Source organism: Spinacia oleracea, chromosome 6 (assembly GCF_020520425.1).
Source record: "Spinacia oleracea cultivar Varoflay chromosome 6, BTI_SOV_V1, whole genome shotgun sequence".
Lineage (NCBI taxonomy): Eukaryota > Viridiplantae > Streptophyta > Magnoliopsida > Caryophyllales > Amaranthaceae > Spinacia > Spinacia oleracea.
In genome coordinates, this window is record NC_079492.1 from 20,200,939 (window position 1) to 20,345,117 (window position 144,179).

General features: G+C 39.1%; 2 protein-coding genes across 6 annotated transcripts in view; one reads left to right on the forward strand and one right to left on the reverse strand.

The window, feature by feature from the left end:
- The first annotated feature begins 135,476 nt into the window (after positions 1-135,476).
- Positions 135,477-137,536, forward strand: LOC110803255 (uncharacterized). The gene is made up of 4 exons (XM_022008749.2): positions 135,477-135,589; positions 135,679-136,263; positions 136,393-136,456; positions 136,805-137,536. The coding sequence occupies exons 2-4, from the start codon at positions 135,701-135,703 to the stop codon at positions 137,264-137,266; spliced, it is 1,089 nt and encodes a 362-aa protein (XP_021864441.2). The 5' UTR covers positions 135,477-135,589; positions 135,679-135,700; the 3' UTR covers positions 137,267-137,536.
- The window catches only part of LOC110803254 (pentatricopeptide repeat-containing protein At1g28690, mitochondrial), a 7,710-nt gene continuing 190 nt past the window's right edge, over positions 136,660-144,179 (reverse strand). Inside the window, exons 1-4 of one of the 5 annotated variants that reach the window (XM_056830845.1) lie at positions 144,032-144,179; positions 138,797-140,727; positions 138,620-138,693; positions 136,660-138,535 (exon numbers count right to left, since the gene is read on the reverse strand). The exon at positions 144,032-144,179 is cut by the window's right edge and continues 189 nt beyond it. In XM_056830845.1, coding sequence (XP_056686823.1) covers positions 139,079-140,698 — 1,620 coding nt within the window. In that variant the 5' untranslated portion in view covers positions 140,699-140,727; positions 144,032-144,179 and the 3' untranslated portion in view covers positions 136,660-138,535; positions 138,620-138,693; positions 138,797-139,078. Of the gene's footprint in view, positions 138,536-138,619; positions 140,728-142,151; positions 143,864-143,998 lie in introns of those variants that run through there. The other 4 variants (XM_022008748.2, XM_056830843.1, XM_022008747.2 and 1 more) reach the window with 4 other exon arrangements.

Below are 144,179 nucleotides of genomic sequence, written 5' to 3' on the forward strand. Positions count from 1 at the left end.
TGCTTGAAATTTTGACACAATGCTGCTGGGGATATTATTGATCTATGGTACACATTTCAGAATTTTCCGATTAGTATAAACCCTAATTTTACCTTTCCCCAATTCGTAAAATTTGGAACCCTAATTGATTTTTAAATAATTTTTGTTTAATAATTCGGTTAATTGGGAAAAGGAATATAATTTCATGGGTCAGTGTCTAATATTAAAAATTATTGGATGAAAATTTTGAATGATTTCATTAATTTTAATCGCACTTAAACCTAATTATTAAAATCTGAAATTTAAATGTTAAAGAACGATTTAAAGTTTTGGATTTTAATATTTAAAAGTTCAAATTTTTCAAGTTGATTCGTTCGTTCTTAAAAATTTGAATAATGTTAGCCTTTGATTTAATATTTTACGAAATTGGATTGTCGTTAAAGTTTATTAAATCGTTAAAAATCGTTGTTTTTTGAAAATAAAAATCGTAACTTTTTGAAAAATATTATTAATGCAAGTTCGTGAAATTAAATTTATTTTTAATTAAGTTGGTCCGTAGGCACGAACACGTTGTGTGGTGGACGTATGGCTCGACGAGCCATACGGGATGCTGCACGAGAGCCGAGCTGCAGCGACACGGGCAGCAGCAAGCGTGCTGCGTGCCTCGTGCGCGCTGGGCGAGGAAAGGGCAAACATTGGCTTGCGGGTGCTGCGACGAAGCAAGGCGCAAGGCCATGCGATGTCCAGTGCAGCGATGCACGACGACGAGCGCGCAGGGCAGCGACGAGCTGTGGGCACGCGCGCGCGCCAGGCTGCGGGGTGTGTGAGCTTGCTCGTGCGCCTCGTAGGCCACACGCAAGGGCAATGGGCTCGCCTAGCCCAACTATGCACTTGAACCTTTTTTGTTGAAAAATTGTTTAATTCATTGGGCTTCGCATGTTTGCATTAATTTGGGCTAACGGGATATTTAATTTAATATTTTATTTGCTTGGGCCGGGCCGCGAGTTTGAATTTAATATTTCATAATTAATTATCCGGAATAATTATTGGTTTGAGTGGGAGCCACTAAATGAAATTGAAATAATTAATTAATTTTAATTATTTTCGTAGGTCGCATTATTTTAATTAAATTCAATTTAATTAGAATAAAGTCTAAGGATTAATAATTTGGAAATTGATTAATCTTTTAGGACGCGTTTAGGTGAACGTGAATTTTAATTAATTCACGTAAATACTTGCATATTTATATGGGCCATTCGTTTTAGCATACGAATGGGTGAATGCATAGAATGTATATTTTATGCAATGCAGGTACTCCAAGTGACTAGTATGGCCAATTTAGGATAGTTAAATACGGTGTGCGAACCGTTCTATCTTTGAATATAAAGTTTTAAATATGGTCTGCGTACCATGGAAATTTTGATGTAATTTTATTATTTTCAAGTATTTCTAAGTTTAGAACTTTAAGTTAGCATTTGAACGAAGATTCAAGACGATGCCAAGCTAACAAGGAGGTGATGAAGATTGGATGCTTCAAGACAAGATGTTTTGGGCCATACTAGATCACCATTTATTTACGCACTTTGATATATATATATATATATATATATATATATATATATATATATATATATATATATTATGCGTGAATGTATGAATGTATGTATGCTTTGCATGAATAGGTTGTTTTGTATGACTCGATTAGATTAAGTTCACTAAATAATCGAACCAACATAGAAACAACAAGGTCCAAAGTAATATTGAGTTTAAAAATTGCCTTCCAAATCAAGCACTTACAAAAATTTAAGGATCTAAGGTAGTAGGTTTACGCCAAAGCGAGTTGCTATTTTAGTTGACTTAGGTAGTAAGGCATCCCAAAGGAGCACGTTGATTGTGGTTTCAACCCAAACAACAATGGCATTATGTTGTGGCAATGGGATAAATTATGGTATTAATTTATTAACCAAGAGTAATTTGGAGATTACTAGCAATAGGTTTTTCTTACCTAGAATTTTAAACTACTTAAGACATGCCAATGCTGCTTAAGGATTTAGGACTTTTGGGGTCTTGGAATCGTTTCATTCTTTTTGGACCATGTTTTGCTTTTTGCGTGAATGAAATGTTTAATAGCTTTGATGATTGCGTGAATGCTTTTATTTCAAGTTATTAAAGTATGATATTTTCTTTGCTAGTTCATTCTGTAGAATATTACATCTTCAACCTTATTGCGTTCGGACAATAGAACTGCGATATTTCCTTGATCGATTGGTAACTATTTTTGAGAGCGATTCTCAAAAGAAAGGAGAATGAGAGCGTATCTTGAATGCTATTTTCTTATAGTGATCTTCATGGTTGTTTTCAAACTAGAATTTTAATGGTAGACCAATTGGACCTCATATATTCAGAATACTAGGTATTTTGAAATAATGAAGTATTGAGTTAAAGACTCATGTATAACCAATGGATGTATAACCAATTTGAATAATGAAGTATTAAAAACCAATTTTCTTTTGATTCGATAATAAATTAGACTCATTGGATGTTGTCATTCAAAGTGAACAAAAGAAAGGGACTTTGTAAGCGCAACAAAGTAAGAAGATCAAGCAAAGAGGAAGATCTTTAGGACTATAAGAAAACGTGCTAGAATGGATAGGAAAAGGGAACAAAAGAAATGAATTCAAGATTCAATTTCTACCTAAAAGTTTGTGTTAAAGAGAAACGACTTAGAAAATAAACTCCTATGGTATTAGATTACCGCTTGAGGTTCTAACTCTTTTTAAGAACTCAAATTCCGGGAGCTAAGTCTGGTTATTGGCCTACAAGTAGGAAATGAAGCAAAGTTGTGCTACATTAATTGTAGGGTCATCTTGTTTGTTTTAAAGTCCTTCTAAAGGCTGGAACTTAATGGTATTATGTTCCATTAATCATCATAATCAATTTCTGTTTGGACAACGGAAAGACTCACATTCAAATTAAACGAAAACATTCGTTGAGTGTTTATTTGAATGAAATGGTTATTTAAGGGTTGAGTCATATGATTGATTAATAAACAAACAAATCTCTTCACACTCAAACTTCAGAAGGTTCAAATCAAACATTTTGATTTGTGTTCCACATATCTTTGGCCATGTCATACGACCATATCAACAAGTCAACATTCTAAGATTCCATGGCATGGATTTCTGAAAGTTGGTTAATTTAAGACACGTGGGTCTTGCTTGTTGAACATGACATAGAAATGGACTATTGTTGGAAGTTTCTAGACAATAAAGTTCATGGGCCAAAGATGGATTTTATGACTTACCTTTTTCACAAGAATTTGAGAAAATATGGCTATATTTACTCAATGTGAAATATGTGAAATTCTTCAATGCAATTCACAAAAGGGTATAAAATCAACTTGGCAAGAATTTTGGAACACCTAGGCTGGGTCAAGGTGATGTTTGCATGAGCCAAGAAAGATTATCTAGATTTTTTATATAGAATTATATCAATCGAAGCTCCATAAGAATATGGTATGTCCAAATGGAGAAATCGGAATCTATTTCGATTAATGATAATCACGACTATTTTCCTATATAGTTTCTAAATGATACTCTCAAGTGACTATCACACTAAACAAAGTTGTCAAAAGCTAAGGAAAAGATGTCATAAGGATTGAACTTCGGTTCAGTACATCTTTTCAGTACATATATATCTAGGGTTGTCAAACCCAGTGGGAGTTAGTGTTTACATCAAACAAACTCAAGTATAGATATATGTTTCTTTATGAGCGACTCATAGAAACAAAAGGTATTGATTCTACCACAAATCTGAGAACATATGGTTGTTGCTCTAGATAATGTCTTTTAGGAAACCATCATATTTCCAAAAAGGCAAGTGGGAGAAAAATGACCTCGAATGGACTTCGAGTCAAGCAACAAGCAAATGTAGGATACTTAGGAGTCTTTGAAAAAGCTCCATACTTAGAAGCCTTTGGAAGATCTTCAGGAAGACTTTAGAAGTGTTTCAAGAGAATCCTAATACTCAAAGGACTTGAGTAATGTCTTTATAGACACTAACGTTTGATGTTCAATACCTAGGTAAATCGTATAAAGAATAGAATTCAACCAAGATAGATACATAGATATCTTGAGGAATGAAAACTATGAAGACTTTGGAAAGTGCTTCAAGAACATACAACTTACAGGTTAGCTACGACGAATTAAAAAATTCCCAAGTATGGTTTGAGGCCATCAGAAACATAAGTATGGTTCGAGGCCATACAAAATGGTTTGAGGCCATTTCATCCAAAGTACCTTCATCTTGAAGAATGAAATCTATGATTTGGTTGATTTGCATAAAGGGTTCACTCCATTAGTTGCAAACATGTTTTCTAAACATACAACGTTGATTTGCATAAAGGGTTTACTCCCATTAGTTGCAAACATGTTTTCAAAACATACAGAGATGATATTGTATACACATACAAAAGAGAAGCTAGATTGGTGGTTAAAGATTGTAAACAACTTCACGGCGTTGATAATGTTGAAATCTTTTTCACCAAGTCGGAATGCTTGTACTATTTTGGATAAATCTAGCAATCATTGCATATGGCAATATGGCAATTGGAAAACGAAACACCTTACTCAATTGGACTTGTAGAAAGGAATTGTGTACATCACACAATGTAATAGTTTTGGATGCTAGATAAAAGAGCAAGCTTAAGAAATCTATTCGTAGATTAAAGCATGCAAGTGGGAGTTGGACCATATTTGTCTAAATGTCTATTGAGCAATCATAGCTTCATGAAAATATGGATCATCTTATAGATGAGGAGTTTAGTGGGAGCTAAGTCAAGTTTATTGGTTCCATATATGAGATACATATCTCTCTATTGAAAATGACATTCAAATTCTAAATGGTTAGATTTGAAGTATTTGTCAATATTAGAACCATGGCGAAACTTAGAACATACTGGGTTAAAGATCTATTGGATAGGATCTAAAGCGTTGTTTGGATTCTGTAAAATTAATTACTAAAGCAAACACAATGGAGAGACTCAAAAGAGACTCTCAACCCATATGAGCAAGTCTAAGTTATGAATGCTTTAACTAAGTATAAAGCTAGGCTGTTATCACTAGAGTTAAGCATGAAGGACCTTGAAGAGGTGCCTTCACCTTATGTCACATGGCAATGCCAAGATTTTAGCAAAGATTCAGTATCTCTTGAAACAGAATAGAGCTAAAAGTTACATGGATAGATTTTAAAATGCGAATGGTTTTTGCATTACAATCAATCATCTATGATGTGATATATAGATCGCCAAGAAAACTCGTGAATATTGGGTCGTGACGAGTTTATACCAATCTCTATTGATCTGGATCAAAGATCATTGGAACAGTATCAAGAACATCCAATACATTTGGAGATGTAGGATGAACACTTGATAAGAGGAAGTGAAGATAACTAAAGTTTTGATGCTACATGCATTTGCCTAAGCAAAAGTTGAATCTTGTTGTTAGGCAAACCACAAACAAACACGGGTAATTAGGCGTCGTGATTAAAAGGTGGTTACATAGGTTCTAAACCATATGTGATGCATGGGAAACTGAATCAATGATTAGTTTCCAAGTTCTCAGTTCAAAGATGTATCTCCCACATCAATGTGAACTGGTTGGAGTATTCCAAAAGGGAAGCATCATTTGAAATTCTACATAATTGAAACGAATTCATTGTTGCCTAAGAAACAATAAAAGGGAATTTTTTTTAGTGGGAGTTCTTCAATGAACTCAGGTTGATCACAAGTCTGCTACCTGGATGATTTTCTATTTTAGATATGATTATCATTCTAAACAGCAACGAAAGACTAGATCATTCTAGAAACATAATCAAAGCTCTTTTCATCTTACATCGAAAGGCTATCGATAGAAAAGATGCTAAGGATAGAAAAGTATGATAAACTAAACCTCTGCATTGAATGATACACAACATTCATATGCAGATATGGAATGAAGTTTTAGTTCCATGAATGTTTTAAGTATTGGGTGAAAGGCTTATATCCGTAAAACATTAAATGCTTGATTTTGGGTTAGAGGTCCACAAATTGGTAAGCATTTGGTTTAAACATTTATCATTTATGAAATTATATTTCATAGTTCAATTAATCTTGGTTTAGTATTAAATGATAAGTCCATGTGATTCAAATCATTCAAATGGGATGGCAAGATGGATTCTTCGATAAAGAAACACCCATAAGTGAACTTGAATATTGAAGTCACAAAGGATCCCTAGTCCAAGTCATTGAAAGGTGGACGACGAATGACTAATGAAGATTAGATTGCAAGTAGATTACTTAGATCTGTTTCTTGAACTAGAGTGATTGGATGTCAGAATCTTTTGCATAGATACTTATTGGATCTTGTATCAGATTGACCATGCGAACACTTTAAGAGATTAAAGTCATGTCATAGGTAGTTCTCATTAATGGTGATTAGAAACCGTTCCTCCGAACATGAGCGATTATGTCTGCTCGTTTGAGAATTAGTTCTCTTTGATGCTCACTAAACGTCGCACCGTAAAAGGAGGCTATAAAAGCAGTTATTGGGCGTACTATGAATCAAAGTGAGTGTTCATAGATTGCAAGAATGGATTGTCCTCCTATCTTTGATAGGATATGGTGTTGTTGTGTAACAAGGCCTTTCGGAGAGTTAGATACTGTAAAATGCATCGCCGTGCTCAGAATGGTTAAGGCTTAACCTTCTGCAAAAGTTTAACAGTTGAGCTCTGTAATCCGAGAAACACTTCTGGGCCTAATAAGGATGGCTTCGATCTTACCTTATGTTCAGTAAGTAACACTAAGTGACAAAGGAATGTGAATGCACACTTGTCTGAATGACAAGTGGGAGACTGAAGGAAATATGTCCTTCACCCCAGGTGCATTAAGTCTAATACCAAGGTTCAGATTAATTGAGAACAATTAATTCAGTGAGATCAAGTGATCGGAACAGCTAGCTGGAGCAATGCTTCCGATCAGTGAGTTCTAATGAATATTAAACTCACAGCTTACTCTTGACTAAACCTACAAGGTCACACCAATGACACGTAATAGATCACCGGATTAAATGAATCGGAAATTCATTTAATAGCTTTTCGGGAAATTAGTTCGGAAAACGAAAATATACGATAAAACATTGGATCGTGAATCGTATATCGTATTGCGTATATTCGTAAGCTAGGCGAAACGAATAATCGTATCGTACGACATTGGATCGTCAAGTACGACACGATAAATAAATTGTCGTAAGATAATTTAAGACGCAACACGAAAGGTAGCCCACGAGCCGAGTGCACAAGGCACTCGAGGCCCATGGGCGCAAATGCTAGCGGCAAAGCAGCGCTGCAGCACAGCACAGGCCCGTGGCTGTGTGTGGCTGTGTGCGCGCATAAGGCCAAGCAAAGGCAACAACAACAATGCAGCGACACAGCGTGGCCCAAGGCCCAACCATTGTGTGCGTGCATGTGGGCTGACCGTGCAGGCTGGCCGGCCAAGTCTTTGGTCGGTTAGCTTGCACACTTGCCAAGGTTATTTTAATAACCTTATACTTTTTTCCACTTAACTAATGATTCATTCTAACCCTAAGGGGACCAAGAGAAAACCCTAATTCTCTCTGTGCCTCCAAAGCGAGTTCTTCCCAAAAAGCAAAGTATCTTGATCGATTGTCTAAGCTACGATAATCAAGACGGATCTGGTCGTGTCGGTGAACCAAGTAGAGGAACGGCAAGTGGAGTTCTAAGTTCGTGTTCGTTGACAATTTGTGGAAAACACGCTTCAAACGTAAGTATGCTTAGTTTGTGCTTTATACATGCTTCCTGGCTTTGGGGATTGTTTCCGCACATATTATTATGTTTAACTGTATTCCCCTACAGCGTTCTATACAAGAGGTCCCATAGCGGCCCTAATCTTCGATGTGTTGACAAGCACGAAGCTCAAAGAGTCATGGACAACATACATGCCGGAGTCTGTGGCACCCATATGAATGGGCAGATGTTGGCCCTCAAGATCATCAGGGTTCGATATTACTGGACTACCCTCGAACGGGATTTCTACTTCTTTGTCAAGAAATGTCCTACCTGTCAAAAGTGTGCGAATCTAAAGCACAGTCCCCCATCATTGCTATACTCTCAATCATCACCGTGGCCATTCTCAGCCTGGGGTATCGACGTCATTGGCAAAATCACTCCAACGGGCACCGGGGGTCATGAGTTCATACTGGTTGCTATCGACTACTTCACCAAATGGGTCGAGGCCAGGTCATTCAAAATGTAGGGTTCCAAGCAAGTGGCCCAGTTCTTACAAGAAAACATCATATGCAGATACGGAGTTCCTCATGAGTTCATTAGTGACCAGGGAACCCATTTTCAAGGAGAGTGTGAAGATCTATTCACCGAGTACAAAATTCAACATCATCGCTCTTCGCCTTATCGCCCACAAACCAATGGGGCAGTCGAAGCAGCCAACAAGAATGTCAAAGCCATCATCTTGAAAATGACAACCAATTACAAAGACTGGCCCCAAAAGCTGCACTTCGCATTGTGGGGGTATCGAACTTCAATCCGCACTTCAACTGGTGCAACTCCATTTTCTTTGGTCTTTGGAATGGAAGCAGTACAACCTATCGAGCTAGAGATACCTTCTCTAAGGATAGTCCTCGAAAGCAAAATCCCAGAAGCTGCATGGGTACAAGCAAGGTATGATGAGCTAATCATTCTTGATGAGCATCGGCTTCAAGCCGCTCACCACGTACAAGTCTATCAGGGCCGAGTGGCCAGACATTTCAACAAGAGGGGTCAGAACCCGAAACATCAAAGAAGGAGAGCTTGTCCTGTAAGCCCTTAGAAAAAGCATCATGGACCCAAGGGGAAATTTCAAACCAACTGGACAGGCCCATACATTGTAAAGAAAATCCTCTCAGGGGGAGCAGTCGAACTAACAGACGTCGATGGAACAGAATTCTGATCTCTGACAAACCTCGATCAACTCAAGAAGTTCTATGTCTAAGTTCCATGTTCAAATTCAAGAATCCAATTCAAAGTCCTGTAAGGTCGTTAGAACTACATCCGACCTGATTCCTTAACGGGACACTTAGGCAACCTCATTTCGAGGCCCAGCCACTTTAATACAAAAAAAACATATTCAAAATTTCCTCAATTAAGGGCATCCTAGATAATCAAATCAAATCAAATTCAAAATTTAATTGTTGTTGTCTTTATTCCAAATGTGCCAATTTAAAGCAAAGCATGTTCAAGCGGAATTTTACACAATAACTCTTTATTTGGCTCTAAGGCCTTCAAAGCTAATTCAAATACAAGGTCAGGATCAAGTGAAGCAAAGTTCAAAGCCTTTTCACTTCCTAAACACATTTTCTAGACACATCTTCCAAACACATTCCAAAACACAATTCCTTCTAGTACAATTTCAAACACACTTAGCTTACAAAGATCCAGGGTCGGGCGACTATGCTCTTGAGTCTCGGCACCTTGAGTACTATCCCCTGGCTCCTCCTGCGATCAATCATCAATCTTCCCCTTGCCCAAGCGGCGGGATAAGAAACTTGCTAGCCTTCCAAGACGGGAGGATGACGAACCTCCTTTGGACTCCGAACGGTCAAGCACCGGATGGGCCTCACTACCGTCACCTTCCTCATAGTCAGTTGACGCAGGGCGTCTAGCTCTAGAACCTCGAACTCTAGCTGGTCCGGAGAGAGAAATGTCCCTCTGGTTTAGGCCTCTCATCCATACAATGTACCCCGCAGGCAGAATATCAGGCTCTTGGCGGGTATTGAACACTCCATAATGGTTTGGCGACCCAATGCCGCCTCCAGACTTCAAGTCGATTTGCATTCAGCGCAACAGGTTTTGGGTTCTCTTCAATATAGTCCGGGATCTCTTGTTTCAAGTTGTACTATCTCATCACTCGAGCAAGCGAGTAGAAGACCAGCATTGTGAGGCTTGGCACCCTCAAAGCAGTAGAAGCAGGGGCATGCCTCATGACAACAATTCCCCACCAAGGAACTACCCACCTTATACAAGATCCAATTCCAGAAAGTGCGCTTTGCCACTCATCCAAAGAAAGCCGGCCATACACCATGGGCCGCACAGTGAACCCTTTTCTATTATAGCTTTCCATGTTCTCCGGTGGTGCCACCAGCATGAGCCTCTTCATAAGGCAGACCTTGGGGAGTATACAAGAAAAGCAATTCAAAGTTCAACATTCCAAATTCAACATTCAAAATGCAAGTTCAAATTCAATATACAAGAAAGCTCCAGATCTTTACCTGGAGTAGTACCGGACTTCCCGACGGCAAAGAAGAATGGTCCGATTTCAACATGTCAAGGCCCATCAATGTTTCGCCAATCACGAGCGGCATTGGGTCTTGACCATTAGCAAATTTCTCTACAATCTCTATTAGGGAGGCATCACCATTGCCAAACCCCTGTTTCGAAAAGAGGAAGCGAGCGAATATACAAAAGCTCAAGGCCCTCAAGCGGAATACCTTGGGAACATCAAGCCCAGCAAAGTAGGTGACAAGGAGGGACAAATCCACCCCTCTGCCATATACAACAACACTCAAAAGTGGGGGCTTCAAGCCCAAATATCTGTCAAAACCCAAGAAAAAGTGTTCTTCAACACGAGGCATGCATGGCTCCAGCATAACGGACCACCCCAATATGGCACTAAATTCCTCAGGGAGGGGACATACCTCATTATTTCCAAAGCGGAAGACATGATGCTTTGGATCTCAAGCCTCCAAAGCAGCAAGAAGGAAGTTCATATCAAGCTTTACGAACTGGGAAGAGGCGAGCACCCCAAGATGCAGGCCATCGAGCTCCCTCTTCTCCAATTTGCCTAGCGAACCGAGCCGAGAGTTCAAGGCATTTTCAAAGGACATAGCCATATTCTCTCTTCTTTTTCGTGAGGAAGCAGTATGCAAAGGATAGTGGGGAAGGATTGTTGCATAAGAATGGTCCGACAAGCTCCCTATTTATACAAGAGTCGGCTTGCATGTCAGCACGCCGGCGCCAGGCGCCGATCCCTGCGCCAAACACAGGGGCCTGCAGCAAAGGACGAGGCCACCGTCCTCTTTTACGACTTAGAGTACACACCCTTTAGTGCTTCGGACAGCAGAATACAGCCTCCATTATTCAAGATTCCAAACCCGCAAGCCGCGCAATTTTAACCAGTCCGGGTCAACACTTCGGACAGATTTCGGGTAAATTTATTCAAAATTCCAGCATTCTAGTTCTAGATCGTTGTCCTAAGTCGACTTTGCATATGCATGAGCAAAAGTTGAATATACTTTGACTTGCGCTTTTCCTAACCAAAAAACCTCAGTCAAAATGGGCAAAAAATTTCAAATTTTTTGCAAATTCCTCATGCATGCATATAGCTACAAATTTCAAAGGCACACACAACGCATACAAATTCCATTTTCAAACATACAAAAAACCAATCTTCAAAAATTCCAAACCAATTCAAAACCATACAACCATACAAAATTCAAGTTCCTAGCCCGTACAAATACAATCCATACAAAAATCAAACCAAGGCAAGATGGAACTCGCTACCATGCATGGTCAATCCGAGTCATCATCAGCCGTAATGTCAACCACAGGCTCCTTATTCCTGTTTCGGCTCCTAAAGCGCTCCAGATCCCGATCCAGCTCTGCCCCAGGGGTATCAGGCTCCTGCTCCGAGATACGAAGAGTGCCAGGAGAAGGATAAACTCCCTGCTGAGGGGAAGGGTACTGATAAGGAAGCGGCATCGCCATGAACTGGTGCGGTGCCCCAAACATCTGAGCCTGACGCATCCTCTCCATCTCCGACCATTAAACCCCAGAATCCGCACACCAAGGCTGAGCATCGCTCCCTCCGAAGTAGTAACCAGGAGGAGGAACAAACGGCCTCGAACTGCTCGCTCCCCCAAAAGAACGCCTGGTGGGATTAGCATACACAAAAGGGGCAGCTCCCCTATCAGCATCAGAATGCCTCTGAAAAGTACCAGCACGGGACCCCTGTCCCATATCCAAGCCCAGTCCTTCCTGCCTCAACGAAGTCTCTACCTGGGGCTCCCTGTCAAAGGAACCTCTGCGACCTCGACGACACTCCTATACAAAGTGCAAATTTCAAGAATCAACATCCAAGTCCGAGTTTCCAGAATACAAATTTCAAAGTCAAGAAGGGCACCTCTCTGTCCCGGCCAGAAAGCTTGTGGGTCAGCTTGGCACGATGCCTCTTCATAGAATGAATCAAAAGCATTTAGCGACGCACTCTCACCCGAGGCGCCTGGATACAAAAGTCAAGATCAATTTCCAGATACAAGATTACAATCAAGTTTCAAGCAAACACAACAGTATTTACAGCTGCATAATGCTCGGGTATAACATCATACGATCTCCGGTGCGGAGGAGAAGCTACAGGATGGTCACCTCCACCTGTTCCCCGTCCGAGTTCTCAAAGCGGATGACCCTATCAGCATAGGAAATGTCCTCAAGATCAACCTCCTCTTCCTACCTATAATTACACAATCAAACCAGAATACAAACATACAAGAATACAAGAATCAAGATTCAAAAGCTCACCGGTATTGCGAAGTATACAGGTAGAGCGTGCCTCCCCAGAAGGTCCTCATAATGACCCCTCCTATCTACAAAGCTCTCCCAATGGCGACGAACAGCATCACCCCTAGCATTCAAATAGAGCTGGGCGAGTTCATCGTCTGGTGCGAACATGGACTCCGGTGGGTCCTTAGGGACAAGCCTGTCCCCCGTACTGTAATGAAGGGACACGCGCTCCCCCAAGTACCACATGTGGCGATACACACCCGGGAGCAGGATCTGCCGCGAAGACAAGAAATGGGCTCGAGCGGCCGAAACAGGTATAGGCGCGTCAGCAAAAGGACGCCAAACCACCTACAGAGCAGACAATTCAGACAACTATACAAATACAAATACAAGAGAACAAAATAGTACAAGAGTTTACCTCACTGACGTGTAAGACCCGCAAAGATCTGCGGGAGGCCGACAGAGGCACCCTCCTGTGCACCGCTCCTATCCAGGAGGCAGCATACGGGTAAGACGCATCTCCAGTACGATCCGGCGCCAAAGTCGGGAAGTGCTCGTACATCCAAATCTTTCAAAAAGCAACAAAGCATAGTCAAATTCAAGATACAAGCATACAAGTACAAGATACAAAGTACAAGGAGTCCCATATACCTCCAGCACACTCCACAAAGCAGCAATGCTCGGTTCGCTCCCCGACGCAGTCCAAGAGGCCCACTTCATCTCATACAAGAGGTGGCCGTATGCCATACCACCCCAGTTGAGGCTCGAAACAGCCCTCAAATCCTTCAAATCTGTCAGGAAGCCGATGTGCACGCGGTTGTTCCTGCTCGGAGCCATCTGTAAGGTTATGATACATATGACATTTACATAGATCATGCGGAAACAACCATTAACCCAGGAAACATATTATTTACACATAATCATATAGCATAATTAGATGCATACTCTTTGTTGCGTGCCTTCCCTAGCTGCGCCCGAACCGAACAAGAACAAGTCTTTTAGGACTCCAAATGTCGTCCCTCCGTAGATAGTCCACAGCACGTCCGGATCCGCCTTAAGATTGACCAACTAGAACCGCCCTTAAGGTACTAGAAAATTCGGCACTTTTATGAGCAAGATGTGTTTTAATTTTCTCTCAAAAAACTCACTTTTGAATACTTTTAAACTTATGTATAAATTATGACCCCTAGGCCTTTATTTATAGAGTTATGGAAAAGGAATCGTAATCCTAGTAGGATGCGAATTAATTGGAATTAGAATCCTACATGAATTCTATTTAATTAATTTATCCAATTAGGAATAGACATTTAATCATACACTGACTCTTGCAGATTCAGGAATCATGCATGAGCACAAACTCACACACACACGGCAGCCACAAGGGCTGCCCATGCGCGTGCGAGCAGCATCCCGCGCAGCACGGCCCACGCAGCCGTGGCCCTTGGCGCGCGCTGGGCCTGCCTTGCGGTAGGCCTGGGCGCTGCCTTGGCTGGGCTTGTGGCGCGCACGCTTGCTGGGCGATGGCCCCGGCTTCGTGCTGGGCCTTCGTCCGACAAGCCTCGTCCGATGCTAATTCGTACGATACGCTTCCGATTAAATTTCCAGTTCCGGAATTTATTTCCGATACGAACAATATTTAATATTTCCGATTCCGGAATTAATTTCCGTTTCGAACAAATATTTAATATTTCCGTTTCCGGAATTATTTTCCGATTCCGGTAATATTTCCGATTCTGACAATATTTCCGTTTCCGGCAATATTTCCGATTCTGGTAATATTTCCATTTCCAATAATATTTTCCGATACGTACCATGTTTCCGTTTCCGGCAACATCTACGACTTGGATAATATTCATATTTCCGATACGATCCATATTTCCGTTTCCGGCAATATCATCGTTTCCGGAGTATTCATTTCTTGCCTGTGACGATCTTAGCTCCCACTGAAACCAAGATCCGTCGGTTCCGAATATTCATAGATGGAGTATTTAATGCCATTAAATACTTGATCCGTTTACGTACTATTTGTGTGACCCTACGGGTTCAGTCAAGAGTAAGCTGTGGATTAATATCATTAATTCCACTTGAACTGAAGCGGCCTCTAGCTAGGCATTCAGCTCACTTGATCTCACTGAATTATTAACTTGTTAATTAATACTGAACCGCATTTATTAGACTTAACATAGAATGCATACTTGGACCAAGGGCATTATTTCCTTCAGTCTCCCACTTGTCCTTAGGGACAAGTGTGCATTTCCTAATTCCTTTGTCGCTCGATGCTTGCTCTTGAACATAAGGTAAGAGTTGTCATCCTTACTATGTCCAGAGGTGTTCCTCGGTTTCAGAGTTCAACTGATCAAATAAACAGATAATCATAGCCTATGATTCATCCGAGCACGGCCATGCATTACACAGTTTCTAGCTCTCCGAGTGGCCTTGTACAACTTTTAAGCATCTCATCCCGATTTATGGGAGGACAATCCCAATCTTGCGATCTTGAGATTAGACTTCGTTTGATAGGTGATTACCTGAGCGTTGCCTTTATAGCCTCCTTTTACGGTGCGACGGTTGGTCAACGTCAAAGCAACCAGTTCTCAAACAAGTAATCTCAAATCACTCAGGTATTGAGGATTTAGTGTCTAATAATTTAATGAAATTTACTTATGACAGACTTTCATCTCTTACAGTAAAGTTTCATAGGTCTTGTCCGATACTAGTCTTCCCAAAGTAAGTATCTGTGCAAATGATTATGACATTGCCATGTCCACATAGTTCAAGAAACAGAACTACTAGTCATCTTGCACTCTAATCGTCTAACGTTTTCTATGCGTCCAATTTTATAGAAAACTCCGATTAGGGACCATTTTCAACCTTTGACATTCAAGTTCACTTGATAGACATTTCTTAGTCACAGGACTGGTCCTGACAGTCTATCTTGAATATATCGTCAAGTTGAAGGGACTCATCATTTAATAAACCACAAATTAAATGGAAAAATGAATTTCTTTCATTTATTGTGAATGATTAACCAATAATGTTTTACAAAGATTTAAACTCTAAAACTTTAAAACATTAAACAGAGACATCAAAGCCATTCTCCAATATGCTTGATTCCCATAGCTGCAGTGTGCGAGTTGTGCTTCGCTTGCGGCAGAGGTTTAGTTAATGGATCTGATATGTTGTCATCAGTTCCAATTTTGCTTATCTCGACTTCTTTTCTTTCAACGAACTCTCGTAGAAGGTGAAATCTACGAAGTACATGCTTGACTCTCTGGTGGTGTCTAGGCTCTTTTGCCTGTGCAATAGCTCCGTTATTATCACAATACAGGGCTATTGGTCCTTTAATGGAGGGGACTACACCAAGTTCTCCTATGAACTTCCTTAGCCATATAGCTTCCTTTGCTGCTTCATGTGCAGCAATGTACTCCGCTTCAGTTGTAGAATCCGCAATGGTGCTTTGCTTAGCACTTTTCCAGCTTACTGCTCCTCCGTTGAGGCAGAAGACAAACCCAGACTGTGATCTGAAATCATCTTTGTCGGTTTGGAAACTTGCGTCCGTATAGCCTTTAACAATTAATTCATCATCTCCACCATAGACCAGGAAGTCATCTTTGTGCCTTTTCAGGTACTTCAGAATGTTCTTGGCAGCAGTCCAATGCGCCTCTCCTGGGTCTGACTGGTATCTGCTCGTAGCACTGAGTGCGTACGCAACATCCGGGCGTGTACATATTATAGCATACATTATTGAACCAATCAATGATGCATATGGAATCCCATTCATTCGTCTACGCTCATCAAGTGTTTTTGGGCACTGAGTCTTGCTTAGAGTCATTCCATGAGACATGGGTAGGTAGCCTCGCTTGGAGTCCGCCATCTTGAACCTATCAAGCACCTTATTGATATAAGTGCTTTGACTAAGTCCAATCATCCTTTTAGATCTATCTCTGTAAATCTTGATGCCCAATATGTACTGTGCTTCTCCTAGATCCTTCATCGAAAAACATTTCCCAAGCCAAATCTTGACAGAGTTCAACATAGGAATGTCATTTCCGATAAGCAATATGTCGTCGACATATAATACTAGGAAAGCAATTTTGCTCCCACTGACCTTCTTGTATACACAAGATTCGTCTGCGTTCTTGATGAAACCAAAGTCACTGACTGCTTCATCAAAACGTATATTCCAGCTCCTGGATGCCTGCTTCAATCCGTAGATTGACTTCTTTAGCTTGCATACCTTTTTAGCATTCTTTGGATCCTCAAAACCTTCAGGCTGTGTCATAAACACAGTTTCTGTTAAAACGCCGTTTAAGAAAGCAGTTTTGACATCCATCTGCCATATTTCGTAATCGTAATATGCAGCGATTGCTAACATTATTCGAATAGACTTTAGCATTGCAACTGGTGAAAAGGTTTCATCGTAATCCACACCGTGGACTTGCCTGTAACCTTTTGCAACCAATCTAGCTTTGAAAACTTCAAGTTTCCCATCCTTGTCCTTTTTCAGTTTGAAAACCCATTTGCTTCCAATGGCTTGGTAGCCATCTGGCAAATCGACCAAATCCCATACTTGGTTTTCAGACATGGAGTCTAATTCAGATTGCATGGCTTCTTGCCATTGCTTGGAGCTAGGGCTCGTCATAGCTTGCTTGTAAGTCGCAGGTTCATCACTTTCAAGTAATAGAACGTCATAGCTCTCGTTCGTCAAAATACCTAAGTACCTTTCCGGTTGAGATCTATATCTTTGCGATCTACGCGGGGTAACATTTCTAGATTGACCATGATTCTCACCAGATTCTTCTAAAGATCTCTGAGTTTCATCCTGAATGTCATCTTGAGCATTCTCTAGAGTTTGTTGTTCGACTCGAATTTCTTCGAGGTCTACTTTTCTCCCACTTGTCATTTTGGAAATGTGATCCTTCTCCAAAAAGACACCACCTCGAGCAACAAACACTTTGTTCTCAGATGTATTGTAGAAGTAATACCCCTTTGTTTCCTTTGGATAGCCCACAAGGATACATTTGTCAGATTTTGGATGAAGTTTGTCTGAAATTAATCGTTTGACGTATACTTTACATCCCCAAATCTTAAGAAAAGACACATTTGGAGGTTTTCCAAACCATAATTCGTATGGAGTCTTTTCGACAGCTTTAGACGGAGCTCTATTTATGGTGAGTGCAGCTGTATTTAGTGCATGTCCCAAAATTCTAATGGAAGTTCGGCCTGACCCATCATTGACCTGACCATGTCTAGCAAGGTTCTGTTCCTCCGTTCTGACACACCGTTCCATTGTGGTGTTCCAGGAGGAGTCAATTCTGATAGAATTCCACATTCTTTCAGATGGTCATCAAATTCATAGCTCAGATATTCACCGCCTCTATCAGACCGCAGTGCCTTAATCTTCTTGCCTAATTGATTCTCTACTTCACTCTGAAATTCCTTGAATTTGTCAAAGGATTCAGACTTATGCTTCATTAGGTAGACATAACCATACCTACTGAAGTCATCAGTGAAAGTGATAAAGTAGCTGAAACCACCTCTAGCATTTGTACTCATTGGTCCACATACATCTGTATGGATTAAACCCAATAGTTCATTTGCTCTTTCTCCGACTTTAGAGAAAGGTTGCTTTGTCATTTTGCCAAGTAAACATGATTCGCATTTACCATAATCCTCTAAGTCAAATGGTTCTAGAATTCCTTCCCTTTGAAGTCTTTCTAGGCGTTTCAAGTTTATATGGCCTAATCGACAATGCCACAGATAGGTGAGATCTGAATCATCCTTTTTGGCCCTTTTGGTATTTATGTTATATACTTGTTTGTCGTGATCTAATAAATAAAGTCCATTGACTAATCTAGCAGATCCATAAAACATCTCTTTAAAATAAAACGAACAACTATTGTCTTTTATTATAAAGGAAAATCCCTTAGCATCTAAGCAAGAAACTGAAATGATGTTTTTAGTAAGACTTGGAACATGGAAACATTCTTCCAGTTCCAAAACTAGCCCGGAGGGCAACGACAAATAGTAAGTTCCTACGGCTAATGCAGCAATCCGTGCTCCATTTCCCACTCGTAGGTCGACTTCTCCCTTGCTTAACTTTCTACTTCTTCTTAGTCCCTGTGGATTGGAACATAAGTGTGAGCCACAACCTGTATCTAATACCCAAGAAGTTGAATTAGCAAGTATACAGTCTATAACGAAAATACCTGAAGATGGAACGACTGTTCCGTTCTTCTGATCTTCCTTTAGCTTTGGACATTCTCTTTTGTAATGGCCTATTCCATCACAATAAAGACAGCTTGATGTGGACTTGTCCTGCTTTGATTTAGCATTGCCCTTGGACTTTCCACCTTTCTTGAATGGTCTCTTTCTAGCCTTGAGTAAATCTTTGGCTTCACAGTCCAGTACTATTTCAGCCTTTCTGACAAGGTGAATAAATTCTGCAACTGTTTCTTCTCTTGGTTCACTTAGGTATTGTTGCTTGAAGCGACCAAACCCACTGTGTAGTGAATTGAGCAAGACAGAGACTGCCATCCTTTCGCTTATTGGTGTTCCTAGTAGACTTAGGCGATCAAAATATGAACACATAAGATCCACATGGAACCTCAGTGGGACGCCTACCCTCTGTTTAGTGCGAAGGAGCTGAACATGTGTTTCTTGGACCTCCATCCTATAACACCTGTTGGGAGAACTAACCTTTAGACCAGACATTGATTCAATCAACTCATGGACGTTCAGGTCCCCGTCCTCCGTACTTCCACGACAGATATCCCTCAGATTCTTGATGAGCGTAAAAGGTTCATAGGCTACAAACCTTTTAGCCCAATCATCAGGGATATTGTTCAGTATGAGACTCATAACCTTTTTGAGATCCGCATCCCAGGCGTAAAATCTCTCAGGGGTCATGTCTCTGGCATAGTAGCTTGGCATGGGATGTGACAGTACATACTCAAGTCCATTGAGTTTGACTATTTCAACTAGCTTAGCTTCCCATTCAAGAAAATTTGTCAGGTTCAGCTTGACCATAAGCTCAGAACCCATGATGATGTTTTGATTGTTGTTTGCCATATTAAAACTACAATTGAAAAGAATAAACAAATAAATAACCATTCACAGTTTCTCTTAATAAACTTAAATTCTAGCATACATGCATAATTCAATGTTTATTAAGCATTTTATTCAAGTTATGTGTTCCGGCAGGTGTGAATAAAATGATTCCAAGATCCTAAAATCATTGAAGAACTAAGCACAGTTTGTCGACTTAATCCTAGAACATCTTAGGTAAGCAAAAGCCTTTTGCTAATAGTCTAGAAACTATTCTTGGTTGATAGGTACGTCTAAGAACTTATTAGGTAAACCTATCGAATTTGCCACGACATAAAAGGACTTCTTACTTATATCGTTGAGTTTCACCAAAACTAACATGTACTCACAATTATTTGTGTACCTTGCCCCTTTAGGACCAATAAGTAACACCTCGCTGAGCGAAAACTATTACTAGATTGATGTAAAGGATATCCAAGCAAGTGTATATTTTGGCATGGCACCTTTTAACTCAATTTTTAAGTTTGGAACTTAAGGCTCTTACTATGTTGGTTAGATTTTAAGTGAACTAAAATCCTTAATCATGCAACATAATCAAGCTTTTGATCTCATGCATTTTAAGACATATTTAAAGCAATAAATAACTTAAAACATGCATAAGATATTTGTGATCTAGTATGGCCCGACTTCATCTTGAAGCTTTGACTTCAAAGTCCGTCTTGAAAATCTCCGTGGGAGGCACCATTTTCTTCAAATAGGATAAGCTATAACTAATTACAACTATTTGATGGTACGCAGACCATTTTGAATTGAAAAATAACTTTGGTGCTTTAGACCAATTACATTCAAATTAATGGTACGCAGACCATATTTTCTATCCTATTTGGGCCATACTAGTCACTTCATAACCTGCAAAACAGTACATATACAATATATACCATTCACCCATTCATTATCATGAATGGCCCACATAGCTGGTTAGTAAAACACATTATGCATCACGTAAACATTTGCAGCAATTAATCAAGGGCACCAATAATCTACCAATTATTCAGTCCTTATTAATTCTAATCGAGTTGTTTTAACCTTAAGGATTTGTAGACCTAATCAAGAGTTTATGACTAAAAAGCGCTCCCACTCAAACCAATAAATTCATATGCTTTACTAATTTTAAACATAAAATTGTATTTCTAGTCTAACCGGAAACATAGAAATTTAATTAAAATTTAAAGCTCATATAAATTTATAATTGAATCCAAAAATTTAATTTAATTTCAGTCGCATTTAAATTAATTCATGATTTTAATTTTAGTAAAATAATTAGAATAAATTCCATTTATTATAATTATAATATTCAAAATTAAAATCCAAGAAATTAATTCAAATTATTAATTTTAAAATTAATTAAAATTACGTGAACTGAAATTTTCAAATTAAACATTCAAAACGATCTAATCGTAACGCAAACACCCTACGCGTTGCATGCCCATGGGCCGCACGCACACAGCCATTGCTGGCCATGTGCGCGCAGCCCATGCGCTCGTCGCATAGCTGCTGCTGTCTCATCGCAAGCCTCCGCACAGCGCCCCATCGCACGCGAGCTATCGCTCGCAGTGCGCGCGCGAGATCGCTCGCTGGGCGCGCTGGCTCGCTCGCTGTGCGCGCGAGCCATCGCTCGCTGGGGCGCGACATCGCTCGCTGGGCGAGCGACATCGCGCGCTGCGCGCGCGAGCCATCGCTCGCTGGGGCGCGACATCGCTCGCTGGGCGAGTGACATCGCGCGCTGCGCGCGCGAGCAGTGCTGGGCGCAGCGCTCGTGGCACGCGAGCTTGCGCTCGCTGCGCGCGAGGCTGCGCGCACTTGTGCGAGGCAGCGCGCGTTGTGGCGCAGCTCGCTTGCTGCCCACACGCGACTGCCTTGGCTCGCCCTTCGCCCATGCCCATTCGTTCATTGCTCGTGGCACACGACACATGGCAGGGCTGCTGCCTTGTGCTCGTGCACTACGCCCTTGCTCATTGCATTCGTGCCGCACGGGCGACGAGCTCCCTTGCTCGTCGTCGCATGCCCGCATTATACAACACCCCTTAAGGGTAACACGAAGCGTCCATTGCTTCGTGCGTGCAAGTTATTTGAACGAATCGCGTAAAAATTTAAAATTTATATTTAAAATTAATGACAAATTAATAAATATTATTAATTTCGTAATTTTAGGGCGAAAAATCGAAAATTGATTATCCAATTGATTTCCGATTGTTATGGATTCAAGTCTAGGTCATAAAAATTTAAAATTTATCGTAAATTTACAATTTTTATGGTGGTTTTTAATCATAGGTTTCTAATTAAATTATAATTAATTATGAAAATCAAATTAATTCTAAATTATTCTAATTTTCAACAAATTAATCATAATTACAAATTAGATTGCATAATTAACAAGACTAGGCATTCAAACTTGTTAAACATATGCAGTAGGTCAATCAAAAATTCAAGATTTATCAACAGGAATCGCAAATATTTAATTTAACATCTTAAATTTACGAAATTTTGCATTCGAAAAACTAAAACCTTCGAAAAGTCATAGTTAGGCTTCGAATTTGAGAATTCTGGGTTCGGCAGAAAAATATTATTTTTGTCAAAATTTTAGAATGCCTTTTACATGCGGAATTGACACAAAAATCACTCAATTCGGATGAGTAATGAAGAAACTGCCGAAAACCTGCGTACATATAATTAAATAAACGCAATTTGCAATTAATTAACAATTACGAAAATTAATCACCCCTTTTAATTCTTGCAAATTTGTAATATTTAACCATGTTCATGCAATTTAGATTATGAAAATAATAAGGGGCTCGTGATACCACTGTAAGGTTATGATACATATGACATTTACATAGATCATGCGGAAACAACCATTAACCCAGGAAACATATTATTTACACATAATCATATAGCATAATTAGATGCATACTCTTTGTTGCGTGCCTTCCCTAGCTGCGCCCGAACCGAACAAGAACAAGTCTTTTAGGACTCCAAATGTCGTCCCTCCGTAGATAGTCCACAGCACGTCCGGATCCGCCTTAAGATTGACCAACTAGAACCGCCCTTAAGGTACTAGAAAATTCGGCACTTTTATGAGCAAGATGTGTTTTAATTTTCTCTCAAAAAACTCACTTTTGAATACTTTTAAACTTATGTATAAATTATGACCCCTAGGCCTTTATTTATAGAGTTATGGAAAAGGAATCGTAATCCTAGTAGGATGCGAATTAATTGGAATTAGAATCCTACATGAATTCTATTTAATTAATTTATCCAATTAGGAATAGACATTTAATCATACACTGACTCTTGCAGATTCAGGAATCATGCATGAGCACAAACTCACACACACACGGCAGCCACAAGGGCTGCCCATGCGCGTGCGAGCAGCAGCCCGCGCAGCACGGCCCACGCAGCCGTGGCCCTTGGCGCGCGCTGGGCCTGCCTTGCGGTAGGCCTGGGCGCTGCCTTGGCTGGGCTTGTGGCGCGCACGCTTGCTGGGCGATGGCCCCGGCTTCGTGCTGGGCCTTCGTCCGGCAAGCCTCGTCCGATGCTAATTCGTACGATACGCTTCCGATTAAATTTCCAGTTCCGGAATTTATTTCCGATACGAACAATATTTAATATTTCCGATTCCGGAATTAATTTCCGTTTCGAACAAATATTTAATATTTCCGTTTCCGGAATTATTTTCCGATTCCGGTAATATTTCCGATTCTGACAATATTTCCGTTTCCGGCAATATTTCCGATTCTGGTAATATTTCCATTTCCAATAATATTTTCCGATACGTACCATGTTTCCGTTTCCGGCAACATCTACGACTTGGATAATATTCATATTTCCGATACGATCCATATTTCCGTTTCCGGCAATATCATCGTTTCCGGAGTATTCATTTCTTGCCTGTGACGATCTTAGCTCCCACTGAAACCAAGATCCGTCGGTTCCGAATATTCATAGATGGAGTATTTAATGCCATTAAATACTTGATCCGTTTACGTACTATTTGTGTGACCCTACGGGTTCAGTCAAGAGTAAGCTGTGGATTAATATCATTAATTCCACTTGAACTGAAGCGGCCTCTAGCTAGGCATTCAGCTCACTTGATCTCACTGAATTATTAACTTGTTAATTAATACTGAACCGCATTTATTAGACTTAACATAGAATGCATACTTGGACCAAGGGCATTATTTCCTTCACCATCACTCTACTCACCAGAGCCAAGAGAAAGAGCTGAACCCTCTGCTCCGCAGATATGCCAACACTACGGATAGCATCCATGATCACCGTCATAGAAGCATGAGTGTCATCATCCGCCAAATTAGCAACAGGGTCGAGCAACTCCCAGCACGGATTGCTCGAAAAACCTTCTGAAGGTCCGCAAAGGACCAAAAGGTGCGAAACGGCTCTCCATCGGCCTGCCGATGAACGAATCAGCCCAAAACCTATACAAGTACAAGATACAAATTCAAAGCACATTACAAGATTCACCAAGCTAGCGCGAGGCCGCTGAGACAAACGAAAGCCCGGTCGGAACACTAGATCGGAAGGACTCCAACCAGTGCCAACGAAAGCGGATAGACTCCGAGGAATCATGCCCCCCACCGGCGCCCTTGTGGCAGCCTCTTCATCATCCGAAGCATCCTCCATAGCAGCTCGAACCACCGAGCATTCAGCGAGCTTTCTTCGAGTGTGACGAGGCATACTAAGTCATGCAAAATACAAAACATCAAGATTCTAAACTGGGGGCTATCCTACACTCGCCCGTACAAAGTCAAAATTCAAAAAATCCCAGTGGCGGTATAAACACAACCAGAGACCTCTACACCAACGCCTAGGCTATCCATGTCGAAGCAGGTATGCAAACCTCTTCACCAAAACTTAGGCTACCCATGCCGAAGTAGGTATACAAGTTCTACATCAACGCCTAGGCTATCCATGCCGAAGCAGATACAAGTTCAAGAAAAAAGTTTTCAAAAATTCAAAAATTCAAGACTACAAGTTCCAACAGTTCAAGTACGAGTGGCTATCAAACAATTTTCTACAAGATTCAAGAAGCCTACTATCATGCGAGCATCATGTCAACAAGCATTTCAAAGTACAAAAAATCAAAACTACATGCAATCCTAGAAATTATTTCATAAGGAAAACATGAAATAGTTACATGGACAAGGCAAGAACAAGACAAAGGGAAGACAATTCGACCTTTGAGAGAGAAAAGAAAGCAAGAGAATAAGGGATTGCTCCTCAAATGGCACGGCAAGGGGCGCTTACATAGCGCAGCCCCGCGTCGAACGCCGAGCTCAGCGCCCAGCGCTGCATGCTGCATGCAAAGGAATCTTCAGGCGCGGTCTCCCGTGCTGATCGCACGTCCTTTGCTGCTATGATTTTCTGCACCAAGCATCAAACATCAAATCGCGCGACTTTCCGAAAATACAGGTATATACCTTTATCTCCAAGTACAAACAGATGAAAATTTCAAGAATACAAAGTCCAAAAAATACAAAAATTTAGGCGTTCGATTCCCAACGGATCCAAGCTCCACGAAAGTCAGCCGAAATTTCAAAATCTCAAGGGCCAGCAAAAAGCTTTTGTTCCTAGTGAAGCACATCCCCAACGGATTAACTCCGGGTGTTCAAAAAATTCAAAATTCAAAATTCAAGAATTCGAAATTCAAAATTTTCGATGCCAATCTCCGTCCTAACCCAAAGACGGATGAACAGTACAAGTACAAACCGGAGTCGTCACAGCCGAACGAAGGTAGACTCTATCCTTTTTTCTAACGCCTGTTTTGTGCAGGTACCGGCGTACAAAGAGTGGTCTTGATTGCAGAACATCTTGACCATTCTCCGTCCCGAGTCGAAAACTTTGACTTGCGCTTTCCTAACCGAAAGCTCAGTCAAAGTGGGGGCTTCTGTAGACACCTAATTTGTGTCTCCCCATTGGGATGATGACGATACCATTATCCGTGTTAGGTAGTTGGAGAAACTCCATGCGGAAATTCTAATTGCTAAAAGCATGTCTAAAATCCAAGAGCCAAAATCCAATCCCCGAGGCCGTTCCCTTTCCGGAACTCGGTACAAAATACAAATTCCAAAGATCAATTTCAAAATCCAAGTACAATCTCACCCAGTGGACTATCCCATTGGTTTTACAACGCCTTTTCCACTCAAAATCATATAAGGCAAGTCAAATTCGGGCGCCGACCCCCAAAACCGAGCAAGCCGGGCCTCGTCCCATAAAACCGAAATTAAAAAACCCGAAACAACTTGTTTTTAGACGCAAAATCAAGTCTTAATCCCCAAGCAAACACTACGTGCCAAACTTCGTACAAATAGTACGAAGGTACACCAATACAAGACAAAGCAAGGACGGAGCCCGCGTCCTTGTTTTGGCAGCATCCACGCCACGTCACCAGCGCCCAACGCTGCCAGCTGCGTGCTGCGCTGGCTATGGCTGGCGTTTAGCAGAAAATCTCCCTATAAATACCCCTAATTCTAAACAGTTTCAAGGAGGCAAAATTGACATATAACGTCGTAATACAAAAATTGCACCTCAAAAATTCAATACAAAAATCAATACTAAATCCTCCAAAAACACCATACAATCTTCAAGCTTTAAGCAATTGGGAGTTCTAATCGGAAAGCTTGCCTAAACCTAACTAGGTAATTCCGAATCCCAATCCTAATCATATTCAATGTTGTTTTGATTTTCTATTTCAAAATGATTATTAAGTTGGCATTTTTACTACTAAAAATGTCACTTGCAACAATCATACATCTTTTCAAAATCCAAACTTTTCAAAATACAAAAATGCAAACTTTCAAGATTAAAGGATGTTCAAAGTTGTTTGTAATCACTTCTTTGAACTAGAATCATCTTCAAATATGGAGTAATCAAAGACGATGCCTTTCTAACTTTTAAAGGTTTAGTCTTTTGAGATTCAAGACTCAATTTTTCAATATACAAGTTCAAGTTTTCAAATTTCAAGATCCAACAATGTTTAGGGTTCCTCATGACTACTTCCCTAAACTAGGATCCTTTCAAAGTAATAGCATATTAAAGATCTAACCTTTTCAACATTAAAAGGCCCGATCTTTGAGATTCAAGTCTCTTAACTTCAATATTTCAAGTTCAAGTTCAATATTTCAAGTTTAAGTTCAAGTATTTCAAGTTCAATATTTCAAGATTCAAGCTTTCAAGTTCAAGTTCTATATGCAAAATCTAGGATACTTTGGGATGAGCAACTTCTCCCAAGTTGAGATTTTTGGCTTTGAATTCGTGTCGAGCGCACTTATTTTTAAGTAGTCGTTTGGCGTTCGGATCTCGTGTGCCCAACTTCAAATTTCAATATTGCAATTTCAATTATGCACCTTTCAATTCCGCAATTTCAATTTTCAATTCCGCACCTTTCCATTCCGCACTTTCAATAACGCATTTCAATTCCGCACTTTCAATTACGCAACTTTACTTGCCTAGTCCTTCTAGGCAATGTGGACCTACTCCCTAGTCCATATCTAGGGGGTCTTATATTTACTAATTCCGCACTTATTTACTATTGTGATGTTGCTTTATTTTCTTTATTGCTTCCATCACCACACATGCCAAATACAACAAAATACAAGGTTACATCACGCTTAACAAAGATAATTTCTTGGACAACCCGATCTTAGGTTCCTTTAAATTAACTTTAAAGCAAAGTGACCACCATACAAAGTAGAAATTCTATTTGCCCTAAATTAAAACCCACATAGTCTAAACTAGGGTATTTTCGAAAATTTTGTGCCACGTACTTGAATAATTTCTAGAGCTCGCGGAATAAGCATCTCGTTCCCGTGCCCAGATCTCACCCATCCGTTTCGAAGATTCAAAGCCTTATCCAAATCAAGTCACTCTTGGTCTTTCCAAACGGGACCCTTAAAAATGTTTGGTGGCGACTCCTTCAAGATCCAAAAATACAAAGCTTTCTAAAAACCGCTCCTTCTAGGGAAAGAACGAATTCGAACCAACTAAAAAAACCCCTACACTACCCCAATCACAGCTTTCCGGAACCGTTTGTTAGTAATGGCACCCAGAAACCCGGCTTGGAGATTTTTGAAGGAAATAATGCCCTTGGTCCAGGTATGCATTCTATGTTAAGTCTAATAAATGCGGTTCAGTATTAATTAACAAGTTAATAATTCAGTGAGATCAAGTGAGCTGAATGCCTAGCTAGAGGCCGCTTCAGTTCAAGTGGAATTAATGATATTAATCCACAGCTTACTCTTGACTGAACCCGTAGGGTCACACAAATAGTACGTAAACGGATCAAGTATTTAATGGCATTAAATACTCCATCTATGGATATTCGGAATCGACGGATCTTGGTTTCAGTGGGAGCTGAGATCGTCACAGGCAAGCAAATGAATACTCCGGAAATGATGATATTGCCGGAAACGGAAATATGGATCGTATCGGAAATATAAATATTATCCAAGTCGTAGATGTTGCCGGAAACGGAAACATGGTACGTATCGGAAAATATTATCGGAAATAGAAATATTGCCGGAATCGGAAATATTGCCGGAAACGGAAATATTGTCTGAATCGGAAATATTATCGGAATCGGAAAATAATTCCGGAAACGGAAATATTAAATATTTGTTCGAAACGGAAATTAATTCCGGAATCGGAAATGTTAAATATTTTTCGTATCGGAAATGAATTCCGGAATCGGAAAATTAATCGGAAGTGCGTCGTACGAATTAGCATCGGACGAGCTTGCTAGACGAAGGCCCAGCACGAAGCCAGGCCCACGTCTAGCAAGGGAAACGCGCGCCACAACACGCCAGCCCAAGGCTGCGCCAGGCCCACCGCAAGGCAGGCCCAGCGCGCGCCCAAGGCCGCGGCAGTCGTGGGCTGCGATGCTCGGGATGTGCGCGCGCGCGCATGGCGCCCCTCGTGGGCTGCTGTGCGTGCGTGGGTGTTTGTGTTCACATACGAAACCTAAAACGTACAGGATTCGTTTAATGATTAAATTCCTAATTCTATTTGATAAAATAATTAAATAAGAGTTTTATTGTAATTCTAATTTAATTAATTCGTATCCTAATTCGATTCCAATTCTCTTTCCATACCCCTATAAATATGTGGCCTGGGTTCGCAATTTATATAAGTTTTCAAGTATTCAAAGTGAGTTTTTGAGAGAAAAATTCAGACACATTCCTTGCTCAAAAGTGCCGAAATCTTTAGTACCTTAAGGGCGATTCTAGTTGGTCAATCTTAAGGCGGATCCGGATGTACTGTGGACTATCTACGGAGGGACGACACTTGGAGTCCTAAAGACTTGTTCTTGTTCGGTTCGGGCGCAGCTAGGGAAGGCACGCAACAAAGAGTATGCATCTAAACTATGCTATATGATTATGTGTAAATAATATGTATTCCTGGCTAAATGGTTTTTCCGCATGATTTATGAATTGTCATATGTATCATAACCTAACAGTGGTATCACGAGCCTCTTATTATTTTCATAATCTAAATTGCATGAACATCGTTAAATATTACAAATTTGCAAGAATTAAAAGGGGTGATTAATTTTCGTAATTGTTAATTAATTGCAAATTGCGTTTATTTAATTATACGTACGCAGTTTTTCGGCAGTTTCTTCGTTACTCATCCGAATCGAGTGATTTTTGTGTCAATTCAGCATGTAAAAGGCATTCTAAAATTTAATTTGTAATTCTCAAACCCAGAATTCATATTTTTCTGTCGAACCCAGAATTCTCAAATTCGAAGCCTAACTATGACTTTTCGAAGGTTTTAGTTTTTCGAATGCCAAATTTCGTAAATTTAAGATGTTAAATTAAATATTTGCGATTCTTGTTGATAAATCTTGAATTTTTTATTGACCTACTGTATATGTTTAACAAGTTTGAATGCCTAGCCTTGTTAATTATGCAATCTAATTTGTAATTATAATTAATTTGTTGAAAATTAGAATAATTTAGAATTAATTTGATTTTCATAATTAATTATAATTTAGTTAGATACCTATGATTAAAAACCACCATAAAAATTGTAAATTTATGATAAATTTTAAATTTTTATGACCTAGACTTGAATCCATGTTAATCGGAAATCAATTGAATAATAAATTTTCGATTTTTCGCCCTGAAATTATGAAATCAATATTATTTATTAATTTGTCATTAATTTTAAATATAAATTTTTTAAATTTTATGCGATTCGTTCATATAACTTGCACGCACAAAGCAATGGACGCTACGTGTTACCCTTAAGGGGTGTTGTATAGTGCGGGCATGCGACGACGAGCAAGGGAGCTCGTCGCCCGTGCGGCACGAATGCAATGAGCAAGGGCATGGTGCACGAGCACAAGGCAGCAGCCCTGCCTTGTGTCGTGGGCTACGAGTCCTGGACGAATGGGCATGGGCGAAGGCAAGGCACGGCAGTCGCGTGTGGGCAGCAAGCGAGCTGCGCCACAATGCGCACTGCCTCGCGCAAGCGCGCGCAGCCTCGCGCGCAGCGAGCGCAAGCTCGCTTGCCACGAGTGCTGCGCACAGCGAGCGCTGGCGAGCGCGCGCAGCGAGCGCTGGCGAGCGCGCACAGCGAGCGCTGGCGAGCGCGCACAGCGAGCGCTGGCGAGCGCTGACGAGCGCGCACAGCGAGCGATGGCTCGCGTGCATCGAGCGCTGGAGCGCGCGCAGCGAGCGCTGGCGAGCGCGCACAGCGAGCGATGGCTCACGTGCATCGAGCGCTGGCGAGCACGCACAGCGAGCGATGGCTCGCGTGCAACGAGCGCTGGCGCGCGCGCAGCGAGCACGAGCTCGCGTGGAGTCTTGCGAAGGAAAGCAGCAGCAGCTATGCGATGGCTGTGTGCGTGTGGCCCATGGGCGTGCGATGCGTAAGGTTGTTGCGTTACGATTAGATCGTTTTGAAATTTTAATTTGAAATTTTCAGTTTACGTAATTTTAATTAATTTTAAAATTAATAATTTAAATTATTTTCTTGGATTTTAATTTTGAATATTGTAATTATAATAAATTTTATTTATTCTAATTATTTTACTAAAATTAAAATCATGAATTAATTTAAATACGACTGAAATTAAATTAAACTTTTGGATTCAATTATAAATTTATATGAGCTTTAAATTTTAATTAAATTTGTATGTTTCCGGTTAGACTAGAAATACATTTTTATGTTTAAAATTAGTAAAGCATATGAATTTATTGGTTTGAGTGGGAGCCCTTTTTAGTCATAAACTCTTGATTAGGTCTACAAATCCTTAAGGTTAAAACAACTTGATTAGAATTAATAAGGACTGAATAATTGGTAGATTATTGGTGCCCTTGATTAAATGCTGCAAATGTTTACGTGATGCATAATGTGTTTTACTAACCAGCTATGTGGGCCATTCATGATAATGAATGGGTGAATGGTATATATTGTATATGTACTGTTTTGCAGGTTATGAAGTGACTAGTATGGCCCAAATAGGATAGAAAATATGGTCTGCGTACCATTAATTTGAATGTAATTGGTCTAAAGTACCAAAGTCGTTTTTCAATTCAAATATGGTCTGCGTACCATCAAATAGTTGTAATTAGTTTTAATTATAGCTTATCCTATTTGAAGAAAATGGTGCCTCCCACGGAGATTTTCAAGACGGACTTTGAAGTTAAAGCTTCAAGATAAAGTCGGGCCATACTAGATCACATTTATCTTATGCATGTTTTAAGTTATTTATTGCTTTAAATATGTCTTAAAATGCATGAGATTACGGCTTGATTATGTTGCATGATTAAGGATTTTAGTTCACTTTAAATCTAACCAACATAGTAAGAGCCTTAAGTTCCAAACTTAAAAATTGAGTTAAAAGGTGTCATGCCAAAATATACACTTGCTTGGATATCCTTTACATCAATCTAGTAATAGTTTTCGCTCAGCGAGGTGTTACTTATTGGTCCTAAAGGGGCAAGGTACACAAATAATTGTGAGTACATGTTAGTTTTGGTGAAACTCAACGATATAAGTAAGGAGTCCTTTTATGTCGTGGCAAAATCGATAGGTTTACCTAATAAGTTCTTAGACGTACCTATCAACCAAGAATAGTTTCTAGACTATTAGCAAAAGGCTTTTGCTTACCTAAGATATTTTAGGATTAAGTCGACAAACTGTGCTTAGTTCTTCAATGATTTTAGGGTCTTGGAATCATTTTATTCACACCTGCCGGAACACATAATTCGAATAAAATGCTAATGACTTGTTTAAATTGCATGATTGCTTTCATTTTCAAGTTATTATTCATGATAAATGTTTAGACTTTGCATGCTTCAATGTATGTTTTAATTATTGTTTATAATTAAATATCTTGCACTGCAATAAATCCTTTTAGAAAGGTAACAGTAAATTTCCTCGATTGGTAGTGAATCCAAGAACGATTCACGGAAATGAGAGAGAATGAGCGATTTAAAATGTACGTTTCTTTTAGCGACTTTTATGGTTGTTTTCGAACATCAAAGTCGAATGGCAAACCAATTGGTGCTTGTGAATTCAAAATACAATGTAGTTTTGAGATCATAAAGCATTGAGCTTAAAACGCTCAGCTTTACCAATGGTTAACAACCTAATATCTTTGTCCATTTAATTCTCGAATGAGTCTAGTTCCTAGACATTCGAATAGATCGATACTTAGAGAACTTTAGAAGCTTCTGGTAAGATCATCTAGTTGAAACAAAATATTCAACATAAATTAAAATGGTAAAGAACCTTGTTGGTGACATTGGACATGTCTAACAAAGTATAAAAGTCAACACTAAAGAATTCAATTCTTAAGACTATAAGAAAGGGTACAAGAAATAGGAAAACAAAGGAACATATGAAAGGAATTTACGATTCCGTTTCTACCTATAAGTTTATGTTTAACGAGAAGTGACCTAGCAATCAAACTTCCTTGGTATCATATATACCGCTTGAGGTTCTTACTTTGGTAATAACTCAAACAATGGAAGCTAGGATACACTAATGACCTACAAGTGGGAAATGAAGCATGGCAATGCTACATTAGTTGTAGGGTCATCTAGTTTGTTTTAAGTCCTTTCAAAGGCTGGAAGTTAATGGCTATTTTGTTCCATAATCAACATACCTAAATTTCTGTTTTCAAACACAGAAAGACTCACATTCAAGAAAAACAAAAACAATGTTTGTTTGTTTATTTGAATGAAATGGTCAATTACAGGTTGAGTCAATATGCTTGATTAAAACAAACAACTCTTTAAAGAACTTTACTAGGTTCAAATCAACCCCTTGATTTGAGTTCCACTAATCTTTGGCATTGTTGCTTAGACCATATCAATAAGTTCAACTTCAAAAGCTCTATTTTGATGGACTTTTGAAAGTTCATTGATTTCTAGATCAATTTAAGACGACTAGTCTTACTTGTTGAAAGTAACAAAAGATATGAACTATTGTTAGAACGCCTAGACAATAGAGTTCAAAGCTAAAGAAAGATTTTATGACTTTATTATTTCACATGGATTTGAGTGAATATAGGTTTATTTACTCAAATGTGATATAAGTTTGGCTAGTTCAAAGATTCAGAAGTATAAAATCCACTTAGCAAGAAATCATAAAGATCTAGGTTAGATCATGTTGATGATTACTTGAGACCAAATATGATCATCAATGATTGTGTGTTGTAATTTCACAATCTAGCTCCATAAGATATGGCATATCTACGTTGGAATGATCGAAGTCAATTACTACTTGATTCGATCAATGATGAATCATAAAGACTTTTCCTATAATTTCTAAAACAAAATGCTCAACTACCACCAAACTAAACCAAATTCGTCAAAGCTATTGAAAAGTAATTTCAGAATATCTTTTCATAATATATCTAAAGAGTTCCTAAACTCAGTGGGAGCTTAGTGTTTGTTATTCAACAAACTAAGGCCCAAGTATAGATATATGTTTCATTGTGATTTATTCAAATGAGACACAAGGGTATTGTTTCTACCACGAATTTTTGAGAACATAATGTTTGTTTGCTCGAAATAATGTCCTTTTGGAGATTCGTTTCCAAAATGACAAGTGGGAGAAAATAGACCTCGAAAGTCTTCGAGGCGAACAACAAACATAAATGGACATTCCGGAGGCTTTTCGAAGTGCTTCAGAAAATCCGAACTTATTCTTTAAGGACTTTAGAAGTGGCTTTTAAAGAATAGACATCTCTTAGAAGACTTTACAAGTGCTTCAAGGAGAACAGAATATTCAAAGGACTTTCAAGTGGCTATTGATATTCTATTGTTTGATGTTCTATACCCAAGTAGGCATAGAGTTCAAGTCACTTAAACTATGAGATTCTTCTATTAGATAGTGAAGAAACATGGAGTCCAGGTCACTGAAACTATGCAATTCTTCTATTAGATAGTAAAGAAACCTACAACTTGCAGTCAAACTATTAGAAGTGACTTGTAAGAAAGCTATGACGAAACCCAGATTCCCTAAAATGGTTAGAGGCCATATATAGACTATATGTTTAATTGGTTAAAGGCCATAAAACATACTCAATGTTTTGATGACAAAATTGAAATTTTGTTGATTTGCAAGAATAGTTTCACACCTATTGGTTGCAAGTTTGTTTTAAGGATAAAAACCATCAAAAATGAAATTGTGTTCACACACAAAGCTAGATTAGTTGCTAAAGGTTACAAGCAAATTCACGGCGTGGATTGTGTTGAAACCTCATGCATAATCGTAATGCCCAAGTCTATAAATCAAGCAATGATTGCATATTGGTACATATGGCAATTGGATGACAAAACGTATTCCTCAATCAAATGTTGGAATAACTATGTACATGGTATGTCATAGGATTTGTGGATCCAAATAAATGCTTGAAAAGGAAAGCTAGCTTATAAAATCTAAGTACAGGTTTAAGCAAGCAATTGGGAATTGGAACTGTATTTTAAGTGAAGCTAATAAGCATTTTAGTTTCATAAAATATACATGATTCTTATAGATATATAAGAAGTTTAGTGGGAGTACGTAAAAATTATTTGGTCCTATGTGTATCACACATATCTCTCTATTGTGAAATAACATTCAAATGCTAATGACTTAGGTTTGAAATTACTCATCAATGATGGACCATGGCGAAACTTAGTACATACTGGGTATTAAGATCTATTTACAAAGATCTTATGATATTGTTTTAGATTAAGTAATGGCATTTACTAAATCAAACACGAAAGTCTCCATTGGAGATATTCGACCCATGTGAATAAATCTAAGTAAAGGATGTTTGAACTATGTATAAGCATTTACTAAGTTAAACATCAAAGAGTCTAAATGAGATTCTTAACCTATATTATATGTCAGAGAATTTAGCTGAATTTAGTATCTACTGAAATTGAATGAGCTAAAGTTACATGAACGGAATTCAATTGGGAATTATTCTGCAAAAGAATTTATCATGTATGATATAATACGAGGATCGCCAAAAACGTATCGTATGACTTTAGGCATGACGAACATATACCAATCTCTATTGATCTAAGTGAAGACCAATTAGATTGAGATCAAGAATACTTATGGTACTTGAAAAGGTACATAGGAATAGTTCTTGATTCAAGGAAATAAAGATATGCTAAATATTGATGCTACACGCATAAACACTGGCAAAGGATCAAGCAAGACCCTTTGGAGTTAACCATTAATAAGGACGAGCTATAGAGCATCGTGTTTTGAAATGGCAACATGGATTGGAGACCATGAGTTGTTGCGTGGGAAATTAAATATTAATTTCTATGTTCTAAGATACAACTGGAGAGTCTTCCACATATCTATGAACTGCTTGGATAGGTAAATCCAAACAAAGCATCACTAGCAACCTATACAGTTGAAGTAAAAGTAATTATTGCCTAAGAAGCAATAAAACAGGGTTGTTTAAAGTTCTTCACTGAACTTGGGTAGATCACCTATCTGCTGGCTTGATGGTTCTTCATTGAAAAATGCGTAGAACCACTCTTGAAGCAAGAAAAACGTCTGCTAACTTGATGGTTCTTCATTGAGAAATGCGTAGAACCACCATTGTAGCGAGAAAGACTAGATCACAAAATAAACAAACTCAAAAAGATCTTATCATCATATCTCAAAGAACATTCGATGAAAAGGATGTTAAGATTGGCAAAGCATGATAACTAAACCTATGCAACAAGTGAGAAGCAACACTCACGTTGTAGCACTGGAAATCAAGCATAGCTTTGAATTCCATGAAATGTTTTAAAGATGGGTTAGAGGCCCATGGTTGTAAAACATTGGGGTTGAACATTTATCATATATGAAATGTATTTTCATATTCCATTTAATCTTGGTTTAGTATTAAATGATGAGTCCCTTCAAATTTGACGAAATATTCAAGATAGACTGTCAGGACCAGTCCTGTGACTAAGAAATGTCTATCAAGTGAACTTGAATGTCAAAGGTTGAAAATGGTCCCTAGTCGGGGTTTTCTATAAAATTGGACGAATAGAAAACGTTAGACGACTAGAATGCAAGATGACTAGTAGTTCTGTTTCTTGAACTATGTGGACATGGCAATGTCATAATCATTTGCATAGATACTTACTTTGGGAAGACTAGTATCGGACAAGACCTATGAAACTTTACTGTAAGAGATGAAAATCTGTCATAAGTAAATTTCATTAAAATTATTAGACACTAAATCCTCAATACCTGAGTGATTTGAGATTACTTGTTTGAGAACTGGTTGCTTTGACGTTGACCAACCGTCGCACCGTAAAAGGAGGCTATAAAGGCAACGCTCAGGTAATCACCTATCAAACGAAGTCTAATCTCAAGATCGCACGATTGGGATTGTCCTCCCATAAATCGGGATGAGATGCTTAAAAGTTGTACAAGGCCACTCGGAGAGCTAGAAACTGTGAAATGCATGGCCGTGCTCGGATGAATCATAGGCTATGATTATCTGTTTATTTGATCAGTTGAACTCTGAAACCGAGGAACACCTCTGGACATAATAAGGATGACAACTCTTACCTTATGTTCAAGAGCAAGCATCGAGCGACAAAGGAATTAGGAAATGCACACTTGTCCATAAGGACAAGTGGGAGACTGAAGGAAATAATGCCCTTGGTCCAAGTATGCATTCTATGTTAAGTCTAATAAATGCGGTTCAGTATTAATTAACAAGTTAATAATTCAGTGAGATCAAGTGAGCTGAATGCCTAGCTAGAGGCCGCTTCAGTTCAAGTGGAATTAATGATATTAATCCACAGCTTACTCTTGACTGAACCCGTAGGGTCACACAAATAGTACGTAAACGGATCAAGTATTTAATGGCATTAAATACTCCATCTATGGATATTCGGAATCGACGGATCTTGGTTTCAGTGGGAGCTGAGATCGTCACAGGCAAGCAAATGAATACTCCGGAAATGATGATATTGCCGGAAACGGAAATATGGATCGTATCGGAAATATAAATATTATCCAAGTCGTAGATGTTGCCGGAAACGGAAACATGGTACGTATCGGAAAATATTATCGGAAATAGAAATATTGCCGGAATCGGAAATATTGCCGGAAACGGAAATATTGTCTGAATCGGAAATATTATCGGAATCGGAAAATAATTCCGGAAACGGAAATATTAAATATTTGTTCGAAACGGAAATTAATTCCGGAATCGGAAATGTTAAATATTGTTCGTATCGGAAATGAATTCCGGAATCGGAAAATTAATCGGAAGCGCGTCGTACGAATTAGCATCGGACGAGCTTGCTAGACGAAGGCCCAGCACGAAGCCAGGCCCACGTCCAGCAAGGGAAACGCGCGCCACAACACGCCAGCCCAAGGCTGCGCCAGGCCCACCGCAAGGCAGGCCCAGCGCGCGCCCAAGGCCGCGGCAGTCGTGGGCTGCGATGCTCGGGCTGTGGGCGCGCGCGCATGGCGCCCCTCGTGAGCTGCTGTGCGTGCGTGGGTGTTTGTGTTCACATACGAAACCTAAAACGTACAGGATTCGTTTAATGATTAAATTCCTAATTCTATTTGATAAATTAATTAAATAAGAGTTTTATTGTGATTCTAATTTAATTAATTCGTATCCTAATTCGATTCCAATTCTCTTTCCATACCCCTATAAATATGTGGCCTGGGTTCACAATTTATATAAGTTTTTAAGTATTCAAAGTGAGTTTTTGAGAGAAAAATTCAGACACATTCCTTGCTCAAAAGTGCCGAAATCTTTAGTACCTTAAGGGCGATTCTAGTTGGTCAATCTTAAGGCGGATCCGGATGTACTGTGGACTATCTACGGAGGGACGACACTTGGAGTCCTAAAGACTTGTTCTTGTTCGGTTCGGGCGCAGCTAGGGAAGGCACGCAACAAAGAGTATGCATCTAAACTATGCTATATGATTATGTGTAAATAATATGTATTCCTGGCTAAATGGTTTTTCCGCATGATTTATGAATTGTCATATGTATCATAACCTAACAATTTTCCATAACTACGACCTCTCGACCGAGGCACTATACTCGCCCTAGACGGGCCTGAAGATAAGCTATCCGTAGAAGAGCAGGCTTTGCAATCATTGTTTGATGAATTGAAGCCATTCAAGGAGGAACCCGACCTGATCACCGTGGCTCTGCAAGACGATAACTTCGATCCAATCTAGTTAATCGCTCCATCACCCTTCTCTACTGCAGAAATAAAGAGGGTTGGCACCGGACTATCAAGTGGACTAACTCCAAGGGAATCAGCTTTGAAATGAAGATCAGAGAGAAACCAGGATCCTTCCCCAAAAAACCTATCACCGCACTAGAACCGGTCCGAACCGAGTCTTAAGCCCAAAGTAGCTGCCACCCCTAAGCCAGTTTAAGTTGTTTCAAATAAATTAGACATACTCTTTACTTTTCCCAGTGTGTTTTCAGAATTCTAATTTCTTTTAAATAAAGTTAGCAACACCGTTTAAATGCTCTACAGTACTGATCAAGTAAAACGAAATTATTTTCTTTGCGAATAAAATAAAGGCCCACTCTAAGCCCAAAACGCGGAAACTCACTCAGCCATTCCGTAAGTGACTTAAGATGATTAATTATAAACCAAACATCCTTTTGGTACAAATGGGCGACCGACGAAAAAAATAATAAATAAACAATTATCTTGAAGAACTCGGGGTCACATACTCACTAGGCACTTACACATAAATGTCCACATCTTGCCCATGTGAGCACCACTCACAAAACCGTCTTAAGTCACGATTACAGAATAAAATGCTAAATCATTAAGTATTTCACATACTAGACCCAGAAACTTCGCAAAGAATACTTAATTATGGTTCAAAGTCCTTTAGTGCACGACCAAAAATTGCAAATTAAATACACAGAGAACGACACGAATATGCGCGCAAAAATCTCAAAGCGCTGGAAAATTCCAGCGCTACAAAACGCAGCGCTAGAAAATTCTAACGCTTATCACGAACTTTTGCAGTTATCACGAACGTTTTGGCGCTCAGACTAAAGTGTCTGAAATATTTTTTGCACTTTCACGGAAAATATTCCGAACACTTGGGGGGTACATTACAGCGTAATTCCGTACAAGTTTTCTCGTGCAAACTCATCCAAGGAATAACAACGCAAAATAAAAGCTCATTCAGATTTATTTCGCTTGATCCTTAACCAGAACTACGCGGGATCTGATTCTAACTAAGTTTACTAAGGTTACTTAGGGAAGATACGTAGGAAATCCTAAAAATGGATTCGGTCCAAATAATTTTCAAATATATACAAAGTTGCTAAAATAGAACACACTTTATTGAAAATTGAAATAACAAACACTCACATTTCGAGTTCCAAAAAAACACACCAACAAGGGAAGTAACCTAAAAGTAAAGAAATTATGCAAACAAAAGTGGAACAAGAAACCCCAGACTATCCTAGAGCATTCACTCTAGCTCATCAGAATCATCGAACAACGCCTTATGGAAAGCAGCATGCACTTGGGACGCCGTAGTAGAGTCTTTCACCACTCCCACATCAACATCCATGGAAACATCTGGCCTATGAGATGTGGTTTCCATAGATGCTAGAGCCTCGCTCACCTTATCAACACTTGCATCAATTATGTCCTCAATTGGAACGGCTATAGAAACAGGCACAGTAACACTAGGGGCTTCAAGTGCTACATTTGCAGGAGTACGGGTTTTCCTGGTCCACGCCGACTTTTTACCTTTCTCACAACGACGACTCTTACTTGGAGCCAATTCCACATTTTTTTATGGGCACAGTAGGATCACGCCCAGTTAGCTTGTGTCTAGACTAATGATCAACATAGGGATGCTCGACCCTACGTTTCCTATCCGTCTGCCTCCTCTGGGTTCTAGCACCGGCATCTCGAGACTTCAACACAACTTCCCGATCATACTTGGGCCTATTCTGTGATTGCAATATCTCAGCAAGTTCATCACTACGAGCCTTGGACCTCTCTGCAAAATCGTCTGAGCTCATCCAAATCTTATAATTTTCAGATAAAGCAATATTCCCCTCCGTGGTAACATCCCAACGGGGCAAGCAGTCATAACCTTCTGCCCACCCTAGGAGGCGCTGCCCCCAGAAAGAAGTAGTGCTAGGTAGAGTAGTATCCGCCAAAAGGGATAGTCTGTCGCAAACCATGCTGCCTCATAACGCGGTATGGGAACAAATAGGTGGGATGCACTAGCCCTACAAGCAATGTAAAAAAAATGCGTCCCGTCCAACCTGTTATAGACTGCAGACCCCACCACGAAATCACCCACTTGACGGAACAAAGACCATGGGTAAGATACGAAGTCCACTTGGTTTCATTCTCTCCTTGGTGTAGAAACTTCCTAATGCCAAGAGCCCGAGGATAATAGGTCCTATTATCAGACGGAGCTTCCAGAATTCTTAGTCGCTCCATCGGCTGTAGGGGAATACAGTTAAATACATATTAACAAAGCAGAATAATACCCAAAGCCAGGAACCATGTATAAAGTACAGTTTAAGCAAACTTACATTCGTAGCGTGTTTTCCCTAGTTCAACGAATCACGAACACGAACAAGAACTCCAAATGTCGTTCCTCTACTTGGTTCACCGACACGTTCAGATCCGTCTTGAGATTCGTAGCTTAGACGTCACTTAAGATATTTTAGCTTTTAGAGAAGAATAGTTTGAAAGGAGGCAAAGAGAGAATAGGGTTTGTCCTTGATTAGATTAAAATGGATGTTGATGAATTAGTTGTGTGATGTAAGGAAAAATATTACGAGAGGTGAAGTGTTTATAATCCTAAGGTTATAACATGAGCGGCCAAGGCATAAGGCCTCAACCGGCCAGCCTCACGCACAAGCCCACGAAGCAGTGCACATAAGGCAATGCAGCCGTGGGCGTTGGGCCTCGCTGCTTGCTTGATGCCAGTGCTGGTGTCGGCACACGTCCATCCGCAGCCTTGCGTGCTTTGCTCTCGCGCTGGCAAGCTGCTGGCTCGTTAGGCCTTGCGCGCTTACGCGCTTGGCTCGATGGGCCGACATCCTTGCCTTGCTCGTATCCCCGACCAATGTCTTACGGCTATTGTTTATCGTATAGTACTTGAAGAATCACCGTCGTACGATATGATTATTCATTTCTCCTAGCTTACGAATATTTGCGATACAATTCCGATCCAACGTCATATCGTATATTCATGTTTTTCCGAACTAATTCCCGAAAAGCTGTTAAATGAATTTCCGATTCATTTAATCCGATGCTCTGTTACATGTCATTAGTGTGACCTTATAGGTCCAGTCAAGAGTAAGCTGTGAGCCTAATAAGATTAGAACTCACTGATCGAAAGCATTGCTCCAGCTAGCTGTTCCGATCACTTGATCTAACTGAATTAATTGTTTGTAATTAATCTGAACCTTGGTATTAGACTAATGCACCTTTGGTGAAGGACATATTTCCTTCAGTCTCCCACTTGTCATTCAGACAAGTGTGCATTCACATTTCTTTGTCGCTTAGTGTTACTTGCTGAACATAAGCTAAGATCCAAGCCATCTTTATTAGGTCAATAAGTATTTGTCGGATTACTGAGTTCAACTGTTAAATTTTTACAGAAGGTTAAGCCTTAACAATAGGCCTTGTTACACAATAACACCATATCCTATCAAAGATAGGAGGACAATCCATTTTTGCAATCTATCAACACTCACTTTGATTCATAGTACGCCCAATAACTTCTTTTATAGCCTCCTTTTACGGTGCGACATTTAGCGAGAATTAGAGCGAACTAATATTCAAACGAGCAATCATAATTACTCATGTTCTGAGGAATGGTTCTAATCACAATTAATGAGAACTGCTTATGACAAGACTTTAATCTCTTAAAGCACTACTACAAAAAGTGGCTAAGAAATCATACCAAATAGGCCCAAGAGACCAAAAAATGTATGGTTTATATCTCAATGGTCTCTTTGCATAAGAAACCATGATTTTGGTGTGGTTACTTATCTTTCATAAAAAAACCATAGTTGTAATATATGTGATTTCTTTGGTACAGTTTTTATTCACAATTTAAGAAGGCAAAGTGACCATTTATTTCAAAAAAATGGTTTCTTTGATGAAAGGAAAGTCACCATTGTTGTATGAAATCTGGTTTCTTTGAACCATATTTTTTTCAAAAAAAATTTATTCATGAAATACAACAGAATCATGAAACAGGGACGATAGAAATAAAAACCTTAAATTAAAATACAATTCACAAATTTTAAAAAGAATTATACTAATCCACCTATCAGTGCAATTACTTAGTTTTTTTACAAACGCAATCACTATTCCTAAAAGTGGATCAACTGGTTCAAAATCATTTAACTTGTACAATTTCAGCACTGGCCACTGGATCTTATTCATCACCATTGGATTCTTCATATGATCTTGTGTAGCCTTCGGAGTTCACCGAATTTCATAAATCAATCAAATATCATCGTCCTCATCCTATCTTCAATCAATAAATAATTAATAAATAAATTTCGTAGTGATTATAATTCTAAATTTTGATAGGATTCTATTTGCTTTTCTTGAAAATCTTCAAATCGAAGTCACCGGTTGTCTTCAAAATTCACTCTCTCTCCTCAATTATCAATAAATTCAAAACCCAATTTCAGAAATCAATCAAATATTATCATCGAACATGAATTTTTATCGGGGCACAAAAGTGACGTTACTCTTCGATTTCTGGAGAACAGCTTCATGGGTCAGTTACTCCCTCACCCTCCTCTTCTGATTCAGATTCAGCAAGGAGATCGAGCAAAAGCAGACCCTACAAGAGCGGAGAAACCTTCTTCAACAATAATTTTGGCAAGGTAACCATGATAGAAGGTTTCAACATCCATGTCGGCTTTATCGGATTCAACGACAACGACGGGGTCACCCTTGAGAGCTTTTCGCCTTCGCATTTGATCTAGGAGACGATTTTACCCTCCGTCATGGTGGAGGAGAGTGCCGACATGAATATTTTTGCAGATTTTAGCGCGGTTTCTGGTGGTGGATCGGGCGATGGTGAGGAGGTGTGGAGGAGGTTTTCGTGTGAGGCGGAGATGGAAGAATTCGTTGGTTTAAGCTATGAAACTTGTTGTTCATAACTGGGAACGGAAGAATCGGATCTAAACCAAAAATATATTGAGAGAGGGTGTTGTTGCCATGTTATTGTTGTTCTTAATTTTGTGCGTAAAGAAGAAGAAAAGGATTTTAGGGTTTAAATAATGAAAATTATAAAGGTTAGGCAGTTTATTAAGTAGGCCAATAAGCCCATGAACTTGCAGTTATGCCAATTAAGGAAAAGGATATTAATTAAAAAATATATTAATTTTAAGAATTCATTATTTCGAAAAAAATCTATAAAAATGTTCTCTAAAATAATTTAATTATGATAAAGAGGGAGATCATATATGTCTTAGATGTGGTTTCTTTGATTTCATCCCTTATTCATTTAACTTAATTTTGATATAAGAAACCATATTTCTTGAATATGTGGTTTCTTATTAATATTCCAAGAAACCATATTTCATAATTGTATGGTTTCTTTACCTAAGAGACCTATTAAGTAACTTATTTGGTTTCTTATTTATGGTATCTTAGCCCATTTTTGTAGTAGTGAAGTGTTCTCATGGTCAATCCGATACAAGATCCAATAAGTATCTATGCAAAATATTTTGACATCCAGTCAATCTAGTTCAAGAAACCGAACTACAAATCTACTTGCAATCTAATCTTCATTAGTCATTGGTCGTCCACCTTTCAATGACCAGGATTACGGATCCTCTGTGACTTCAATATTCAAGTTCACTTATGGGTGTTTCTTTGTTGAAGAATTCATCTTGACATCCCATTTGAATGTTTTGAATCACTTGGACTTTTCATTTAATACTAAATCAAAATTAAATGAATATGAAATAAAGAATTTCATAAATATGAAATTGTTAAACCAATTGTTTTAAACACAGATCTAACAGATGTTCTAAAACAAAACTTAGAAAATCAAAGCCATTCTCCAACATGCCTGATTCCCATGGTTGCTACGTGTGCGTTGTGCTTCACTTGTGGCAACGGTTTAGTCAATGGATCCGCGGCGTTGTCGTCAGTTCCAACCTTGCAAATATCTATTTCTTTCCTCTCAACGATTTCTCGAAGTATGTGAAATCGATGTAGTACGTGCTTGGACTTCTGGTGGCTCTTAGACTCCTTTGCCTGGGCAATGGCTTCGTTATTGTCGTAATACAAAGCCATTGGTCCTTTAATCACTACTACAAAACAACCTATTTGGAGACGCTTGAGCCTCGACGCCAAGAGGGGGGCGTTGGGAGGCAAAAACAATTCCGTGTTTAGGCGACGACTTATGGCGTCGTGCATATTGCCGACAGCTTTTTGTCGACGCCATTGGCTGTCGAGATATTTGGCTATGCGTTTAGGCGTCGGCAAAACATGTGCCTTGCACGTGTTTCCAATTTCAAACCCGCGCTTCAAATTTGGTGAAAATTAGATTGAGCGCTATTAATTAAAAAAAAAAGAAAATTCACGAAAAATAAGCGCTAAAACTCCCTAAAACTCAAAACCGTATACACGCACGTACGTATTCTATCTCTCCCTAATTAATTAACCCTAATTAATTAGGTGACCAGCAAAAAAACCGCGTCGTCGTCATTCTCCTCAGCCCTCTGCAAATTCGAAGCCGCTTTACTCTGCCATTGATTTTTCAGCAAGGTTTGTCAATTTTATACTTTCTTCTTCTTCTTCGACTTCTTAGTTTTTCCGAAACTCGCGTTCGATTTATATGCTATTCGTTTTCTTCAATTTGAAACCGTTCTATGCTTGAGTAGTTTCTTCTTGGTTTTTCTTCTTGATCTGAATTTTTAATTCTCCTCCTTCTTCTTATCATAATCCAACAAGTCACAGTGGAAAATCGCATCGGGTGCTGATAATTCGAAGGGATTTACGTACGGCTCAATTGTGTGCTGAAATTTCTAAGGTATTTATTGCACGTGTTCTGTTTTCTCAATCGCATCCATTCCCAATTCTTATTGATATTTTCAGTTTGTTGTATCTGACATTAGAATCCTGTGACTTATGTAAAACGGAATTGCAAAGATTTCTCGTGGAATTTCTTGATTTTATTTGTTGGTGTTGTGGATTATTTATTGCTTGATTTTATTTGGCCCCTCTATTTGTTGGTGTTGTGGATTATTATGTATCACTATCACATCAAAGCAGAATATATGTGTTCTTTTGAATGGTTGCATAAACTGATAATATAGAACAAGTTGGTAGCTGTGTAGTTAGTTATTGATTCCGAAAGGATTTGAAGGTATATTTAGTTGTTTTCCATGAAGTAGTCTGCTATTTAGTTGTTTGATGATTTTTGTTTGTATTGATTAGATATTTCGGTTTGAAAGGAAAACAACGATTTGTTTGGGAGATTAAGTAATTCTAAGAAAACAATTGAGCTTAATGTTTTCGTAGCTGAATGTGTGAGGTTTGTTAAATGACTTATTGGGCTATATTCAACTTTGTAGACCTACACAACCAAATCACAGAAATACCCTACATCAAAATCACAAAAATATCATGCTACTTCCTCTGGTCGTGTCCCACCTAATATCTCGCCTGCTAGTCATATCTCACCTTATATGCCACCCAATATGACACCTATTATCCCACCTAGTCATATTAAAACATCTTCAAGAGTTTCTCAGACCAATCAACAGCAGAACAATAGTGAAGAACCAAAAGAGAACTCAACAAAATCGAAGTCCCTAAGGGTGAAGTCATATCCGGATTGTCCTGTAACTATAGATTTTGATGACAAGGAGGAGGTTTTGACCATTGGTAAGTCACTAGCAATATCCTTGATATTTATCCATTTTCACAACTATTATCTGACTTATCTCACTCTCTCATATTCAAACTGAGAATACGTTGCATTGCGATCCTTGCTATTTATCTATTTTCACAACTGTTATCTGACTGAAAGTGTGTGCAGTACAGCAGTCCACACTTCTTTAGCATAGTCACAACTGATGAGTAATCATAGAGGCTGCAATTACCAACCTCTTCCAGTACAGAGGCTGCAAGTACCAACTGCAATTTATCCATTTTCACAACTGTTGCATCTGCCTTAATCTTCATTCATGTGCATCAGTTCTGAAATGCATTAATCTTCGTTTGAAATCATTTGCATCAGCATTAATCTTCGTTCATATTATAATATCATGAAACGGAGAATACGTTTTATTATGACGTAAATGCAAATATGATACAACCCCACCAAAACTAAACCGAATGCTTCCAAAAGAATCACCAGTATACCTGTTATGTTATATTCTGCCCTTATGTTGCTGAATATACCTCTTGTTCTTGTAATCTTCTATATATATATATATATATACACATACATAGTATATATGTTACTTATTCTTTTTTTTTATGCAGATGCTAAGGGAAATGTTAAACTGGTGAGTGGTTCTATTCAAACCATCGACCTCTGGAGTAACAATGGCGTGCAGTACTATGTTGAATTCAATGACCTTTACCAACCGCTTAGGAAAGGTGGACAAATGTTGGTCAGATTCATTGGTAGTATTGTAAAGGTAGAGACCTACTGTCCACTTGGAGAAGGGGATTGGTCTGATATCGACAAAGATTCAAAAGCTAAGATGGTAGAAGAAATAAGAGTAAGTTCAAGTCTTTATTCGCTTTTCTAGAAGTTTATTTTATTTCAATAGCATAAAAATTCTGATTTTGTAAATGCTTTTCTCGAAGGAACGCTTTGTTATTCCCGCTCATCCGGAATATAACAAACAAATCCTCAAGCGCGCCAATAAAAGTTGGAGGCAGTATAAACACTCTCTTAAGGTGAGATACTACAAACCAGATGAGAAAACACTTGCTGAGATGTGCGATATTGTGCCAAGACATGGAATTACCAGTACTCAATGGAGAAAGTTGGTTAAGTACTGGGCTTCGGATGAAGGGCAAGTAAGTACCATGAATTGATCTGCTTAAGTATATGTCCTGACAGTTGGTTGAGCTTAAGTGCTAGTTTTTTTCACTTTTTTGGGATACTGAATTTAAAATCAGTCATAGTTACACTAAGCATGTTTGTTTTGAAATCCAACAAGTATACTGCTTGTATATTCTTGTTTTTAGTTCTCTCTTGGCATGTTGAAAACTTGGTTCCTTGTGCTACTCTTATTTTGAAAGTACTTGGTAAACTGAACTTTTGAGTGGTTTATTAAGTATACCTGTTATATTGTCAGTTGTCAATGTCCTTGAAGCCATTCTCTTTTTATGTTAATGGAGCTTCTCTTAATTGCTTCTTTCAATCATTGATCATGTATTGCTTGGTAAAACATAACCTTGTTTAAATGGAAAGATTTATTTCCAACTTTGTTTACTGGTTACTTTTCGGGAGTTCGATTAAGAGAGAACATATTTTGTAGCACCATTGCCTCCAAACCTGACTACGTCTGCTTTTTTATTCTGTATTTGTATGCAGTGGAGCTAGCTGTTTTTTCTTTTCACTTAGTCTGCGTCTTTTACTTCTTATGTATTTTCAACAGTAGCCAAATTAGCTATTCAAATACATATACACAATTTCTTTCTGTATCGGGGCCTAGCTGCCATTAATTTAGTTTGATCAATATATGGAACTCCGGACAAAAAATCAACAAGTAACAAAAACAGTGGCAAATAACATATTATTGACAGAGAAATTACTTCGGTAGTATAGTTGATATACCTGATAGACAACGATTGAACCATACAATCCAACAAAAACACTTGAGAAGATAGCCAATATCATACTGTACAGAGTGAGAAGATTTCAATGGTAACAGAACAAATTTGAAACCCAACAAAATACAAGCACTACAGATCCTGGAACTTGATTATTTCTTAATATATCTCTTTGAATATGACTGCAGAGAGCATCAGAATGTGGAAAGGCTGCACGGGCATCTCAAAATCAATTTCATAGATCGGGTTCTGACAGCTATGCGAACCAACAAGCTGATTATGTATGAATGGACTTATATGCTTTTGCTTCTCACATATTTTGTGTTGGTTAAATATATGCATCACATCTTTTCAGATTTTCTTTAATACTTTTTACATTGCTATTCATATATAGGAAGATGAGCATGGAAAAAAAATGAGCTTATTAGCCCTTTGGGTAAAGTCTCATCGCGGCAAGGACGGGACCTTTCTTCCAGGCACAGTCACTGAAGATTTTGTGGTATAAACATTCAAATTTAATATATTAATTAAGCTACTTTTGTTATGAAAAAGATAGGTGATTGATAAACCAATATGGGTCTGCTTCTTAATTTGTTTATACTGTTATCCTAAATTGTTGTATAGGATGATGCAAAGGCTAAGATGGAAACGTTGAGGACAGTAGATCCTTCTAAATCTGAACAAGAACTTGAAAATGCAGCTTTTGAGGACACTATGCATGGTGGAAAGATTCCCGAACGCCCTGTAGGGTACGGACTTGGAGTTCGAAAGAGCGACGTTTATGGGGTGCATGGTGTGCTAAGGAAGAAAGGGTATGGGAAAGTTCGAGAGAGGACCGTGGTGATGGAAAGTGTGAAAGAAGAAGTGTCAACTCTCAGCAAGAAAAATGAAAAGCTTGAGAAGGAAAATGAAAAGCTGCAAGCCCAAGTGAAAGAGAATAATTTTCTGCTTACAACTTTTATTGGACAATTTTCTCAATTCGTAGGTCAAGTTCGTACAGGAACTGCTTCTACAGAAGCTCTAAGTTTAGCACAGCAAGTCTTGGGCATGGCACACCAAAGGGTATATATTCTAATCTCTTATCATTTGAACTCTTTTAACATGTTATATGTTGCTTGGCAAGACAATTATTTGGATGCACAAACATTCAGTCATGCACAAAATTTGTCCCTGCGCGCATTCATTCAGTCATGAAGTTGGCTGCATCCATCTGCATTTGTCCTGCATCATAAAGATATATTGTTATTTGTATCCAGAGTACATTCAGTCACAAGAAAGTTTGATGTTGTCTCGACGCCTTGTGCATATATGTACCTGCTGTGCAAGCTGCCAGGGCTTACTGCAGGTCTGCAGTTCTGCCTGTAGTGCAGTTGTTGCATTGTGTCTGCTTATTTGCTGCATTGTATCTTTGTTGTTGCTGTGCTCTACTACTAACAAAATTCTTGCTCTGCTGACTGCTTAATCCACATTGCTGCTTGCTTATCTGCTGCATTGTGTCTGCTTATCTGCTGCATTGTAAGCTTAAATAGTCTGAAAACATCAGCATATCTCAAAATACCTATAAATATTGATCTAAAAAAACAGAATTTAACAAATGCATTCCAGATCTTCAACTTCCCCGGCCTCTAACTTAGGAGACTCAGTAACAATTGAAATTATCTTTTAATCATTAACAATCTCAAGTTTCCTAGCTACCAGTAGTCGTCATAACCGTCATCAGATGCATTGTGTTCTGAACTTCCATCATCTTCAGCCTTGTATTCTTCAGCCCTTGCTGCGTGTTCTGCTGCGTGCTCTACTAATGTGCTCTGCTGCGTGCTCTCCTGCTGTACTCTGTTGTGTCCACTGCAGTTTAACTGCCTTTGTGTTGTTTGGCTAGTGTTTTGCGTTTGCTTATGTGTAATAAAAACACGGAGTATGTCTTATTACCAAATAAATAAATAAATAATATGTTTATAGTTAATAATTGTGTTGTAACTTTATTAGGGGCGGAGGGGCCTCATATGAGCTTTGGTATATTTTATTTTTACTTATTATTATTCTTTATTTTGTTTTGAAGGTTGTCCAACGTGATAAAGGAGCAACAAAAGAATGAACCAGCCTGAGACACTTGAGCTTCAATTCATATTAGCTACTACGAACAATCGTCTGTATAGCTAGCTAGTTATTTTAGTCTTTATTATCTACTGTACTATGAACCATCGTCTAGGAACAATCCTAGTTAGTTATTTTAGGCTTTTTTTTCCTTTTAATTACCATGAATTTTAGTTTTTCTAGACTTAATTAGTAATATCAATGTACGTACTATGGATTTGTAACGTACTTATTTATACATTCTAGATAGTATGGATTTTAATATTAACTACGTACTTAATTAGCTTATTATATTGGTGATTAATAAAATTTTATTATTTGCCAAAAAAATATGTTACGTACATTGTTCGATGAAGTGAAGATCAATATATATATATATATATATATATATATGTACAGGTGAAAAAAGCTTACAAAAAAATTGTGGACACGTTATGATGTCGTTGTGATTGTTTTACATTATTTATGTTTTAAATTTCCCGCCATAACTCTTTGTGATGTCGCAGAAAAGCGTCAAGAACAATGTGGATGACAAATGATGTCTAGAATAAGGACCCAAAAGGGCGTCGACAAATTTTTTCAATCTAGGTTTAATTTATGTTTCTCGGCGCCTAAAAAACCATTACAACGATTTAAGGCGTCGAGAATCACGACGCACCTCTCATTTTCTGGACACCTAAAGGCGTCGCCATTATCGACGCTGCACTACACAGTAGACGTTGTAAGGCGTAGCAATTCTGGCCGCCTTACTCATGACCTGGACAGCGGAGAGCGTCCCCATTCTCGACGCCATAAGGTGTCGCCAATTCTCGACTAACGATTCCTCGACGCGGATGGCAGGCGTCGAGGCCTTTTATCTCGACGCCTTTAGGCGTCGCTAATCAGCTCAAAAGGCGTTGCCATAACACGGAAATTCTAGTAGTGAATGGAGGGGACAACGCCAAGTTCTTCGATGAACTTCTGAATCCAAACAGCTTCCATTGCTCCTTTTGAGGCAACAATGTACTCGGCTTCAGTTGTAGAATCCACAATAGCGCTTTGCTTAGCACTTTTCCAGCTTACTGGTCCGCCTTTGAGGCAGAACACAAAACCAGACTGTGATCTGAAATCATTTCTGTCGGTTTGAAAGCTTGCGTCCGCATAGCCTCTAACAATCAACTCATATGTACCACCATAGACCAGAAACTGATCATTTTTCTTTTTTACGTATTTTAGGATATTCTTGGCAGCACCCTAATGCACCTCACCTAGGTCTGACTGGTACCTGCTCGTTGCACTAAGTGCAAATGAAACATCCGGCCTTGTACAAATCAAAGCATACATGATTGATCCAATAGTCGAAGCGTATGGAGTTTCACTCATCCTTCTACTCTCACCAGATGTCTTGGGACACTGAGTCTTGCTTAGATATGTGCCATGTGACATGGGTATATGGCCTCTCTTGGCTCCCATCATATTGAACCTAGCTAGCACTTTGTCAATGTAAGTGCTCTAGCTTAGTCCAATCATCCTCTTAGATCTATCCCTATAGATCTTGATGCCCAATATGTATTGTGCCTCTCATAAGTCCTTTATTGTGAAACACTTTCCAAACCAAGTCTTTACAGACTCTAGCATAGAAATGTTGTTTCCAATAAGCAGTATGTCGTCTACATACAAGAGTAGGAATGCAACTTTACTCCCACTGACTTTCTTGTATATACAAGATTCGTCCTGATTCATGAAGAAGCCAAACTTATTGACTGCTTCATCAAATCGTATATTCCAGCTCCATGATGCCTGCTTTAATCCATAGATGGATTTCTTAAGCTTGCATACCTTTCCTTGGTTCTTTTAATCGACAAAACCCTCCGCCTGTGTCAAAAACATGGTCTCTTAAAGAACACCATTCAAGAAGGCCGTTTTGACATCCATTTGCCATATTTCATAATCATGAAACGCGACATTCGCAAGGATTATCCGAATAGACTTAAGCATAACGACTGGAGAAAAGGTTTCATCGTAGTCAACGTCGTGAACTTGCCTGTAACTTTTTGCTACCAATATAGCCTTGTATATGTATACAATTTCATCCTTGTCTTTCTTCAATTTGAAGACCCATTTGCATCCGGTAGGCGTAAACCCATCCGGAAAACAACCAAATCCCAGACTTTATTTTCAGACATGGAGTCTATCCCAGATTTCATGCCCTCTAACCATTTAGTGGAGCTTGGGCTCATTATAGCTTGCTTGTAGGTCATAGGTTCATCACTATCTAATATGAGAACTTCTAAGTTTTCAGTCAAGAGGACGCATGTCCATCTGTCCGGCTGAAACTTAGTTCTATGTGACCTACGAGGGGCAACAACGTCTTGAGGAACTACTCCCACTGGCTCTTCTAAAGGCCGTGGAGATTCTTTACCTTGAACTGCTTCTAAAGAGTTCTTGGTTCGTTGTTCGTCTCGAATCTCTTCGAGGTCTACTGGTCTCCCACTTGTCATTTTGGAAATGTGATTAATCGCTTGACATATGCTTCGGAACCCCAAATCTTTAGAAAAGACAACTTAGGAAGTTTCCCAGTGTATAATTCGTATAGAGTCTTTTCAACAGCTTTTCGCGGAGCACGATTCAGTATGAGTACTGTTGTTTGCAACGCATGTCCCCAAAATTGTAAAGGAAGTTCGACTTGACCCATGATTGACCTGACCATATTGAGTAAGGTCCTATTTCTCCGTTCCGACACTCCATTCCATTGAGGTGTCCCAGGAGCGGTCAATTCAGAAAGAATACCGCATTCTTTTAGATGGTCATCAAACTCGTGGCTAAGATATTCACCTCCTCGATCTGATCTTAGAGCTTTTATTTTCTGGCCATATTGATTCTCTACTTCATTTTGAAATTCTCGGAATTTCCCAAACGATTCAGACTTGTGTTTCATTAAGTAAATATAGCCATATCTACTGAAATTGTCCGTAAATGTTATAAAATAGCTGAAATCACCTCTAGCTTTCGTACTCATAGGCCAACATATGTCCATATGTATTAGCCCTAGTAGTTCGCTTACTCTTTCTCCCACCTTTGAGAAAGGTCGTTTTGTCATTTTGCCAAGTAAACAAGATTCACATTGATCAATCTTCTCTAAGTCGAATGATTCTAGAATGCCCTTCCTTTGAAGTATTTCCATGCGCTTTGTGTTTATATAGCCTAATCGACTATGCCACAGATATGTGAGATAGGAATCACCGGTTTTAGCCTTTTTGGTATTTATGTTATAAATGTGTTTTCTTGTATCTAACACATATAGAAAATTTTATTGTTTTGCTGAACCATAAAACATTCCATTCAAAGAAAAAGAACAACTATTGTCTTTAAATTGAAAACTAAAACCTTTAGAATCCAAACTTGAAATGAAAATTATGTTTCTGGTGATACTAGGAATATAGTAACGGTTTTCTAGTTCCAAAACAAAACCACTAGGCAAAGATATTAAATAAGATCCTACGGCTAATGCAGCAATCCGTACTCCATTTCCCACGCGTAGATCCATCTCGCCTTTATAGCTTTCTACTTCTCCTTAGTCCCTGCGAATTGGAACATAAGTGTGAGCCACAACCAGTATCTAATACCCAAGAAGTAGAATTTGGAAGATTACAATGTATAACGTACATACCAGAAGTAGAAGAAATATTCTCGTTCTTCTCATCTTCCTTTCTCTTCAAGAAATCCCTCTCCCAATACCCCTTCTTCTTGCAGTAGAAGCATTCAGAGTCGTCAGGAGAACGAGTCACCCTTTTCTGTTTGCCAGAAATGGTGTCGTTGGACTTAGGTGTGGGCGCATCCTTCCCCTTACCCTTCTTGCCCTTTCCCTTGCCAGATTTCTTGAAACCCTTTCCCTTACGCACCATAAGCATGTCATGCTTATTCTCTTGCTTGAGTGTATTTCTAGCGGTTTTCTGCATACCGTGAAGCTCATTAAGAGTTTTCTCCATACTGTTCATGTTGTAATTCAACTTGAACGAATCATATCCACTATGAAGAAAATGGACAATGATGTCAATGGCCATTTCATTTGAGACATCAGAATCTAGAGCTCTCATGTTCTTAAACAATGCAATCATCTTAAGAACATGCGGGCTCACTGGTTCTCCTTTCTTGAGCTTAGTCTCAAGGATCAACCTCTGAGTCTCGAATCTTTCGATTCTGGCTTGATCCTGAAACATGTTCTTCAACTTTGAGATGATTTGGTAAGCATCCGAGTTAATTAAAGTTTTCTAAAGTTCAGGATTCATGGATGCAAGCATCACGCATTTGACATCCCTGTTGGACTGGATCCAACGGTTAAAGGCAACTTGAGTCACCTCCGTCCCGGCGGCCTATGGTAACTCTTCCTCAAGGACATACTCTTTTTCCTCATGCATTAGAACTATTTGCATGTTCCTTTGTCAGTCGAGGAAATTATTGCCATTCAACTTCTCTTTGTCGAGAATTGAACGTAAGTTGAATGAGTTTTCATTGTTTGCGGTCATTTGATTACTATATTTGAAAAGAATTTGCAATAAATAACCATTCATAATATTTAATAACTTTGAAATAAATGCGATCATGCAATCATTAAAGATATTAAACATTTCATTCATGCAAAAGTAAAACATGGTCCAAAAATGAATGAAACGATTCCAAAACCCTAAAAGTCCTAAATCCTTAAGCAGCTTTGGCATGTCATAAGTCTTTTAAGATTCTGGGTAAGCAAAACCTATTGCTAGTAATCTCCAAATTACTCTTGATTAATAAATAATTTCCATAATTTATCCCTTTGCCACAACATATGCCATTGTTGTTGAGTTAAAACCACAATCAACGTGTTCCTTTGGGATACCTTACCATCTAAGTCAACTAAAATAGCACCTCGCTTTGGCGGAAACATACTACCTTAGATCCTTAGATTTTTGTAAGTGCTTGATTTGGAAGGCAATTTTAAACTCAATATTACTTTGGACCTAGTTGTTTCTATGTTGGTTCGATTATTTAGTGCACTAAATCTAATCAAGCATATAAAAAACATTCATGCATAATATACATTAATTCACAATACATATAGTGCATAAACTAATTTTGGTAAACTAGTATGGCCCAAAACTTTATCTTGAAACATCCAATCTTCCTTCACCTTGTTAGCTTGGCATCGTCTTGAACTTCATTCAGTAAGCTAACTTAAAGTTCTAAACTTCCTACAAATACTTGAAATAATTAAATAATTACATCAAAATTTCAATGGTACGCAAACCATATTTAAAACTTTACATTCAAAGATAAAACGGTACGCAGACCGTGTTTAACTATCCTAGATTGGTCATGCTAGTCACCTTGAATACCTACAATACATAAAATATATTCTATGCATTCATCCATTCGTATCCTAAAACGAATGGCCCAAATAAATATGCAAGTATTTACATGGTTTATTTAAAAATCACGTTCACAAAACGCATCCTAAAAGATTAATCAATTCCGAATTATTAATCCTTGGAATTATTCTAATCAAAATTTAATTTAATTTAATTAAAATAATTGTGCCCTACGAAAATAATTAAACTTAATTATTTCATTTCATTTCTTTAAATGGCTCCCACTTAAACCACTATTTTAATTTGGATACTTTAATTTTAAAAATTTAATTAAACCCACGGCTTGGCCCGAGTTAAATAAAATAAATAAATAAATCCACCGTTAGCCATTTCATGCAAAAATTAACTTCAAAGCCAAAACGAAGCAAAATAGCCAATTTGTGCAACACGGGCTAAACTTGCGCCCAGCCCAATACCGCCTAGTGCATTGTGTGCCACACGAGGCCTCGAGGAGCATCGCCCCTACCCACATAGCACAATGCACAACCCGCAGCTATGCTTCTGCTGCTGATGCTTTCCTCGTCGCTGCTCGCAAGCCAAGGCCAACGCTGCTGCCTTGCTTGCTCGTTGCTTCGTCGCTGAGCAAAGGCATCGGTGTTGTGGCCATCGCGCGCTGGCACGCTCAGCTCGCTTGTTGGCTGCCTCCCGTTGCTGCGCCTAGCTGCCGGGGGGGCAGCGCATGGGCTACGCCCAGCCACACGCACCGCACACCCATGTTTTGCGCCTTTGGCTTGTGCCATACGAGCCAATTAACCAAAAAATAATAATTTTTAATCTCACGGAACTTTATTTGCATGACGTTATTTTTCTTTGAAATTAACAAAATTAATTGTTTTATTTTTCGAAAAATAACAAAGTGGGTGATTTAATTAATTTTCTAACAATCCAATTTTGAGAAATTTATTAAATCTTGGCTAACAACATTCAAATTTTACGAACGATCAATATCAAGAGAATTTTGAATATATATTTTATAATCCAATCCAAAATTTTAAATCGTTCTAAACATCTAAATTTCAGATTTTTATCAAATTTGGTTTAAGTGATGATTAAAATTAACGAATCTAATCAAAATTTTAATCCAAGATTTTAAAAATCTCCACTTCTCCTACAATTATATTAGCTTTCGTAATTAAACAAATTTTCTGATCTAAATTATTTTAAAAATCAATTTACGATCTAAAAATCACCAATTTTGGGAAAAATAAAATTAGGCTTCATACTTAACTTTTATGGTAGAAAATTTTACCATAATTTTAAAATATATCCAAGAACAGTAGGGCGAAATTTCAATTAATTCCGAGTAGTTTAGGTCGAGAAATTAATTGAATAACTTTCCAAAATTGTTAATTTAATTCATTAATTAACAAAAACGCCCAAAAACTTAAACTTCGGGGACTATTTTTGCTATTCTGCTCCCATTTGGATGATCTTAAAACGCCGTTTTCAATCAGATTAGGGTCAAAAAATCCAATATCCGACAATTTTCGAATTCAGAACATATTCTACGATCTATCCAATAATCCAGAAATATTTCGTAAATTCATGACAAAATTTCGAAAAATTCGACAACATCACAAACATATTAACATGCCAAGAAGTACTTTAAAATACATGTCGCTCTGATACCACCATAGGGGAATACAGTTAAATACATATTAACGCAGCGGAATAATTCCCAAAGCCACGAACCATGTATAAAGTACAAATTAAGCAGACTTACATTCGTAGCTTGTTTTCCCTAGTTCAACGAATCACGAACACGAACAAGAACTTCAAATGTCGCTCCTCTACTTGTTTCACCGACACGTTCAGATCCGTCTTGAGATTCGTAGCTTAGAAGTCACTCGAGATGTTTTAGCTTTTAGGGAAGAACAGTTTGAACGGAGGCAAAGAGTGAATAGGGGTTCTCTTTGATTAGGTTAAAACTAGTACATGAATTCGTTGTGTTTTGTATGGAAAAACATTAGGAGAGGTGAAGTGTTTATAACCCTAAGGTCATAACATGACCGGCGAAGGCACAAGGCCTCAGCCGGCCAGCTTCACGGATAAGCCCACGAAGCAGCGTGCATAAGGCAACGCAGCCGTGGGCCTTGGGCCTCACTGCTTGCTTGCTGTCAGTGCTGATGTCCGCGCGCACCCAGCCACAGCCTTGCGGGCTTTGCTCTCGCGGTGGCGAGCTGCTGGCTCGTTGGTCCTTCCGTGCTTGCGCGCTTGGCTCGACAGGCCAGCAGCCTTGCCTTGCTCGTATCCGTGACCAATGCCTTACGGCTATTTTTAATCGTATAGTACTTGACGAATCACCATCGTGCAATACGATTATTCGTTTCTTCTATCTTACGAATATTCACGATATGATATACGATTCCGATCCAATGTCATATCGTATATTTATGTTTTTCCGAACTAATTCCCGAAAAGCTATTAAATGAATTTCCGATTCATTTAATCCCATGATCTGTTACATGCCATTGGTGTGACCTTATAGGTTCAGTTAAGAGTAAGTTGTGAGCCTAATATAGATTAGAACTCAGTGATCGAAAGAATTGCTCTAGCTAGCTATTCCGATCACTTGATCTCACTGAATGAATTGTTCGTAATTAATATGAACCTTGGTATTAGAGTAATGCACCTTGGGTGAAGGACATATTTCCTTCATCAGCCAATATGAAACCAAAAAAAAAAACAGAAATTAGTTGCCAAGACTCGCACCAGTTTCGAAAACAAAACGAGGAAAAAAATATATATAAAAAGTCGCAACGCCAAAAAATTTCAGCGCGGACATTCAAAGGGCTGGAGTTTTCAAGCGCTGCACAGAAATATGCTGGAATTTTCCACCGTTGACATTTTCCGAAAGAAAATATATATATAATTCGCAAGCAGATTCAAAAATCGCAAAAAATAAATAAACGATTTCCACAATTGATTACCTGCAATAATAAGGGGCTACCCACTATAGCTCCGCACTTCACATCTTTCTTCAAGACATCCGCCTAGAATAGTCTTGGCAACCACCATGGGCATCTTGGAATACCGACTCTCCATCGAATTAACAATTGGAATCACTCTCAAGCCTCCAAGCATGATGTCATTGTTATGGAATAAGTAACAGTTCAACAAACAGAAATAAAGGGCCCTAATGCTACGTTTCTGCTCAGTTATATTGACAGTAGAGAATCTAAAGTGTTTAATGACCACCGAAAGGTCAACAGCATAACAAACCCAGGAACTTCCCCATTATCTTTTTTCCCTCATCAGCAGTACTAGGGTCAAAGAAAACGCAGTAACAAGATAACCTAGGATGACAGCAAGTTCCTCAGGCAGGGGAACAATGTCATTATTGGGAAAAATAAATACATGATGATCAGAATCCCAAAAATTCAGGGCAGCATGGATGAAGTTGAAATCAATTCTTATTTGTTGTAATCCTAACAAAGCATCTAAGGCATATTCTTTCAACAACATCTTATCAGTCGAGGAAAGTGAGCGAAGCCACCTGCTAACAACGAGCTTCAAAAACACAGGGGGGACGGGAGTCGACATGGCATAAAACACAAAAGAAAAAAACAGATGACGGGGTTCAGACTACTTAAGCAATCAGATAATGAACGACAAAACCCTCTATTTATAGTCACGTCAAGCATCATTTGAGCTACGATTAAAACGGATGAGCAATTCGTATTTTCGCAGAATACAGAAACGAACGCTTGAAAATTCCAGCGCTCAGATATAAGCGCTGGAATATTTCAGTGCTGCAAATCCAAGAGCTAGAAAGTTCCAGCGCTCACAAACCAGTTTCGTAAAAACTCTACCAGCTACGTAGATTTCGAAATTTCAACACGATTCTCGATTTAATCAAAACTCTATTATAGGACAGCTATTATAGGACATCCATGATTCTATTACTTTTCTAAGACTCTGTACTCGAACTCGATTTCCGAATAAAGATTTACTTCGACTGAAACTCTGAAAGCATTGTTGACCCTAAAACTTAAAGCGCATCATTTCCTGTAATGTGTTTTTGTTTTGCTTTATTTTCTATTTAAATTAGTCGGTATACCTCCAAAAGGCAATACCTCCGACTAAGGCAAGATACTGAAAAATGGCCTATTTTGCGCTAAATTCGATGCACGCAAACAAAGAAAAAGATACCAAGTACAAAAAAAAATGCAGCAAAATGTACAAGAGTCTGTGTCATAATACGAAAAGTAATACATGTCCAACCTAGAAAAAGCATGTATGTGGCCTACTAAGGGAGCCCAGTAAACCCCCGAGGAAAAGGCTCATGCTCATCATTGTGCGCACTTCCCGCACCTCTTCTCGTACCAGCGCCCTGAGAAATGGCAGGATCACCGAAATGGCTCTCGAGCTGAGAAGAATCCCAACTCTGCGTCTGCGGCGTAGGCACCCATAGTGTCGAAAGGCTGCTGAAATGGCTGAGGCTGCCAGCCGATCTGGAACGGCTGAAACGAAGGAACCTGCCAACTCATCAGAGAGTGTGACACCCCAAATTGGCCAATGTAACTCCTCCTAGGCCCAATCGGTGGCCGCACAGCTATCTGACCTAGACTAGCATCTGAAAACCGCGGTCTAGCATGTGGCCCGGAGGCACCACGATCGCCCTCAGAGGAACGCCCATCCCTCCGAGGAGTCCGCATCGGCTCATGCACACGGGCCTGCGAGACGCCAATCTGCAAAATTCAGACACAAGTCACCATATATATAATCAACTGGCAAACTAAAGTAAAGTGGTTTGGCACCATACCTAGCTGAGTTGAGTTCGGATTGCTGTAGGAAAGAGCCGCCCGAGCCGAGGACAGAGCGGCCTTTAGCCGGTTGACTACGCGTAATACCTGGTTGACCATCGTAACAGGCACCTGAACAGAAAAACGTCAGCAATCTTGCATATAATAATCAGAAAGTACACAATAAGTATGAGTGCCAGACGAACGAATGTCATACCACATGAGCATCCGCAGGGAACAAAGGGTGAGGTCCCTCCTCATCAGGGATCACAGGCACCTCCTCCGTGATCTTAGACACGCCCGCCGTGATATAATGGATCTTGCAATCAGATCAGTACGCTCAGGCTGCAACACAGACAAACAACAAGTCAGAACACAGCCAAAAGAGTAGAACACGTGTATATCAATAAATTCCAAAGATTACACGTACCTCGGAGACCGGAGGAAGCAAGATCCGAAGTTGCACAAAATCAAGATAGCTGGAATCAAGCATCACCAGCTCTCCCGCAGGCACGCCCTATCGCAGCACCGCCCGACGGTTAGCAAGTATGCCCGTAGGACGCAACATACTAGAAGGCGGGGACTGGAGCACCCGCATAAGCTCAACAGTCTGCTAGAGTACCCGCTCCCCCAAGAACCATGTAGGGCCCTAGTACAGAATCCGACACCGAGACTGGCGCCAAGCCTCCACCAACGCCTCTGTCTCCTCTAGCCCGACCCAGCAAGACCAACTCACCTGTTTATAGAACCCTAAAACAGGCAAGTCAAGTCAATCGCATGACACGAGATAAAGTAAGAAAGGAAATTGATCATGCTTACCAAGTCATGACGCCCAGCCGTGATCATATCCCTGAACCTCTTCATAGGAGAACATCTCTTCGGCTTCCCAGCAGTGCCCCAACAGTTAGCCACGGGGTAACCCCTCTCTATTCTACCGGACCAAGGGCAAAAGAAAAGCAAGCGCTCAAAAGCCCATAGCTGCAGAAAACACTAAACAAATGAGAAAAAGTTAGAATAAGTACTCAACCCGTTTAGCATTCCTGAAATGACAAGGCACATACCTCAATGAGTCGCGGCACGACACAGAGTGATATGGGCCTCATGGGCCTATCTGGACCGTCCAAAACTCGTATATCCACACTCATATGGCTAATCAGATTCACATAGGCTACCTTAACCCAGTAGAACAAATCTAGCTCGGATAGATCCCCCATCAATGGAATCAGCTAAGGATACACCCGCTAAGAACGTTTCGACAAAATCGTCGAACTTAGAAACAGTAGATAAAAGATGCGGGCATAACGCCTCGTAGGAGCAACGAAGGGCGACCCTCTGCCAAACATCCACCAACAAGGAGTAAGGCATCCCCTTCCTTCCATACCTGGCCACCTCCACGTCCAAGTCCTCCCCGATACACTCCCTAACCGTCTTCTGCGACGACATATCAGCATCCTTGATGTTGTAAATCGAGGTACCTGTGAAGGACAGACCCGTAAGGGCAGTATAGTCCTCAGGGGTAATGGTCATCTCCTTTAGGGAGAGTGAAATGTGTTGGTGGTATCCCACCACCACTCTAGAAGCAAACGCAAGAACCGCCTAGACGCGTTGGGGCACACTACCTCCCGAAAAACGCACACGGTCTGAAACAAGGGGAATCCCTCCACCACTCCACGAGTCCCTCCATCCATCTTCTCCAAATGCTCCACAACGACAGACTCACCATAGGGTCGACAAGACGTATCCGACTCACCCCTACCGGCACGAAACCAGGGCACAACGTGATGCCCCAAGTCATGGTGAAGGTCGATCCCGTCATAATCAATCGGGCCCAACCAAGCTGGCTCATCCTCGGGGTCAGGGCCCCCTCCTGACTCCAATGGGGGAGACGAGGAGTCATTCCTCGTCCTCCGAGAGGCCTGAACGGGCCGATAAGTGGACACTCGTCTCATCGGACGAGAAGAGACCATCAGTGGTTGCATCATGTAATCTGAAGCCTCCCCCTCAGTAGAGGACGAAGAAGTATCACCTAACATACTCATTTCGCAAAAAGTACGAAAAAAGTAAGGCATCACACCTTGAGCTCAGTAATGCAAACAATTACATTATGAAATTCCGAACACGACAAGCTAGTGGCAGGAAACAATTTCATTCCCTAACTGTGAGCATGTTGCTAAGTTCATAGTTAGTTCATACATTCGAAATTAACCACAAACTACTCCGAACATCAAATAATACGTTTTCTATCATCCATAGACTATGTAAACCGCAAGCAATGCACCAAGAATACCTACATTGTCCCCACAATACCAATTCTTAGGCACACTCGGGGGATAATTTTGAACAAGTTCAAAATTGTCCAAAATCAACATACTTGCAAAATTAACATGCTTAGGCACTCATACATGTTATAAACATCACATACAAGCAAACAATTGCAAGAAATTGGGGCTAAAATCAAAAATCCTAATTCAATTTGGGCATGAAAATTCATTTGAATTTCTACTCAAAATTAAGCCAAAGCTAAGGTTAAACTCGAAATTACTTACATATACGTGATTTAGAGTAACTTGGGAACAATTTTGGTGAAGAAAGCAAGCAAAACCGAGCAGAATTGATGAAGAACGCTGAGAGAAAAGCTCAAAAAATTCGAATGAGCAGCAGCAAAAATGGCGAACTGCCACTACGTTGTCCGAATTTAAAGAAGATGTGCGCTGGAATTTTCCAGCGCTTAAAAGCAAGCGTTGAATAATTTCAGCTCTCAGTTTCACGCGCTGGAATTTTCTAGCGCACAACTGTTCTATTTCAGACAAAATGACGGGCCACCTTGCCCCATTTCTTGCCAAGTAACCGCCTAACTTCTTCCATTTTCATTCCCGCGGAAAGTAACGGTATTTCAAACATTTTTATAATAATAAGTTATTCCGATTTCCAACGAACAGGTCCCTGCATTTCAGGAAATCACCGTAACCCATTTAGGTGACGGTTATTTAAAAATTCATTTTCAAAAAAATCCATGTACTGTATTTCGAAAATTCTATATTCTACAAAATTCTGAAAAAAAATTCCGTATTTTGAAAGATATCGTATTCCGCATTCTGAAAAATTCTGTATTCTGAAAGTTCCGTAATCCGTATTTTGGTAATTTATGTATTATGTATTCTGAAAAAAAATTGTTATTCTGTATTCTGAAAGATTATGTATTTCGCATTCCGATTCCATATTCTGTATTCTGAAAATTTTGAAAATTCTGTATTTCGTATTTCGTATTCCGTATTTCGTATCCCGTCATTTTATATCTTGTCTTGAGGTTTATCCATTCCTCATTAATAAAAATGTCGATATTCCATATTCCACATTCCGTATTCTGTATTCCGTATTCTGTATTCTGTGTTTTGTATTTTGCATTCTGTATCCCGTATTCTGTATTCCGTCTTTCTTATTCTGTGATCTGTATTCTGTTGTCATTCCATACTCTGTATTTTGTTATTATCTCATATTCCGTCATCATTTTATTTCCTATATCCGTTCTTGAAAAAATTAAGTTATACATCTATTTTCGAAAAACTATGTTCCACCATTTGAACGTCTTCAATGACTTTGTGAGAAGACGTTCAAGCCAATGGATTCCCAATGACTCGTGAGGGAACTATTGGCATTCCCAGTGATGACCCTTCAGTCAAATGTTATCACTTGGGGACTCGTGAGACCCTCGTTCGGACTTGGTTTTAACCAGGCTAGGTCCCAGACGCACTCCGTCTACCAATACTTTGATTGTCGTCTTGCTGAGACTCAATCAAAGTGGGGGCTAACTGTAGACGCCTACATTTGTCCCTAGGCCCGACACGGTGTGTTCGATGATGAACCAAACACCGCTTGACTAAGCTTTCCTAAATATGCAGCTAACGATCCATGATTGACTGACAATCCCGTAAACCGTATTTTCGTTTTTAGAAACTGTTATTTATAGTAACTACTATGCTTGAATACTGCCCAGAATGGTAACCGTATAAGATAAATACCCGAGTGTTTAAGTCGCATTACGATTTATCGTGGGATAAAGGATAAGAATTTCATCCCAACCCATATTCTAAAAAAAGCCGTGAGTGAAATTCGGGTAAAAACGGGATAAAACTGGAAATGTGAAGTAAAACACTAGCGCTAGTGTAGGGGGTGTTTTTGGTTCGCATCGCAAGTATGCTCTTTCCCTACAAGAGGGGCGGTTTTTTAGAAAACCATTGTATTTTTGTACCTCGAAGGAGTCGCCATCAAACATTATTTAAAGTCTCGTTTGGAAAGACCGCAAGTGACTCTATTTTGGATAAGGCTTTGAATCCTCGAAATGGATGGGTGAGATCCGGGCACGGGAACGAGATGCTTATTCCGCGAGCTTTAGAAATTATTCGAGTACGTGACATAGCATTTTCGAAAATATACCCTAGATTAGACTATGTGGGTTTGAATTTAGAGCAAATAGAATCTCTAATTGTATGGTGGTCACTTTGCTTTAAAGGTAATTTAAGGGAACCTAAGATCGGTTTTCCAAGAAATTATCTGTGTTAAGCGTGATGTTACCTTGCATTTTGTTGTATTTAGCATGTATGGTGATGAAAGCAATAAAGCAAATAAAGCAACATCACAATAGTAAATAAGTGCGAAATTAGTAAATACAAGACCCCCTAGAAACGTACTAGGGAGTAGGTCCACATTGCCTAGAAGGACTAGGCAAGTAAAGATGCGGAATTAAAATGCGGAATTGAAAGTGCGATATTGAAATTGCGGAATTGAAAGTACGATATTAAAATTGCGGTATTGAAAGGTGCATAAGTGAAATTGCAATATTGAAAGTTGCATAATTGAAATTGCGATATTGAAATTTGTACTTGGGCACATGACATTCGAACGCCAAGCGGCTCCTTAAAATTAAGTGCGCCCAACACGAATTCGAAGCCAAAAATCTCAACTTGGGAGAAGTTGCTCATCCCAAAGTATCCTAGATTTTTCATATAGAACTTGAACTTGAAAGTTTGAATCTTGAAATATTGAACTTGAAATAATTGAACTTGAACTTGAAATATTGAAATTTAAGAGACTTGAATCTCAAAAATCGGGCCTTTTAATGTTGAAAAGGTTAGATCTTTGATGTGCTCTTACTTTGAAAGGATCCTAGTTTAGGGAAGTAGTCATGAGCAACCCTAAACATTGTGGGATCTTGAAATTTGAAAACTTGAACTTGTATATTGAAAAATGGAGTCTTGAATCTCAAAAGATTAAACCTTTAGAGGCTAAAAAGGTGTCATCTTTAATTACTTCATACTTGAAAGTGATTCTAGTTCAAAGAAGTGATTGCAAACAACTTTGAACATCCTTGAATCTTGAAAGTTTGCATTTTTGTTTTTTGAAAAGTTTGGATTTTGAAAAGATGTATGATTGTTGCAAGTGACATTTTTAGTAGTAAAAATGCCAACTTGCTAATCATTTTTAAAATAGGAAAATCAAAGAAACATGATTGAATATTGTGAGATTCGGAATTACCTATTTAGGTTTAGGCAAGAATTCCTTTTAGAGCTCCCAATTGCTTAGAACTTGAAATTTGTATGTGTTTTTTGAAGGATTTTTGGACTTGAATTTGAGGCGTAATTTTTGTATTACGACGTTGTATATTGAAGCTCCCTCTCCAAATACTGGAAATTAGGGGGTATTTGTAGGAAAAATGGCTGGAAACCGCCAACCATTGCCAGCGCAGCACGCCAAACCAGCGATGGGCGCTGGTGACGTGGCATGAGTGTTGTCAAAATCAAGGACGCGGGCTCCATCCATGATTTGTCTTGTATTAAGGTACCTTCGTACGAATAGTACGATGCTTAGCACGTAGTGTTTTCTTGGAGGTTAAGACTTGATTTTGCGTAAAAAAAAACAAGCCGTTTCGGGTTTTGAATTCCGGTTAAACGGGACGGGGCCCGGCTTGCTCGGTTTTGTGGGTCGGCGCCCGAATTTGACTTGCCTTATATTATTTTGGGTGGAAAAGGCTTCGTAAAACCAATGGAATGGTCTACTAGATGAGATTGTACTTGGATTTTGAAATTGGGTTTTGAAAATTGTATTTTGTACCGAGTTCCGGAAGGGGAACGGCCTCGGGAATTGGATTTTGGATCTTGTATTTTGGAGATGTTCTTAGCAATTGGGATTTCCGCACGGGGTTGCTCCAACCGCCTAGTAAGGATAACGTCATCATCCCAGAGGGGAGACACAAATTAGGTGTCTACAGAAGCCCCCACTTTGAATGAGCGTTCGGTTAGGAAAGCGCAAGTCAAAGTATTTCGAAAGGGACGGAGAATGATCAAGATGTTCTGCAATCAAGACCATTCTTTGTACGCCAGTACCTGCACAAAACAGGCGTTAGAAAAAAAAAGGATAGAGTATACCTCTGTTCGGCTGTGACGACTCCGGTTTTTACTTGTACTGTTCTTCCGCCATCGGTTCGGACGGAGCTTGGCATCGAAAATTTTGAATTTTGAATTTTTGAATCTTGAATTTTTGAATCTTGACTACCCGGAGTTGATTCGTTGGGGATGTGCTTTGCTGGGGATAAGAGCTTTTTACTGGCCCTTAAGATTTTGAAATTTCGGCTGACTTTCCTGGAGCTTAGGTCCGTTGGGAGTCGAACGCCTGAGTCGTTGTATTTTTTGGACTTTGTATTCTTGAAATATTCATCTGTTTGTACTTGGAGATACGTATGTATACCCGCATTTTCGAAAGATGCCCTGATGCGACACTTGATGCTTGGTGCGGAAGACCGTAGCAGTAAAGGGCGTGCCATCAGCACGGGAGACCGCGCACGGCAGATTCTGCGCATGCAGCAGGCAGCGCCCAGCGCGGGCCTCGGCGTCTGGTGCAGGGTCGAGCTATAAAAGCTCCCCTTGCCGTGCCATTTTGAGGCACATTCTCTTGAATTCTTTGCTTTTCTCTCTCAAAGGTCGATTAAGCTCTTCCCTTGGTCTTGTTCTTGCCTTGTCCATGTAAGTATTTCATGTTTTTGGTTATGAAATAACTCTAGGATTGCATGTAGATTTGAATTTCTTGCACTTTGAAATACTTGTTAGTGTGATGCTTTCATGATAGTAGGCTTTTTGAATCTTGTAGAAAATTGTTTGATAGCCACTCGAACTTGAACTGTTGGAACTTGTAGATTTGAATTTTTTTGAAAATTTTCTTGAATGTTTTACCTGGTGTTTGTAGATAGTAGTCTCACTAGTGACCTTGCGGGGTCTCAAGAGTGCATAGGCTAGGCTGCCTAGATGTTGTTTGTAGAGTTTTAGAAATGCCGGCTTTGGCATGGGTAGCCTAGGCGTTGGTGTTGAACTTGTATACCTGCTTCGGCGTGGATAGCCTAGGCGTTGGTGTAGGGCTTGTATACCTGCTTCAGCGTGGATAGCCTAGGCGTTGGTGTAGAACTTGTATACCTGCTTCGGCGTGGAAAGCCTAGGCGTTGGTGTAGAACTGGTATACCTGCTTCGGCGTGGACAGCCTAGGCGTTGGTGTAGAACTTGAATTTTGAACTAGAGGTCCCAGGCTGGATTAGTATTACCGCTGGGGATTTTTTTTGAATTTTCGATTTTGTACCGGCTAGTATAGGATAGCCTTTTGAATTTTGATTTTTGCATGGGCTAGTATAGGATAGCCCCCAGTTTAGAGTTTTGACACTTTGTACTCTGCTTGATTTAGTATGCCTCGTCATACTCGGAGGAAGCTCGCTGAATCTTCGGTGGTTCGAGCTGCTGAGGAGGATGCTTCGGATGATGAAGTGGCTGCGATAAATGCGCCGGATGGGGGTATGATTCCCCGGAGAGCACCCACTTTTGTTGGTACTGACTGGAGCCCTTCCGATCTGGTGTTTCGACCGGAGTTTCACTTGTCTCAGCGGCCTCGCGCTGGCTTGGTGAGTCTTGTACTATGCTTTGAATTTGTATTTTGTACTTGTATAGGTTTTGAGATGATTCGTTCATCTGCAGGCTGATGGAGAGTCGTTTCGCACCTTCTGGTCCTTGGCAAAGCTCTAGAAGGCTTTTGCAGCCATTCGTGCTGACGAGAAGGCCATGGAGATCTGGTGGCAGACGGGCCTGGTTGACTTTTGGCGTGCCATGGGGGGTACTTCGAGGAGAACGGGGATCAAACCCCGGCTATGGGCTTTGTTAGAGAGATGGTGGGATACCACCAACACTTTTCATATGGCATGGGGGGGAGATCACCATCACCCCTTTTGAGTTTGCTATGATTAGGGGTCTTCCTTTTTCTGAGAGCAATGTGACCTTTGATTCGGAGCTGACGTGGCGCTCGGCCGCTGTCAGGGACTTGCTCGGCCCTGTTGTTGACTTGCCAGAGGACGACATCCATGCTTCCGTGACGGTGATTGTGGATGCTATCCGTGGTGCGGGTGTGTCTGCAGAGTAGAGAGTTAGGCTGTTCCTCTTAGCTTTGGTGAGTAGGGTAGAGGCCCCGAGCAAGAACAATCGGGTGCACATTAGATTCCTGTCAGTTTTGCAGGACTTGAGGGCTGTTTCGAGCTAAAACTGGGTGGTTTGGCCTATAGCCACCTCTTGTACGAGATGAAGTGGGCCTCCCGGACTGCGCCGGAGAGCGAGCCGAGCATGGCTGCTCTGTGGAGTGTGCTGGAGGTATTGAAGACTCCTTGTACTTTGTGCTTCGTACTTGTATGTGTAGACACCTACTTTTGTCCCCATTCCCAAAAGGGAAGGTTCGATGATGAGAACATAAATCTCCACTTGGTAACGCATCTCCTATAAAATAACTAATCTCGATCACCCTTTCATTGCAGTCAAAACTGCTATTTATAGAAACCTGCTAAGAATAGTAACTGCCGTAAAAGTAGTTGTTAAAAGTGGCAAAGTCATAAAAAATAGAAACCTGTCAGAATTAGGTGTTGCACTCCAACATAAATCCTAAAAGAGATAGAATTTGCATTCGTGGTATAATTTGAAAATGAGAGTTACGTATTAATTAAATTCCTAACGAACCTAGAGTTCGTAATGGGCCCAGACGCATTCCGTCATAAGTTAATACGCACTAAAAGACTCGGATAAATCTCAAAAGCTCCGTGTTCTAAGAGTCCAAATCTAACAAAGAACTCGGCCCAGATCCCATTTTCAACGCCTGGATCTGGGCGCCGAAATCTTCGGCGCCCAGCCCTGGGCGCTGAAAATGCCTGGGGCCGTTTTACCTCCGGATTCTTTTTGGATTCGTATCTTAAAAACCTATCTTTCCACACACCCTTTTCCTATAAATACAACCTAAAAACCGACGTGAAATAACACACAATTCCAAAAACCTGAGTATTGACTCTAGCCTTAAGCCTAAGCCTCACGCCGCGAAATTGATACGGCGTTCTGTCGCAATCGACCCAAAAGTCGAACAGAACGCGCCCTGCCCCTTGTAGCTTGATGAATTAAGCCTAAATACTGGAACATTGCTTAGAAATCCGAGATTCGTTAAATAAAAGGAGAAATAGCAAAGCCAAGTGGTTAGTTTTCTGAGAACCACAACGCACCTCTCAAGGGTGCGTTGTAATGTGTCCCTCGTATGATTTAATCGCTTTCATCACCCTTTTATAAAATTGTCAAACTATTAATTTGATTGATCTATCACGCCTAATAAGATAATACCTTGGACAATTGAATTATCATGCTAGGTACCTTAAATCAATCTAAATAAGATAATCACGATCGATTTAGTGTTATGTGTTGCATATTGCTAAAATCAATTCAGAATAGTTTAATAGTTTCACGCATGTCCCTTCAATTATTTATGCTGAGCTAGTAAAGATAACCTGCCTCTGGAGTATTATCGATGAGCACTCCTCTCGGTAGCTACAGTCCCCTGAACTCTCAATCTCTGCCTTGCGGGTGTACGTTGAGCGATCCCCACACCAGGGATCACAAGGGAACCTATGGCCGTCGTGGTCGAACATAATTGCACTCCCTTTATGTCACGATAACCGGGTTTTGTTAGTTTTTCTCATTGTCGTTAAAAACTGAATGGCGACTCCTATATTACTAGACGATTGGGTGTAAACTCACAGGAAATCCAATTACACTTTGATCTGACGACGTCACGCCCACGAGGGACGAGGTCACGCATTAGCCTCGTGCTTTTTCGACCCCCTCACAGTGGCGACTCCACTGGGGATGTTAATGAAATACTCGTGCTCGTAGGTAATCAAAATAGCCGAAGGGTGAAACGATCCTACCCCGCGTTTATTTCCCTATCAATTTGGGACGACCTGAAAATCAGCATATTAATGTGAACGGACAGAACCGCATAACGAATCTTTGCTCCCTTGGCATGTTTCATCTCGGGAGTTGGGAATAAGGATACCCATCGCCACCCTGGGGGTGCATACGCTTCGAATGTTGTCCACTTGGCACTTTCGCTAGTAGTACACCTATCCCAAACCCAATCGCTCGCCCACTAGGTCCCTCTCATTGGTGCATGCCCCCTTGGCTTACATCGTGATTGGCCTCTTGGGACGAAATTCGCTCGTGAATGCACTACCCCGACCGGGGCATGTGTTGGATCGACGATAGAAGAGGTACCAAGCCAGCGCAAATATTACCCATAGAAGCCTATCATAAACTACGTGACATATTATTTTGCTTCATGTTGTAATGTTAGTTGTGTGTAGCGAATTATGTGATTGTGTGTGATAAATAATACAAGAAAACCTACGACCCTGAAAGTTGCCCAAACATTCATAAACGCCAATTGGCCAAAGAGTTATACCAAAATACGTGTTCCGTAGCCCCGGGCGATCGCCACAAAAATAAGCGACGCCCAGGACAGCCTGTAACGGATCCCACAACGCTGCACAACGCGTAAAGGACGTTATTAGGCGAGCATGCAAAATTAAGTCGTATATACGAAAAAAGGATACGCGAACAGAATACGAGTACCAGTCAGGGACGCATTTTCAGCGCCCCTGGCTGGGCGCCAATCATTTTCAACGCCCAGAGCTGGGCGCTGAAGTTGCTGCCTGGCCTTTTGGTCAGGCACAGCAGCCTCGGTACCCGCGCTTAAAGTATACATAGCAATAAAAAAAGTTCGTAACAAATTTGCTACGAGGACGTATGAAAAAAGGCACTCGATTCTAAGAACGACTTATAAAATAAACAACTCCTTGTGTAATCATTAGGCCTCCTATTACGACAATGTTCGGCACCAAAACCGAGCATGCTAATTAAATGACCTTGAATGTCACATGGGCAAAGTATTTAAAAAATGATGTTCAAATAAAGTTTTCAAGGAAAAATAATGTTCGAATAAAAAAATAAATTCGAGTCTAGACTAAGGCCATGCCAAAGTACAATCTAAATCCTAAGTCTTAGTTGTCTTATACAAAGAAACGGTCCTAATGCTTGGTGTCGTTCTGCAAGTTAAAAGGTTAAACCATATTGAGTCTCCCTTCCTAACATTTAAAAGAAATCAATAAGCACCCATATGCAATTGTCATCCCTTCCTAAGAATCTACGGCCTCAATACTCTCTCTCACCAATAAAAAGAATATATTATGCAATTCAAGTATTTGCAAAATGGAAACAGTCACATTCTGAAAATCATTCCTCCATAGTCGCACAACCCCCAAAGTGAGCCTAAGGTGTCAATACAATTGGCAAAAAAAAAAAAAAAATTAATGGCCTCAAGGCTTCTGATCACATTGGGTCACGACTATCATAGTCCTCTCGAGCCACTCGCTCCTTGAAGTACTCCTAAGTACGGACTAAAAGATTTTCCATGAATGCAACATGACAAACCATGAGAATACCCAAGTCGGCATGCCATAAGGCTACCATTGGGGTAAAGCAATACACACTAAGAGGGAAGCCGCACTAATGATTCTAGTCTTGCAAAAATGAAAATTCGATCTCCCCAACTAACTACCTTGCCAACATTAAGCAAAGTGGCGCATGACAAATGAACACCCAAGGGTTAAAATCTAAAGTGTCAAACAACGAAAGTTATGGTCCAATTAGCCTCAGTCTGAAAGTCGCTTGGTCAAGTATTATAGGCTTACGCCACGTCATTATTTTGAGTCTAGGCCACCTCCTTGTATTCATACACGGGTTATAATCAGAAAAATTAATGAAAGTCCGAGTCTAAATCACAACTTCCAATTAAATCCCGGAAACTGGAATCTGAAAAGAAGCAAAAAATTATTTTCGATGTAATTCTTTCGTTAAATTTCAATAAAGTAAAAACAACATTTTGAATCTACGTTATTTGCACATTTTAAGAAACGACTAAATACGCTTGCAAAGTAAGACAATTTAAAGGTCCACCCTAGGCCTACTAAAATTAAAGGTCCACAATAGGCCTACCAAACGAGGCTCACTCAGTCTCGCCTCGTGACTCAAAGACCACAACCATCTACCTATTAACCCAAATAAAAAGGGCGAGAAATCCCAAGCACAAAAGAAAAAAAAAAGAGAAAGAGAAAAGGGAGAGCGAAAAGAGCGAGCCATGAAATACTTAGCCCGTACCTCCCAAAGTGCGAAATTTGCCCAAGTAAACGAAGGAAAAGAATTGAGTCAACCAATCCAAATCATACCACAAAAACTACATAAAGTTCTACAATCTTCTACCCTTTCCAATCCTCATGCTTGACTAATACCTATACAAATTATCCTATCTCATTCAACCCATCTTTCAAGCCGTCTTGAGTCACGAATAAAAAAAAAAGACAAATGAAAAGTACATTCTACGCTTAACGTAAAAAAAAAAAAAAAAAAAAAAAAAAAAAAAAAAAAAGAAACTTTGCAATGACGCGTTTAAAGTTCGTCTAAAAAAAAGAAGGCATTTAGTGCACAAAAAAGATTCGCAAATATTTGGCACAAAACGAAAAGGAGCTGCACAAAAAGGCAGCCCATAACACATTTTCAGCGCCCAGACCTGGGCGCCAAAATAATAACGCCCAGCCCTGGGCGCCGTTCTTGCTTATCACTTTTCAACTCCCAATTCCTAAAAGTGTTCGTATATCTTCCTATATACATGCGGAATAATAACGAACACTTGGGGGTAGAAGATCATATAAAATACGCAAAATACGCGCGCTCCAAAATTTTCGTACACTTATTTCACCCTATTTCAAATATTACGATTCCACTCGAACGTACTTGTTTAAAATCGGCATTCTAAGAAACCATTTTCTGGCTAAGTACTACGCAAGACCTGATTCCAAATTAAATCTATTTAAGGTGGATACGTAGGCAATCCATGATTCGGTCCAACCAATTTGCAAAAATGTTAAAGTCTATAGAATAACAAGAATAAAAATAGAGTCCCTTATTGAAATCCAAGTCGAAAGAAAAATTTAAGTCAAAGGAAGAATCCAAGTCATCAAGATGCCAAAATGAGCACACATCGAAAAATAATAAGGGCATGTACCCTTGCCAGAAGGAGCACTCACACTCCTAGGCACTTAGCCAATAATCAAAAGATCGCTTTTCCTCGATTGAATGGGGGCTAGCGCGAGCGTCCATGACCTCTAGAGTACTCGACTTGACCCTCCCTAAAGCAAAGTAACTCACTTAAAGACCTTCTTTCACCACTAGACACAGTCATAATCGCCAACAAGTAGTAAAGGCAGTAAGCTTGCAATAAAGAGGATTGTTCTACGGCATCGCCCCATCGTTCCTCCGAACTCAGGGCACCCGTTCATGGTAATTCAAATGCTTGCGAATCCCCTTTGAATAAATCAGACATTATAAATAGGACTTGGCACTTAACCAAGGCTCACCCTACTCAGTCATATGACACGGGCATCTAAAATCGAAATCTGAAAGCATCATTAACGAGAAAACATAATAGCAAACCTTTTGTGCAGACATACACCAAGTAAATCTAAGTCAATTTGAAAGCGGTTTATATTCCCGCAATTCTGGAAATGATGGCCCTGAAAGCCTAAAGTATGTGCCACACGGGCACAAGTAATATCTTGACGCCTGCACCCTGGCTTCCAGCAAATCCTTAGACAGCATTCCGAAAATCATAACAGTATTTTGATTCACTCATGTAATCCTGTACGAACCCTTCTATAAGTCAACTTACTTTGGACACCTCGGATTGTACACAGTAGGACTCGGATTTCAAATAATTTTCAAAGACTTCTTCGAACATAATAAAGTGTCGTTGGTTTAAGCTAAGTATGCGTTTATCTCGATGTTGCAAGGGAGTCAAAAGATTTCTAAATATGATTATGGGTAAAGAAAGGCACCTAGCTTTTGGTCAAGGCACACTTCAACATGTGACTACCTTGACCATGGCAATGTCGCACAATACGACATTTACAAGAGAAGTAGCAAATCACCACTCGAACGTACCTCGTACTAAACAAGTCTGGTTCAAACTATTTATGATCCATGACACCATGAATGCATAAAAACGTATGCCAAGCATTATAGCACCAAGCCAATCCCGTATATACAATTGGGGGCTTGAGAAAAACACTCTAAAAATGCTCAAAATGACGATTTTATCGCAAATTCTCGACGCTAATGCTATACACATGTCATAGGGGCACAATCCTAAGGTTTGATCGTGTAAAACGAACCTTAGAATGGCTACAACCCCTCCCAAATTCTAAGCGCTTCTTAGAATATATAAAGTCACCCCACTAACAAAGGTAACTGAAAATTGCGAGTCACCAAAACTCCGATCAAACTACTGCACATAAAGCTCGCCCTACAAGCGCCCGTTACACAGTCTACGTCGTTCCAAATCAAAAGCGAAAGAAAAATCAAGGATAAAAAAAAAAAAAAAAACATCTATGAATCCTCACATCGAACGAAGTAATAAGCCGTGCACACCCACGCAGAAGGTGCTACACTTGTTCGAACACCTGAACGAGGCGTGATGAAGTACTCCAATGCAAAAAATAACAATGATATCCCAACACCTGGAGGAATGTTCTAAGACACGCTGTTAGGCCACACAAGCCTACGTCGCACCATAAGTTCAACCATCCCACGGTACAAGTCTAAAAAAAAAAGAGTAAGGCATATTGCACTAATGCGGGCATGACCAAGAGCATGTGTAAAAGAGGCAAAGACTACTTATCGCCCAAATTCAAAATGCAAGCCACACGACTTCTACATTAAGGATTAAAGGTAGCAAAATATTACCTACCACGGAAGGGATAGCTCGTACCTACACGAGCGGAACCCCAAGGCATCTTTCTCGAAAGAACCTACAAAAATCGTACGCCAAAAGGAAGCATCCCAACATGCATACTTGGGGGCTCCAAGCTACGAAACGACCATAGCAAAATAAAATAAAATAAAAATTCTCAAAGAAAATGTTTGAACGATCAAAAGGGCACGATGCTTGAGCCCACTTCATGAATGGGCCTGAACCCTATCAAGCTTCTAAGCAAACTATTCAACATCAGTCATTGCTCAAAAAAAAAATGATTCAAGCGAACTGATTAATGGACCGCACGGAACGGCCATTCTATGAACGCTCGTTCGCACATACATATCATCATTCTAAGTATCGAACATTCACGAACGCGTTCAAAAGAAAAAAAAATATACGTTCAAAATAACAACAAGAGCGATCAAAGTCTTACGCCTCAAGATATGTTCCTCGGGCCATATAGACTCGCCCAACTATTGCAATAACTGTACACCTTAAGAGCGACAGTTCCTTTAAAAAAATCGCCCCAAAGCGACAAACACCGTAGTCCACCAATCGGCTACGGCTTCTCGAGAAACCACCACGATCACTCAATTCATTGTGATCTCTAAATTCTACGTTCCAAAAATAGAGAAAAATAAAAGAGTGGAGAATACGTAGAATTTCCAAGTGAAATAAACGAACGAACAAGAGGCCAACTGTGTCATCAAAAGACCAGCCCAAACAATATTTTCAACGCCCCACTTGGGCGTGAATCATTTCTAACGCCCAGGCCTGGGCGCCAAAAATGAGCCCAGGCCCGAAAGAAGCCCTGACTTCTATAGGGTCTGCCGTATCCATTCGACTCAAAAATTGCCGATTTCTTTACTAAAAGTCGCATCTCACGGCTTTGTTAAGAGTAGCACACCACTACAAAGATCGCTCGCACTTACGAGCACGATCCCAAACACGATCAAGGACATTACAAAATGCGTATCCCCAAGGAACCTCTTTGACAAGAAATGACCGTCAAGCACGAGTGCTTGGGGGCTCGAAAGAAAATATATATTTCAAAAGAGAGTATGCAAAGTTAAAACAATATTCCCAGACTACGCTGTACGAAGTCCCGTGTTTAGATAATCTTAAAAGATAAAACCGGATTACGACCTCAAGACAAAGGTCGCCGTTGATACTTATACATAGTTCCCCGATGAAGGACCCAGGTAGTGGCAAAATTGAGCCGTAAAGACTAGCTCAAAACCATGAAAGATGATGACCACGACACAATGGTCCGTCTAAGCACGTTGTCAACCCACATTCAGGTTGCAACTAAATCCGAGCATCCCTCGAAAGAATTCGCTCTTACAAGAATGAATAAAAAGAAATTCTCAAAAGAAATCACAAGAACAAATGAAATAGGGACTTGCCCACCTCAATCGGGCAAGATCGCGGCACGTACCACGCTAGTCCCAAATCGAAAAGACGAATTCAGGTTCGCTCACCTCCAGCGGGCGGGGCGTCCACCCTTAGCGGACAGGGCTCGCCCACCTTCAGCGGGCGGGGTCTGCGTCACCAACCGCGCAGGTCCTCGGTTTTCGAAAATGAAAAGAAAATAAAATCTTCAAAAACAAAAACAGGCTCGCCATCTTCAGCCGGCGTGGTCTACGTCATAAACCGCGTAGGTCCTTATTTTCAAAACATCAAAACAAATTCGTCCATTTCTATCGGACGGGGCGTCCACCCTCAGCGGACAGGCTCGCCCACCTTCAGCGGGCGGGGTCTGCGCCACTAACCGCGCAGGTCCTTAGTCGCTGCAGCGATAACTTTTCCCGGTTTATCAAAAATCAAAGGATGGTTTCCCTTTTCCAAAAATCAAAGGATTGGTTTTTCATTTTTCCAAAAAAAGAGCGATGTGCTGGATTTTCCTTCGTTTTACGTCCTATAAAAACAAGGGGGTTTTCTCGTTTAGCTAACCCTGAAAATGAGAATCTTTAAAACATTTTACCTCGTGATTGGGCTTGGCCAGGCCTAGTTACACTTTATAGCTTTGATTTCGAAAACATCTTTAGACACTTCCAATGACAAAGTGAGGGAGTTTCTAAACTATCAGTTAACAAATTCCAATGACGCGTGAGGAATGTGTTAACACTTCAAGTAATGACCCTTAAGTCAAATGTTTTCACTCGGGGGCTCGTGAGACCCTCGCAAAACAGGTCATATACACCATGGCTTGTAGGACGCACTCCGTCTAGTACTTTGACCATCGTTTCATCTCGAGACTCAGTCAAAGTGGGGGCTAACTGTAGACACCTACTTTTGTCCTCATTCCCGAAAGGGAAGGTTCGATGATGAGAACATAAATCTCCACTTGGTAACGCATCTCCTATAAAATAACGAATCTCGATCACCCTTTCATTTCAGTCAAAACTGCTATTTATAGAAACCTGCTAAGAATAGTAATTGCCGTAAAAGTAGTTGTTAAAAGTGGCAAAGTCATAAAAGATAGAAACCTGTCAGAACTAGGTGTTGCACTCCAACATAAATCCTAAAAGAGATAGAATTTGCATTCGTGGTATAATCCAAAAATGAGAGTTACGTATTAATTAAATTCCTAACGAACCTAGAGTTCGTAATGGGCCCAAACGCATTCCGTCATAAGTTAATACGCACTAAAAGACTCGGATAAATCTCAAAAGCTTCGTGTTCTAAGAGTCCAAATCTGACAAATAACTCGGCCCAGATCCCATTTTCAACGCCTGGATCTGAGCGCCGAAATCTTCGACGCCTAGCCCTGGGCGCTGAAAATGCCTGGGGCCGTTTTACCTCCGGATTCTTTTTGGATTTGTATCTTAAAAATCTATCTTTCCACACATACAGCCTAAAAACCGACGTGAAATAACACACAATTCCAAAAACCTGAGTATTGACTCTAGCCTTAAGCCTAAGCCTCACGCTGCGAAATTGATCCGGCGTTCTGTCGCAATCGACCTAAAAGTCGAACAGAACGCGTCCTGCCCCTTGTAGCTTGATGAATTAAGCCTAAATACTGGAATATTGCTTAGAAACCCGAGATTCGTTAAATAAAAGAAGAAATAGCAAAGACAAGTGGTTAGTTTTCTGAGAACCACAACGCACCTCTCAAGGGTGCGTTGTAATGTGTCCCTCGTATGATTTAATCGCTTTCATCACCCTTTTATAAAATTGTCAAACTATTAATTTGATTGATCTATCACGCCTAATAAGATAATACTTTGGACAATTGAATTATCATGCTAGGTACCTTAAATCAATCTAAGTAAGATAATCACGATCGATTTAGTGTTATGTGTTGCATATTGCTAAAATCAATTTAGAATAGTTTAATAGTTTAATGCATGTCCCTTCAATTATTTATGCTGAGCTAATAAGGATAACTTGCCTCTGGAGTATTATCGATGAGCACTCCTCTCGGTAGCTATAGTCCCCTGAACTCTCAATCTTTGCCCTGCGGGTGTACGTTGAGCGATCCCCACACCAGGGATCACAAGGGAACCTATGGCCGTCGTGGTCGAACATAATTGCACTCCCTTTATGTCACGATAACCGGGTTTTGTCAGTTTTTCTCATTGTCGTTAAAAACTGAATGGCGACTCCTATATTACTAGTCGATTGGGTGTAAACTCACAGGAAATCCAATTACATTGATCTGACGACGTCACGCCCGCGAGGGACGAGGTCACGCATTAGCCTCGTTCTTTTTCGACCCCCTCCCAGTGGCGACTCCACTGGGGATGTTAATGAAATACTCGTGCTCGTAGGTAATCAAAATAGCCGAAGGGTGAAACGATCCTACCCCGCCTTTATTTCCCTATCAAGTTGGGACGACCTGAAAATCAACATATTAATGTGAATGGACAGAACCGCATAACGAATCTTGGCTCCCTTGGCATGTTTCATCTCGGGAGTTGGGAATAAGGATACCCATCTCCACCCGAGGGGTGCATACACTTCGAATGTTGTCCACTCGGCACTTTCGCTAGTAGTACACCTATCCCAAACCCAATCGCTCGCCCACTAGGTCCCTCTCATTGGTGCATGCCCCCTTGGCTTACATCGTGATTGGCCTCTTGGGACGAAATTCGCTCGTGAATGCACTACCCCGACCGGGGCATGTGTTGGATCGACGATAGAAGAGGTACCAAGCCAGCGCAAATATTACCCATAGAAGCCTATCATAAACTACGTGACATATTAGTTTGCTTCATGTTGTAATGTTAGTTGTGTATAGCGAATTATGTGATTGTGTGTGACAAATAATACTAGAAAACCAACGACCCTAAAAGTTGCCCAAACATTCATAAACGCCAATTGGCCAAAGAGTTATACCAAAATACGTGTTCCGTAGCCCCGGGCGATCGCCACAAAAATAAGCGACGCCCAGGACAGCCATATGTGGTATTTGGGGGAGCGAGTGTCCCTTCAGCACAATTCGGGGAATAGGTTTGTCCCCAAGGACCCACCGGAGTCTATGCTGGCGCCGGATGAAGATCTTGCCCGGCTCTATGTGAATGCCAGGGGAGATGATGTTTGCCGCTCTTGGAGGGACTTTATTCAAAGGAAGGGTAGTTATGGCGACTTCCTGAGGAGGCTGGCTCCACCACTACGCTTCGTACTGCCGGTGATCTTTTGAACTTTGTATCTTGTATTCTTGTATTCTTGTATGATTGTATTCTTGTATGATTGGATGATTGTATGATTGTATGTAGGAGGAGGAGGTTGATCCTGAGGACATTCCCCATGCTGATAGGATCCTCCGCTATGAGAACTCGGATGGGGAACAGGTGGAGGTGACCATTTCTGTAGCTTCTCCTTCGCACCGGAGATTGTATGATGTTGTACCTGAGCATTATGCCGCTGTAAGTACTGTTGCATTTTCTTGAAACTGATTGTAATCTTGTACTTGGGAATTGATCTTGAATTTTGTATGCAGGCGCCTCAAGTGAGAGTGCGTCGCTGGATGCTCTTGATTGATTCCTGGAAGAGGTATTGTGCCAAGCTGACACGGAAGCTTTCTGGCCGGGACAGAGAGGTGCATTTCTTGATTTTGAAATTTGTATTCCAGAAACTCGAACTTGGATGTTGATTCTTGAAATTTGTATTTTGTATAGGAGCGTCGTCGAGGCCGCAGAGGTTCTGTTGATAAGGAGCCCCAGTGGGAGACTTTCTCGAGGCAGGAGGGATCGAGCTTGGACCTAGGACAGGGGTCCGGTGCTGGTGTTCGTCAGAGGCATTCGGATGCTGACCGGGAAGCTACCCCTTTTGTACATGTTGATCCTACCACGCATTCGTTTGGAGGTGCAAGAAGTTCGAGGCCCTTTGTTTCTCCTTCCGGTTACTACTTCGGAGGGAGTGGTTCTCAGCCTTGGGGTGCAGATTCATGGGCTAACTATGCGGAGGTGGAGAGGATGCGTCAGACTAAGATGTTTGCGCCGTACCAGTTCATGGCGATGTCGCCGCCTTATCAGTATCCTTCTCCTCAGCAGGGAGTTAATCTCTCTCCTGGCACTCTTTGTATCTCGGAGCAGGATCCTAATACCCCTGGAACAGAGCTGGATGGGGATCTGGAGCGCCTTAGGAGGCGAAACAGGGACAAGGAGCCTGTGGTGGACGTCACAGCTGATGATGACTCAGACTGACCCTGCATGGTAGCGAGTTCCAGCTTGCCTGGGTTGATTTTGTATAGGCTGGATTGTATTTGTATGGTTTGGAACTTGAATTTTGTATGGTTGTATGGTTTTGAACTTGAATTGATTTGGAAATTTTTTGAAGATTGGCTTTTGTATGTTTGAATGTTTGATCTTGTATGCGGTGTGTGTGCCTTGAAATTTGTAGCTATATGCATGCATGATAATTTTGCAAAAATTTTGAAAAACATTTGCCCATTTTTTCGGGTGTATATACCCACTATAAGCCCCCACTTTGACTGAGGTTTTTTGGTGAGGAAAAGCGCAAGTCAAAGTATATTCAACTTTTTCTATGCATATGCAGACTCGACTTAGGACGCCGATCTAGGACTAGAACGCTTGAATTTTGAATAAATTGACCTGAAATCTGCCCGAAGCGTTGATCCGGACTGCTTGAATTTGCGCGGCTTGCGGCTTTGGAATCTTGAATAATGGAGGTTTGTACTTTGCTGTCCGAAACACTAAAGAGTGTGTACTTGGAGTCATAAAAGAGGATGGTGGCCTCGTTCTTCGCTGCAGGCCCCTGCGCCTAGCGCAGGACATGTCGCTTGGCGCCAGTGTGCTGTCGTGCAAGCGCCGACTCTTGTGTAAATAGGAGTATTTCAGATCATTTCTTGCATCAATCCTTCCCAGCTATTCCTTTGAAAATGCCTTGAACTCGTGGCTTGGTTCGCTAGGCAAATTGGAGAAAAGGGAGCTTGATGGCATGCATTTTGGGGTGCTCTCCTCCTCTTTTCGAAGCAGGGGTTTGGCAATGGTGATGCCTCCCTAGTAGAAATCGTAGAGCAGTTTGCTAATGGTCCGGACCCAATGCCGCTTGTGATTGGCGAAACATTGTTGGGCCTTGACTTGCTGAAGTCAGACCCCTCTTCTTTGCCGTTGGGAAGTCCGGTATTACTCCAAGTAAGGATCTGGAGCTTTCTTGTATGTTGAATTTGTACTTATATTTGAATTTTGAATTTCGAATTTCGAAATGCATTTCTTGTATACTCCCCAAGGTTTGGCTTATGGAGAGGCTCATGCTCGTGGCACCACCGGAGAACATGGAAAGCTATAATAGAAAAGGGTTCATTGTGCGGCCCATGATTCATGGCCGGCTTTCATTGGACGAGTGGCGAAGCGCACTCTCTGGAATTGAATCTTGTATAATGTGGGTAGTTCCTTGGTGGGGAATTGCTGCCATGAGACATGCCCCTAATTCTACTACTTTGAGGGTGCCAAGCCTCATAATGCTGGTCTTCTACTCGCCTGCTCGAGTGATGAGACAGTATGGCTTGAAACAGGAGATCCCGGACTGTGCTGAAGAGAACCCGAAACCCGTTGCGCTGAATGCCAATCGACTTGAAGTTTGGAGGCGATATTGGGTCGCCAAACCATTCCTGAGTATCCAGTTCCCACCTGAGTCAGTTACTCTGTCTGCGGGTACATTGTATGGATGAGAGGCCTAAGCCAGAGGGACATTTCTCTCTCCGGACCAACTAGAGTTCGAGGTTCTAGAGCTAGACGTCCTGCATCAACTAACTATGAGGAAGGTGACGGGAGTGTGGCCCATCCGGTGCTTGACCGTTCGGAGTCCAAAGGAGGTTCATCATCCTCCCGTCTTGGAAGGCTAGCAAGTTCCTTCTCCCGCCGCTTGGGCAAGGGGAAGATAGATGATTGATTGCGGGAGGAGCCAGGGGATAGTACTCAAGGTGCCAAGACTCGAGAGCATAGTCGCCCGACCCTAGATCTTTGGAGGCTAAATGTGTTTGAAATTTTATTGGAAGAAATTGTGTTTAGAATGTGTTTGGAAGATGTGTTTAGAAAATGTGTTTAGGAAGTGATAAGGCTTTGAACTTTGCTTCACTTGATCCTGACTTTGTATTTGAATTAGCTTTGAAGGCCTTAGAGCCAAATAAAGAGTTATTGTGTTAAATTCCACTTGAACATGCTTTGCTTTGAATTGGCACATTTGGAATAAAGACAACAACAATTGAGTTTTGAAATTTTATTTGATTTTTAGGATGCCCTTAATTGAGGAAATTTCGAATTTTTTGTATTAAAGTGGAAATTTTGAATTTTTTTGTATTAAAGTGGCCGGGCCTCGAAATGAGGTTGCCTACGTGCCCCGTTAGGGAATCAGGCCGGACGTAGTTCTGACTACCTTATAGGACTTTGAATTGGATTCTTGAATTTGAATATGGAACTTAGACATAGAACTTCTTGAGTTGATCGAGGTTGGTCAGAGATTTGAATTCTGTTCCATCGACGTCTGTTAGTTCGACTGCTCCCCCGGAGAGGATCTTCTTAACAATGTATGGGCCTGCCCAGTTGGGTCTGAATTTTCCCCTTGGGTCCATGGTGCTTTTGCGAAGGGATTTCAGGACAAGCTCGCCTTCTTTGATGTTTCAGTTTCTGACCCTTTTGTTGAAATGTCTGGCCACTCGGCGCTGATAGACTGGTACATGGTGAGCGGCTTGAAGCCGACGCTCATCGAGCATGACTAGCTCGTCATATCTTGCTTGTACCCATGCAGCTTCTGGGATTTGTCTTTCGAGGACTATCCTTAGAGAAGGTATCTCCAGCTCGATAGGTTGTACTGCTTCCATTTCATAGACCAATGAAAATGGAGTTGCACTAGCTGAAGTGCGAATTGAAGTTCGATACCCCCACAATGCGAAATGCAGCTTCTGGGGCCAGTCCTTGTATTTGGTAGTCATTTTCATGATGATGGTCTTGACATTCTTGTTGGCTTCTTCGACTGCTCCATCGGTTTGTGGGCGATAAGGCAAAGAGCGATGATGTTGAATTTCCCGGAGCATGGGTCTGTTGGGATTGTTGTATTGAAGATTGTACGGTACCCCCTTTTGAAGTTTGAACTATTGAAGCTTGTAGATGTTTTTAGAACTTGAACCTTTGTAACTTGAATTTTGTACTTTGGAATTGTAGATGCCTTTGCTTGGCACAACCTTGCTCGGTTAGAGATTATAGAACTTGAATTTTGAATCTTGTACTTGTTAAATGGGTCTTCACATTCTCCTTGGAAATGGGTTCCCTGATCACTGATGAACTTGTGAGGAACACTGTATCTGCATATAATGTTTTCTTGAATGAACTGGGACACTTTCTTGGAACCCAATACCTAGAAAGATCTGGATACTTGGACTTTTGAATAAACCCGACCTCTAGCTGCTTAGAGACCTCTTCTTGAATTTTGAGGGAAACATCCGGTTTCATTCGACGGAGTTTCTGCTTGATTGGCTTTGAACCTGGAATGAGGGGAATTGTATGCTGACCGATGCTTGGATCAACCCTTGGCATATCATGATAGGACCATGCGAAGATGTCTATGTACTTTGAAAGTAGCTTGATAAGATCATCCCGCTCCGCTTGAGACAGAGTTAGACCAATCTGAACTAGTTTTGAATCACTGTTGTTAGAAAGGTTGATTTTTTCTGTTTCCTCAATTATGGGCGTCCTGTTTTCATGATTTTCAATAGCTTTTAGAATTTCAAGGTCAGTTTCTTGTGAAGCAAAGTTGTTTGGATTAGAATGTTTTGAATTTGGACTTGAAGAGTAAGAGGAAATTGAAGTGTTATTGAAATTGGCAATCATTACATCGACAATTTTGACTTGAAGCTCGGTCTTTAGAGGCTCTTGATTGATGCAAGACTCTAGCCCTAGACTCTTAGACTCATTATTAGACTCAGATCCAGACTCATCCTCTGACTCGGACTTGCTCATCATAGATCCTTTGCCCACAGTAATCTTGAACATTTTGCCATTTGGAGCAGAGATCTTTTTGGTTAGGTCATCTGCGGTTGCGGCCTTCTCCATGATACCCAATCGGTTGCTTACGTTCTCCAGGTTGGTATTGAGGTTGGCTGCGGCAGCCATGAGCTGAGTGATTTGATCGACAGTGGCCATTTGAATTGATTCTTGACAGGGACTTGAAGCTTGATTTGTAGGAGATGAACTGGTTGCTCGTTCGATGCCGGCTATGAGTGAGGCTAGGGCTGATGGAGTTCTTTTCAACCTCTCTCCTCTTCGGCAAACCCATAGGATCCTCGGACTACTATTTAGGACACACCACATGATTTAGAACTTGGACTTCCCGACACATGATATTATATGCATACAATGAATGAGACCTAGACTTGACTCTAAGTGCCACTCCAAAGATTCCGGATTTTGGATTTTTGTCCTTGTATTCGGGATTTGCAACCCGTTGGAAGTGTTTGAGAGGAGCCTTCATTCTTTTGTGGAAGTTGACTCTTTGTACTAGAACTTGGAATGTCGAAAGAATATTTTGACCTTTTGGAAATTGAACTATTTTAGGGGAATTTCAACCCATTGAGAATTTCGAAATTGGACTCGTACTAGGAGAGGGAATTTCAATCCGTCAATATTTTAAGGGAATTTCAACCCGTCGGATTTGGAATATTTGAAGGGAATTTCAACCCAATTGAAAGGGAATTGATTTTGTATTATTTCAAGGGAATTTCAACCGGTCAATATTTTAGGGGAATTTCAACCCGTTCATAGGACTTGGAATATTTTAGGGGAGTTTCAACCCATTGATAGGATGCGAAATTTGAACTTGTACTATTTAAGGGGATTTTCAACCCATTGGAGAATTGGAACTTGTATTGTTTTAGGGGATTTTCATCCCATTGGAAAAGAGGGTTTTGAACTTGTATTATTTCAGGGGATTTTCAACCCATTTGACAATTGGACTTGTGCTATTTCAGGGGATTTTCAACCCATTTGACAATTGAACTTGTATTATTTCAGGGGATTTTCAACCCATTGGAAATGTTTGGAATTTTGAACTTCAGAGCAATGGAAGGCAAGGATTTGCAACTCGAAAATGAGTTTGAAGTTTGAATTTGATTCGAAGTTTGAACTTTGAACTGGAAAGGACGCACTTCTGTATATAGAATGCGAGGCTTTGAATATGGAAAATCCGGCATTATGCCGCCATGAATTTGAGACATTGAATTTGGAAATTTGAAAGTCCGGCATTATGCCGCCGTGGACTTGGAATTTTGAAGTGTTTGGAATTGGAAGCTTCGAATAAAGGATTTGAGATTTGAAGGTTTGGGATTTTTCAACTTCGAGCTTGAGGTTTGAAATATGGAATGGAAAAGTCGGCATTACGACGGTATGAATTTTGGAACTTGAAACTTTGAGCATAGGACTTGAAACTTGAAAGATTTACATGGGTTTTGAGGTTCGAAAGTTGAGTCGAAAAGGTTGTCATTACGCCGGTCATGAGCTTGGATATTTGAACTTAAGGTTTTGAGATTGGCAACTCGAACTTGAGGTTTGAAGACTTGAATATTTGAAATAGAAAATCCGGCATGACGCCTTTGGATTTGAGTTTTGAACTTAGAATTTGAAATTTTGACTAGAAAATCCGGCATTATGACGCCGTTGGATTTGAGTTTTGAACTTGGAATTTGAAATTTTGACTAGAAAATCCGGCATTATGACGCTGTTGGATTTGAGTTTTGAACTTGGAATTTGAAATTTTGACTAGAAAATCCGGCATTATGACGCCGTTAGATTTGGGTTTTGAATTTGGAATTTGAAATTTGAAATTTGAATTCGAAAATCCGGCATTATGACGCCGTTAGATTTGGATTTGAAAATTGAGGTTTGGATTAGAAAATTTGGACTTGAAACTCGAAATTTGGACTAGAAAATCTGGCATTATGACGCCGTTGGATTTGAGTTTGAATTTGAAATTTGAGGTTTTGAAATGGAAAATCCGGCATTATGACGCCGTTGGATTTGAACTTCAATTTGAGATTTGAAATGGAAAATCCGCCATTGTGACGCTGTTGGATTTGAACTTGAATTTGAAATTTGAGATTTGAAATGGAAAATCCAGCATTATGACGCTGTTGGATTGCATTTTGAATTTGGAACTTGGAATTTGGACTCGAAATCTGGCATTATGACGCCGTTGGATTGAATTTTGAATTTGGCATTTGTGCGTGAGGCGTGTTTAAGAGTTTTGAATCAAATGGAGTGGCACTCCTAAAAGACCTTAAATCGGCGATTTTAGATGCATGAGGTTTGAATGATGCTCCTAGGGGTTTGGTTTCCTAGTTGGAGGCTAATTGGTTTTGGCAAGCTAGAATTCGAGGTTAGCCATTCACGCGTGCAAAGACGGCCACACAATGCACAAATAGCACGTTGTCACACTAACATGTATATGAATGCGACATGCAAAGTTCTCAACCTAAGGTCGGTCTAAGTTTTGTATGATGCAAGTGGTCGGCTTAGGGTGTCAAAAAGGTACTTGACTAAGAGACGGATCCGACGACAACTTGCACATCCGCCTAAGGGACGTGTGTGTCGGCAGACGGCCTCCATACTTGACATCGGGAATGTCAAGCAAATGCCAAGTTTTGGTAGGCGCGGAAATGGTCACACACTTTGGTCGGGAACCATATGGAGAGTCACCATTTCGTTGCCCCCGGTGCTAGCCCGAATGTAGAACACGTCCGTTTGGGCAAGGTAGAAATTCATTTTGCATAATATGGTTTTCGAAAAATGCATGAAATGCCTAGAAATTGAAGTTTGAAATCGTACTCGAATTTGTATTTGTAAAGCCCGTTTTTCGACATTCGTTCACGAGGTTTGGGAGCGTCCTTCCAGATTCAAAAATAGACTAACTCCCAACACGAAAAGTTGAGCAAAAGTGGGCGACAAGCCACTGTGAGCCATTGTCCTGGATACAGGCAGTGGCGTTGGGCGCAAGTGGCTGCGCCTGGCGCCAGTGCTACCATCCAGTACTTAAGCAGATCGGTGGCTTGCTGCTCGAAATCTGCTCGCATTTTCGAAATTGAAATTAGAAAAATCACCAGTGGAGTCGCCAGAATTGTAGGGGGTGTTTTTGGTTCGCATCGCAAGTATGCTCTTTCCCTACAAGGGGGGCGGTTTTTTAGAAAACCATTGTATTTTTGTACCTCGAAGGAGTCACCACCAAACATTATTTAAAGTCTCGTTTGGAAAGACCGCAAGTGACTCTATTTTCGATAAGGCTTTGAATCCTCGAAACGGATGGGTGAGATCCGGGCACGGGAACGAGATGCTTATTCCGCGAGCTTTAGAAATTATTCGAGTATGTGACATAGCATTTTCGAAAATATACCCTAGATTAGACTCTCTAATTGTATGGTGGTCACTTTGCTTTAAAGGTAATTTAAGGGAACCTAAGATCGGTTTGTCCAAGAAATTATCTTTGTTAAGCGTGATGTAACCTTGCATTTTGTTGTATTTAGCATGTATGGTGATGAAAGCAATAAAGCAAATAAAGCAACATCACAATAGTAAATAAGTGCGGAATTAGTAAATACAAGACCCTCTAGAAACGGAATCATTGCCTAGAAGGACTAGGCAAGTAAAGATGCGGAATTGAAATGCGGAATTGAAAGTGTGATATTGAAATTGCGGAATTGAAAGTACGATATTGAAATTGCGGTATTGAAAGGTGCATAATTTAAATTTCAATATTGAAAGGTGCATAATTGAAATTGCGATATTGAAATTTGTACTTGGGCCAAGCGGCTCCTTAAAAATAAGTGCGCCCGACACGAATTCAAAGCAAAAAATCTCAACTTGGGAGAAGTTGCTCATCCCAAAGTATCCTAGATTTTGCATATAGAACTTGAACTTGAAAGTTTGAATCTTTAAATATTGAACTTGAAATAATTGAACTTGAATTTGAAATATTGAAACTTAAGAGACTTGAATCTCAAAAATTGGGCCTTTTAATGTTGAAAAGGTTAGATCTTTGATGTGCTCTTACTTTGAAAGGATCCTAGTTTAGGGAAGTAGTCATGAGCAACCCTAAACATTGTGGGATCTTGAAATTTGAAAACTTGAACTTGTATATTGAAAAATGGAGTCTTGAATCTCAAAAGATTAAACCTTTAGAAGCTAAAAAGTTGTCATCTTTGATTACTCCATACTTGAAAGTGATTCTAGTTCAAAGAAGTGATTGCAAACAACTTTGAACATCCTTGAATCTTGAAAGTTTGCATTTTTGTATTTTGAAAAGTTTGGATTTTGAAGAGATGTATGATTGTTGCAAGTGACATTTTTAGTAGTAAAAATGCCAACTTGCTAATCATTTTTGAAATAGGAAAATCAAAGAAACATGATTGAATATTGTGGGATTCGGAATTACCTATTTAGGTTTAGGCAAGAATTCCTTTTAGAGCTCCCAATTGCTTAGAACTTGAAATTTGTATGTGTTTTTTGAAGGATTTTTGGACTTGAATTTGAGGCGTAATTTTTGTATTACGTCGTTGTATATTGAAGCTCCCTCTCCAAATGTTGGAAATTAGGGGGTATTTATAGGAAAAATGGCTGGAAACCGCCAGCCATTGCCAGCGCAGCACGCCAAACCAGCGCTGGGCACTGGTGACGTGGCATGAGTGCTGCCAAAATCAAGGACGTGGGCTCCGTCCTTGATTTGTCTTGTATTGATGTACCTTCGTACGCACGTAGTTTTTTCTTGGAGGTTAAGACTTGATTTTGCGTAAAAAAACAAGTCGTTTCGGGTTTTGAATTCCGGTTGTACGGGACACGGCCCGGCTTGCTCGGTTTTGTGGGTCGGCGCCCGAATTTGACTTGCCTTATATGATTTTGAGTGGAAAAGGCTTAGTAAAACCAATGGAATGGTCTACTAGATGAGATTGTACTTGGATTTTGAAATTGGGTTTTGAAAATTATATTTTGTACCGAGTTCCGGAAGGGGAACGGCCTCGGGGATTGGATTTTGGATCTTGTATTTTGGAGATGTTCTTAGCAATTGGGATTTCCGCACGGAGTTTCTCCAACCGCCTAGTAAGGATAATGGTATCGGCATCATCCCAGAGGGGAGACAGCTAGAAAATGCTAGCGCTAGCATTGTACGCGCCACTTATTTCCAGCGCACAAATCCTCAACGCCATTATTTTCTGGCGCTGCAATTTATTTCTCACACAATCACGCAAGATAAGGGTTTAATCCAGCTGTAAACAAACAGATTTGGCAATGAAAGGCAAAGCGCTAGAAAATAACAGCGCTTTTGATCCAGCGTTGGAATTTTCTAGCGCTGCACACATCTCTGCTGAAAAACTCTCATTTCTTAATTCTATCTTATTCTGACGCGTTTTACTATAAATAGGGCCTCCAAGTTTCGAAAAATAACGCACATTCCTAACCTTAAACACTAACCTTGAGTATTGGGTGAAGCTTCTCTCTGTCTCGTATTCGTGTGTCTGCCGCATTTAACACTCTGTTAAGCAGACCCTGCCCGCACGATCACTTGAATTAGTCTGAATACTTCTGAAGTGATGTTGAAGTCTTATCCCGGTTCCTAAGCCTAAAACATACAAAAACTCTGGAAGAATCTGTCCCGCAGTCAGGCAGTCATAGGAAAGTTCTAAAGCCAAAAAGAAAGTTAGCAAAGCCAAGTGGTAGGTGTTCCTGAGAACCGCAGTATAACCTACGCTATACTGTAACTTGAATCTATTTTTTACAACTTTTGTCACCATATAAACCAGTTCACTTTAATCTGTTATTGTAGACACCAAAATTGTGTCTCTTCTAGAGTCCAATGACAATATCGCCAACAAATTTAGGCGATCGATTTTCAAGTACAAGCGACCAGTTGCAAAGGACATAATTCAATTCAATTCTGAACATTCGTTCAAAATTCAAGAATAAATATCAAAGCAACCACAATTCCAATCCAAACAAATTTTAATTCCGAAAATCCAACTCCAATTTTTATTTCCAATCCATACAAGTTCAATTCCTAAGCTTAATTTCTATTCCAATTCAAAGATACAAACCTTGGGCCCAAATCCTAACCTCGCGTTCCAATTCAAGGCCAAACACATTTTCAAAATACAATTTCAAAATCCAAGTTAAATCTCAAGAAACGGATTCCACCATAATTCTTTGTGGCACTTTTCCACTCAAAATCATATAAGGAAAGTCAAATTCGAGCGCCGGCCCTAAAACCGAGCATTTCAGGCGTCGGCCCGTAAAACCAAGCGAAACCCGTACAAATCAGCAATCTCAAGAAGATTCCTCAAAAATATATATTTAAAATATATAAATATCAATTCCTTAACCTCCAAGAGAGAAGGTACACAGAGCATCATTTGCAAACCGCCAAAACGCCCAAAAGGACAAAAGCGGTGCACTGGCTTGTACCGGTTGTCCTGTGCCAGGTGTACCTGCACCTGGCGCAAGGACCAGCACCTGGCGCATCTGTGCCCTAATCCCAGTAAGTTTTCCTATAAATAACCCCCTTTTTTCCACGAACAAACGGAGGAAGACTCACTCGATTCCGAGTAGCGAAGCTCTTCCAACTTCGAAACTTTTCAAAATTCAAAATTCAAATCCTTCAATGTTCAAGCTTCAAATCCTTGAGTATTCAACATAAAATCTCTACAAAACACACTCGTGCAATCACTTCAAGATACAAATTCAATGTTCTAATGTCCTAAGCAATTTGGGAGTCCAAGCATGGAAATCCATCAACACCTAAATCTAAGTATGTTTCGGAGGACTCTCCAAATCAAAGTTTCTACCATTCTAACTTCAACTTTACTAATACTATGATGTTCTTGTGTTGATTAATACACACTTGAACTAGGATATGTAAAAAAGGAGTAATCTTTGAGGGGCTTTCATACTTGAAATCCCCCTCAAATGATCATCCAAACTCCTTCTACAAGTTTCAAGTTTCAATCTTTATGCTTTGTTTTCAAAAGACATGATTAGTAAGTTGAAGCTTTCACTCTTGAAAGTATTCCTTAAAACAATCATCTTCAAATCTTCAAAATCTCATCTTTATACAAGTTCAAGGATTTTTGGAAAAGTGCAAATCTTTTTCCAAACTAGAACACATGAACCCTTACTTTTGGTGTTCGAATGCAAGTTCTACTTTCAAGATTCAATGATGTTTAAGGTTGTTTGTAATTACTTCCTTAAACTAGAATCAATTTCAAGTTATGGAGTGCATAAAAAGTGAGGCCTTTTGAACAAAAGGTCTAATCTTTGAGATTCAAGCCTCTTAATTTCAATATTCAAGATTCGATATTCAAAGATCAATATTCAAAGTTCAATTTCAAAAACAAAAATCTAAGACACTTTGGGATGAGCAACTTATCCTAAAGTTGAGATTTTTAGAATTGAATCCGTGTCGGAGGCACTTATTATTAAGTAGTCGTTTGGCGTTCTGATCTCAAATACAATAAAACAATTTCAATATCGTAATTTCAATAGCGCACCTTTCAATAATGCAATTTCAATATTGCACCTTTATTTTTGCAATTTCAATTCCACACTCTTTACTCGCCTTATTTTAAGGTGATTTGGTTTTGTACGCACTTTCAATAATTCCTTTACTTATTGTGATGATGCTTTGTGTGTTTATTGCTTTCATCACCTCACATGCTAAATCCAACAAAATGCAAAGTTACATCACGCTTAACAAAGATAATTCTTGGACAAACCGGCCTTAGGTTCCTTTAATTAACTTTAAAAGATAAGTGATCACGATACAAATAGCAATTCTATGTGAAAATGCTTTTTGTCATGTACTCGAATACAATTTTTAAAGCTCGCGGAATAAGCACTTCGTTCCCTTGCCTGAATATCACCCATCCGTTTCTAAGATTCAATGCCTTATCCACAATAGAGTCAACTTTGGTCTTTCGAAACCGGACACTTAAAATTGTTTGGTGGCGACTCATTCGAAATTCAAAAACTTACAAAGCCCCGTAGGGAAAAAAAAGGGTACAAAAAAAACCCCTACGATTCTGGCAACTCCTCTGGGGAGTTTTGATTTCAAATTCGATTATACGAGAAAGGTTTGAGCAACTTGTTACCGCCATGCTCAAGTTCTGGATGCCAGCACCAGCGCCGGGCACAGGCCTCTGCGCCAGACGCTGCTCCCTGCATCCAGCACAGTGGCTTCTAGTGGCTGATTGCCCATGCTGCCCAAGTTTTCGAGTGGGAGTCAGTTCTGGTATTGAATTTCGAAGGACACTCCCAAACCTTGAGAACGAATGCCGAAACCACGAGCTTTTCAAATACAATTTTCGAGTACAATTTTCGATTTCTAGGCATGTCGTGCATATTTCGAAAACCATATTTGTGAAAACGAATTTCTACCTTGCCCAACATGAATGTGTCCTACATTCGGGTTAACCCCGGGGGCAACGAAATGGTGACTCTCCATCCGGTTCCTGACCAAAGTGTGTGATCATTTCCGCGCCTACCAAAACTTGACATTTGCTTGAAGTTCCTAACGTCAAAGTATGGAGGTCGTCCGCCAACCAACACCTCCACTTTGAGTAGGTGAATAGTTGTTGCCGGATCTGCCTCTTAATCAAGCACCCTTTTTGACACCCAAAGCCGACCACTTGCATCATACAAATCTTAGACCGACCTTAGGTTGAGAACTTGTGCATGTCACATTCATGATCCATGTTAGTGTGACAACGTGCTATTTGAGAATTGTGTGGGCGTCTTTGCACGCGTGAATGACTTACATCGAGTTCTAGCTTTGCCAAAACCATTAGCCCCCAACTAGGAAACCTAACCCCTAGGAGCATCATTCAAAACCTCATGCATTCTGAAATCGATGATTTAGGGTCTTTTAGGAGTTTCACTCCATTTGATTCAAAAACCTTAAACACGCCTCACACACAAATGCCAAATTCAAATTCAATCCAACGGCGTCATAATGCCGGATTTTCTAGTCCAAATCTCAAAGTTCCAAATTCAAATTCAATCCAACGGCGACAGAATGCCGGATTTTCTAGTCCAAATTTCAAATTCCAAATTCAAAATCCAATCCAACGGCGTCATAATGCCGGATTTTCTATACCAAATTTCAAGTTTCCAATTCAAAATTCAATCCAACGGCGTCATAATGCCGGAATTTTCTAGTCCGAATTTCGACTCCCAAATTCAAAATTCAATCTAAAGACGTCATAATGCCGTATTTCCAATTCAAATATTCAAACCTCCTATTCCAACCTCAAAACCTCAAGTTCAAATATCCAAACTCATTATGGCGTAATGCTAAATTTTCGATTGAATCCTCAAGCTCAAATTCCCGATTCTAACCTCAAAACCTCAAATTCAAATGTCCCAAACTCATGACGGCGTAATGCCAACTTTTCAATTCAATCTTTCAAACCTCAAGTTCGAATTCTCAAATCCATGATCTTCTATTCAAACTTTCAAATTTCAAGTCCTATGTTTAAAAACCTCAAATTTCAAGTCCTATGTTTAAAAACCTCAAATTTCAAATCCCTGATGGCATAATGCCGGATTTTCCATTCAACCAATTCAATCTCAAAATTCTATGATCAACACCTCAAAATTCCAAGTCCACGGCGGCATAATGCCGAACTTTCAACTTTCAAGATCCTATTCAAATCCTTTTTCAAAAATCAAAGTTCCAAATCCAATTTCAAAAAAATCCTAGAACCTATGGCGGCGTAATGCCGGATTTTCAAGTCCAAACTTCCAATCCTTCAAAACCTCGAATTCAAAGCCTCATATTCTATACAAAACGCCTCGTTTCCAATTCCAATTCCAAGTTCAAATTCCAAATCAAATTCGAATTTCAAATTCACCTTCAAGTTTCAAAGATTATTTTTTACCATTGATCCAAAATACGAAATTCAAAAAAATTCCAATGGGTTGAAAATCCCTAGAAATAGTACAAAATCCAATGGGTTGAAATTCCCCTAAATATTCACAAACCGATTACGGGTTGAAATTCCCCTAAAATATTCCAAATCCGATTACGGGTTGAAAATCCATAGAAATAATACAAATTCGATTTTCAAAAACATTTCCAATGGGTTGAAATTCCATTGAAATATTCCAAATTTCGACGGGTTGAAACTCCCCTAAAATTATACAAGTTCGATTTCCAAAAACATTTCCAATGGGTTGAAATTCCCTTGAAATATTCCAAATTCCAATGGGTTGAAATTCCCCTAAAATATTCCAAGTTCCATTGACGGGTTGAAATCCCCTTGAAATAAGTACGAGATCCAATTTTTCTTCTCATGGGTTGAAACTCCCCAGAAATAATACAAATCTGAACTCTCTTCCCGGGTTGAAAATCCCTTGAAATAATACAAATTCAATTTCTACATTCTTATCGGGTTGAAATTCCCCTAAAATATTCCATACTCTATGGTGGGTCAAAGTTCCCTCAGAATATACAAAATCCAATGGGTCAAAATCCCCTTTCAATATTCTGAGTCCTAGTACAAGGAGGTAGCCTCCACAAAAGAATGAAGCTCCTTTCAAAAATATTTCCTACGGGTTGTAAGTCCCGATACTAGTACAAATTCTTATACAAATCCCAATAGGTTGAAATTCCTTTCAAATATTTCCAACGGGTCGCAAACCCCGGATACAAATACAAAATCCTGAATCTTCGGAGTGGCACTTTGAGTCAGGTCTAGGTCTCATTCATAGCATGCATTTGCATTGCATGTGTCCACTGTCTACGTCTTGAGTGGTCATGAGTCGTGTCTTTCTGCATTTGTTTAAGTCCTTAGTGCGCGTCAATGTGTCTAGGCTTCAAGAAACGCTTTGGCTTCGGCAACAAAGGGAAAGGTTGGGTCAAGCTCCACTAGTCCTTTCCATCAATTTCAAGAAACAATGGCAACAGTTGAGCAGTTCCATGAACTCATGGCAGCAGTGGCCAAAATCACCACCATGTTTGAAGAGGTTAATACCCGCTTAAGAGTAGTCGAAACTGAGCATTCCATGGCAAACATAACAAAGAAAATTGAGGGCATGGTAAACAAGATCGCCAACAATGAGCACTACTTTGATACCGCAGCCAATGCTGAATTCAAGGGAAAGGTGAGCTTGCCTGAAGAGTTCTCCGCCAATGACATTCCCAAGTTCAAGTCAAGTGACAATCCCAAGTACCATCTTCAAAATTTTCAAGCTGTGATGACCATCAAAGGAGTCGATCCGGAACTCTTCCCCGTCGTCTTCCCCCATGTCCCTAGAGCCAGTCTGCCAAAGGTGGTTCTACTCTCTCAAGGACAAAGACGCCAGTACTTGGGAAGGTGTCGCTCAAACATTCATGAGCCAATACAAGCCTAAAATTTAACTTCAATTAACTCTGCGTGATTTGGAAGTGCTCCGACGGGGCAGTCAAGAAGGGTTCACCTACTACCTCAACAAGTGGAGAAGGGTTGCTTCCGAAATGATATCAAGGCCTTCAGAGAAGAAGCTGGTCAAAACATTCATTGCAAGTCTCCTTCCAAAGTACAAGAATCACATGGTATACTTGGGCCTCAAGACTTTTTAAGCGGCCTACAACATTGGGGTCGATATCGAAGATGACCAAGACAATGAGGTTGAGAGTGGCATTGAAGAGGACCCATAGAATGATGATCAACTCAGTGATGACCCAGCAAGTGAGCCAGAAGAAATTGAGACTGATGGTTCCTACAATGATGATGACTAAAAAATCCGCAAGCGCGCGAACTTGAGTCTAGCTCAGGATTCTATGTCTTTTTGCTATGTTTTTTCTAAGCTTACCCAGCAAGTCTAGAATTAAGGACCTCCATGTATGCATTTTCAATTTCCATTCAATAACATGAGCATTTACTACCTAACTTGATCGTCTTTACCAAAAAAAAAAAAGCATGTGTTCAAAAGATCTTTCAAAAGGGCTCGAAATTTCGTAATTGATTCAAGGCACCAGAACGCCAATGATATACAGCAAGCCCAAAACTCCAAAAGCACCCTTCAAATTCAAACCGGGAATTCACTCCCTCTTTTCAAAATCAACCATACAAAAATCCTTACAAGATACCCTCACAAAACAACCTTACAAAAAAGCCTTTCTATTCAACCTTCCTTACTCCATCCTTGGGGTGAGGAGAAGAATTACAACATCAAGTTCAAGAATCCAGCATTCAACATCCAAAGTTCAAAAGTGCCAAGGTAGAAGAAACACGCTTACAAGATTCAAAATTGCCGAAAACTAAGGAAGCAAGCATTCAAGAATACAAATTTCCAAAAACTGAAAAGGCAAGCATATAAGATTCTAGATTGCTGAAAACTGAAGAGGCAAGCATTCAAGATTAAATTTTCAACAATCAAGTTTCAAACTTCAAAGTTCAAGGATCAAAGTGCCAGAACTTAACATGGAAATATCCAAGATCAAAGCATCAAAATCAAGCCTGGGGCGAGAACCTGAACCTCTATCCTATCCATCTTTCAAAACCTAGCCTGATAACAACCCTCCAAAGCTGAATTGAGGTGTCCAGCCAAAGGTGTCGGAATCAATTGCAAAATTTCCAAAACCAAGAGCTACTATACGTACGGCCTGATTCCACCATGGATACGTTGGCAACCTCTCGCAGGGCTCGGCCACTTCAATTTCAAAGCCTGTTTTTCAAGATTCAAATTTCAATTTGAAAAAAATCATTTTCAAAATTCAAAGATCAAAAAAATTCAAGAACAGATAAGTCGCACATGAGGAAAGAACATGATGATTGTGCGCCGCATATGAAGAAAGAACATGATGATTATGCGAAAGACTATCATTCAAAGGTTTTCCAATGCTCATCCCTTAACCATTAGAGCTATGTTGGGGTCTTGAACCCGCATCATGACTTACCCAGCCTCGTGAGCCAACCAATCATGGCTCACCTTTTCAAAATTCAATTTTCCTAACTCAATTTCAAAACCTTTTTCATCCAACCTTAGTATCATCAATTGCATTACACATTTCACACACTTCACAGCTACGGCCATATGACCGCCCTCCATCTAGGACCCTTACATGGATTCCTAAGTTCGAAATCGAGTAAGCGCATATCAATTCAAGATCCAAGGTCTCATTCAGTCATGTCTTGATGGGGGCTTCTGTCACACCCAATGGCGTCAGACGAGCACTATTTGTCCAAGCACATCAAGTATCATTCAAAGCAAAGCAAATTCAGAGAATTCAAAGCGTCAAAAGCGCATGAATCAAAGATTTCCAAGTTCAAGTGGAAACTCAGCGCAACCTTGCTTTATGGTGTCAAAGTGACTGTGTATCGGGTTTTTACTCCCATCAAATATCTTGGTCTTAGATACATTAGCTCACACATTCAGTATTCAATCTTCAAAGTTTGTCAAACTCTTCCAAGTTTCGAGTCCAAGTCAGTCAAAGGGAATTTCAAAAATCATGCATGAGTCAAGTTCAAGTCCTAAGTCGAGTCAGCATGTGCATGAGCAAAAACTGAATATACGTTGACTTGCGCTTTTTCTAACCAAAAAACCTCAGTCAAAGTGGGGGCTTATAGTGGGTATATACACCAGAAAAAATGGGCAATTTTTTTTCATTTTCCATGCATACATGTAACCTCAAATTTCAATTCACGCACAACGCATACCAGTTCAATTCAAATTCTGCAAGAGAATACAAACCACACAGCAAATATCCGAGCCTTTTCCAAGTCCGTGATCAAAATTTCAAACCATACAAATACAAAGTACAAAAACCTTTCAAGCCTTTTCAAATTTCAAACCCTTTTCCCAAACCCATTTCGAAAATGCAATATCCAAGGAGCAATACAAATATCCAAAGAATCCGATATCCAAATACAAAAGCCTAAAAACCCTAAGGCAAAGCTATGATCTCGCTACCTTGCAGGATTGGAACAAGTAAAAAGCCTATTCAGAGCCTTACCAAATACAAAAAGTCTGTTTAGAGCCTATTCAGGTACAAAAAAGCTATTTAGAGCCTCTTTAATGTCAAGGCTATTCAAGGCCTCTCCAAATACAAAAAGGCTATTTAGAGCCTATTCAAGTATAAAAAGGCTATTCAGAGCCTCTCCAAATACAAATAGGCTATTCAGAGCCCATTCAATTACAAAAAGGCTATTTAGAGCCTCTTCAATGTCATGGCTATTCAGAGCCTCTTCAAATGCAAAAAGGTTGTTCAGAGCCTCTTCAAGTACAAAAGGCTATTCACAGCTTATCTTCAAGAGGCTACGTGGAGGCTACGTGGAAGATTGACTAATCAAGAGTCAATTCAATCTAGGTTAACCCTAAGCTTAGTTCTAAATCAAGAGCACCATCATCCCTGACTGAAGGGTGACACATGTACAAAGCCGAATATCATAGTCAATATCCTAAGTCTATATAAATAAAATCTAACATCTACGCCTAGGCTATCCATGCTTAAGCTAGCATTCAAATTCTGCACCAACGTATAGGCTATACAAGCCTATTCTTACAAGACCTATGAAAGTCCCTAGTGAAGTTGTCATCTACAAGTTCCAAGTACAAGATTCAAAGTACAAAAATTCAAAATTCAAGTTCTATAATCTCTAACCTAGCGAGGTTGTGTCAAGCAAGGCATCTACAATTCCAAAGTACAAAATTAAAGGTACAAACTTCAAACCTCAAAAGGGCTATCGTACAATCTTCAATACAACAATCCCAGCGGACACAAGGTCCAAGAAGTTCAAAGGTGTTAAGCATTATCAAGCCTCATACTCCAAGCGGACCCAAGCTCCGGGAAAGTCGAAGAAACTAAAATTCCAAGAGTCAGTAAAAAAAACCTCTTTTCCCCAGTGGATATATTCCCCATCGGTTCAAGTCTCAAACGACATTTCAGGAAAGTACAAAAACCCAGCGGATTCTCTCTAGGTATTCTAATTTCAAAGTTCAAAATTCAAAATTCAAAAACAAATTCAAAATTTTCAATGCCAAGCTCCGTTCTAAGTCAAAGGTGGAAATGAAATACAATCCATACAAAGATCAGAGTCATCAAACCTGACGGAGGTAGACTCTATTCTTTTTTTAACGCTTGTCTTATGCAGGTACCGGCTTACAAATAATGGCCTTGATTACAGAGCATCTTGACCATTCTCCGTCCCTTTCAAAATACTTTGACTTGTGCTTTCCTAACCGAAAGATCAGTCAAAGTGGGGGCTTCTGTAGATACCAAAATGTGTCTCCCCTAGAGTCCAATGACGATACCTCCAATAGATTTAGACGATCGATTTCCAAGTAAAAGCGACCAGTTGCAAAGGACATAATTCAATTCAATTCTGAACTATCGTTCAAAATTCAAGTATAAATCTCAAAGCAAACACAATTCCAATCCAGACAAATTCTAATTCCAAAAATCCAAATCCATTTCATAATTCATAATTCCAATCCATACATGTTCAATTCCTAAGTTTAATTTCTATTCCAATCCAAAGATACAAACCTTGGGCCCAAATCCTAACCTCAGGTTCCAATTCAAGCACAAACACATTTCCAAAATACAATTTTAAAATCCAAGTTAAATCTCAAGAAACGGATGCCACCATCATTATTTGTGGCACTTTTCCACTCAAAGTCATATAAGGAAAGTCGAATTCGAGCGCCGGCCCCAAAACCAAGCATTCCGAGCGTCGACCCGTAAAACCGAGCGAAACCCGTGCAAATAAGCAATCTCAAGAAGATTCCTCAAAAATATATCTTTCAAATACATAAATATCCATTCCTTAACCTCCAAGAAAAAGGAAGGAGAAGGTACAAAGAGCATCTTTTGCAAACTGCAAAAACGCCCAAAAGGACAAAAGCGGCGAGCTGGCTTGTACCAGCTGTCTTGTGCCAGGTGTACCTGCGTCTGGCGCAAGGACCAGCGCCTGGCGCAGATGTGCCCTAATCCCAGCAAGATTTCCTATATGTACCCCCTTTTTTCCACAAACATACGGAGGAATAATCACTCAATTCCGAGTAGGGAAGCTCTACCAACTTCAAAACTCTTCAAAATTCAAATCCTTCAATGTTGAAGCTTCAAACCCTTCAATATTCAACATAAAATCTCTACAAAACGTACACACTCATACAATCACTTCAAGATACAAGTTCAATGTTCTAATGTCCTAAGCAATTTGGTAGCCCAAGCTTGGAAATTAATCAACGCCTAAATCTAGGTAAGTTTCCGAGGACTCTCCAAATCAAAGTTTCTACCTTTCTAATTTCAAGTTTACTAATCCTATGATGTTCTTGTATTGATTAATACACACTTGAACTAGGATATTTCAAAAAGGAGTAATCTTTAAGGGGATTTCATACTTGAAACCCCCCTCAAATGATCATCCAAACTCCTTCTACAAGTTTCAAGTTTCAATCTTTATGCTTTGTTTTCAAAAAACATGATTAGTAAGTTGAAGATTTCACTCTTGAAAGTATTCCTTACAACAATCATCTTCAAATCTTCAAAAAGCCCAACTTTTTACAAGTTCAAGGATGTTTGTAAAAGTGCAAATCCTTTTCCAAACTAGAACACATGAACCCTTATTTTTGGTGTTCAAATGCAAGTTCTACTTTCAAGGTTCAATGATGTTTAAGGTTGTTTGTAATCACTTCCTTAAACTAGAATCAATTTCAAGTTATGGAGCGCATTAAAGGTGATGCCTTTTTAACATTAAAAGGTCTAATATTTGAGATTCAAGACTCCTAATTTCAATGTTCAAGATTCGATATTCAAAGGTCAATATTCAAAGTTTAATTTCAACAAATAAAATATAACACACTTTGGGATGAGAAACTTATCCTAAAGTTGAGATTTTTAGAATTGAATACGTGTCGGAGGCACTTATTATTAATTTGCCGTTTGGCGTTCGGATCTCAAATGCAATAATACAATTTCAATATCGCAATTTCAATACTGCACCTTTCAATAATGCAATTTCAATATCGCACCTTTCAATATCGCATTTCAATACTGCACCTTTCATTATCGCACCTTTATTCTTGCAATTTCTATTACGCACTCTTTACTCACCTTATTTTCAGGTGATGTGGTTTTGTACGCACTTTTAATAATTCCTTTACTTATTGTGATGATGCTTTATGTGTTTATTGCTTTCATCACCTGACATGCTAAATCCAACAAAATGCAAAGTTTCATCACGCTTAATAAATATAATTCTTGGACAAACCGACCTTAGGTTCCTTCAATTAACTTTAAAGAGAAGTGATCACGATACAAATAGATATTCTATGTCCTACATTCAAGTTCAAACTAACATAGTGTCATGACTAGGGTTATCCGAATATGATCCTAGTCATGTACTCGAATACAATTTTTAAAGCTCGCGGAATAAGCACTTCGTTCCCTTGCCCGGATCTCACTCATCCGTTTCTAAGATTCAATGCCTTATCCATAAAAGAGTCAACTTTGGTATTTCCAAATCGGACCCTTAAAATTGTTTGGTGGCGACTCCTTCGAAATTCAAAAACTTACAAAGCCCGGTATGGAAACAAATGGTACAAAAAAAACCACCCTACAGTTATATTATTCACGCTTAAATCAGATAATCCTTGACAAGCCGGTTTATTGCTAAGCACCTTGAATTAACCTAACTCATTATTTTGACATATGTTTAGTAATATTTGAGCATTAAAATCAATCCAGAGTAGTAATGTAGCATAACCCATGTCCCGTCGTCGTCGCATTGAACTAGTAAGGACCGACGCGTGGGCTAATGCTGGGCACTCCCCGTATTAGTAAACGTCCCCCGAATTCTCAATATCTACTCCGCTGGATGTACGTTGAGGGATCTCCACACCAAGATCATAAGGGAACCTATGGTCGTTGTGAGTCAAAGATGTTTGTACTCCGGGCATATCACGATAACCGAGTTTCGTCAGTGTTCTTAAACTGAATGGCAACTCCTAAAGACTAGTAAAAAGAGGCTAACGCCCACAGTAAGTTCCTATTTACTTAATATGCTTGCCTAATCCAGAGGGGAAAAGTCGTTCGGGTGGTACGCTCTTTCAGAACCCCCTCACAGCGTGTACTCCTGATTAGTCTACGAACGAAAACTCCACTTGTATTTCCTCTACAATCGTCCACCGACACGTGCAGATCCGCCTTGAATTGATAGCTTAGATCATCAATGAAGGTTGTAGGCTTTTTGGGAAACTCACTTTAGGAGGCACAGAGAGAATTAGAGTTCTCTTGATGTATCTAGGGTTGAGTGTATAATAAATTTTGTGTGATAATATGTGTGGAATAGGTTATTAAAATAACCTAAACAATAAGTTGTGTAAACCGACCAAAGGCTTGAAGCCTTGGTCGACCAACACAACAACCCGTGAGCACGCGCCCTGTTGTTGTTGTTGCTGGTGTTGCTATGCCATTGTTCAGCCCATGCGCACATCACAACCAAGCCTAGGGCTTGCTGTTGCTGTTGTTGTTGCACGACCTAACGCCCACCCGCCCATCGGAAACTGCACTACTTCAGAAACATAGTTTTATTTATAGCTTCCTACCATTTACGGTTTCATATCATAAACATGATAGTAACTTTCCTAGGATCAAAGCAGCTCAGAGTAAAAAGCTTACTGATAATCTTCAGTCTACACAAAGGAATATGATAAAGTAAAATGTATATAAAGTCCTATTTCAATTGAAAAAACAGTAAAAGTAATCATCACCTTTCATCACATTAGGTCCACGGACCCATATTTCACCCAGTTGCTTTGGAGGGAGAGGCTTTGATGTATCTACTTTAATTATCTGAGCTTCAATACCTGCAACCAACATTCAAGTTGAGTCAGAATGTCGACCACCCAGTCTTGGGTGTTCTATAGAGATGACTCCGCATGTTTCTGTCATACTGTACCCCTAAAAGGCACAATTTAGGTCGTATCAGAGAACAATTTACCAAATAAACCAGCAAATGCTAACCAAGACGCCAAAGTACACCCGTAAAGTAATAATAGTCAATTCCCATTAACAAGTAACAAGCTCAGATAGATACTCCAGTTCCAATTATCAAATCTTAAGAGTATTATCATCCACAAATTCATGATCATTCACCGTCATAAAATAGCATGGACGTCTACCATTTTAACATTTCATCAACAGGACAACATCAGGTGCTAACAGCGGAAAATTATTCGGGGATTTAGTCATATCTCTATTTTAGAAGGGAATACTTCGCTACTTGAGATCTTTGACTTTTTGGTGTCCCCCGTGAAATTGAAAAAGATAATGTCTAAACAAAAATATTGAACCTTTCTATTTACCAAAGCAATCACATACTTCGTTGATCTTTGTTTTATAAAATTACACTATTGCATAAAACATATTGGCCTTTGCAACTAGTACCTAATATTAGAAAGACGACACGACACCAAACCGAAATCCAATATACGCAGAAGGCATACATAGATTCAGAGTTGTTAATATTGTTGTAGGAAAAAGAATCATAAAATATGAACAAAATCAACTGAAGTCAAAGAATAACAAGAATTACTCTACTAAAATAAACAATAAATAATGTATCAGGGGAATAGTCAAAGGAAATTTCCTCTTTTTCAGGCCATTAAAAGATAGAGAATTGTTAGAAACCATGTTATTCTCGTTAAGCATGTGACAGAAAACATCATAAAAAATTCTTTAAACATGATGAAAGAGAAATGTAGTTCAATATACCTAAACTGTCATAGCTTGAGGCACAGTTTTAAAACACTTCTGCATCATCTCCTTCCCCTAAGGCGCAGCCCCAGAACCAATCTGCTTCAAAGATGAAATATCATATTTCTTGACAGCATCATGCTTAGCCAATGCAATCATAATTGGAGGAACAACCCACAATCTACTAATCCTATACTTATTAATAGCTTTTAACATCAACTCGAAAACAAACTTAGCCATACTAACAACTGTATATCCCTTCTACAATTGAGCATACAAAATCACAGCCAGTCCAAACACATGAAACATAGGGACCACACACAAGAACACATCATCGGTTTCACCCTCGAATTCTTGATCACTTGTCATCATCAATGACGCAGCAATGAAATTCCCATGAGTCAGTATAACACCTTTACTGACACCAATTGTACCTGATGAATACAACAATGCACCAGTATCACTTTGTTTTATCTAAACCTTTGGAAAATCCACAGCATACCCATTAACCAAATCATTGAAATATACAACTTTGAAACTCGAATTTAAAACCCCTTTTCCCTTAGACCCTAAAATCAAAGCAGGCATATTAATCTTATAATCTTTAGGATAAAATTTTGTTTATTCTTTTTTATCATCACAAAACATCTTTACACGGAAATTTGGGAGAGGAGTTTAAAATATCCACGTGAACCATACATTTTTAAGCCACACTTGCCTGTTCTGTATGAGCTCCATAGACCTACTTAATGACCCCATAGGATGAAATCCAAAGGTTTAGTAACTACACCATGATTATAAGACTTGCAACAATGATCCTTACAACATTAGGCAACCGACTTGCTAGAGCTTAGGATCAAACAATAAAATGGTACAGAACCACCGACTAATTACGAATCTCACAATGTCAACAAACCAATCCAACAATGAATAACTACTCATACATACCCCATATATATCTCCCCAGCAAGCCTCATAGTTTCAAAGGCTCTTCGAATTCAGCATCACTCACAAGTTTAGCGGATTGAAGAGAAATTGTTACCGAGTTTGTTTCTCTTCCTCAAGTTTTAACTTTTCAGTTCTCCTACAATAAAAAAAATTAGAAATTCGTTAATTATCTGAACAGCTTGTTTTCAGTCTCAAGAAATGATTGAAATGTGTCAACCAACTGTAAGAAGTTTTCCTAAGCATGTGCCTTGTCGCAGTGCAAAAGTGAATTTCCTACCCTTGACAGACTTATCCCTAACCCCCACCTAGTATCATACGACCAGGAAGCATGCACACTAATTTAAAGAAATTACAATGGAGAAATTACGGCGATTTAAATAAAAATAAGTGCCCTTGAAACAGAATCAAAATCATCATAAACATGAGAAAAGAAAATTAAAAGAATCGAAGAAAACTAAATATACAATAATTCAACTCGTGATTTAAAGATATAAATCCTTCTAGATTCAACATAATCAAAACAAACAAGCATTATAATTAAAATCTCAAATTTAAACAATCTTAAATCAACCGTTGACAAAAAACCTAAAACCCTAGATTCATATTATGGGCCTTATGGCACTATGTAATGCAAGTTATTATAGGACGAATATGATACTACATAGCTTACATTATATATAGCATTGTCTTCATAAAATAGGTAAATTATATTATCAACTCATAAATTAACCAATCATTGGTTCCACAAACTCTATTTGCTCCATACCCAATAACAGAATAAACAACCAGCTACAGCAGCTGTCATGTGTCGAGTACAAACTTAATTAACAAAGTAGCCAAGTTTACAGAAGGCACCAACAGCTAGTGTAATAATGAACTGTACAAAGCCGGAAAGCTTGCACGTACCCCCGTATGGTGCTTCTTTGCACATCTTAGACATTTGCAAAATGCAAATACTTACAGAAGTTTGTTAACCATAAGAACGTCCCAGGAACGCAAATGACGAATGTCTAGAATCTCCACATAACATCAGTGATGAAATACTTCATATGTGATTAGGGATTCAACCCCTAATAAGTTCAAAAATATAATTGAATTAAAAGCATGTCAAATTTCCAATTAGCGTTTGATATTGAGATACTAGAATCTGTCAAATTTCCCATCCACAAAAATCAAAACATCCTGAAATATGGGTTTTACAGAATCCACCAATATGAGTAGAATTTAAAGCTTCTACATCAAACTTCTCATGTAATTTCCTATATTCACAGCCATATAATTGCATAACCATTTCATTACCATGAAATTAAGCAATAATTTCAATTACCCTAAAAAACAAGTGTATTCCACAATTAGATAACAACCAAATATTAAGTTTCTAAACACTCTAAATCAAGCAAAACACTTCAAATACTAAAGAACTATAGCTTCATCCAAAACCCTAATATTGAACGAATCTGTACTATACCTGTTGCTATATTAAACCATACAATTAATTTGATGCCAAAGAAATAAGTTGCAGATTTGACGACTCACCGGAAAACAATCATAAATCTATCGATAACAAAAATACTAAAACCCTAGGTTCACCAAAATCAACATAAGAAAGGGGCAAAAGATGATAAACTTCGGAACTAGGGTATGAGAGAGAGAAATTACCGGAACTGAAAACCATTCATACTGCTTTGATATTTTGCCTTCAACATCACGCCGGAACCTAGCGTTTTTCCTCTTGTTACTTTCGCAAAGCTCTTTACAAGGATTTTGGAATTTTCGGTCTTAATTATAGTGATTGGAATTTTTGAGGAGAGAGAAAGTTGTAGGAGCCTTCAACTGGACGAGGAGGGTGGCGGAGAAAGAGAGGTTTTGACTGTTGAGGTTTCGAGCTTTGGAATGAAGCAGATGAGAGAGAAAGAGAGGTATGGAGAGGGTAGGCGGAACATGTATAAATGGAAAAAAAAAAGGTAAATTATAAAAAGAAGTTTTCAATGACTAAGTCAGTGCGTCGCTGATTAATAAATTAGCGACGCAATTTACTGAATATATTTCTATCTGTCAACTGCGTCGCTGGTTTATTCATCTGCGACCTAAAATTAATTAATATTGCGTCGCGGTTTAATAAATCAACGACGCAATTGACTTACTTTAAAGATAATCTGTAATTTGCGTCGCTCAAAATTAAACTGCGACACAAATGATAAACTTTCAGACTAAAATTCAACAATTGCGTCGCACGTTTAAAAGTGTGACGCAAATACAGCGACGCAAATGAAGAGTTTTCCACTAGTGAGGGAGACTTGGGGGTCAAGGTACAATCGGCATGAAAAGGATATCAATCGTTTCAGAAATGATGAGTAAGGTTGAGTTTTTTGTGGTGCAAACTGTTAGTGAAGTCCATCCATATATGGCTGAGCACATGGAGTTTCTTAGAGAGCAATATCCTTCAAAAAAATGGTCCTCAACTTATAAAAGAGCATAATCGTTCGTTCCTCACATGGTTCAAGAGTCGAGTGATGGATCAATTGACCAACACGCCTGAGGATGTATCTGACACATTCAGATGGTTGGCATATGGTCCTAAATGTCAAGTCATCTCTTATGAGGGGTACGAAATCAATGGCTATTCTTTTTACACTAAGCGACAAGATGGAAAACGACGATGCAAAATAGTGGTGTTACGGCAATGGGCTTGTCTTGGGAATATGCTAGTGCGAAAGATAGAACACTTGTAGATAAAAAGTACTCTTACTACGGAGTCGTTGAAGAAATATTAGAGTTGCAATATAAGGAATTTAAGATGCCTCTATTCCGGTGCAAGTGGGTTGATATTAGTCGCGGTGTCAAAGAAGATGAACATTGGTACCTGACACTTGTAAACTTTGGTCGAGTCAGGCATCTTGAAGATCCGTTCATATTAGCGTCACAGGAAAAAAGTCTTTTACGTGGTTGACCTTGCCGATCATAGTTGGTCAGTTGTTCTTGAAGGCAAAAGAAGAATATTTGGCGTCGAGGATGTAGATGATGAAGAAGAATATGATAAGAAGTTTAATGATACTCCACCTTCCTCGTGGAATATTCCTCAAATAATTGATGATGTTGACATGAGGTTTAGTCATCGAGATCATGGTGAAGGATTTTATGTTGCAAAAGAGAAAGAGTGAGATAGGTTGTCGAGATCATGGTGAAGGTAAGCCGATTCCATGAACTTGATTTTGTAACTTGTATCGGTTTTTGAGTTTTAATAAAGGGAAATTTTGATGGAGTTCCAAGGATTATAAGATTGTCATGCTTTTAGCTCAAATTAGGTTCATTTTGGGAAAGTCGGGAGGGAAAATGCCATTTTAGGCTACATATGACCTATAACTGTAGGGGAATACAGTTAAACATAAAAACATGTGCGGAAACAATCCCCAAAGCCATGAAGCATGTATAAAGCACAGATTAAGCATACTTACGTTTGAAGCATGTTTTCCACAAATTGTCAACGAACACGAACTTAGAACTCCACTTGTCGTTCCTCTACTTGGTTCACCGACACGATCAGATCCGTCTTGATTATCGTAGCTTAGACAATCAATCAAGATACTTTTCTTTTGGGAAGAACTCACTTTGGAGGCACAGAGAGAATTAGGGTTCTCTGTCACTCTAGGGTTTGAGTATGACTGAATTGTGTTGTGTTGGAAAAAGGGTTAGAAGGTTATTAACATAAACTTACTAACTGACCAAGCCACAAGGGCAAGGCCGGCCAGCAAGCCCGCGCAAGACGAGCACGAGCACAGCGCGCTAGGCCGTGGGCCGCGCTTGCTGTTGCTGTGTCGCTGCTTCGGCCCGCGCGCACACACGCGCAGCTCGCTTGGCCATGGGCCAGCGTTGCCGTGTTGCTGCGGCCTTGCTTGCATGCCTAGAGGGCCCATGGGCCTTGAGTGCCTCGTGCACTCGGCTCGTGGGCCGCTCTTCGTAGTCGCGACTTAATATCATTCCGGATATTTATTTATCGAATCGTATACGACGAATCACCGTCGCACAATACGATTTATTCGTTTAGCCTAGCTTACGAATATTCGCGATACGATATACGATTCCGATGCAAGGTCGTATCGTATAATACGTTTTCCAACCAATTCCCGAAAAGCTATTAAATGAATTTCCGATTCATTTAATCCGGTGATCTGTTACGTGTCATTGGTGTGACCTTATAGGTTCAATCAAGAGTAAGCTGTGAGTTTAATATTCATTAGAACTCACTGATCGGAAGCATTGCTCCAGCTAGCTGTTCTGATCACTTGATCTCACTGAATTAATTGTTCGCAATTAATCTGAACTTGGTATTAGACTTAATGCACCTTGGGTGAAGGACATATTTCCTTCAGTCTCCCACTTGTCATTCAGACAAGTGTGCATTCACATTCCTTTTTCACTTAGTGTTACTTACTGAACATAAGGTAAGATCCAAGCCATCCTTATTAGGTCCAAAAGTGTTTCTCGGATTACAGAGCTCAACTGTTAAACTTCTGCAGAAGGTTAAGCTTTAACCATTATGAGCACGGCCATGCATTTTACAGTATCTAACTCTCCGAGAGGCCTTGTTACACAACAACACCATATCCTATCAAAAATAGGAGGACAATCCATTCTTGCAATCTATGAACACTCACTTTGATTCATAGTATGCCCAATAACTGCTTTTATAGCCTCCTTTTACGGTGCGACATTTAGAGAGCATCAAAGCGAACTAATTCTCAAACGAGCAGACACAATCGCTCATGTTTTGAGGAACGGTTTCTAATCACGATTAATGAGAACTACCTATTGAAGGAAATAATGCCCTTGGTCCAAGTATGCATTCTATGTTAAGTCTAATAAATGCGGTTCAGTATTAATTAACAAGTTAATAATTCAGTGAGATCAAGTGAGCTGAATGCCTAGCTAGAGGCCGCTTCAGTTCAAGTGGAATTAATGATATTAATCCACAGCTTACTCTTGACTGAACCCGTAGGGTCACACAAATAGTACGTAAACGGATCAAGTATTTAATGGCATTAAATACTCCATCTATGAATATTCGGAACCGACGGATCTTGGTTTCAGTGGGAGCTAAGATCGTCACAGGCAAGAAATGAATACTCCGGAAACGATGATATTGCCGGAAACGGAAATATGGATCGTATCGGAAATATGAATATTATCCAAGTCGTAGATGTTGCCGGAAACGGAAACATGGTACGTATCGGAAAATATTATTGGAAATGGAAATATTACCAGAATCGGAAATATTGCCGGAAACGGAAATATTGTCAGAATCGGAAATATTACCGGAATCGGAAAATAATTCCGGAAACGGAAATACTAAATATTTGTTCGAAACGGAAATTAATTCCGGAATCGGAAATATTAAATATTGTTCGTATCGGAAATAAATTCCGGAACTGGAAATTTAATCGGAAGCGTATCGTACGAATTAGCATCGGACGAGGCCTGCCGGACGAAGGCCCAGCACGAAGCCGGGCCATCGCCCAGCAAGCATGCGCGCCACAAGCCCAGCCAAGGCAGCGCCCAGGCCTACCGCAAGGCAGGCCCAGCGCGCGCCAAGGGCCACGGATGCGTGGGCCGTGCTGCGCGGGGCTGCTGCTCGCACGCGCATGGGCAGCCCTTGTGGCTGCCGTGTGTGTGTGAGTTTGTGCTCATGCGTGATTCCTGAATCTACAAGAGTCAGTGTATGATTAAATTTCTATTCCTAATTGGATAAATTAATTAAATAGAATTCATGTAGGATTCTAATTTCAATTAATTCGTATCCTACTAGGATTACGATTCCTTTTCCATAACTCTATAAATAAAGGCCTAGGGGTCATAATTTATACACAAGTTTCAAAGTATTCAAAAGTGAGTTTTTTGAGAGAAAATTAAAACACATCTTGCTCATAAAGTGCCGAAATTTTCTAGTACCTTAAGGGCGATTCTAGTTGGTCAATCTTAAGGCGGATCCGGACGTGCTGTGGACTATCTACGGAGGGACGACACTTGGAGTCCTAAAAGACTTGTTCTTGTTCGGTTCGGGCGCAGCTAGGGAGGGCACGCAACAAAGAGTATGCATCTAAATTATGCTATATGATTGTGTGTAAATAATATGCTTCCTGGGTTAATGGTTGTTTCCGCATGATCTATGTAAATGTCATATGTATCATAACCTAACAGTGGTATCACGAGCCCCTTATTATTTTCATAATCTAAATTGCATGAACATGGTTAAATATTACAAATTTGCAAGAATTAAAAGGGGTGATTAATTTTCGTAATTGTTAATTAATTGCAAATTGCGTTTATTTAATTATACGTACGCAGTTTTTCGGCAGTTTCTTCATTACTCATCCGAATTGAATGATTTTTGTGTCAATTCCGCATGTAAAAGGCATTCTAAAATTTTGACAAAAATATTATTTTTCTGCCGAACCCAGAATTCTCAAATTCGAAGCCTAACTATGACTTTTCGAAGGTTTTAGTTTTTCGAATGCAAAATTTCGTAAATTTAAGATGTTAAATTAAATATTTGCGATTCCTGTTGATAAATCTTGAATTTTTGATTGACCTACTGCATATGTTTAACAAGTTTGAATGCCTAGTCTTGTTAATTATGCAATCTAATTTGTAATTATGATTAATTTGTTGAAAATTAGAATAATTTAGAATTAATTTGATTTTCATAATTAATTGTAATTTAATTAGAAACCTATGATTAAAAACCACCATAAAAATTGTAAATTTACGATAAATTTTAAATTTTTATGACCTAGACTTGAATCCATAACAATCGGAAATCAATTGGATAATAAATTTTCGATTTTTCGCCCTAAAATTATGAAATTAATAATATTTATTAATTTGTCATTAATTTTAAATATAAATTTTAAATTTTTATGCGATTCGTTCAAATAACTTGCACGCACGAAGCAATGGACGCTTCGTGTTACCCTTAAGGGGTGTTGTATAATGCGGGCATGCGACGACGAGCAAGGGAGCTCGTCGCCCGTGCGGCACGAATGCAATGAGCAAGGGCGTAGTGCACGAGCACAAGGCAGCAGCCCTGCCTTGTGTCGTGTGCCACGAGCAATGAACGAATGGGCATGGGCGAAGGGCGAGCCAAGGCAGTCGCGTGTGGGCAGCAAGCGAGCTGCGCCACAACGCGCGCTGCCTCGCACAAGGGCGCGCAGCCTCGCGCGCAGCGAGCGCAAGCTCGCGTGCCACGAGCGCTGCGCCCAGCATTACTCGCGCGCACAGCGCGCGATGTCGCCCGCCCAGCGAGCGATGTCGCGCCCCAGCGAGCGATGGCTCGCGCGCGCAGCGAGCGATGGCTCGCGCGCGCAGCGAGCGATGGCTCGCGCGCGCAGCGAGCGATGTCGCGCGCCCAGCGAGCGATGTCGCACGCGCAGCGAGCGATGGCTCGCGCGCCCAGCGAGCGATGTCGCGCGCCCAGCGAGCGATGTCGCGCGCCCAGCGAGCGATGTCGCGCGCACGCACTGCGAGCGATAGCTCGCGTGCGATGAGCGCTGGCGCGCGCAGCGAGCATCAGTGCGTGCGGAGGCTTGCGATAGGGAAGCAGCAGCTATGCGACGAGCGCATGGGCTGCGCGCACATGGCCAGCAATGGCTGTGTGCGTACGGCCCATGGGCGTGCAACGCGTAGGGTGTTTGCGTTACGATTAGATCGTTTTGAATGTTTAATTTGAAAATTTCAGTTCACGTAATTTTAATTAATTTTAAAATTAATAATTTGAATTATTTTCTTGGATTTTAATTTTGAATATTATAATTATAATAAATGTTATTTATTCTAATTATTTTACTAAAATTAAAATCATGAATTAATTTAAATACGACTGAAATTGAATTAAATTTTTGGATTCAATTATAAATTGATATGAGCTTTAAATTTTAATTAAATTTGTATGTTTCCGGTTAGACTAGAAATACATTTTTATGTTTAAAATTGGTAAAGCATATGAATTTATTGGTTTAAGTGGGAGCGCTTTTTAGTCATAAACTCTTGATTAGGTCTAAAAATCCTTAAGGGTAAAACAACTTGATTAGAATTAATAAGGACTGAATAATTGGTAGATTATTGGTGCCCTTGATTAATTGCTGCAAATGTTTACGTGATGCATAATGTGTTTTACTAACCAGCTATGTGGGCCATTCATGATAATGAATGGGTGAATGGTATATATTGTATATGTACTGTTTTGCAGGTTATGAAGTGACTAGTATGGCCCAAATAGGATAGAAAATATGGTCTGCGTACCATTAATTTGAATGTAATTGGTCTAAAGTACCAAAGTTATTTTTCAATTCAAATATGGTCTGCGAACCATCAAATAGTTGTAATTAGTTATAGCTTATCCTATTTGAAGAAAATGGTGCCTCCCACGGAGATTTTCAAGACGGACTTTGAAGTCAAAGCTTCAAGATGAAGTCGGGCCATACTAGATCACAAATATCTTATGCATGTTTTAAGTTATTTATTGTTTTAAATATGTCTTAAAATGCATGAGATCAAAAGCTTGATTATGTTGCATGATTAAGGATTTTAGTTCACTTAAAATCTAACCAACATAGTAAGAGCCTTAAGTTCCAAACTTAAAAATTGAGTTAAAAGGTGCCATGCCAAAATATACACTTGCTTGGATATCCTTTACATCAATCTAGTAATAGTTTTCGCTCAGCGAGGTGTTACTTATTGGTCCTAAAGGGGCAAGGTACACAAATAATTGTGAGTACACGTTAGTTTTGGTGAAACTCAACGATATAAGTAAGGAGTCCTTTTATGTCGTGGCAAAATCGATAGGTTTACCTAATAAGTTCTTAGACGTACCTATCAACCAAGAGTAGTTTCTAGACTATTAGCAAAAGGCTTTTGCTTACCTAAAATGTTTTAGAATTGAGTCGACAAACTGTGCTTAATTCTTCAATGGTTTTAGGGTCTTGGAATCATTTTATTCACACCTGCCGGAACAATAAAATCGAATAAAATGCTAATAACTTGTTTGAATTGCATAGTTGCTTTAATTTCAAGTTATTATTCATGATAAATGTTTAGACTTTGCATGCTTCAATGTATGTTTTAATTATTGTTTATAATTAAATATCTTGCACTGCAATAAATCCTTTTAGAAAGGTAACAGTAAATTTCCTCGATTGGTAGTGAATCCAAGAACGATTCACGGAAATGAGAGAAAGTGAGCAATTTAAAATGTACGTTTCTTTTAGCGACTTTTATGGTTGTTTTCGAATATCAAAATCGAATGGCAAACCAATTGGTGCTTGTGAATTCAAAATACAATGTAGTTTTGAGATCATAAAGCATTGAGTTTAATACGCTCAGCTTTACCAATGGTTAACAACCTAATATCTTTGTCCATTTAATTCTCGAATGAGTCTAGTCCCTAGACATTCGAATAGATCGATGCTTAGAGAACTTTAGAAGCTTCTGGTAAGATCATCTAGTTGAAACAAAATATTCAACATAAATTAAAATGGTAAAGAACCTTGTTGGTGACATTGGACATGTCTAACAAAGTATAAAAGTCAACACTAAAGAATTCAATTCTTAAGACTATAAGAAAGGGTACAAGAAATAGGAAAAACGAGGAACAAATGAAAGGAATTTACGATTCCGTTTCTACCTATAAATTTATGTTTAAAGAGAAGTGACCTAGCAATCAAACTTCCTTGGTATCATATACCGCTTGAGGTTCTTACTTCGGTAATAACTCAAATAATGGAAGCTAGGATACACTAATGACCTACAAGTGGGAAATGAAGCATGGCAATGCTACATTAGTTGTAGGGTCATCTAGTTTGTTTTAAGTCCTTTCAAAGGCTGGAACTAAATGGCTATTTTGTTCCATAATCAACATACCTAAATTTCTGTTTTCAAACACAGAAAGACTCACATTCAAGAAAAACAAAAACAATGTTTGTTTGTTTATTTGAATGAAATGGTCAATTACAGGTTGAGTCAATATGCTTGATTAAAACAAACAACTCTTTAAAGAACTTTACTAGGTTCAAATCAAACCCTTGATTTGAGTTCCATTAAATCTTTGGCATTGTTGCTTAGACCATATCAACAAGTTAACATTCATAAGCTCTATTTTGATGGACTTTTGAAAGTTGGTTGATTTCTAGATCAACTTAAGACAAGCTAGTCTTACTTGTTGAAAGTAACAAAGAATATGAACTATTGTTAGAACGCCTAGACGATAGAGTTCAAAGCTAAAGAAAGGTTTTATGACTTTATTATTTCACATGGATTTGAGTGAATATAGGTTTATTTACTCAAATGTGATATCTGTTTGGCTAGTTCAAAGATTCAAAATTATAAAATCCACTTGGCAAGAAATCATAAAGATCTAGATTAGATCATGTTGATGATTACTTGAGACCAAATATGATCATCAATGATTGTGTGTTGTAATTTCACAATCTAGGTCCATAAGATATGGCATATCTTAGTTGGAATGATCGAAGTCAATTAGTACTTGATTCGATTAATGATGAATCATAAAGACTTTTCCTATAATTTCTAAAACAAAATGCTCAACTACCACCAAACTAAACCAAATTCGTCAAAGCTATTGAAAAGTAATTTCAGAATAACTTTTCATAAAATATATCTATAGAGAGTTGCAAAACTCAGTGGGAGCTTAGTGTTTGTCATTCGACAAACTAAGGCCCAAGTATAGATATATGTTTCATTGTGATTTATTCAAATGAGACACAAGGGTATTGTTTCTACCACGAATTTTTGAGAACATAATGTTTGTTTGCTCGAAATAATGTCCTTTTGGAGATTCGTTTCCAAAATGACAAGTGGGAGAAAATAGACCTCGAAAGTTTTCGAGGCGAACAACAAACATAAACGGACATTCCGGAGGCTTTTCGAAGCGCTTCAGAAAATCCGAACTTATTCTTTAAGGACGTTAGAAGTGGCTTTAAAGAATAGATATCTCTTAGAAGACTTTACGAGTGCTTCAAGGAGAACAAAATATTCAAAGGACTTTCAAGTGGCTATTGATATTCTATTTGTTTGATGTTCTATACCCAAGTAGGCATAGAATTCAAGTCACTGAAACTATGAGATTCTTCTATTAGATAGTGAAGAAACATAGAGATCAGGTCAATGAAACTATGAGATTCTTCTATTAAATAGTGAAGAAACCTACAACTTGCAGTCAAACTATTATCCTGTAGATTAATGAGTTTGTGACTTGTAAGAAAGCTATGACGAAACCTAGATTCCCTAAAATGGTTAAAGGCCATATATAGACTCAAATGTTTTAAATGGTTAGAGGCCATAAAACATACTCAATGTTTTGATGACAAAATTGAAATTTTGTTGATTTGCAAGAATAGGTTCACACCTATTGGTTGCAAGTTTGTTTTAAGGATAAAAACCATCAAACATGGAATTGTGTTCACACACAAAGCTAGATTAGTTGCTAAAGGTTACAAGCAAATTCATGGTGTGAATTGTGTTGAAACCTCATGCATAATCGTAATGCTCAAGTCTATAATTCAAGCAATGATTGCATATTGGTACATATAGCAATTGGATGACAAAACGTATTCCTCAGTCAAATGTTGGAATAAACTATGTACATGGTATGTCATAGGATTTGTGGATCCAAATAAATGCTTGAAAAAGATAGCTAGCTTATGAAATCTAAGTACAGATTTAAGCAAGCAATTGGGAATTAGAAATGTATTTTAGTGAAGCTAATAAGTATTTTAGTTTCATAAAATATACATGATTCTTATAGATATATAAGAAGTTTAGTGGGAGTACTTAAAACTTAATTGGTCCTATGTGTATTACACACATATCTCTCTATTGTGAAATAACATTCAAATGCTAATGACTTAGATTTGAAATTATTTATCAATGATGGACCATGGCGAAACTTAGTACATATTGGGTATTAAGATCTATTTACAAAGATCTTATAATATTGTTTTAGATTAAGTAATGGCATTTACTAAATCAAACACGAAAGTCTCAATTGGAGATATTCGACCCATGTGAATAAATCTAAGTAAAGGATGTTTGAACTATGTATAAGCATTTACTAAGTTAAACATCAAAGAGTCTAAATGAATTCTTAACCTATATTATATGTCAAAGAATTTAGCCGAATTCAGTATCTACTGAAACTAGATAAGCTAAAGTTACATGAATAGAATTCAATTGGGAATTATTCTCCAAAAGAATTTATCATGTATGATATAATATGAGGATCGCCAAAAACGTATCGTATGACTTTAGCCATGACGAACATATACCAATCTCTATTGATCTGAGTAAAGATCAACTAGATTGAGATCAAGAATACTTATGGTACTTGAAAAGGTACATAGGAATAGTTCTTGATTCAAGGAAATAAAGATATGCTAAATATTGATGCTACACGCATAAACACTGGCAAAGGATCAAGCAAGACCCTTTGGAGTTAACCATTGATAAAGACAAGCTATAGAGCATCGTGTTTTGAAAATGGCAACATGGATTGGAGACCATGAGTTGTTGCGTGGGAAATTAAAATAATAATTTCTATGTTCTAAGATATAGTTGGAGAATCTTCCACATATCTATGAACTGCTTGGATAGGTAAATCCAAAACAAAGCATCACTAGCAACCTATACAGTTGAAGTAAAAGTAATTATTGCCTAAGAAGCAATAAAACAGGGTTGTTTAAAGTTCTTCACTGAACTTGGGTAGATCACCTATCTGCTGGCTTGATGGTTCTTCATTGAAAAATGCGTGGAACCACTCTTGAAGCAAGAAAAACGTCTGCTAACTTAATGGTTCTTCATTGCAAAATGCGTAGAACCACTAATGTAGTAAGAAAGACTAGATCACATAATAAACAAACTCGAAAAGATCTTATCATCTATCTCGAAGAACATTAGATGAAAAGGATATTAAGATTGGCAAAGCATGATAACTAAACCTATGCAACAAGTGAGAAGCAACACTTACATTGTAGCACTGGAAATCAAGCATAGCTTTGAATTCCATGAATTGTTTTAGAAAATGGGTTTGAGGCCCATGGTTATAAAACATTGGGGTTGAACATTTATCATATATGAAATATATTTTCATATTCCATTTAATCTTGGTTTAGTATTAAATGATGAGTCCCTTCAAATTTGACGATATATTCAAGATAGACTGTCAGGACCAGTCCTGTGACTAAGAAATGTCTATCAAGTGAACTTGAATGTCAAAGGTTGAAAATGGTCCCTAATCGGAGTTTTCTATAAAATTGGACGCATAGAAAACGTTAGACGATTAGAATGCAAGATGACTAGTAGTTCTGTTTCTTGAACTATGTGGACATGGCAATGTCATAATCATTTGCATAGATACTTACTTTGGGAAGACTAGTATCGGACAAGACCTATGAAACTTTACTGTAAGAGATGAAAGTCTGTCATAAGTAAATTTCATTAAATTATTAGACACTAAATCCTCAATACCTGAGTGATTTGAGATTACTTGTTTGAGAACTGGTTGCTTTGACGTTGACCAACCGTCGCACCGTAAAAGGAGGCTATAAAGGCAACGCTCAGGTAATCACCTATCAAACGAAGTCTAATCTCAAGATCGCAAGATTGGGATTGTCCTCCCATAAATCGGGAAGAGATGCTTAAAAGTTGTACAAGGCCACTCGGAGAGCTAGAAACTGTGAAATGCATGGCCGTGCTCGGATGAATCATAGGCTATGATTATCTGTTTATTTGATCAGTTGAACTCTGAAACCGAGGAACACCTCTGGACATAATAAGGATGACAACTCTTACCTTATGTTCAAGAGCAAGCATCGAGCGACAAAGGAATTAGGAAATGCACACTTGTCCCTAAGGACAAGTGGGAGACTGAAGGAAATAATGCCCTTGGTCCAAGTATGCATTCTATGTTAAGTCTAATAAATGCGGTTCAGTATTAATTAACAAGTTAATAATTCAGTGAGATCAAGTGAGCTGAATGCCTAGCTAGAGGCCGCTTCAGTTCAAGTGGAATTAATGATATTAATCCACAGCTTACTCTTGACTGAACCCGTAGGGTCACACAAATAGTACGTAAACGGATCAAGTATTTAATGGCATTAAATACTCCATCTATGAATATTCGGAACCGACGGATCTTGGTTTCAGTGGGAGCTAAGATCGTCACAGGCAAGAAATGAATACTCCGGAAACGATGATATTGCCGGAAACGGAAATATGGATCGTATCGGAAATATGAATATTATCCAAGTCGTAGATGTTGCCGGAAACGGAAACATGGTACGTATCGGAAAATATTATTGGAAATGGAAATATTACCAGAATCGGAAATATTGCCGGAAACGGAAATATTGTCAGAATCGGAAATATTACCGGAATCGGAAAATAATTCCGGAAACGGAAATATTAAATATTTGTTCGAAACGGAAATTAATTCCGGAATCGGAAATATTAAATATTGTTCGTATCGGAAATAAATTCCGGAACTGGAAATTTAATCGGAAGCGTATCGTACGAATTAGCATCGGACGAGGCCTGCCGGACGAAGGCCCAGCACGAAGCCGGGCCATCGCCCAGCAAGCATGCGCGCCACAAGCCCAGCCAAGGCAGCGCCCAGGCCTACCGCAAGGCAGGCCCAGCGCGCGCCAAGGGCCACGGATGCGTAGGCCGTGCTGCGCGGGGCTGCTGCTCGCACGCGCATGGGCAGCCCTTGTGGCTGCCGTGTGTGTGTGAGTTTGTGCTCATGCGTGATTCCTGAATCTACAAGAGTCAGTGTATGATTAAATTTCTATTCCTAATTGGATAAATTAATTAAATAGAATTCATGTAGGATTCTAATTTCAATTAATTCGTATCCTACTAGGATTACGATTCCTTTTCCATAACTCTATAAATAAAGGCCTAGGGGTCATAATTTATACACAAGTTTCAAAGTATTCAAAAGTGAGTTTTTTGAGAGAAAATTAAAACACATCTTGCTCATAAAGTGCCGAAATTTTCTAGTACCTTAAGGGCGATTCTAGTTGGTCAATCTTAAGGCGGATCCGGACGTGCTGTGGACTATCTACGGAGGGACGACACTTGGAGTCCTAAAGGACTTGTTCTTGTTCGGTTCGGGCGCAGCTAGGGAGGGCACGCAACAAAGAGTATGCATCTAAATTATGCTATATGATTGTGTGTAAATAATATGCTTCCTGGGTTAATGGTTGTTTCCGCATGATCTATGTAAATGTCATATGTATCATAACCTAACACCTATGACATGACTTTAATCTCTGAAAGAGTTCTCATGGTCAATCCGATACAAGATCCAATAAGTATCTATGCAAAAGATTATGTCATCCAGTCACTCTAGTTCAAGAAACAGAACTAAGTAATCTACTTGCAATCTAATCTTCATTATTCATTGGTCGTCTACCTTTCAATGACCTGGATTAGGGATCCTTTGTGACTTCAATATTCAAGTTCACTTATAGGTGTTTCTTTGTCGAAGAATCCATCTTGACATCCCATTTGAATGATTTGAATCACATGGACTTATCATTTAATACTAAACCAAAATTAAATGAATATGAAATAATAAATTTCATAAATATGAAATGGTTAAACCAATTGTTTTAAACATAGATCTAATAGATGTTCTAAAACAATATTTAGAAAATCAAAGCCATTCTCCAACATGCTTGATTCCCATGGTTGCTACATGTGCGTTGTGTTTCACTTGTGGCAACGGTTTAGTCAATGGATCCACAACATTGTTGTCAGTTCCAACCTTGAAAATCTCGATTTCTTTTCTTTCAACGATCTCTCGAACTATATGAAATCGCCGCAGTACGTGCTTGGACTTCTGGTGGCTCCTAGGCTCCTTTGCCTGGGAAATGGCTCCGCTATTGTCGCAATACAAAGCCACTGGTCCTTTAATGGAGGGGACAACCCCAAGTTCTTCGATGAACTTCCGAATCCAAACAACTTCCTTTGCTGCTTCTGAGGCAGCAATGTACTCGGCTTCAGTTGTAGAATCCGCAATAGTGCTTTGCTTAGCACTTTTCCAGCTTACTGCTCCGCCGTTGAGGCAGAACACAAACCCAGACTGTGATCTGAAATCATCTCTGTCGGTTTGAAAGCTTGCGTCCGTATAGCCCTTAATAATAAACTCATCTGTACCACCATAAACCATAAACTGGTCCTTAGTCCTTTTCAGGTACTTTAGGGTGTTCTTGGCAGCAGTCCAATGCGCCTCACCTGGTTCTGACTGGTACTTGCTCGTTGCACTGAGTGCGAACGAAACATCCGGCCTTGTACAAATCATAGCATACATGATGGATCCAATAGCCGAAGCGTATGGAATTCCACTCATCTTTCTACGCTCATCATATGTTTTGGGACACTGATTCTTGCTTAGATATGTGTCATGTGACATGGGTAGATGGCCTCTCTTGGCTTCCATCATATTGAACCTAGCTAGCACTTTGTCAATGTAAGTGCTTTGGCTTAGTCCAATCATCCTCTTAGATCTATCCCTATAGATCTTGATGCCCAATATGTATTGTGCCTCTCCTAAGTCCTTCATTGAGAAACACTTCCCAAGCCAAGTCTTTACAGACTCCAACGTAGGAATGTCGTTTCCAATAAGCAGTATATGTCATCAACATACAAGACTAGGAATGCAATTTTACTCCCACTAACCTTCTTGTATACACAAGATTCATCCTGATTCTTGATGAAGCCAAACTTATTGACTGCTTCATCAAATTGTTTATTCCAACTCCTTCATGCCTGCTTTAGTCCGTAGATGGACTTCTTAAGCTTGCATACCTTTCCTTGGTTCTTTTGATCGACAAAACCCTCTGGCTGCGTCATAAACACAGTCTCTTCAAGAACACCATTCAAGAAGGCAGTTTTGACATCCATTTGCCATATTTCTAGTCATGAAAAGCGGCAATCGCAAGGATTATCCGAATAGACTTAAGCATCGTGACTGGAGAAAAGGTTTCATCGTAGTCAAAGCCGTGAACTTGCCTGTAACCTTTTGCTACCAATCTAGCCTTGTATATGTATACAATTCCATCTTTGTCTTTCTTCAACTTGAAGACCCATTTGCATCCGATAGGTGTGAACCAATCCGGCAAATTAAATAAATCCCAGACTTGATTTTCAGACATGGAGTCTATTTCATATTGCATGGCCTCTAACCATTTAGTGGAGCTTGGGCTCGTCATAGCTTTCTTGTAAGTCATAGGTTCATCACTATCCAATATGAGAACGTCTAAGTTTTCAGTCAAGAGGACGCCTTCCCATCTGTCCGGCTGAAAAATAGTTCTACTTGACTTACGAGGGGCAACAACGTTTTGAGGAACAACTCCCACTGGCTCTTCTAAAGACCTTGGAGGTTCATCAACCTGAACTTCTTCTAAAGAGTTCTGAGTTCGTTGTTCTTCTCGAATCTCTTCGAGGTCTATTATTCTTCCACTTGTCAATTTGAAAATATGTTTTCTTTCCAAAAAGACACCGTCACGAGCAACGAAAACCTTGTTGTCTGACTTGTTGTAGAAATAATACCCCTTTGTTTCTTTTGGATACCCAACGAAGAAACATTTGTCAGATTTAGGTTGTAGCTTGTCCGAAATTAATCGCTTGACATATGCTTCGCAACCCCAAATCTTCAGAAAAGACAACTTTGGAAGTTTCCCCGTCCATCATTCGTATAGAGTCTTTTCAACAGCTTTTGACGGAGCAAGATTCAGTGTGAGTGATGCAGTTTGCAACGCATGTCCCCAGTAAAGGAAGTTCGGCTTGACCCATCATTGACCTGACCATATCGAGTAAGGTCCAGTTTCTCCGTTCCGACACTCCATTCCATTGAGGTGTCCCCGGAGCCGTCAATTCAGAAAGAATACCGTATTCTTTTAGATGGTCATCAAACTCGTGGCTAAGATATTCACCTCCTCGATCCGATCTTAGAGCTTTGATTTTCTTGCCATGTTGATTCTCTACTTCATTTTGAAATTCTCGGAATTTCTCAAACGATTCAGACTTGTGCTTCATTAAGTAAATATAGCCATATCTACTGAAGTCGTCCATAAACGTTATGAAATAGCTGAACTCGCCTCTAGCTTTCATACTCATATGCCCACATACATCCGTATGTATTAGCCCTAGTAGTTTGCTTGCTCTTTCTCCCACCTTTGAGAAAGGTTGCTTTGTCATTTTGCCAAGTAAACAAGATTCGCATTGATCAATCTTCTCTAAGTCGAATGATTCTAGAATTCCTTTCCGTTGAAGTAATTCCATGCGCTTTGTGTTTATATGGCCTAATCGACAATGCCACAGAAATATGAGATTCGAATCACCAGTTTTAGCCTTTTTGGTATTTATGTTAAAAATGTGTTTGCTCGTATCTAGCACATATAGACCGTTTTCTTGTTGTGCTGAACCATAAAATATTCCATTCAAAGAAAAAGAACAACTATTGTCTTTAAATTGAAAACTAAAACCTTTAGAATCCAAACTTGAAACGGAAATGATGTTTCTGGTGATACTAGGAACATAGTAACAGTTTTCTAGTTCCAGAACAAAACCACTAGGCAAAGAAATAAAATAAGATCCTACGGCTAATGCAGCAATCCGTGCTCCATTTCCCACGCGTAGATCCATCTCGCCTTTATCAAGCTTTCTACTTCTCCTTAGTCCCTGCGAATTGGAACATATGTGTGAGCCACAACCAGTATCTAATACCCAAGAAGTAGAATTTGCAAGATTACAATGTATAACATACATACCTGAAGGAGAAGCAATGTTTCCGTCCTTCTTCTCTTCCTTTAGTTTGGGGCAATCTCGCTTGTAATGACCAATTTCATTATAATTGAAGCATTGCGATGTAGATAGAGAACGATCCGTCTTCATCTTCTTCTTGGATGGCTCCACTTGCCTTCCTGTAGTAGATGGAGATGCACCCTTGCTTTGGATCTTCTCCGGAACCTTTTTCTTGATTTTCTTACTATTTACTTTTAGCGATGCTTGCTTATCACTTACAAAGTCCAATTCATACTGATGAAGCAAGTAAATTAGTTCACTAAGAGTATTCTCCCTTTTCTTGGAGAAATAGAGTAATTTGAATTTCTTATAACCAGGGTGAAGAGAATTCAAAAGTATTCCCGCAGCTGCAGAATCTGGGAATGGATCACCAAGTAACTCAGGCCGGTTGAGAAGCCCAACCATTTTCTTTGTATGAGTTATGATTGGCGTTCGTTCTATCATTTCAAGATCAATGACCCTTTCCCTTGCTTTTTGTATTTCGACATCAAAGCAACAACCCAGTGGAGCATTAAGCTTTAGATCCTCAAATGAATTTACCAATTGAAAAACATTTTGGTCGACATGTTGACCACCATGTTGGAATCTACCACGACATATATCCCTAAGATTCCTTAGGAGTGCCCATGGCTCGTATGCAACGAACCTTGCACTCCAATCCTTGGGGATAGAGCCAAGAATAAGATCCATCACTAGTGACATGTGGTTTGCCCACGCACAGTGCTTTTCTGGAGTCATATCCTTTGAGTAATAGCTGGGATGGGATGGTCAACTACATATTCAATGTTGTTCCACCTGAGGACTTGCCGAAGCTTCCTCTCCCAATCAAGAAAGTTTGATAGGTTCAATTTTACATCCATAATTTCGGTTACTTTGAGTTGTGTTTTGATTGCGGCCATTTTGATTACTACAATCGAAAAGAATTTGCAATAAATGACCATTCATAAACTTCAATAACTTTGAAACAAAAGCAAGCATGCAATCATTAAAGCTATTAAACAATTCATTCATGCAAAAAGCAAAAACATGGTCCAAAAAGAATGAAACGATTCCAAGACCCCAAAAGTCCTAAATCCTTAAGCAGCTTTTGCATGTCTTAAGTAGTTTAAGATTTTAGGTAAGCAAAACCTATTGCTAGTAATCTCCAAATTACTCTTGGTTAATAAATTAATACCATAACTTATCCCATTGCCACAACATAATGCCATTGTTGTTTGAGTTGAAACCACAATCAACTTGCTCCTTTGGGATGTCTTACTACCTAAGTCAACTAAAATAGCACCTCGCTTTGGCGTAAACCTACTACCTTAGATCCTTAGATTTTTGTAAGTGCTTGATTTGGAAGGCAATTTTTAAACTCAATATTACTTTGGACCTAGTTGTTTCTATTTTGGTTCGATTATTTAGTGAACTTAATCTAATCGAGTCATACGAAACAACCTATTCATGCAAATCATATATACATTCATACATTCACGCATATATATATATATTAAATTTCATAAATAAATGGTGATCTAGTATGGCCCAAAACATCTTGTCTTGAATCATCCAATCTTCATCACCTCCTTGTTAGCTTGGCATCGTCTTGAATCTTCGTTCAAATGCTAACTTAAAGTTCTAAACTTAGAAATACTTGAAAATAATAAAATTACATCAAAATTTCCATGGTACGCAGACCATATTTAAAACTTTACATTCAAAGATAGAACGGTACGCAGACCGTATTTAACTATCCTAAATGGCCATACTAGTCACTTGGAGTACTTGCATTACATAAAATATATATTCTATGTATTCACCCATTCGTATGCTAAAACGAATGGCCCATGTAAATATGCAAGTATTTACGTGAATTAATTAAAATTCACGTTCACATAAACGCGTCCTAAAAGATTAATCATTTCCAAATTATTAATCCTTAGACTTTATTCTAATTAAAATTGAATTTAATTAAAATAATGCGACCTACGAAAATAATTAAAATAATTATTTCATTTTAATTTGATTTAGTGGCTCCCACTCAAACCAATAATTATTCCGGATAATTAATTATGAAATATTAAATTAAAACTTGCGGCCGGGCCCAAGCAAATAAAATATTAAATTAAATATCCCGTTAGCCCAAATTAATGCAAACATGCGAAGCCCAACGAAATAAACAATTTTCAACGAAAAAAGTCCAAGTGCATAGTTAGGCTAGACTTGCGCCCAGCCCATTGCTCTTGCGTGTGGCCTACGAGGCGCACGAGTAAGCTCGCACACCCCGCAGCCTGGCGCGCGCGCGTGTCCACGGCTCGTCGCTGCCCTGCGCGCTCGTCGTCGTGCTATCGTTGTGCTGGACGTCGCAGCACCCGCAAGCATCGCTTGCCCTTTCCTCGCCCAGCGCGCACGAGGCACGCAGCACGCTTGCTGCTGCCCGTGTCGCTACGGCTCGGCTCTTGTACAGCAGCCCGCATGGCTCGTCGAGCCATACGTCCACCACACATCGTGTTCGTGCCTTTGGTTCGTGCCACAGACCAACTTAATTAAAAATAAATTTAATTTCACGAACTTGCATTAATATTATTTTTCAAAAAGTTACGATTTTTATTTTCGAAAAACAACAATTTTTAACGATTTAATAAACTTTAACGACAATCCAATTTCGTAAAATATTAAATCAAAGGCTAACATTATTCAAAATTTCAAGAACGAACTAATCAACTTGAAAATTTTGAACTTTTAAATAATAAAATCCAAAACTTTAAATCGTTATTTAACATTTAAATTTCAGATTTTAATAATTAGGTTTAAGTGCGATTAAAATTAACGAAATCATTCAAAATTTTAATCCAATAATTTTTAAAATTAGCCAATGACCCATGAAATTATATTCCCTTTCCCAATTAACCGAATTATTAAACCAAAATTAATTAAAAATCAATTAGGGTTCCAAATTTTACGAATTGAGGAAAGGCAAATTTAGGGTTTATACTTATCGGCAAAATCTGAAAGTTTTACCATAGATCAAGAGTAAACCCAGTAACATTGTGTCAAAATTTCAAGCAATTCCGATTAGTTTAGGTCTACCTTTTAATTGAATTACTGTCCGACACTTTTAATTTTTATTAAAAAATTAACAAAAACGCCAAAAAAACGACACTTCGAGGCCTGTTTTTGCAATTCCGTTCCCATGAGTTGATCTTAGAAAATCGTTTTCAATAGGTTTTAAAAATCAAAAAAGATAATCTTTTTGAATTCAGACCTTATTACGCAATTCATCCAAAAATTCATAATAAATCCGAAAAATTCACAAAAAATTCCAAAATTTCGACAGATGCAAAAACAAATAAATCATGCTAAAATATGCTTTGAATACATAAGGCTCATGATACCACTGTAGGGGAATATAGTTAAACATAATAACATGTGCAGAAACAATCCCCAAAGCCAGGAAGCATGTATAAAGCACAAATTAAGCATACTTACGTTTGAAGCGTGTTTTCCACAAATTGTCAACGAACACGAACTTAGAACTCCACTTGTCGTTCCTCTACTTGGTTCACCGACACGATCAGGTCCCTCTTGATTATCGTAGCTTAGACAATCGATCAAGATACTTTGCTTTTAGGAAGAACTCACTTTGGAGGTACAGAGAGAATTAGGGTTCTCTGTGACTCTAGGGTTTGAGTATGATTGAATTGTGTTGTGTTGGAAAAAGGGTTAGAAGGTTATTAACATAACCTTACTAACCGACCAAGCCACAAGGGCAAGGCCGGCCAGCAAGCCCGCGCAAGACGAGCACGAGCACAGCGCGCTGGGCCGTGGGCCGCGCTTGCTGTTGCTGTGTTGCTGCTTCGGCCCGCGCGCACACACGTGCAGCTCGCTGGCCATGGGCCAGCGCTGCCGTGTTGCTGCGGCCTTGCTTGCATGCCCAGCGCGCCCATGGGACTTGAGTGCCTCGTGCACTCGGCTCGTGGGCCGCTCTTCGTAGTCGCGACTTAATATCGTTTCGGATATTTATTTATCGATTCGTATACGACGAATCACCGTCGTACGATAAGATTTATTCGTTTCGCCTAGCTTACGAATATTCGCGTTACGATATACGATTCCGATGCAAGGTCGTGTCGTATAATACGTTTTCCAACTAATTCCCGTAAAGCTATTAAATGAATTTCCGATTCATTTAATCCGGTGATCTGTTACGTGTCATTGGTGTGACCTTGTAGGTTCAGTCAAGAGTAAGCTGTGAGTTTAATATTCATTAGAACTCACTAATCGGAAGCATTGATCCAGCTAGCTGTTCCGATCACTTGATCTCACTGAATTAATTGTTCGCAATTAATCTGAACCTTGGTATTAGACTTAATGCACCTTGGGTGAAGGACATATTTCCTTCAATAACGACCCAAACGATCTTTATATGTGCATAAATAGATTGGAATGAGTCTTATTACCTTTTACTAATCATATTAAACTTGTAAATGGTTACAAATGAGTCCTTAGGTTCATTTTGGGAAATTTGGGAGCGAAAATGCCATTTTAAGCTACATATGACCTATAACGACCCAACGGTCTTTAGATGTGCATAAAAATATTTAAATGAGTCTTATAACCTTTTATTAATCATATTAAACTTATAAATGGTTTAGAATGAGTCTTTAGGTTCCTTTTAGGAAAGTCGGGAGCAAAAATGCCATTTTAGGCTACATATGACCTATAACGACCCGAACGATCTTTAGATGTGCATAAATAGATTGGAATGAGTCTTATAACCTTTTACTAATCATATTAAACTTACAAATGGTTTAAAATGAATCCTTAGGTTCATTTTGGGAAAGTTGGGAGCGAAAATGACATTTTAGTCTACATATGACCTATAACGACTCGAAGATCTATAGATATGCATAAATGTATTGGAATGATTTTTATAACATTTTACTAATCATATTGAACTTACAAATGGTTTAGAATGAGTCCTTAGGTTCATTTTGGGAAAGTCGGAAGCGAAAATCCCGTATTTGGCTACATATGACCTATAATGACCCGAACGATCTTTAAATGTGCATTAATGGATTGGAATGAGTCTTATAACCTTTACTAATCATATTTAACTTATCAATGGTTTAAAATGAGTCCTTAGGTTCTTTTTGGGAAAGTTGGTAGCGAAAATGCCATTTTAGGCTACATATGACCTACAACGACCCGACGATCTATGGATGTGCATAAATGGATTGGGATGAGTCTTATAACCTTTTAATAATCATATTAAACTTATAAATGGTTTAGAATGAGTCCTTAGGTTCATTTTGGGAAAGTCAGGAGCGAAAATGCTATTTTAGGCTACATATGACCTATAATGACCCGAACGATCTTTAAATGTGCATAATGGATTTGAATTAGTCTTATAACCTTTTACTAATCATATTAAACTTATAAATGGTTTAAAATGAGTCTTTAGGTTCATTTTGGGAAAGTTGGGAGCGAAAATGCCATTTTAGGCTACATATGACCTATAACGACCCGACGATCTATAGATGTGCATAAATGGATTGAAATGAGTCTCATAACCTTTTACTAATCATATTAAATTTATAAATGGTTTAGAATGAGTCCTTAGGTTCATTTTGGGAAAGTTGGTAGCGAAAATGCCATTTTAGGCTACATATGACCTATAACGACCCGAACGATCTATAGATGTGAATAAATGGATTGGAATGAGTCTTATAAGCTTTTACTAATCATATTACACTTATAAATGGTTTAAAATGAGTCCTTAGGTTCATTTTGGGAAAGTTGGGAGCGAAAATGCGAGCGTGTTAGTGGAGTTGTTGTTGCATCCTTCATTTTTGCTTTCATCTTAATTTTCCTCGTTTTCATCTCTGCTGCCTCCCTTAAGAAAAACTAATTGTTGCTCAAGCCTTTAATAAATTCATCTTTTTATGGCAAATCAAATGTATTCATCAAATATATTCATCAAACTAACCGCTGCTTTCATCTTAATATGTTTAATTTGTAACTTCTTTTTTCTTTCTTTTAATTTTACTTGTATGAATTATATTATGAAATGGTTTTGAATTTTCATGAATTCTTGTTTACTTTGTATTGGTGGTTGAATGAAAGTCCTGGACATGTCGAATTTATTTTTTCATAGTACTTGAGTTATCATGTTCCTAATACATCCCAATGTGGACTACAAGAAACAAATATCGGATGCACCGTACTCCAAAGTAGTTCGTAATAACCAAGTTTTACTATGTAGATCAGTTCTGATATGGGCAGATCATTTCTGATCTGCGCATATCAAAATTGTTCTACACAGATCAATCTTGTTCTATGCAGATCAGAACTGATCTCTGCAGATCATAACTGATCAGTTCAGTTCTGCACATTTCTGATCTAATTTGTTTGTCGTAGTTGACTGTTTAATTTGCTACGTGATTATTATATTATATGGTCGTAATTGACTGGTTTGCCACTTAATTATTCAGGTCACAAGCTGTTGGTTCACCTCTGCTACTAATTTCATGGAGAATGAAGATATGTATGCCCTTGGGCACCCAAATGTACAAGAGCAATCAGATCAAGAGGCAAATCAAGGGAACCAAAAAAGAAAAGGAAGCTAAGAGGTCCTTCAGAAGGGATCAAAGACATGCCCGGGGTTCCAAGAATGATTGAGTGGGATTGCTTGAACCAACCCATAGGAAAATGGGCAACAGAATTCAAGACTCACATTGGCGAGATAAGCCGCACAAAAGTCTCAATATTGATTAAAGATTGGGAAGAAGTTTCGCAAGGAATCAAAGACACATTGTGGGAAGATGTCAAGGTAACCGAAAATGTCATTATTTTAGAATATGAATTCCTCAGTTGTCTATGCATATTACTCATTTGCTAATGCCTTTGTATTTCTTTTTCTATTTCATTTAGAGAGAGTTTCATATACAAGATGAGACTAAGAAAGAATAAGTCTTAAATAGGTGTGATAAGGCTTGGAGGGGTTTCAAATCGAGATTACATACAGGTTGGATCTCGTGTACAAGGAAAGTTCCTGAAAATAAAGAGATGTCTTATAAGTTGTATGATTTCATAATTGAAGATATGTGGAAGGAATTTGTGAAGTATCATACATCAGAAGAATATATGGTATAAAAATCATTCTCAATTAAAGTTTTGACTAAATTAAAGTTCTTTTTTAGTTGCAATTAATAATTTCTATTTTTCCCCCAACAATAGGAAATAAGCAAGAAAGCAAGAACGAGCCAATCTTTCAACAAATATCCTCATCATATGGGACAAAAATCGTATGCCGAGAAACCGTTGAATGGCGTAGCAAATGGTACATTCCCTCGGTTTCTTCGGCATCCACTGGTTCCTCTAGTTCTAAGATTGTTTCGAGTTTCCCGGAAAGGACATACACATGGCTTCTTGCAAGATCAGTAGAAGATGATAAAGGAAATCCATACTTGCCGGATGTGGAAACACAAAGGGTCAAAGAAAACATTGTAAGTGTTAATTTTCTCTAACACTTTTTGGTTTCATTCATGTAATTTTCTATGGTCAAAAACAAAAGGATGCAGAAGTGTTAATTTTCTCTAACACTTTTTGGTTCCATGTAGGATGGATGGAAACAGAAAGAAGCGGAAGGGAAATTTGTTCCTTATCGGTTTGATGATGCTTTAACTCGTGCACTTGGTAAGACTCACACTAGGAGACCACTTGCATTTGGTAGTGGAGTAGGCATCAAATATGTGTGGGGGACCGGAGAGCGGCGTAGTTATCGACCAATTGAAAATGTATATCTCATGGAAATGGAAGCAAGAGTTACCCAAAGGGTTAGAGAGGAGACAATACAAGAGATGAACGCACATATGGATGTCATGGTTAAGGAGAAATTCATCACATTCACTAAAGAGTTGGGTCTCTCAATACCAAGTCATATAACGGGGGATGTTCGAGTTCCTAGTAGTTGTCAATCTGAGGGTGTTGATCCATTTGCAAACATTCAGGTATATATGATGATTTGTTTCTTTCAAATAATTAGTTTTGGGAAAGTTGGGAGCGAAAATGCCATTTTAGGCTACATATGACCTATAACAATCCGACTATCTTTTGATGTGCATAAATGGATTGGAATGAGTCTTATAACCTTTTACTAATCATATTAAACTTATAAATGGTTTAAAATGAGTCATTGGGTTCATTTTGGGAAAGTTGGGAGCGAAAATGTCATTTTAGGCTACATATGACCTATAACGACACGACGATCTTTAGATGTGCATAAATGGATTGGAATGAGTCTTATAACCTTTTACTAATCATATTAAACTTATAAATGGTTTAAAAAATGAGTCCTTAGGTTCATTTTGGGAAAGTTGGGAGCGAAAATGTTATTTTAGGCTACGTATGACCTATAATGACCCGAACGATCTTTAAATGTGCATAAATGGATTGGAATGAGTCTTATAACCTTTTACTAATCATATTAAACCTATAAATTGTTTAAAATGAGTCCTTAGGTTCATGTTGGAAAAGTTGGAAGCGAAAACGAAATTGCATCACTAATTACAACCAAAACAAAATTCATAAATGACATTGGCTAATTGCATCAATCACTAGTGGAAAAACAGTCATTTGCGTCGGTCATTTAAGCCCATTTGCGTAGCACATTGGTGCGACACAAATGGCCGCGACGCAAATGAAAAAACTCATTTGCTCGCACTTTTGGGCGAGGCAAATAAGAGTCATTTGGGTCGCAGTTTTAACAAAACTGCGACGCAAATGACCCTTTTTGTTATCATCATGTCAAAGTCATTTTCGTCGCTGTTTAGTTAACCAGCGACGCAAATGACCTTTTTTTTTAACATACTGAAAAGTCATAGATCATTTGCGTCGTAGTTTAGTTAACCTGCGACGTAAAAGACTTTTCAGTATGTTAAAAAAAAGTCTTTTGCGTCACAGGTTAACTAAAAGCGACGAAAATGACTTTTACAGGATGATAAAAAAAAAGGGGGGGATCATTTGCGTCGCAGTTTTGTTAAACTGCGACCCAAATGACTCTTATTTGCCTCGCCCAAAAGTGCGACGCAAATGAGTTTTTTCCTTTGCGTAGCTGGCAGTTGCGTCGCACCAATGTGCGACGCAAATGGGCTTAAATGACCGACGCAAATGACTGTTTTTCCACTAGTGCTTGATGCAGCCAATGTCATTTCTGAATTTTGTTTTGGTTGTAATTAGTGATGCAATTTCGTTTTTTTAATTAATTAACTACTGTTTTTTTCTAATTTAACCGGCTAATTGCGGAATCGGTTAAGTTTTAATTAGGATATTATTTGAAATTTAAATAAAGTTGTGCATATTGGGATGTTATTTGAAGTTTATATAGAGTTGTTTGAGTAACAAATCGTAATGCTTCAATTTGTAGGAATAAAATCGTAATGCTTCAATTTGTAGGAATAAAATCGTAATGCTTCAATTTGTAGGAACAAAATCATAATGCTCGTAAAGTAGTATTTTGATTATCACAGTCTAACTTAAGAATCGTAGGGAATATTCATAAAGAAATATTCTTGTTTTGCAGGTTGAACCGAAGATCGAACCGGTGTGAACCGGATACCTCCACATCAGCCTCTTAGGAAAAATCCCACAACAATATCCAAAAATGAAAAAATGGTCAATATATCGCTACTACAACAGATTCGACATTCTCGACGCTAAAACGCGCTAAAAGAATATCTAGACACAAAAAGTCATCGATATTTTTGACGTCGAACAGCGTCGAGAATTTCTCTATGCCCAAATTCTCTCCACGGTGTATTAGAACGTCGAGAAATTTTTTCTCGATGCTTAAGCGTAGAAAAATATCCAAAAAGCGTCGAGATAGAACGCGTTTTGCAGTAGTGATAGTGGGGGTTATTTTTGTTAACATTTCCTGAAAATAAAATTAATAAATAAATTAAGGAACTAAAAAGTAAAGATATCCAAAGAAAAATCATGCATCGGCCTTAAATTATTTATTGGGAAAAAAACTTAAATTACATCAATGAAGCTGATTTTTGCTGATTTACGATAAAAAAAATTATATATGCCTGCAATTATATGTATTTTTTCATTAACGGGAACTGTTTTTTATTTATTTTTTTCATATTTTGGTCATGTATATAGAATGAAGCATGTTCGATACAATTAGCTTATTTTATTCTTCGGGTTCTTCATGAAATACCGCCAAATTTGGCGTAATTAACTAAATGCCCCTCGATATTCAATAATACATAAATTACCCCTAAAACAAAACTTAATACACCAGATACCCTTATTTTTAATATGTTGTAGTGCTCTGTTAGCCCAAATTTCAAATTCCCCAAATACCCCTATTTTTAAACTTATTTCACTAAATACCCCTATTCGGAAACTTAATTCACCAAATACTCATGTTTAAATTACCCATTTTGATGCGCAGTAGCTAGTTTTTGTGTTTGTAAAAGTAGTCGTTGGTTATTCTTTGCATATAAATACCCTTTTTTTGCATGCGGTTCATGTGGTTGAGCAATTATCGTGTTATTTTCTTAAGATTTTTGCCATGAGTTCTCTCTTGGAATAAAGAGAAGTGTTAGCAGACATACCAAACAATACAACACTTTAGAAACCGATCTAACAGTGACAACCGTCATTCGATCTTGCAGAAAAAATCTATAGATTAAGGTTCATTTATTTGTAGGAGTCATAAGTTTCTTATAGTACTCAGTTGCTAAAGATTCATGCATACAACTAATTGTGCTCAAGTAATGATACACTAGGAACAGTTAGTAGGAAACTGATTTATGCATCCTATTCCATTCGCCTCATAGTTGGGAAGTGGGGGCTTGGTTCCATGTACAAAGATCTTGTATTTTCTCATCACGGTAAGTAAATAGAAAAATTTGGCAATATTAATCCAAACTTTGGTCGATTTTCTTTTATTAAGCCAAACTACAACATATTTTTTTTAATAAATACCACATTTACTACCCCAACGACTTTATTTTATTAAAATTTTATATTTGACCAAATTTTAATTATAAGAGTTTTTTGGTCAAAATAGAACAGGTAAGACGAGAAGGGAAAAGGAGTACTATAAATTAACGTGTTTGAGTAGGAGTAGCTAATTACTCTTACAGTTCACATATTCTTCTTTCTTTTGATAAATTATTATATCTGTAAGTTTCTCTTGTTCTTTGTCATGTAAGATAATTAGTTGATAATATTAAAATTTAATGAATCTCATCTCTGTTTGTCATGATAATAGGTTGGGATTGAATCATTGAAGTATGGCCGAGGTACGATCACAGGACGATCTTTTGATGTTGACGGATGACAAACAGTTGCGGAAGCTTGCAAAATTACTAAGGAACCAAGAAGAGCCGCTGAGTTTCAGCATAAATTCGGAGCCAGATCGGGCAAAATTCCTGGAAGAATGCAACGATGCATATGATATAGTGATTATACTACTACAAAACAGCACTGATTTGCGCAACAAGCATGAGGCGGCAAGAGCCAGCAACAGCAAGAAAGCTGACATAGCCACAGATATTCAGGATTATGTCAAGTATGGTATTAATTTGGGACTGCAGTGTATTCAGAACTGCGGTATGCGTGTTACTGTCGTCGAAAAACTTAAGACGCATTTTGACGACCTGTCTACTGAACTTAACATGGCCGACTCTAGAGATATGAATGATTTTGAAAGTTTGGCTGAGGAAGTGTCGTATCACAAGAATTCTATGTGGGAGTATACAACCAACATGAGAAGTAAAACATCCCGCGCTCAATCAAAGGCTTATTCTGATGTACTTAAGCTGCAAGGCATTGAGTTTCCTTCCCTTGTTGACAGGTATTTTTTATCGATTTTGTGTTAACTTATACTACGAAATTACACATCAATATAGACTCAAACCAAAATCATTCCATTTCGAGCTGACCCGATTTTAAGACTATAGTACTAAACAACAAATGAATGCAGGCACAAGAACATGCTTGGATATAAGGATGAATTTGAGTTTTTGGAAGAAGACCAAAAGCTTGAGGTAACTATTAACCAGTATATTTTTCTTATAAGTATTTTGTTTGTTACCAATTTTGTTCTGTCTTTTAGATCTTTGTCACGTACAGATTTCGGTGGCTTATAAAGAATTTATAAATTAAACTTCTTTAGCTGCTTTCTTTTCGGAGATAAATTAGATCATGGACAAATATGCATGATACTCACTGTATACAAAACGAATAAGTATACAAGTAAAAAAATATGAAATTATGATAAATGAACGTGAGATATGCATGCGTTGACTAATGACCACTCATGGCTGGCCTGGTAAAAATATTCAGTTCAGTAATAAGTAATGACATAGATAGATGAACTTGATTCCTTCAAACAGGTGTACAATAGCATCATCGAGGAATCAGGGCGTGCAAAGATGCCAGCCATTTACAGGAGGAGCAAGACTCGGGCAACATCAGCAGGTGGAATAGCAACAATGGCTGTCACTGCGGGCATGATGGCTTGGGATATATTCACATCTGAACACAAGCTTGAGACCGTGCTTACCACTGGCGTATCATTGCTGTCAGGAGCAGTCTCTTATGCTGTAAATGTGGCAGTTAGTTCGGCAGTGGGAAGCGTGGTAGCAAATACACAATTGGGAATTCTTTTGGTTTCATCGGCTGGGTTTGTGGTTGGTGCTTTGGTTGGTATTCTATTTGCTGCAGCAACTGGTGCTATTCTTGCAGCTATACTAGGGACTGGCGGTAAGGTTCCCCAAAACTTGGATAATCTCAAATTTTATTCAGCTACCATGCCTAATGGCATGGCCCTTGCTAACGAGATCTCACACGGTTGATCGAATTTCAAAGGCACCAGTTGGAATGGCAGATTAATGCAACTTAAACTCGATGATCTCCCGAGTAATAAAGAAAATATGTATTCAACATACATATATTATATATATGCTTTGTGGATTGCTAATAATTTGAATTATGTTGTTTCATGTGGTGTTAGGCGTGAGCACGCTTGTCTTGCTCTGCTGTGCAAGCATCAGTATTGCTTGTATGAATGTTGTTTGAAGATCAAAAATCGATGTGTCCAAGTATTGAACTCTGTAATTTGAAAAGTTTTTCCATGTTTTACTGTCCTTCCCAATGTCGCAATGTCAAAAATCCAACACAAGTACTTAATCTAAAATGAAGAGTCCAGACACCATAGACTTGATTGAACTGCCTTGTGAGAAATGAGAGATTATCCCGGAGAAAAAACTTGATTGTCTTCTACAATTCTCCACAAACTTTATTAATTGATGCGTAGATAGTTAGATTGTCTTCTACTCATACCAGACAATACCGATTTACCGAAGCAAGATATTCTTCCCACCGCCGCACATTTAAAAAAAAAACCAAAAACTTATTTGTGGAGTATGTGGTGCTGTGATAGTTCCTACAGACAAATGGTTTGTTGTAGCAAATGAAAATCCCTTGCTGCTATTTGATGGGACTCTTTGCACAAATTGAGCAAACCCCACAGTCAGGCATCAGCCATACAGGCATATAACAGTGTTTCTGAACTGACCTGAAAACAGAAGCTATTCATCTTCCCTATTGTGACCTAAACCAGTTGACCTGAACACCCCAGCGAGATTTTCCTTTAATTTTCCACCTCTATTCAGCTTACACCAGCCCGAACCCGTTTCAGACCATCATGGGTTCCTGTCCCTAACTTGGTTTACAGAGTCCCACTTCTCAGCAGCAGCCAGAGAGAACCCTCAAAAGATCAATTACGCAAACATAGTGTTCCATCCGAGGCATTAATGAATAGACCCTCTCCATACATTTAAAGATCTCCCAATACAAACCCAGGAAATGCCCTCACTGAGATAGGACACAGGAAATGTCACTATAAGGACATGAATAAAAATCATACTGAAAATATAAAGCATAAACCAGGTGTTTTAGGTTACACAATTATAATATTAACATGTGAGCTTAAAAGAAAGACACAAGCCCTTTCAAATTTAGGTCAGTAGTTCTCTTAGACGATTATCAACTTACAAACCTTTTGCACCCATCCGCAATCCTGCACATTTCTTCGCTAGTCCAGTGCGATGGAGATAATCAACCTGCACAATTGAATGATCAAAAGTAAATTTTTGAAAGATAAACTCAAAGTACCAATTAAACGATGTGTAGAAACCAGACCGTACCAGTCCTAAATATTTTCCATAGGCATACTTCAACATGTGATGCTTGTTTCTAGATTATGTGGCAACCCCTGCAACTATAAGCTTAGTTGTCACAAACAAACAGACCTCACTGTTGTGGTCTCTTCGCAAAAAGAGCAAAAAAAAGAGCTAGCAAGTGTTTGCCTGAACAGACTGCACCTCAAGGTCCGTTAAAAAGTGTAAACCGGCCTCAAAAAAATCTTCTGCCCTTTTCTCCTTGTTGCAAATTTTTAATGACATTATATTTGCCATTTCCAAAAGCCATTCTTCTGCAGACAAATCACCAAAGGTGATTATCAGAAAAATCATGCGGCTGTCATCTTTTCTTGCCAACTTAAATATTCTGAATTTCTGATGCATTCATTCTGGGCTGATTCTTGAGCCATTACATACTTTCTCTTAGTATGATGTGATGTCAAAATCCATTTCAAGTATTCACCTTTATCTTAGACCAGCATCAAACCGTTTCAGCCCATCCTTGGTTCCTGTCCAACTCAAGCCCGTATCTTTTGATATCCCTCTTCGCTTCATCAGTTCCCTGACTTTATTTGCAGAGTCCCACTTTCCAGCAGTAGCCAGAGAGTCTGATAGGGCAATGTACGAACCCGGCCTCCCATCAGCACACATTTTAAAAAGTTCATCTGCAGCTATACTTGCCTTTTCAAGTTCACCATGCAATTTACATGAACTAAGCAAAGCAGCCCAGACATCAGAATTAGGTTTTCCTGGCATTCTCATTACAAATTCCCATGCTTGCTCTACATTTCCAGAGCGCCCTAAAAGATCCACCATGCAAGCATAGTGTTCCATGCGAGGCTTCAATGAATAGTTCCTTTCCATGCTTTCAAAGATCTCCCACCCTTTGTCTACAAATCCAGCATATGTGCACGCCGAGATAACACACAAGAATGTAATATAATTGGGTTTTATTTGAGTCTCCTGTCTCAATTTACCAAACATTTCAATAACTTCATAGGGTTTCCCATTCTTTCCATACCCATCAATCATGGAAGTCCAAGAGAATATATTCTTTTCAGGCATGTAATTAAATATTTGACGCGCATCATCAGTTCTCCCACATTTTGAATACATATCTATTAGAGCACTCCCAATCTTCACATCAGTAAAATACCTAGTTTTCATTAGATGACTCTGTACTTGTTGACCAGTTTCAACGAATGTCAACAGAGAACATGCTCCAATAAGACTGGCAAAAGTGGAAATTGTAGGTAAATAACTCTGTCTTTGCATCTCAATAAAAATTCCAAGCGATTTCTCCGCTGTATCTACTGATTTGCTATAACCTTCAATCATAGCATTAAATACCACAACATCTTTGTCAACTATCTCCTGGAAAAGTAACTCAGCATCCTCCATGTTACCACATTTTAAGTAACCGGATATCAGTGAAGTAGAACATATGGCATTCTTTACCAACATCGAATCAAACACACACCTAGCATAACCAAGCCTTTCAGATTTAACATACATATCTATTAAGGTAGCAAAAAGAACAACATCCACAACACTGTCATATTTTAGAATCTGAGCATGCACCTGTCTTCCTATGTCACAGGTCAAAAATAAGGGAGCAGGTATTGAAGCCCAAGCTTTCAATACCAATGAATGCGTAAAGCTGTCAGGCTTTTCATCAGAATTGCACATCTGTCGAACCAAGTCAAATGTTTCCATAACTTTTCCATGCTTTACATAAGCATTAAGCATATAATTATAAGCAGATAAAGATGGGTCAGGCATCTCCTCAAGCAACTTTCTTGCATATTTCATAAAGCCGGATTTCAAATGAAGTATGAGGAGTTTGATGGTAATGTTCTTATTAATTTGACAACCTGCTTTCAGAATATGGCTATGAATCTTTAAGCCATGTGACGGTGAATCTGAATTAATGTACTGTTGAAGAGTGGTTGACAGTGAAATAGAAGTTGAATCTGAAGAGCAGGCAGCTGCTGGTGCAGTAATTGAGCTGGAAAATTGGAATTTCGGCACATGCAAATATGAGAAGCAAAAAGATCTAACTTGGGATATGTTGGTCCTTCTCATCTTACACCATATCTCTTTCTCACTATGACCTGATAAGTCAGAATGTAACAATTAAAATACAAAAATAAACTTTCGACAAAACGACAAGCAATAAAGTAAATGTTTTCAACTAAATTTAATTTTCAATATGCAACCTATAGAAGTTATTTTTAAAATTAGAAAGTAAGAGACATTTTCAACAGAACCACGAATAGCATTTCAAATAATTTCAGTGTAGACAACCATCAAGGCATCACCAAGATGTTGTCTGAGTTATGCACAACATACATTACAATTATATATAGCAACCTAAAACAACACCAGCATCAAATTAGATGGGACAAAAGGGTTTGAGTGTACACAGCCTTATCCCTCTAATGGAAAGGTTAACATCAGACCCAGGACTCCTAATGCAGCAACCATCAGCTACACCACAGATAATAAACACATATAGTCTCATAAGCCAATTTTAGTTTGTCCATTATAATTCAAAACCTAAAAATAATGAATCTCTCGACCCCAATAAAAATGAAGTATTGTTCTTTTATAAACTATTGTATCTTGATAAAAACCACAATATCAACTTTCATATCAGCATCAGCTTGATAAGCGCAGTCTTCGACCAAACTTCAGAAAAGGTGGCTACTATAAGTCTAATGATTTTTGGCACTCACAGAGTCACAGAGTCCCAGAGTTACATTTTCACGTTCAAAATTTCCATGTGAGATCAACTTTTAAATATCATAACTTAAGCACAAGCGGGATGTTGAGCTAAAAGCAACCCCCAACAAGGTGCACGGATTGTACAACCTACTGAAATAGTATTAGATCTAAAGGAAACTGGTCTTTCTACAGAACACTGCAAAATACTTGTATGTTCAACACAATTAAATAGTTTAACGTTTTGGCAAGCTATAATGATTGATGGATGAATTATGCCTTTCAATCTCTATTTATTTCACTGAGTACAATCACTGTTAAGCTATTATTTCTGAACCATACCACTAGCATACCACTATTGACAAATCTTAGAGAATAGGAAATCAAGTCAGCCATCCAATATTGGACAATCGAATACCAATTCTTCCTAATCCAGCTATTGTGTAGTGTAAACTACACTGGTACACAACGATACAACCCAAAAGCAAACCTACAATGACTTCTGACTTCTGAGAGCCTTCAAAAAGATCCTCAATGGAATCAATGCAGAAAATATATTCTTCTTTTAATGGTAAATCAGATCATCTACAGTATAAGGGGAAATAAAGGCACTGGCTAAAAGCAGTTCACACGACTATCTAGGAAAAAAGAAGCAAATCTTGTGAAAACTATAAATCAAAGAACATCAGAATACTAACTCAAGCTATCCGAAGCAAACACGTCACAGTATCTCACCTTGGAAAAGTCCAATATTACAAAAGGGATATAAAAGACAGGGAAACAAAAGCAACTAAAAGAAAAGCAAGCTTTATACCTTAGTTTTAAAAGTGCACGCTTTTCGTAGGCGAAGCGCACCCTGAAAGAAATAATATATTTTCTTAAGTTCAGAAAATATGGAAAGAAAAAATGAAAAAATAAAAGAGAAATCAAAACGATGAAAGAAAAATTCAAAATCCGACGGGAGAAATCCGGTGAGAAGGCTAGAGGAATCCGGCTATGGGAGAAAATTGTTCTAGGGTTTTAAAAACGTAACCCCCCAAATATTCGTTTTTCAAAAAATGAAATCACGTGATACTTTAAAATAGAAGATTATAATCAAGTGGCTTTATTTTTTATAAAAAAACAAGGGTCTGATGTGCCCAGACTACAGAAAGCGCAAAAACGCTAGGAAACTCAGAAGCACCGAAGCGTTAGGAAGCGCACGCCTCCTGTATGTCGCTAGGCTTCGGCTGGCAGAAGCGTTCTGTGAGCTTCCGAGCTTCTAGGGCTTTAAGCGCAAAAAGGCGCGCTTTTTAAAAATAAGCTCGGACACTTTATAGTTGATGGATGCTAAAAAGAAACAAGACTGCATTTTCAACTTTGTTAAATGGGCCTAGGCCGCACCTATCAAGGTTCAAGGAAAAGAAACGAACAACCTATAAGCCTATGTGATGTTCCAAACCCAAAACCAATTGCATATCGCCGGATCAAGCCCTCAAGCTTATAAGCTAGTATCTTTCCTCTTCAATTTGGGACTACATTAAATGTGCATTTCTGTTGAAGCTTACGTAGTTATCCCTAGAGGATATAATATCTTATGTGATAGAGTTATGTTATATCGTATCCTCAATAGTTTCACAGGGGGTCTTTAACAAAATCAATACAAGTATACAACAAGTTTGAAAAACTCAGGACATACTATTTAAATGAAGCAAAACAACATTCAAAGCTTTTAAGAATTAGCTACACTGTTAAGCAGATTTGAACATATAACTTCACCCCCAATTCAAATAACATAACATCTTAATTACTAAGGCATCTTAATTACTAACATTTTAACAACAAACTTATAAAGTTAACTACACAAGAAAATGGGTTTATAACAAATAACATCAGTTTACCAAAATCATCGATACCCAACAAAAATCATGTGACGAAGATTGCATCGTTTGGTTACCACCCAATTAATTCATAATATCAGAAGAACAAACAATGACAAAGCAGATAATGAATATTTTGACAGGTTCAATGAATTGCAAATAAATTTTATTTAATTAGTAAAGGAATTAGCTTTAAATTCCAGTTCTCCAAACACCCCTAATCTGCTTCAATACTTTGTTAAACTGAAAAAAGACGATTTTTGGTGGAAATTGCAATTTTAAATTGGATTGAATTTAATTTTAATTTAATTTGAATTTGAATTTGAATTTGAATAGAGGGGGGTGGAGTTCATCTTGTAAGATTTAGGAAGTGATAGTGTGAAAGATGGCCTCCAAAATCCGGCTTCAACGATACACCGGAAGGAACTAAGGGGTCGTTTGGTTTAACAAATTGGAATGAATTGGAAAGGATTCACATACCATAGATTGGAAATCCTACAAATATGGATTTGTTTGGTTCAATATTGGAATGGGTTCTATATCCTATTTCTAGTGTTTGATTCACTCTTGGAGGAATTAGTTTAGTTTTATTTATTTAATTTAGTTTATTACTCCGTATTAAAAACTAAAAAGTTGATAATGTTTTACAAAATAATACTTGCATAAAATTTCAGTTTTCCTCCTCAATTAAATATAACTAAAAATCAAGTTTAACACAATTTATTTAAAGGAAATGAAAAAAAGGTAACGTGAGTTGGTCTTCCAAGCAAATAATCAACAAAGCGAAGAACCTTTGGTTCACCTTTAAACACTAAACAAAAAACACTAGACCAACCATAATCAATATATCTGGAAAGCGTCTTGATGGAAAAGCAGCTCCAGACTCTAGGTCATGTTGTCGGAGTACGAAGGAAACACCGTTTCCAAGCTTCTATCGTCTTCAAAGTAAAAATCTGAAGAAGCAGGCCAAAGAAGATGAATTA

Coding starts and splice junctions, on each gene's coding strand:
- LOC110803255 (XM_022008749.2), top strand. CDS start 135,701: ATGGCCGAGGTACGATCACAGGACGATCTTTTGATGTTGACGGATGAC. Junction 136,264..136,392: donor TTTCCTTCCCTTGTTGACAG/GTATTTTTTATC, acceptor AAATGAATGCAG/GCACAAGAACATGCTTGGAT. Junction 136,457..136,804: donor AAGAAGACCAAAAGCTTGAG/GTAACTATTAAC, acceptor TCCTTCAAACAG/GTGTACAATAGCATCATCGA.